At 53.9% G+C, this 135,025-nt stretch overlaps 3 protein-coding genes across 6 annotated transcripts; 2 read left to right on the top strand and 1 right to left on the bottom strand.

Moving 5' to 3' along the window:
* The first annotated feature begins 38,553 nt into the window (after window positions 1-38,553).
* MAP3K14 (mitogen-activated protein kinase kinase kinase 14) lies at window positions 38,554-90,279 on the top strand. Of its 4 annotated transcripts, XM_048225302.2 has the most exons (18): window positions 38,554-38,648; window positions 58,462-59,407; window positions 60,571-60,846; window positions 61,968-62,037; window positions 64,073-64,283; window positions 64,391-65,008; window positions 65,937-66,074; window positions 72,251-72,380; window positions 72,622-72,753; window positions 73,239-73,343; window positions 74,620-74,783; window positions 75,250-75,400; window positions 76,657-77,031; window positions 77,186-77,292; window positions 77,716-77,860; window positions 78,705-78,805; window positions 89,741-89,789; window positions 89,994-90,279. In XM_048225302.2, exons 3-18 carry the CDS (start codon window positions 60,591-60,593, stop codon window positions 90,173-90,175), a joined length of 2,934 nt encoding a protein of 977 aa, XP_048081259.2. In that variant the 5' UTR covers window positions 38,554-38,648; window positions 58,462-59,407; window positions 60,571-60,590; the 3' UTR covers window positions 90,176-90,279. The 4 variants fall into 4 exon arrangements, with proteins under 4 accessions (XP_048081259.2, XP_044245121.3, XP_026368388.1 ...); XM_044389186.3 differs by lacking the exon at window positions 58,462-59,407; XM_048225306.2 differs by lacking the exons at window positions 89,741-89,789; window positions 89,994-90,279 and adding an exon at window positions 79,173-80,838 and having other exon boundaries at window positions 38,576-38,648.
* Window positions 90,280-90,377: 98 nt separating this feature from the next.
* On the top strand, window positions 90,378-96,584 carry SPATA32 (spermatogenesis associated 32). Its single transcript, XM_057318216.1, has 11 exons — window positions 90,378-90,797; window positions 91,469-91,472; window positions 93,257-93,311; window positions 93,522-93,740; window positions 93,857-93,906; window positions 94,646-94,789; window positions 95,150-95,221; window positions 95,305-95,425; window positions 95,632-95,804; window positions 95,911-96,069; window positions 96,381-96,584. Exons 1-11 carry the CDS (start codon window positions 90,378-90,380, stop codon window positions 96,506-96,508), a joined length of 1,545 nt encoding a protein of 514 aa, XP_057174199.1. The 3' UTR covers window positions 96,509-96,584.
* FMNL1 (formin like 1) lies at window positions 96,569-121,596 on the bottom strand. The gene is given in 28 exon segments (XM_057317924.1): window positions 96,569-97,019; window positions 97,521-97,629; window positions 97,884-97,979; window positions 98,115-98,216; window positions 98,413-98,576; window positions 98,735-98,864; window positions 98,947-99,027; window positions 99,845-99,913; window positions 100,127-100,361; window positions 100,832-101,034; window positions 102,038-102,162; window positions 102,348-102,453; window positions 102,455-102,490; window positions 102,492-102,655; window positions 102,907-103,162; window positions 103,325-103,426; window positions 103,955-104,104; window positions 105,207-105,317; window positions 105,620-105,694; window positions 106,619-106,712; window positions 106,923-106,999; window positions 107,606-107,714; window positions 109,352-109,489; window positions 109,852-109,935; window positions 110,331-110,404; window positions 111,101-111,214; window positions 112,702-112,785; window positions 121,376-121,596. Coding segments are annotated over 28 exon segments (3,321 nt in total). The 5' UTR covers window positions 121,505-121,596; the 3' UTR covers window positions 96,569-96,915.
* Between the last annotated feature and the right edge of the window lie 13,429 nt (window positions 121,597-135,025).

Below are 135,025 nucleotides of genomic sequence, written 5' to 3' on the forward strand. Positions count from 1 at the left end.
CTCCCTCCAGCTCATGGGCAGGCTCTCCCTCTCTCACAAATCAATAAATAAAATCTTAAAAACAAAACAAAACAAAAACAAAAACAAAAAAAAACCCCAGCTAACATACAGTGGTGACTAACTCTGTGCCAGGCTAAAGTTGCCAGATTCAGGGACGCCTAGGTGGCTCCATTGGTTAAGCGTCTGCCTTCGGCTCAGTTCCTGGTCTAAAGGGTTCTGGGATCGAGTCCTGCATCTGGCTCCTTGCTCAGGCAGGGAGCCTGGTTCTCTCTCTGCTCCTTGCCCCCTGCTTGTGCGCACTTTCTCTCTCTGACAAATAAATAAAATCTTTTTAAAAAAATAAAAAATAAAAATAAAGGTGCCAGATTTAGCAAATAAAAATACAGGACACCCAGTTAACTTTGAATTTCAGGTAAACAAGAAATAATTTTTTTTGCATAGCTATAGCTCATGCAATATGTGTGTCTTGCATTTTATCTATGCCCGGCTACATCCTCTAATCCTCACACCAACCCTGTGGGAGGGGCATTGCTTTTATGCCCTTTTACAGATGAGGGAACTGAGGCACAAGAGGGATAAGTAACCTGTCAGAGGTCACAACGCTGCCAAGTGGCCAAGTCAAGGCTAGATCCTGAGTCGTTGGAGCCTCTGGTCAGCCTGCTAACCACCACGTTGTCTTTGTCCCAACAAGTGCCCATACGTGCTAGGCACTGCGCTGGGCTCTGAGACTCAACCAGGAAAGGTCAGCTTTGGCTGGGGTGGACAAGACAAGCTTCCCAGAGGAGGGACAGGAAAGAAGGTGGGACACAGGGCCCACAGAGTCTTGGGGGAGACAGGTCAGGGAGAGAGGGCAACTCAGACTGGGACCCAGAGGCCCATTCCCAGCTGTGACCCACCTCTCCGAGCCTTGACTCTGGTGCTCCAGAGAATGGACACAACACAGACCCGCCGTCTCTTATCTAAACTCCTGGCCAGATGGGTTTTGGAATTCAGAATTTTTCAGGTTTTAGAAAGGAAATTCAGAGCACGGATTGTATATTGCGTATCTCCTCCGGGGACCTGCGGCAACCTCGTGCTCAGAGAGGTCCATTTCCGCAGCAAAGTCTGTAGGCATCCACACTCCGCGGGACTTAGTCCCATGTCCCTTCAGGTCAGGTTTTGCCGTCCTGTAAATCTGGCTTTCAGGCATTTGGGGATTCTTGAACTGGGGACAAGGGAGAATGCACCCATCCTCTCTAAGGCCTGTGGGTCCCCCCACCCCTCCCGGCTCTGCAGAAAAGGCGCTTGTCCCCAGGCTTCCCCTGCCCTCCTTCCCAGCCGCCTACGGGGGACCAGGGAGGAGACCGGCTGGTTGGCGCGGAGGCGGCTCTAAGAAGTTTCCAAATAGGAAAACCAGCGGCTGCGGGCCCAGGACGAGGCTGGGCGTTCCCGGGCTGCCTGAGCCGTGAGTCACCGGGTCGGCTGCAGGCAGCGCGCAGGAATGCGGCGGGGGCCAGCGCCCCGCGGGGGGTGGGCGGCGGGCAGGCGAGGGCACGGCCGCCGCGTGACTAAGCAAGACCCTCCCTGAGGACCCCCAGGAGGGGGGGTGTCGCGCGCTGTCCCGCGCGGCGAGAGGACGCGCGCCCTGCTGTCCCCGCGTTCCCTTGTCCCCGTGCCGCGCCCCCCACCCTCCTCGGCCAACGCTGCCCCCCTTGGAGGGCCTCGGAAGGGGATGTGGGAAGAAATAGTACAACTTCCGTGTCTGTTTCTTTGTATTTCATCCTTTTACATTTTATCTTTTTTCCCAAATATGTAGCGTATTCACATGCCTGCAAAAGGTAGATACGAGGGTCTCGAAGAGATACTTGTACGCCCATGTGGGTAGCAGCATTATTCACAATATCCCAAAGGTGAACGCACAGGGGTCCGTGGAGAGACGAACGGAGGCACAGGTGTGGTTGGGCTACGCGTGCGGTGAAATATTATTCAGCCGTAAAAAGGAAGCAAATTCTAACCCGCTGCAAGATGGAGTGAGGTCATTATGCTAAGTGGAAGTATTCCATGACAAAGAGGCAAATATTGTAGGATTGCACTTCTAGAAAGTGCCTAGGGTGGGGGGGAGGCGACCGGAGAATGGGTGTTTAACGCGCACAGAGCTTGGGCTTAGAGAGGTGGACAGCTTCAGGACTGGGGTGGAGGTTGGGGGGGAGGCTGTGCAGCCGTGCGCATGCGCAGGGGGCCTCCCAGCTGGACACCTTAGGACTGTGACCATGGTAAATGTTATGGTATGTGTATAATAATTTTTTCAGAAAAGAAGAATGTAAACGTACAAAAATCAGTCTTCCACTCCTCACAGCCATGCCGTTCCTCCACCCCAAACCCCTAACGTCACCACTAATTTTTGTGTGTCCTTCCAGACAGAGGCTGTGCAGATACAAGCACGGCCATACCACGTGTATATGTATAAATATAAACATGAATAAAACATATCTAGGCACACCTTTTCTTTTTTAAAAAGTGCGAACAGCGGCATACTCACACCTTGCTTTTTCCATTTCACGCATTTTGGAGACATTTCTATATCAATGCTTAAAGAGGTTCCTCATTTTTTTTAACCATCTTATTTATTTATTTATTTGAGAGAGAGCATGCCCACGAGCAGGGAGGAGGGGCAGGGGAAAGGGAGAAGCAGACTCCTTAGGAAGTAGGGAACCCAGTGCAGGGCTCGATCCGAGGACCCTGGGATCATGACTTGAGCCGAAGGCAGACGCTTAACGACTGAGCCACCCAGGCGCCCCTCATTTTGTTTTTTTAAAAACCGGCTATGGGGCATCTGGGTGGCTCAGTCGGTTAAGTCTTGAAGTCTGCTTGGGATTCTCTCTTTCTTCCTCTTCCTCTGCCCCTACCCCTGCACACGTACGCACTCTCTCTCTCTCTCTCTCTCTCAAAATAAATAAATAAAATCTTTTTTTAAAAAAACGGCTTTACTGTGCTCACTTTGGGAGCACATATACTAAAAACAGCTTTACTGATAGAATTTGCACAAAACTCATCCACTGTCAGTATACTGTGCAATGATTTTTAGTAAATTTACAGAGTCGTAGAGCTTTGAGTACACTGGGTTTGAGAATAGTTCCAACATCCTTAAAGCTCCTTTGAGTCGCTTTGAGTTTAATCCTCACCCCCACCCCCCACCCCACTAACCACCGAGCTGCTTCCCGTCACTATGGCTTGCCTTCTCTGGAAATTTCGTATGAATGGAATCACAATATGTGGTCATTCGTGTCTGGCTTCTTTCAGTGAGCATCCCGGCTTTGCGGTTTATCCGTGCTGTAGCGTGTTTCATTAGTTTGCTCCTGAGCAGGATCCCACTGTATGGGTACTTCACATTTGGTTTATCTGTTCACAAATCGAGGGATAGTAGGGCGTTCACAGGTTTTTATAGTGTGAATAATGCTGCTATGAGCGTTCACATCCAAGCCTTTGTGGTGCCCATGTGTTTATTCCTCCTAGGTAGACAGATACCCAGGAGAACTGCTGGGTCACGTGCTCAGGCTTTGTTTAACTTTTTAAGAAACGGTGAAACTGCTTTGCAAAGTAGTGGCCTCATCTCACATTCTCCCCAGCAGCGTAGGAGCATTCCAGTTTCCCCACATCCTTGATGACACTTGCTATGATCTGTCTTTTTGATTACAACCATGCTAGAGGGTGTGAAGGGGTATCTCATATGGTTTTAATTTGCATTTCCCTAACAGTCAATGAAATGGAGCATTTTCATGTGCTTATTGACCATTCGTATATCTTCTCTGATAGAACTTCCATTCAAATCTTTTGTCCATTTTTAAATTTAGTTGTCTTCTTATTATTGAGTTACACGACTTCATTCCTTTTTTTTTTAAGATTTTATTTATTTTTATTTATTTGACAGAGAGAGAGAGAGAGACAGAGAGCGTGCCTGCACGTGCGCAAGCAGGGGGAGAAGGAGAGGGAGAAGCAGACTCCCCGCTGAGCAGGGAGCTCAATGTGGAACTCGATCCCAGGGCCCTGGAATCATGACCTGAGCCAAAGGCAGACGCTTGACCGACTGAGCCACTCACGTGCCCCAAGACTTCATTTTTTTTATAGCTCTGTAGCTGGTCTGCTGTATGGATGGGCCATAATTTGTTTGCTTCTTATTGAAATCTCTTTAAAACTTTCATTTTATGTATAATTTTATTCAAAAATATATAATTTTATATGTTGTTGACATAAAAAGTAAAGAAACACATTTGGGGGGATATAGTCTCAAGTTATTTTCCTGAGAGGGTAGCAGTAAAGCTTGGTGACCCCTGGCTTGAGCCTTTATCTTCCCGCTGGCCAGCCTCACCCCATCCTTCAGGCCTGTCCCAGCCATCCTGAGCTTTGTCGAAATCCTGTTAAAAGCCTAATCCTCTGGCAGCTTGGGGCCCCCCAAAAGCCTGATCATTGTCCCCTAACAGATGGGGGAATCTGAGGCTCAGAGGGAAGCCCCCCCCCCCCGGGGGGGGAGCATTTGGCACAGTCTGACTTTCTGGGCCCTGTGGCATGATGCCTCCCTTAATTTGGGGAGCTCCAGGATGGATGACTTGATGATGTGTTCCTGAGGGGGTTCCCTGAGCCCAGCAGGGCAAGGAGAGCTCAAAGTCCAGGAGCTTGCTTTGGGGCCGGTGCTGCCGTCGGCCCCGGCGCTCTGTCGCGGCCCCCCAAGCCTGTGTCTGCCCAGCCTGACAACACGGCCTGCTCCGAGGGACAAGACTCTGCTGGTCGTTTCCTCCCTCCCTGGTTGGTTCCTTCATCTTCTTCGTCATCTTCACCATCATCGTTGCCACCATTATTGCAGATGTCCCTTGTGCCTGGATAAAGCACTTCATCCATCACCGAGCTCGTGAGGTGGAGTATATCCGCTCCATTTTGCCAAAGGGGAAACCGAGGTTCAGGCGGTGACGCATCTGGTCCTTAAGGGACAGCACTGGATCTCAAGCACAGGTTGACTAACTCCAGAGCTCATACCTCTGACTGGCCCACGACCCTACACTGGAGGGGCTTCTGCTGATTTTCCTCTGATTCTTGGCAGACATCTTGGAGATAGGTCTGATGAGGGCAGAGGCAGGAGAGGCGAGGATGGAGGGCAACCCCCTTGCCCTAGGCCAGGGTAGCCGCAGAGCAAGTAGTGGTCGGGGCAGGACAGGGAGAAGGCAGGCCCCAGAGTGTGGCCACCTCTGCCCTTTCCCCACCCCAGCCTCAGGCTCAGCCCACAGAGTGGGAGAGAGGAGGTTAAGCCCAGAGTGGGGGGGATGTCAGGGGTACTCAGGCTTTCTGTACTTTGGGAGGAGAAAGCTAAACTCCGTAATCACATTTGGGGTTTCCCCTTTCCCTGTTTCTCAGTGAGCGTTTCTATTGGAAACCTCCAGCCTTGTCTGAACTGAACTAAAGGAGAAGGGGTCTGTGGGTGCCAAGGGCACCCAGGGGATTGGGAAGAACAGGGGGTCAGGGGCCCTCTGGCAGACAGTATCTGTTCGTGGGAGCTCAGATCAGATGACCCCATCCTTGGCTCCAGAACCACACACGAATGCCGCCCAAATCCAATCCATATCACCTTGATGGGACATGCAAGACCTTTCCCTCATTCGGCTTCAGCCTTTGCCACTCTCTGTGCTGACCTCCAGGTTTTTCCTCACATTGTTCCCTCAGCCCAGAACGTTCTTTCCTCCCCAACTCCCCAGCTCTAACATTTAAACCGCAGTCATCTTTCAAGGCCCAGCCGGGAGGCATCTTCCTCCAAGAGGCCTTCCTTGATCCCCTTAACTAGAAATAACATCTCCCTCCTATGAACTCCCACACCCTCTGGTTCATACGCTTTTGAGGGCACATTTCACTGTCCTACCAGCAGTAGGCACTGACTGTTACCCCATTCAACCTTCACCTTCCTTCTGGTCATAACACCCCGATCTCCCCCACCTTCAGTCGTGTGACCCAGAGGAAGCTGACCGCACCCCAGGAACCAGAGAGGGGCCTGGGATCCAGGCCTAGCAGTCAAAGCACCACATCTTCTCTTCAACCACCCCCACCCCCAGCCCCAGCCCCAGCCACTACAGAAATTGGTTCACGGTCAGGCCTGGGACCCAGAGTTGGTTAAATCAGGGCTCTTCTGGGGTGACTAGGAGATGGGCCCATCCTTTCAGGTGAGGCTGACAGCACAGAATATAGTCCTAGGAGCACGAGCTTCAAGAATGAAGCCAAAACAAAGAAAAAGCAGAGTCAGGCACCTTGCATACAAGGACTTGGAATCAGCCAAGCCTGAAGTTGGAATTTTTTCAGACATGGGGACAAAATATTCCTTTTTGAGTTGGTCCAGTTGGATAACACAGAGCATGGAGTTAAGGTAACAGCTAACTCCGGGGACCAACAAAAAAGGAAAAGTAAAGATTTCAGCTTGGATAAACTTCACTTGGAATTTTGCAGTCAGAAAGTCTGAAGAGTCGATGTTAATGTTGGCATACACATGCCTCACACACATCATTTCAAAAAATAGTGTTTAAAAAAAAATAGGATTTGGTGGCTCAGTCGGTTGAGCATCTGACTCTTGGTTTCAGCTCAGGTCCTGATCTCATGGCTCGTGGGATCCAGCCCCACGTCGGGCTCCATGCCCAGCCGAGTCTACTTGGATATGCTCTCCTCTGCCCCTTCCCCTACTTGCGCTCTCTATCTCTCGGGCGCACGTGCTCTAAAATAACTAAAAATAGGGCGCATGGGTGGCTCAGTCCATTAACTGTCTGCCTTTGGCTCAGGTCATGATCCCAGGGTCCTGGGATCGAGTCCTACGTCGGGTTCCCTGCTCAGTGGGGAGCCTGCTTCTCCCTCTCCCTCGGCCCCTCCCCCCTGCTCATGCGCGAGTGCGCTCTCTCTCTCTGTCTCAAATAAATAAAATCTTTAATTAAAAAATAATAAAATAAATAAATCTTTTTAAAAAACAGTGTTTCAGAAAATAACATTTGAATCTGAATTACTTTTGGAAGGGAGAAGCACACAACCTTTTCTCTCTAGACATCCAGTTACTCGTAACTGAAAAATCCCTGACTGACACACTCCCCTGTGTTGTGTTTTTCTGTAGCTACTGTCCTACTTGAGCCTACAGGATAGAAGCTCCTGGAACACAGGGGCCACAACCTCTGGCCTTTGTGCTCCCCCAGCACCACGCACAGGGCCAGCCCTGCAGACACGCTCCGAGATGAGTGTTTGAGAACTGTCTGGATGAGGAGTGAGCACTGTGGCTGACCTGGTCCAGTCAGGAGCCAGCCCAGGGTTCCGAGACCCCCACCTTCTCCCCAGGCCTGACCTGACAATGGGCAGCCCTACCCTGGGCTTCCTGCCTGCCACACCCAGCCCGGGGTTCCGAGTCAGCGGGGCCAGAAAGCGGTGATTGCCCGGATTGCAAGAGCTCTGCGTCCTCAGGGATACATCTCAAAGACAATGTGCGGCTCAGAGAGACTTCCAGGCACTCTGGCCAGCATCTGGAGAGGAGCCAGTGGCATCCGGGCCTTAGCTTCTGGAAGCTGTGTTGGGGGTGGAGACAGAGGGGCTGTGCCAAAATCGGGCAGCTTGGGAAAGCGGCAACAGGGAGAAGCCTGATGCTGGGTGGAGGAGGAACGAGAACCAGAGGCCAGGCCCAGGGAGTTCCGGCTGCCCAGGGGCTCAGGGAGACCTTCAGTGCTCTCCCATCTGCTTCTGGTGGCTTGTCTCGTGGCTGTCATCTCAGCCCCATTCTTACTCCGGGATTCTCAAAACACGGTGTCTGAGGGACTCTGTTGTCGTAGCCACGTGGGTGCAACAGTGGGGCGTTGGGTCTCCTGTTCTGGTGTATGAGTCAGGAGTGGCCAGAGTGAACCGCAGTAACAAGTTAGCCTCCTGATCTCGGGGCTGTAGCACAACAGAGGCGTAGGTCTCATCCACACAAAGGTCCGGCAGGTCGGACCACCCTCCAGATCAGCTGTCCTTTCTCCCATGGCCCCCTTCCTCCTAGTGACTCCTCCCTTTCAAGCCATGGCTTCTGTCGTCATCACGAACGGGAAAGAGAGAACAGGAGGGTAGGACACCAGCGCTTAAATGCTTTGCTCCAGAAATGACATGTGTCCCTTCCATTCACAGCCCACCGATCAGAGTTAGTCACACGACTGCCAGGAAGGCCGGGAAGTAGGGTAGCAGCACGTGGCTATGCAGCGAGCATTAGCTGCCACACCGGGGGTCCCACAGGGACACAGAGGCACAGAGGAATTAGCAGACTTTGAAGTTGGATATCTGGGTTCAAACCCAGCCTCCACCAATCATTAGCTCTGTGACCCTGGGAAAGTTCGTTTCTCCGAGCCTTGTTTTTCTCGTCTGCAAAACGGGGATAAAATAAAAGTCCCTACCTCATTAGACTGTTGAGAAGATTAATCAGATAGTGCTCATAAAAAGTACCTAGCAATGCCTGGCTTACGGTAAGTACTAACAAATATATGCTATTTCATTAGTCTCAAGTTGCTTAGGACAAGTTGAAGATGTTCAGCATGTGATTGAAAAATCTAGCTGAGACACCAGCAAAGAAAGAGACATCGGACCCACCACTGGCCATGCCCTAAACCCAGAGTGTCCTTGTCTCCTTCCCTTCCTTCTAGAAGGACCTATATGGACCCGCAGTATGAAAGATTTCTGCCCTCTCTCCCAAGGCGCAGGTGTCTGAAGCCTTGGTTTTAGTTGTGGGGAAAAAGCCTTGGTCCTCCGTTGAGAGAATTCCAAACATTGTGAGCAGATGAGGGAAGGGGAGATCTGCCCCCAAACATTGCTCCTTCTCCTGTTTATGGCAAAAAGGATGCTCAGAGAATGGGAAACCTCAGTGTGGCTATTAAGATCCCTAAAAAGCTTCTCGGAAGAGTCCGATTTAGGTAAGCATCTAGAAGGAGGGGAACCTGGGGAGGGGGTGGTGGCTGAGTGAGGTACAAAGCAACTTCAGAAACAGAAGAGAACCATGAGACACCCAGGCTGGGGATGGGGCTTGTCACCTCCAAACAGCCCTCTACGGTTTACTGGACAAGCTCGCAGGGCTCAGCAGCAGGGACAGCAAAATCCAAGCTCTTCTTTCCAATGTCAAGTTGTCGCTGGGAAAGAGCTGCTGAGCCGGGGGCCACATCTTCCAGGCTCCCTTGCATCGACCTGTTGCCCCATGACAGGTCTTTGCCAGGGGGAAGTGAGCAAAAGTAAAGGGCGTCACCTCTGTGCCAAGGCTTTTGCCAAGTGCTTATGCGTCCCCGGGGTTTCTCTCCCCTCCTACTAGATGGGAGCCGAGGATGACAGTTAGACCAGGGGATGGTAGAGCCTCACGATGCAAAAAGCCTGGTCTCTAAATCACTGCATTGGAGGAAAGCCACCTGCTGTCCAGGAAGAGCTGCTGGGAACTGGTCCACGAGTGAGAAAGAAATAATATATTTGAGGGTTTCATTGCTACAGCAACTAGCATTGTCTTAAAGCGTGGTAGGTAAACCTTTCCTTGAAGGGGCTTTGGGAGCATCGTGGGGAGTACAGAGGGGTGACAGCAGCCCCCTTTGGCACTGCCACTGACTCCTCCCCAACATTCCTTTTGCCCAGCCACGGACAGCCCCTGTGGCTTCGTGCCCTCCCTTTCCTCGCAGACCCTTCCTAATGGAACGGGGACAGAACCCAGGCTGGGTGAAGTTTCGGTTTGTTCAGTTTCCGCTTCTTGAGAATCTTTCGGTAGACCATGACGTGGACGTTTTGGCCCTTGTGAGAGGTGTGGGCAGCGGACTCTATAACTAGGTGGGGTGACGTGAAGAAATGGGGCTGCAGAAACCCTTGAGGGTGGCAGTAGGTAGGGGACAGCTGACAGCCAGCCCAGGAGTGTGGCAGTGATATTTTGAGCAAAGTAAATCCCACGTGCTTCTGCTCCCGTCTCCTCCCTACAGGCTGAGCCAGCTGGGGACCAGAGGCCTCAGAGAGACCGGGCAGAATGTGCCATGGAGCCCAGCTTCACTGTCCACAGAGCGCCACGCTCCTCCCAGGCCAGGGCGGCAGCGGTGCCCCCAGAGGGCTGGTTGGATTCAGCAGTTCAGCAGCTCAGAGGGTTGGGGAAGGGGGCACAGGAGCACTTTCCCAAGGCCCCGGTTTGGGCACTGGCCTGCCCTTCCTCTGCTAGGAGGGGGTTGAGGAAGGGCTTCCTTTCTTAGGAACAGGAGAGAGAAAGGAAGCTGGTCTTCCCTGTGTATCGTGCATCTGTCCTCCCTCCCATCACATGAGTCCCATGTTTGTCACCCCCTCAGCCCCTCTGCTGTTGTCTGCAAACAAATGGCACCTCCCCCATCCCCATCTCCCCACACCTAGGACCTCCCGGAGGTCTGTCCTTTCTGTCGCTGTTCTGCCTTTCAGCGCTGTTGCCAATATTAGAAAATGAAATTTGAAAAATTTCATTTAACAACAGCATAAAAAAACATGAAATATTTTAGAATAAGTTTCACAAAAGATGTGCAGGACCTGTGCACTGAGGACTATAAAATGTTGCTGCAAGAAAATCTAAGTTCAAGAAGACCTAAAGAAGGGGCGGCTGGGGGGCTCAGTCATTGGGCGTCTGCCTTCAGCTCAGGTCATGATCTCAGGGTCCTGGGATCAAGCCCCTCATCGGGCTCCCTGCTTAGCGGGAACCTGCTTTTCCCTCTGCCTGCTGCCCCCCCACTTGTGCTGTCTCTCACACTGTCAAATAAATAAATAAAATATTTTTTTAAAAAAAGAAGACCTAAAGGGGCGCCTGGGTGGCACAGCGGTTGAGCGTCTGCCTTCGGCTCAGGGCGTGATCCTGGCGTTACGGGATCGAGCCCCACATCAGGCTCCTCCGCTATGAGCCTGCTTCTTCCTCTCCCACTCCCCCTGCTTGTGTTCCCTCTCTCACTGGCTGTCTCTATCTCTGTCGAATAAATAAATAAAATCTTTAAAAAAAAAAAAAAAGAAGACCTACAGAAATGAGGAAATATCGTCAAGGATTGGCAAGATTCAATACCGAGTATCAATATCGACATGTCCATTCTCTCCAAAATGATCCTTAGATGCAACCCAATTTCAATCCTAATTCCAGTAGATTCTTTTGTAGAAATGCACATGTTGAGCCAAAAATTTTTATGGAAATGCAAAAGACCTGGAATATTCAAAACTTCTTGAAAAAGAACAAAATTAGAGCTTTACCCAAACTGACTTCATGATTATTATAAGGCTATAGTAATCGAAGCTTTGTGGCATGATCAGAATGACAAATAGATCAATGGAATTGAAAAGAGAACCCAGAAATAGACCAACAATTAAACAGTCATTCGATTTTTTTTTATACAATCACCAAACAGTTTCAATGGGAAGCAGAAAGTTTTTTCAACAAATGGAGCTAGAACCAGCTACCCATATGAAAAAAATAAATAAACTTCAATTCCTCCTTCACACCGCAAAAGTTGATTTTAAATGAATGATAGACCTCAACCAAAAGCTAAAATCATAAAGCTTCTGAAAGAAAACGTAGGAAAATATCTTTAAGACTTATCAGGAGGCAAAAGTACCTTAAAATAGATCACAGAAAACAATAACTATTTTTAAAATATTGATACACTATCCTTCATCAAATTAAAAAAAAAAAACCCTCCTGCTCATCAAAATACACCATTAAGAAAATGATAGCAAGCCTCAGACTGGAAGGAAATATTGGCAAAATATAGTCGACGAAGGACATGTACACAGAATATATAAAGAACCCCTCCAAGTCCATGACAAAAAAAATACAGAGCCCAATTTTTAAAATAGACAAAAGATTTGAATAAAAACTTCACAAAGGGAAATATGCAGATGGCCAAGAAGCACAGGAAAAAGTGCTTAACATCATTAGTCATTAGGAAAATGCATATAAAACCACAATGAGACACCAGCATACACCTACCAAAATAGCCAAAATTAAAGACTGACAGCATCAAACGCTGGCACTGGAGTAATCAGAGCTCTCACACATGGCTGGAAGAATGTAAAATGGTACAACCACTTTGGATAAAGATCTGGTAGTTTCTTAAAACAAAACCTATCTCAGCAATTCTACTTCTAGGCATTTACCTAAGAGAAATGAAAGCATGTGCCCACAAAAAAAAAGAAAAAAATAATACGACCACAAGAATGTTCCTAGCTGCTTTATTCATAATGGCTAAAAACTAGAAACGGCTCTGATGACTGTAACAGAAGAATAAATAATTTCTTCTGGGATAATCACATAATGGGATTTACTTAGCAATGAGAAGAACTAACTACCAGTACGTGTAACAGCATGAACGAATCTCCCATTATGCTGAGAGGACAAAGCTAGACACACCAGAGTACATATGACACAATTTGACTTATACGAAGTCCTAAAATAAGTAAAACTAGTCTCTGGTGAAAAACTGAGAATAATGGTTACCTGGGTAGGGGGAGGAAGGGACTGGGAAGAAGCATGGGGGATTTTCTGGGGTGATGATGGTGTACTATCTCTTGATAGGGGTTTGAGTGACACAGGTGCAGGCACTTGTCCAAATTCACTCATCCTCAAGATTCACATATCATTAAGATCTGGGCATTTCTTGTATATAAATTTTACTTTAAAAAAAAAAAGATAAACAAATACTGAGCTCTTGTTAATCGTATGCACCCTGAAATGTTTCTGGGTAAATGATACTATGTCCACGACTTTCTTGGAAATGATTCAAAAAAATAAAAAGATGGAAAGATAGGGGGATGGGTGGGCGGGTGGAGAGAGATGTGCGGATACACGATTAAGCAAACAGAGCAAAGTGTTAACTGTAGAATCTGGTCGGTATATGAATGCTCACCTAAAATTCTTTCCAATTTTCTGTATGTTTGAAATTTTTCTTAATAAAGTGCTTTTGGGGGAAAAAAGCAAAACAAATTGTTCGCTGCTGTAACCTCGGCACCTAGAACCGTGCCAGAGTATGCAGTAGGTGCTCAATAAATGCTTTTTGAAAGAAAGAGAAAAAGAAAGAAAGGGAGAAAGAGAAAGAAAGAGAAAGAGAGAAGGAGAGAGGGAGGGAGGAAGGAAGGAAGAAGGAAAGAAAGAAAAAGAAGAGTAGGTGAGGAGACAATTTCAGTTAGAATATAAAAGCGATCCCTCAGGAGTACCCTCACCTTCCCACCTCCCCATCTGTACCAAATTCTCCTCCTTAGGACAGTTGGAAGGGTGTGGCTACTCCTCTCCAAGACCATGGGCTCCGTATGCGGCAGATACCGTCTCCTCTCACCTTATCAGGAACCGGACTCCTGAGAAGCTCTACCCTATCTGCCACCGGCAATTCCTCCTCTGAATCAGATCATTTGCCTCTCTTGTCTCCCATCGTTTCAAACTCCTCCTTGACCCCATGCGCACATCCAACGACTGTGCCATTTCTCTGCTCCAGGGGCTCCGCTGAGATGCTGTATCACAGGCATTGATTTTGGGTGTTAAACCAACCTCACGTGGCTGGGACAAATCCCGCTTGATCGTGGTGTATAATCCTTCCGATATGTTGCTGGGTTTGGTTAGCTAGCATTTTGTTGAGGATTTTTACATCTCTAGTCATTTTTACTGGTCTCCAGTTTTCTCGTCTTGTACTGAATTTTGCTTGGGTTTGTTATCAGGGTAGCGCTGGCCCCATAGAATGAGATGGGATGTGTGTAGTTTCTTTCTGACTAATCTTTTTGCTCAAGTTTATCTCTTGATCTTTACAACACTCTGAGAAAAAGCCAAGGCCAGGGAAGGTTTAGCTGGGGTTCTCGACTTGAGCGCACATCACAATTAACTGGGAACTTGTTCAAAGCGGATTCTTGGGTCTTGGCTCCAGAGATTCTGACTCAGAAAGTCTGCAGCAGGGCTGGGGATTCTGTATTTTCAACAAGCACCCCCAAGAGATTCTGGGATGAGTGCCCTCCCATTTCACTTTAAGAAACATTGACACAGCTAAGTAGCCACAGAGGATGGGCTAGAAAAGTCAGGTTTCTTTATCCAGGAGTCTCAAAGTCTTCGGTGTGTTCGAGGTCTAAGGGGGCAGCTAGAGTATGCAATGTTTCCCAGACTTATTTTTCTTTTTAAGATTTTATTTATTTATTTGAGAGAGAGTGTGCGCGCACGAGCAGGGGAAGGGGCAGAGGGAGAGGGAGAAGCAGACTCCCCACTGAGCAGGGAGCTGAAGCAACGTGGAGCTTGAGCCAGGGACCCTGGGATCATGACCTGAGCCAAAGGCAGACGCTAAACTGACTGAGCCACCCAGGCGCCCTTCCCAAACTTGTTTGTCCACAAAATCTTTTAGTTTTAGAGGAACACGTCACGGGATTGATGTTCCACAGAACACGCTTCGGGAAACACTGCCCCCAGAATTATTCAAATGCCCCTCTGGGCTCTCACGGGGCTTCGTTCTAAGCATTCACCCCTTGGGCCTGCAGCTGCTTGTAAACACACGGCCGTCGGTCAGAGCTCTGTCGGGGCCTCAATTAGGGTGACATGAGTTAGGCATTTGCCTCAATAGCCCATTTCAGGAGGTACCAACAAACCCAGTAATCAAGAGGTGTTACTCTCTGGCAGCTGGGTCAACCAGCTAGCCCATCAGGCAGCCAGTGGGAGACAGGAGGGCACAATAGTGCGGCGGGGGGGGGGAGGGGAGTGACGTCACCACTGCGAGTGGGGCCGAGAGCCAGGGTCTGCCCAGGTGGGGTCCAGCCCTGGGGCAGCCGGACAGTCAAGCCAGACCTGTTGTTTGTCTCCCCTGTGGACTGTGAACCCCTCCAGAGTAGAGGCGGGTCTTCCTCACCTCTGAACCCCCAGTCTGAATCCGCAGTGCCTGGAACACAGAAGTGTTCAACTCCCTCACACGGAGAACGCAGGGATAATGCCAAGTTCAGTTACCTCCCAACCCCTCCTTGGGCGTCTAACCCAGCACGAGGCACCGGGAGATGCAGCCAACGCGTACTTTGAGGCGACTGAGTGGACTCCATCTAGAAAGCCTCCCAAGTATCGGAGCAGCCTTTGCGGTGATGCCTTGCTTTGGACATGCTCCCAAATCTGAATGGAGGGGAGAGGGGGGCTGGGTGCCAGAGAATTTCTGGAATAAGTCTGTCCTTTCCCGAATACCCTTCCTCTCTGTGTCCAACAGAGCTTGACCTCAAATGTGCAAGTTCTACTCTTCAGAAAAAGCTGGGCTGGGGCCTGATGGGGCGTGCACAAGAGGTTGGCGATTTGTGTAATCAGCGTGTCCTGGTTGGGCTCTGTAGCTTCGAGGCCCTCAGGCCCGAGCTTGGGGAAAAAAAAATCTGAACGCCAAAAGCAGTTGCCCGGGGACACTTTACTGGGCCCGCCCTTCGGGCTGCTTCCAGGACATTCCCCTACCTCAGCCCGACTCATTCCAGTGTCTCATGAGAAGGGCTTTCTCCATCTCCTGTCTCTTCCTTAGAATTTCCATTTCTTTCTTCCAAGAACTATAAACTCTCGTCAATTAGTTGGTGACCACAGGAACAGGAACAGGGTTCCGTTTAAAAAGACTGGTGTAAAAAAGTTCTTACAGGGGCTCCACACTGCCCCTCTCAAGAGAGGAAACATTTTCCCTCTCCTAGGCGACATCCAGCTGCAGATAAGCCTCCAGCTGATCATAGAAGATGCTCTTCTAAGCAATAAAAAGCTGATTCCCCCATGACCTCTGCTTGTCAACACCTCATAAGTTCACTTTGAGTTGCTTCATAGCCTCAAAATTACAATGGTGTCTTCTGGGAATTAAGCTTTATCACAACGTGATTGCGCTAAACAAATAAACTTCAGCAGGCAGGGCCGGCTGGAGGCCAGGGAATCTGCATGGACATGCAGGCTGCAGGAGGGCTGGAAGCCTGGTTCTCAGGGACTGTGGAATTGGCCCGAGCTCCAGGGGGCTGGCTCGCAAGCGAAAGTCATTTCTCGGAGCTGGGAACCGAGACCCTAGGCGGGCGAGAGAGCTGCTACGTCCGTATCTACATAGTGGCAAAGCTTAGGACCTTGGACTCCAGACACCAGATCCTAGCTCCTTTCTCCTTCCCACTCCCAGGACCCAGTTCCTCCGCTCTAATCCCCTCCTTGCTACGAAGGCAGAAAGAATCTGACAGCTGATAACAGAGCCCGTGAAGAAAGAGGTTCAGCCGCTTTGTCGCCTCCATTAGTCATCTGCATTTTAAGCCATTTATCTCAATCGTGTGGTGGAAGTCTTTTCACCTTGTCAAATTTCAGGCAGTGGGGGAGGGAGCGGTAGGAAGGCGGAGACCTGAAGTCACACCTGGGTCGAAGCCCAAGTTCTCACCCTTGGCTACACGGTGGTATCACCTGGAGTCATTTTATTTCTTCTTCTTCTTTTTAAGATTTTATTCATTTATTTATTTATTTGAGAGAGAGAGAGCACACACACGTGCACCAGTGGGAGCGGGAGGGGCGGAGGGAGAGGGAGAGGCAGACTCCCCCTGAGCAGGCAGTATGAAGCGGGGCTCCACGCTTCCCAGGACCCTGACATCCCGTCCCCAGTGAAGGCAGATGCTGAACCGACTGAGCCACCCAGGGGCCCCACCTGGGGTCACTTTAAAAGTCCCGATGTCCAGGCCACACCCCAGATCAATTACCATAGACTCTCCAAGACTGAACTCTGGCCTCAAGATTTTTTTTTTTTTTTTGAACACCCCTTTGATTCCAACCTACCCCCAAGTTTGGGAAGCAAAGCGGTAAAACCATTCTAAGTCGGAGGACGCCAACCAACGTAGGGGTGTGGTTGTGATGAAGGTCCACCCTTAATGGAGACAAAGCAGTGTGATCTGGGACAGGGGGTCCGGGGGCCACAGGGAATGCTTATCCCCGCACCTCGTCTGTCTCTGTTGAGGCACGCTCTCTGGGCTCGGCCTCCTAGCCCCGCAGCTGCCCAGCAAGCCAGGTGCGATTATTACCTGCACTTTGGTTTTGTTTGTTTGTTTGTTTTTGCTTTTGTTTTTTTTTAAGATTTTATTTATTTATTTGACAGAGAGAGAGACAGCCAGCGAGAGAGGGAACACAAGCAGGGGGAGCGGGAGAGGAAGAAGCAGGCTCCAGCAGAGGAACTCGATGCGGGGCTTGATCCCAGAATGCCAGGATCAGGCCCTGAGCCGAAGGCAGACGCTTAACGACTGAGCCACCCAGGCGCCCCTATTACCTGCACTTTGCAGATGGCAAAGCTGAGACTTGCTTCGATGGGACAGGAATGCGGGTCTATGTGACTTTGAAGCCTCTCTTCCAGGAAATATTTTTAGAGTCACTATTGTATGGATGACAACTGTATGCTGAAATATAATAATGGCTTCAACAAATATTTCCTGGGTGCCTCTTGTGGGGTGGGGGTAGAGCGGGGAGCAGGACAGGGCAAGGCCTGGCCCTCAGGAGCCTACTGCCCAGTGCGCCAGCTGGACTCTATTCGAAAACTCTGCTCCAACACTCAACACATAGAAACGGGTCATCTCCAGAGGCCAACGCTGTGAAGGAGGCCAACAGGCGGGCGGCGTTGGGAGTAATGGCGAGAGCTGCTTCCCCTAAGGGCCAGAGTGGCGGGAAGTGAGGAAGTGGGTCCTGAGAAGGAGCCAGGCTGGTTCCAGTGGGCAGGAGGCAGGGGCCTCGCCCCTCTCCTGGGAGAGCCAGAGGAGGTCCCTGAGGGTTTCAGGCAGCCCAGTGACAGGATCAGCTTTGGGTCATTAAGAAACAACCAGTAAGTGGACTCACTCTGTGTCTCCCCACCTATGAGCTGGATGACCTGTCCTCCCCCATCCCCCACCCCCACCCCCACAGCCCCACAAAGGAGGGGTTGGGCAGAGGCACCTAAGGCCACAGAGCCCACGGGTAACGGGCTGAGGAGCACATTTGCAGTCGCCCCGGCTCAGATTCTCAGGAAATACCAAAATAACAAAGAGACCAGAGTGACCTAACTCAGCCAGAGAAGCTGGGAGGTTTTAATCAGAAACATCAGAGAAATGAGAACCTTAGCACGAGCAATCTTTGCCAGCTGGAAATTCAGTTCAGTTCTCTCCTTCGAGGTCTTTAAAATAGAGCTCTCTGTACAGCAACCCACCAGTCAGTGTTGGGGCTTAAACAACATTCACGGGCTGGGACTCCATCCCGGGCCTAAATCTTCCTCACTGAAATCAAACACGAATACCAGCTATTTTCACCACGCTTCTATTTGTGATAATACGTATATTGAAAGGTAGTAAATTGTTTTCCAATAATAAGTTAAAAATTAAAGATGACCGTAAACTCTGATATAAAATGGTAGGTGTTCCCTTAAGCCACATTCTTTCCTGGGTTCTGTACCCAGTAGGTGCCGAATCTGTGTGGCCAGGAAGGAAATAGTGGGTCTTCCTGGAGGCAGGCCCCCGGGCCAGACGCTTCTCACAAGATCATCTCATAAGAGCGTTTGGAGGCAGATGCCCTCATTTCCCCATTCTACAGAGGAGGAAATAGGTTCTATTTCCAAGCTGAGCCGGGCATTCCCATCTGATCTCCCAATGCTAATCCCTGTGCTTCGTGGCCATGTTGGGGGGACATGGCTTCTGCGGGACTGGAAAGCGCTAAGAGCTTCCCCCATAGGGCTGACCTATCCTGTAGGCCCAGGGCCCACAGTACTGTTAGGGGCCCAGGAAAATGTTTTCATTTTCATTTCTTTTAAAACCACAAGACAAAATAATCATGAAAACATAATCACGAATCCAGCCTGAATCATATTCACCTTTATATCAAAAGAGTTGTAGAATATAGTTTTTTACATTTTTTTTTAGAGAAGAAGGGGCCCATGGAGGCAAGTCATATGTGACCCTGGTGCCCCATAATTCTCTCCCCACACAGAAGAGGAAGGCCAAGAGCTCCTGCTCCTGGCTCCCCACCTCCCCACGTCCTCTTGGCCCCTGGGGAGCTCAACAAGGCCTGGCCAGAGCCCAGCCCATCTGTCCAGGCCCTGGGCCACCCTGGCTTGGGCCTCAGAGCCCCTACCCCACACCCCGTCCTGTGACCTGCCCCCAGAGCCCCCCAGCGTCCTCGCAGCCCAGGGCTGAGGAAGGGTGTGTTCTGATTCCTGGCAGAGCCCAGCTTCCTGTTTTTCTCCAAGTGAACGAGGTCAGGCTGCTGCTGGACAGGGACATGGGGACTAGTTATGCGCCAACAGAGCCTAACCGCGCTGATGGGCTCAGTGGCTGAGGGAGGCGGGGGACAGCAGGCCGGTCACACTGGGCTCCTGGACGCCCTCTCTTCCTGACACCCCCCCCCACAGGTCCCCAGAGACCTCCACAAGGCTTCCTTGTCCTCCCTGGCCTCCTGGGCTTCGAGTCGCTCATCTGTGAAACAGACAGGGAAGTTCTGCTGGGCCTGCCCACCCACTAAGAGGATCCAAGTCAGGCTGACATGGGAGCGGAAAGAGCTCCGTCCACTGCCAAGAGCTCATCAGCCGTCAGCGCGGTAGGGCCGGCGAGGAGGTGCCGCCGCAACAGCGTCCGTTCATGGCCTCCCTGCCCTGCGCGGGGCTCAACCCCACACAGTTTCATCTTCACCTTGACACGGAGGGTGCACCTACAGTCCTATTTGGGGACTGAAGAAAGGGAGGCTAACCGCCTCCCCTCGTGTCCCAGGGATAGGACGTGACCGATGTCAAGGGGTGCCCACAGCACAGCCCTGTCCTTCCTCGCAGCCGGAGTGGGCGATGCCAACCCAGAATGGGGGAATCCAGCTTCCCTCTGGCTGATGAACGGCACGGCCCTGACCGAGGTGGCCAAGGAATTCCTGGGTGGGCAAGATAAGACGCTTCACTAGCCAGTGCCCACGACACCAGACACCAGGCGTTTATGTAAAAAGCCTGCTCCCAGCCTCCCGGAACCACCACCCATTTAACACTGTTCACTGAGCACTGGCCATATGCCAGGTGCATGCCCTTCCTTGTGGGACTTCTGCACCCTCCCCCATCCAGGGGGTGCAGTCAGCTCTCCCACCTCTGCCGTAGGCTTTGGGGGAGTTTCATAACCTGCCTTTGCCTCAGCCCCTGGAAAACGGGACGATCATAGTACTGACCTCCCAGGGCTATTGTTCCGCTTGAGGCACTCGTGCATTAATTCATGGCAAATGTCATCATCAGCACCCTCTCCCACTTCTTTCTTTTCAACCCCCCTTGCCTCCCGGGGCCTCCCTTCTTTATTTCACTTGCCCTGCCCCCTGCCCTCTCCCCTTTACCTCTCCCACATCCCTCCCAAGCCCTTTCCTGATCTTGACAGAGGAGACCCAGGCCAGGAGTACACAAGGCCATGGCCAAGGTAGGATGGAGGTGGAGAATGCAACCACGTGAGAGAGTGGGGTTCCAAGCTGCCAAGGGCTTCCTCTCCCACCAAGGCTTCTTGGGTCCGGGAGGAAGGGTCATACATGGGGTCGTTCCAGGGGGGTCATTCAACCTGCTCACGCTCCACCAGCAACTGAAAGGCCGAAACGGAGGACAAGAGGTAGTAGCTGGGCCACAAGGGAAGCTGGTTTTCCATGTGGATGACTTCGAAAATGAACGAGAAATAGCAGGGGACAGGGACTCCCATCTAGGCAAAAGCAAGCCCAAGGCCACCTGCCCATGAGCTCGAATACCTGTGGGATGCAGAAGAATAAAACAAGAGTTTAGTGCCTGATGCATGGGTAGCAACTCAAGAAATATTTGTCGAATGAATAAATGACTCCATGTGGGAGTGGGGGTAGAGTGTGTTGGAGACAGGAGCCAAAGGGACATGAGGCCCAGGAAGGGAATCAACAGCCACATCTACCATGCTGAACGCGGACCAAGATGGCAGCTCACAGGGTACTACAGGTCGCTCACCCCAGAGGAGCCCTTCACATGTGCTCGGAGAGTTCTGTTATCTTTACCACCGCTTTACAGACAAGGAAACCAAAGCATAGAGAAATCAAGACACTAGCCAGAGGTTATGTAAACCCAGGCACTCTTGCCTCAGGGGCCATGACCTAACCACTGTCTCTCCTGCCTCTCAGTTTATTCTGAAGAGGGAATATCCTCAACATTCAAGTCATATGCTGATTCTTCAGATCAAATGTCATGTTTTGGGCTTCTCTCGGGTATTTTGAGTTCACGTGCTCTGCTTGAGGCTCCCTCAGTGGTCTTCTGGGGTTTTTTCTTCCCATTATCACCCGTTCCTCCAGCAGCTCCATGCTGTCGGCCATCTTGGCTCAAAATCAAAACAAGGGCAGCAACCAGGAGAGACGAGGTGGTGGTCTACGCTAGGGTAGTGGTGGTGAAGACGGAGAAAGTGAACGGTTCGGGGCTCTGTTTTGGAGGTAATGGTGAAAGAACTTCCTGATAGTTTGGATGTGGGGGTGAGAATAATAATTACACTCACCTCCCCTCAAATTAAATGATAAGATGCTCCTGCAATGAGTGACGGAACGCATGTGGAATGGGAGAACGCACGCCAAAGCCACCAACCGTCCTCCAAAGCAGAGAAAACAGGCGAGGGAAGGGAAGAGAGCTGGTGATGAAGAGGTTGCAGACTGAACAAGCCCTGAGCTTCATGCCACCCTGTATTGATAGAGGGTTCCAGATGAAACCCCCAGCAGGCGCTCCCACCATGGGCCCCCTGAGCTCTGAACTCCCTGTGCGTTGTCTGAAGCCTTCGCGGAGACTATGGCACATCTCAGCTTCTCCCTTTGCACAGTCTGGCTTCGGTCCCTTCCTTTCCACAGGCGCCTCTAATAAACTTTCTGCACTCGAATCCCCATCTCAGTACCTGCCTCCCAAAGGACCCAGTCTGCAACAATCACCTTTACTGCCAACAGTGTTCCAGTTGGGATATTAAATGATACAGTCACTCTAGCTCTGTGAGACCTACCAGGTCCCAGCACTTGTCACAGCTCATTGTAATTACTTATTTAGTGACACTGGGCAGGCTTCCTGAAGCAGGCCATGTGTGGGTCTCATTCATTCCCAGTCATGCAGCCCAGGGCTGGTCATGGCAGGTGTTCAGTAAAGATTTGTTGAATGGATGAATGAACCACATTATCTGAGCGTTTAGAGAGCAAGGCAGCTAGTGGGGGGGGGAAGCTTTGCTGAATCTCTGAAGGAAAAGTAGCAGCAAGACATGTGTACCCCACCCCTCTCATCCATCCCAATCAACTGCTTTTGCGTGTAGCTCCTCCCAATGACATTTCACCCTGACTACGGGTTTTCGTGTTTGTGGTTTCATTCACTCGTTCCTTCACTCCCTCCTTCGTTCATTCATGTAAGACCTAAATTCCTACTGAGCCGTCCCTGTGTGTCAGGCCCAGGGCAGGACTCTGGGATACAGAGGTGAGTACAACCCTGCCCTCCATCCTCCGGAAGCCCCCAAGTTAGAGTGTGAACGATGGTGAGGCAGTGGGAGGATGCAATGGTACTCCAAGGCTACCCTTGGTTTTTATTTTAGCAAGACTTCACTCGCACTAATGTTGGGTGGAGGGAGGAAATGGATCCTTGATTTGTCCACACCCTCAGGGGTGGCTCTGATCCCAGTTATACCTTTTCCTAAGAACCCACACCCACACCTCAACCTCACCGCTCCTCCCACTCCCTCCTCCTCCTTCTCCAACCGAAATCCCTCAGTCCTGTGGCCCCAGCGGGCCGGGCTCACAGTGCCTTTCAAGATGACAACCACTGAATCATAAAGGTGGCGGTGGAGTCAGCTGTTCCTTCCTGGATAAGCGTCAGGTTTTAAAGCAGGCGTTCGAGAGATAACAGCTTGTTCGGTTGCCTGCTGCAGACCAGGTGGGCAGAGAGCTTTCCTGGGTGGAAAGAGAACCCAACCCGTAGACTTGCCCCGCCTCTTGCACAGGAGACAGGCAGCCACCCACCTTCATGGGTGAGGTTCTCAGGAGGCCTAGGTTGGCCGCTGCAGGAAACCTGGAGCCAGGATGCAGAGCTGGCAGTGCCCGGGCGAGCTGTCAGGCCAAGCCACCTCCCCACCCACCCTCTTGCTTCCCATTCCCATCTCCTGTTAGTCAGAGGGGCCTTGGCTGCCTCGGGAAGCTCACACACAAAGCAGAATTCCAGGAACACCAGGCTAGGCAAACTCCTGGCTGTCTTCTCAGTTCCTTTTTGCTTCTTAAAGGTCTCCGGTGCTGGAGCTCAGTCCCATGACCTTCCAGGCAGAATCCTGGTTGATTGTCTCTGCGCTGCCTGCCCCCTTCCCCCACAATTACACTTCTCAGCGGCTTCTGAGAATCCTAGAAGGTCACTGCTGGAAAGGACCGTTATAGATAGTGAAAGAGGAAGCTGAACGGCTCCAGCCCAGGGAGATGGCCTCCATCTAACTGGCCCCACCTGCCGGGCTACATCTCCTCAGGGTCCCCAGCCTCCGGAAGTGCAGCCATTAATCAGGCGCCAGTGGCGCGGGGCACTGGAACAAGACAAGATCATTCTTGCATGATTGACCCTTCCCAGAGGTGATGAAATAAAAATGGTTAGTTGTTCTAGAAAAGGGTAGGGGGGTTGCTGATAACATACAAAACCCAGGCTATGAAGGGAAAAGGCCAAGAGTTCTCCATCCTACTCCCAGCAGCACAGGGTGGAGATACTGAATTTTCTGGAAGGATGAAGACCATCTGGAGGGACTGCTCAGCTGAGTGTCTGAGTGCAGAGTGATGGGAAGATTGAGTAAGAAGTGACTCCAGGCAGAAAGTGGGTGATCTGAACTGCTTTGGAGAATTCAGGAGGTGGCTTTTCTTAGCCTGTGTTCTGACCTGTGATTATGATGATGCCAGAAGCTTGGGTATATAAGTGCACCACAACCCCCTCCCCACTCCTCCTTCCCTCTCTCCCTGGAGCCACAGGGCAGAGCTCTGGGTAGGATGGGCTGTAACCTACCTTCGTGCGAAGTCTCAATGCATATATTTACTCATTTCTTCCCTCAGGAGATTTCCAAGCACCTGTTCCAGATCCTGATGAGACAAGGTAGACCTGGTGTCAGCCCTCATGGAGGGTACAATCCAATGGGGACAACCAAACAACACCACAATCGTGTGGGATAAAGTGTTACGTGCGCAGGAAAAAAAAGAATGCTACGGACGCACGGATGAGGGACCCATGAGTAAGACCTGAGAGTGAGGGAAAGTGAAGTCCTACCCAACACAGGGGATGACGATGGGTTATGGGTGTTATGACAACACCTCGGGCTCAGAGGAGCTCACTTTCCCCAAGATCACACACGCACCTAGTAAGTGACAGTCACCAACTCAATCCCATCTCTAGAAACTGACTTTGTTTGGATCCTGACTTTGCCACTTTCTCACTAAGTGCCCTCTGGTAAGTTACGTCACTTCTCTGTGCCTCAGTTTCCTGATCTGTAAAATCAGGATAATAAGAAAACTGTCTCGTTGGGATGTTTGGAAAAATTAAATGCATTAGGACAGCAATTCTCAAAGTGTGGTCCCTGGACCTCTGGAAGGCCCCGAGACTCTTTCTGGGGGAGAGAGGGTCCAAAAGACCAAAACTATTTTCATAGCAATCGTGAGACATTTTTTACCTTTTTTGCTCTGCAGTGTTTTCCAGAAACCATATGACGTCTGACATCACGACAGACTGAATGCAGAAGCTGTATGAATCCAGCTGCCTTTGATTAAACTAGATATTAAAGGGAATTGCAAAAATATAAAAAAAAAGCAAGGTCACTTTTCTCAATACAGATTTTTTTATTTGGGAGAATACAGTTTTTTCACAAAGAAGGTTATTTATATTTACAGGCAATGGGTTTGTTGTTCGCATTTTTAATGAATTGCATCTTTTTACTATTCCCTCAGTTTTAATTTCTAGCACGTTCAGTAGCGATAAATGTTCCAGCAGTGTGCTGAGTCAACTCGCCTGACTTGAGCGTGTTATCGTGCACCCATCTTCCCATTTCACGTTCTGTTATGCTAGGCTGGAATCTCGAAATTGGCCACAGTAGAAGTCTTTACACCATGGGAATTGGCAAATGCTACCAATCAGGGTTTTCCCCCCAGAGAACCAGTTGTTCAATACCACACCACCAGATATAATCCACAGAAACAAAAGCTCTCTGGGGGGGTCCTCAGAATTTTTTAAGAGTGAGCCAGAAAGTTCGAGAACCACTGAGTTAACACTTAGAAAATGTTTCAGTCAGTGCCTCCTCCGTGGTAGGTCCTCAAGTAACCAATTACTAGCAGTCGATCGCCACCAGATTTCAAAGCTCAAGGATTTCACCACGAACAGAGGGCCTTACGTTTTGCTGTTTCTCATTTTCCAAGGTCCCAGATGCCCCTTCACTTCCTATGGCTCTGCTTGCCCCTACCCCCGGCCCCGCACACACCCCCCTCCATTAACCCGGGCCCCTCTTATCTCCTACCACAGAGGGTCCCTGCCACAGGGCCTTGAGGCACCGCCCACCCGCCGACCACGGCTGGCAGCCAGCGGTAGAGACTTACTACCAACTCCTTGGCATAAGGGGCACTTTTGTGACATGCGCTTTTGTTTACACTTGCAACCGCCGAGCTAATTGCGTCTCGAGCTAACAAGCTTGCGGGTGATTGCAGACCCAGTCGTGGTCGGGGAATTGTTCAGAAGGTTCTGGCTTTGACGTCTCCTCAAAGGCCTATTGGGGTGGGTTATTTCGTCCTAGTGTATTTTAAGAGATGGATTGAGCAAGTCTCAGCCAGATTATGAGTATCTGACTAAGGGAAGTCCACGAGCCCCCCTAGCAGGGGCGTCTCCAGATATCGCCAGAGCCAGCAATGACAAAGAGGCCCCGGGCACCTGGGGAATTCAAATGAAAGACATTTTCTGAGGGAATGCAAATGGCTAACAGTTCATTAAAACACGTGCATACGGGGCGCCTGGGTGGCGCAGTCGTTAAGCGTCTGCCTTCGGCTCAGGGCGTGATCCCAGCGTTGTGGGATCGGGCCCCACGTCGGGCTCCTCCGCTGGGAGCCTGCTTCTTCCTCTCCCACTCCCCCTGCTTGTGTTCCCTCTCTCGCTGGCTGTCTCTATGTCTGTCGAATAAATAAATAAAATCTTAAAAAAAAAAAAAAAAACACGTGCATACGCACAAACACACACAAACCTTGGTGACTAGAAACTCCATGAATGCGAAGCAAATAATAAATGATAAATAAATACGCTGCCTAGGAAGAAATACGGAGGCAAGACCACTTCAACATTAAAGATGAGTGAGGATACAAAAATAAACATCAAATACAGCGCGAAGAGCCTCTTCTCTCCGTGTTCTGTTTACATCAGTGATTTCCTCACATCGGTCACTTGAATATCACCTTCATGGGGTTACCTCTGCATTCCACCTACGTTATTATTTACCTAACATTCATCTCAAAGTTGACTCATCTTTCTTTCTAAACTTAGATTATTTTGAAAGGAACCTTGATACTTTGAAAGGACCCTTCATCTTTTGACTGTAGACGGAAAATCAGTATCATTTGCTATGTAAAATAAACCCAATAAAAACCAAACACGGTTATTAAACTCTAGCGAGGCTCTGTGGTCCGCCAAAAACTCTAATCCTTAGACCAATCCTGTCTCAAAAAGATTAGCAAGTGTTAGAAAAAGGTGTTAAAGACACATTGGCACCAAACTGAGACTTTCTTCTTCTTTTTTTTTTTCTAGATTTTATTTATTTATTCGACAGAGATAGAGACAGCCAGCGAGAGAGGGAACATAGGCAGGGGGAGTGGGAGAGGAAGAAGCAGGCTCCCAGCAGAGGAGCCTGATGTGGGGCTCGATCCCAGGACTCCGGGATCACGCCCTGAGCCGAAGGCAGATGCTTAACGACTGAGCCACCCAGGCGCCCCTGAGACTTTCTTCTTGACTTAATTAGAAGGATTGACAGAAAGTGTGGCCCACTTCTGGGGATTTAAGCCTATGTCCATTCTCCACTATGGAATGGCAGCTCCGTGATGCAAGGATGGGGGTCTTGTTCCCTGCTCTTCGCCCAGTGCCTAGAGGTGGCCTGGTGTAGAGTATGTGGTCTGTAAATTCATTTAATGCATGGATTCATTAATATGCAAAATGAGATAGGTACAAGGCAACAATTCTTGTCATAAGAAATGGCTGGAAACAGGTAAGCCCATCAATAGGGGACCAAGTAAATTACATACTAGTCACACAGTGGTATAGGATGCAGTCTTTAAAAAGACCAAGGCAGCTCTATATGTCCTACATGGAACTCATTGTCCTACATGGAACTCATTGTCCTACATGGAACTCATTGACACGTACAGGGAAATAAGCAAGGAACAGAGCAGTCGTGTATAGCATGCTTCCATTAATTTTTTTAAAAGAGGCTATACGGGTGCACCTGGGTGGCTCAGTCAGTCAAGCGTCTGCCACTTGAATTCGGCTCGGGTCATGATCTTGGGGTCATGGATCGAGCCCCTCGTCAGACTCTGAGCTCAGCGCAGAGTCTGCTCGTCGCTCTCCCTCTGCTCCTCTCCCTGCTCGCTCTCACGCTCTCTCAAATAAAGTCTTTAAATAATAATAATAATAATAATAATAATAAGAGTAAAGTCTTCTAAAAAATAAAAGAGGCTCTATGAATTTATGTGTTTATAGATGCATAAAACATGTCTGGAAAAATACACAAGCCCCTAGTAAGAATGGTTGTTTCAAAAAAGGAGAGCCTGTGGCCAGAGATGGGAGAAGCACATTCTTCTGAGATGTGTACGAAGTGCACACATCACGCATCAACTATTCAAGGAACAGACAAAAAAAGAGCTGGAGGGACGCCTGCGTGGCTCAGTCATTAAGTGTCTGCCTTCGACCCAGGTCATGATCCCAGGGTCCTGGGATCTAGTCCTGCATCGGGGTCGTTGTTCATCAGGGAACCTACTTCTCCCTCTACCTGCCGCTCCCCCTGCTTGTGTTCTCTCTCTCTGATAAAGAAGAGAAAGAAAGAAAGAAAGAAAGAAAGAAAGAAAGAAAAGAAAAGAAAAGAAAAGAAAAGAAAAGAAAAGAAAAGAAAAGAAAAGAAAAGAAAGGAAGAAAAAGAAAATCTTGAGGGAAAAAAAAGAATTGGAAAGAGAACAACTTTCTCAGCGTGACATCAATGTTGCTTAGGGCTCTGACCCACGACACAGGGTCCCGTGCACCACTGGGGGACCACTTTGGGAAGCCGTAGTTTATAGGAAAGCTCCATCAGGATGGCACAGATCTGTGAAAGCACTCTCATCTCCACAGGCTGACGTCTGCTCTAATCTCCGAATCTTAACGTCTGGGTTTTCCCTCCACCTCATCTGACATCTTTGATCTTAATTGAGTAAAACACCTCTTGGTCCTGACTGGCCCATTAGCAACAGAATCACATAGTCCTGAAAGACTGAAATTTCTGGCGTTCTCTCCCTCTTAGCCCATCAAGTTACTTATCTCCTTCCATAGCTTTTGCCAGGAGAGCTTCCCTTTTCCAGAAAACAGGAGTGGCCCTCTCAACTAACCTGGGTTACAGACCCGTCTTCTGCACTGTGTCCACCGTTACACGATCCCTTATAAGCACAAGCTTATCACATAGGAATGCTTTTGACACTGTGATTTCATTCTCAGGCCATTTTTCATGGTTAGGAATTCTCAAGACGGCTACATTTCACAAACCTCAGCGTACAAGTCAATATGGCATGTAACAGAACTCAACTGCAGTGGCTTCGCCAGGTGGCAGGTGGCAGGTGGCTGGACCACAGCAGTCCCCAGGAGGTGGGCAATCCCTGGCTGTACCATGGTTCCCCGAGGCCCTCAGGGACTCTGCCATCTCCCTTTCTGCTCTGCCATCCGAGAATGAGGTTTCCATTCTTATGGTCAAGCACTGCTCTTCCATCTCTCAGCAGTGGGTCCACATTCCAGACTGAGGAAGGATAATGAGCCAAAAGACAAAACAGCATGTGCCAGCTGGATTGGGCCTTTTTAGCAAGTTTTCCCAGAAGCCCCACCCAGAGATTTGCAGGTACCTCTCGCTGAACAGAATTGTGTCACATGGCCCCCTCGCTGCATGGGAGCCTTTAAAACTGAGGTCACCACTATGAGCAAAATTAGAATTCCAATCTTTTTTTAAAGATTTTATTTATGTATGTATTTATGTATTTATTTATTTATTTACAGCACACAAGCAGGGGCAGAGGGAGAGGGAGAGAGAGAATCCTCAAGCGACCCCTGAGCTGAGACGGAGCTGGACATGGGGCTCGATCCCACGACCCTGAGATCATGACCTGAGTCAAAATCAGGAGTCAGAGGTTTAACCGACTGAGCCACCCGGGGGCCCCAGAATTCCAATCTTGAAAAAGGAGAGGCAGGATAACCCGCAAGCAGAAGTTATCATTTAAAACTACTATTATATTAACAGTTAAAGTATGCAGACCTTAGCCACCCTGGTAGATAAGGGAAGGCAGAGTGGATGTATTTTATTCACTTTTTTAAAATCTTTCACAGTTTTAGCATAGAGTTGAAATTGAATGTGGGACATATTTTGGGGAGCGGGGGTGGTGGAGTGAGGTTAGATACCTAAAACGGAGCCTGGGAAGCCTCTAGAAACAGGCTTCTGAAGTGGCTGACAACAAGGAGCCATGGCAGGTTCTTGATCTGAGGAATGGTTTTGAGTCAGTTCAGTGCAACACACATTTACTGACTACCAACTCACCAAGGGGTGATTATAAGCTGCCTTAAGGCACCAGCTGTCTGTGAAGGCGATGAGGCAGGCGATCAACTGGGAAATGTGCTACGTAGCGAGGAAGCAGTTTCATCAGGGCCTTGAGGGATGGGTGTGATTTGACAGGCAGAACCAGAGGGTGTGTTTCAGTCCGCGGGACAGACAGCCCCGGGTCCGAGTGCACCACACACGGGGTGGTTTGGCACAAAGGTAAGTAGTACAGAAAGGGGTCTGCAGGGACGTTGTGAAAAGTAAGAGCCAGAAAAGTAAGGTGGGGCTGGACGGTGGGGACCTTGAGGGCCAGATAACGAGCTTGTACTTTATCAGTAGGCAATGGGGGGCCCATGAGAGTTTTGAGCAAAGGAGTGACAGGGCAGAGGAGGAAGGATTGGAATGGAAACGACAGGAAGCAAGAGGAAGCAGTGAGACATCAGAGCACTGGCAGAAAGGGGAGACAGAGGGAGGCCGCAGACACAAAGGGCATTATGAAGACAGAGTCAACGTGGCTTGGGGGTGGGGAAAGAGGAGGAGATGGAGACTCCTGGGGTGGGAGGTGATGTCATTAACAGAGAGAGAAGGGCGAGGAGCAGATTTGGGGCACTGTGTAGACAGAGCTGGAGTTGCCAGATGGCTAGAAGTGGAAATGCTTCCCAGGCCCCTGGAAATTCCAGCTGGGAGCTCAAGATCAAGGTCAGAGATGAAGGTGTTAATGTGGAAGTCAACAACCAAGGACAACCGAGAGTGCCAGAGGCACCTCAGATATATTATGTCCAAAGCTGACACACCTCTTCTTCCCAGAACCTCTCTCCTCCTATGGCTCCTGACCAGCGGCGGCATCCCTGACTTGGCCCTCCCATCCTCCAGCCACGCCCGCTCATCTGATTTATTTTCTCAATTCTGAGTCTCTGTGTATGTTGCTAATCTCTCCTGGCTCTCCATCCCCTTGCACTGCCTCAGTCCCCCCATCATCTCTCACCCAGTCTACTACAAGGCCCTCCAACTGGCCTCCACATCTGTAGCCTACACCCCCCCCCCAACCCTTTCACACTGCAGACAGAGAAATGTCTCTACAATTCTGTTCTGGAAATATTCTTTGTCTCTCCCCTGGCCCAGACTACTAAATATGGCCTACAAGGCCCTCCGTAATCCGGATGGAAGCCACCAGGACCAGCCCGAGGGTCTCACTCTCCACGTCCTTGCATCCCACACCCAACCCCTCAATGTGTCTTGACATGTCCCTTGTCTCCATGACTTATTCCTTCTGCCAGAATGCTTTTCTCACTTCCGTCACCTGCCTTACTGCTAGTATACCTGGCAGCAAGAGGCTCAAGTATCACCTCCAGGAAGCCTTCTTTGATCTCTTCTATGGGCTCTTGTCTTACCCTGGGCTTCCTTCCACCCTCTACATTATATGGCAACCTTCTCTTTTCTCTGGTGCAGGCTTCATGACTTATTCAAGTCTCTCTGTCACTGGGGCCTAATCAAGGGCCTGGCACATAACAGGTATTCAGTTAATGTTTGTTGAACGATTAAATGAAGTCAGGAGTGGAAGAGAACTTCCAGGGAGAAAGTTTAGAGAACTGGGGGGCTTAGGACTAAAACCTGGGGAGTGCCTCAGTCTTTAAGAGTGGGAGAAGGAGGGGCACCTGAGTGGCTCAGTTGGTTAAGTGTCTGCCTTCAGCTCAGGTCATGGTCCCGGAATGCCAGGATCAAGCCCAGCATCGGGTTCCCTGCTCATCAGGGAGTCTGCTTCTCCCTCTCCCTCTGCTCCTCCCCCCGCTCCTGCTCTCTCTCTTGCTTCCTCACTCTCTCAAATAAATAAATAAAATCTTTAAAAAAAAAAAAAAAAGAGTGGGAAAAGGAGGGGCGCCTGGGTGGTGCAGTCAGTTGAGTGTCCAACTCTTGATTTTGGCTCAAGTCATGATCTCAGGGTTGTGAGATCAAGCCCCACATAAAACCTGCTTGGGGTTCTCTCTCTCCTTCTCCCTGTGCCCCTCCCCACCTTCCATCTTTCCCTCTCTCTCTCTATTAAAAAAAAAAAAAAAGGTGGGGTGGTGTGGGAGAAGGAAAAAAATACAGAAAGTACAGTATCTCCAAAGCCTCAGGAAGAGAATTGGGCAAAAACGCCAGTTCTCTCTTTACTGTCTCCATCAGTTTGCCTTTTCCAGAGCGACATACAGTTGGAATCATACAGTATGTAACCTTTTCAGATTGGCTTCCCTCACTTAGTAATAAGCATTTAAGTTTCCTGCATGTCTTTTCATGGCTTGATAGCTCATTTCTTTTTAGTGCTGAATAATATTTCATTGTCTGGATATATCACGATTTATTTATTTATTACTATGGAGACGGTACAAAGATCAGTGGTTGCCAGGGGTTGAGACAGAAGGAAGGAATGAATAGACAGAACGCAGAGGATTTTTAGGGCAGTGAAAATACTCTGTATGATACCATAGAGATAGATACTTGTCATTACACATTTTTCAAATCCACAGAACATACAGCCACAAGAGTGAACCCTAATGTAAACTATGGACTTGGATGATTATGGGTCAACGTAGGTTCATTGGTTGTTTAAAAAATACCACTCTGGTGGGGGATGTTGATACTGTAGGAGGCTGTGCATGGGGGAAATCTCAGCACCTTCTGCTTAATCTTGCTGTGAACCTAAAACAGTTCTTAAAAATGTTAAGTCTTGGGGGCGCCTGGGTGGCTCAGTCGGTTAAGTGTCTGCTTTTGGCTCAGGTCATGATCCCAGAGTCCTGGGATCTCCCTCTCCCTCTGCTCTCCCCCTTCCCCACACTCCTGCTCTCTCTCTCTCCTCTCTCTCAAATAAATAAATAAATAAAATCTTTTTTAAAAATGTTAAGTTTTGGGCCACCTGGGTAGCTCAGTCGTTAAGCGTCTGCCTTCGGCTCAGGGCGTGATCCCAGAGTCCTGGGATCGAGCCCCGCATCAGGCTCCCTGCTCCGCTGGGAGCCTGCTTCTTCCTCTCCCACTTCCCCTGCTTGTGTTCCCTTTCTCACTGGCCATCTCTCTCTCTGTCAAATAAATAAATAAAATCTTTAAAAAAAAAGTTAAGTCTTGGGGCTCCTGGGTGACTCAGTCAGTTAAATGTCTGCCTTTGGCTCAGGTCATGGTCTCAGGGTCCCAGTCTCAGGAGCCTGCTTCTCCCTCTCCCTCTGCCACTCTCTTGCTGTATGTCAAATAAATAAATAAAATATTAAAAAGAAAAGTTAAGTCTTTTTGGGGTGCATGGGTGGTTCCGTAGGTCAAGCATCTGCCTTCAGCTCAGGTCATGGTCTCAGGGTCCTAGGAAGGAGCCCTGCATCGAGTTCCCTGCTCAGGGGAGAGTCTGCTTCTCCCTCTCTTTCTGCTCCACCCCCCACCCACACCCTCCCACCCCAGCTCTCGCACATGCATGCTCTCTCTACCTCTCTTTCTCTCTCTCTCAAATAAATAAATTAAATCTTTTTTTAAAAATGTTGTCTTTTTAAAAAGATTCCAGTGATGACTGGGGATATGTTCCCCTCTCCACTTTTCAGGTCCCAACGCCCCAGGGAAGCCTTCTCTGAGCCTCTCCACTCTGTCAGTCCCCCCCATTATCCTCTCCCATCCCAAACCTGTTCTGGTGCTGGGCCGCGTGCCATCCCATCTGGTCCTCGCCTTCTCTTCTCTGCCTTGATGACTGATCCCTGCAGCCTCCCAGGTTAACCAAAGGCCCTGGCAAAAGGCCAGAGGGTGGAAGGTGGAAGGAAAGGAGACTCTTCATCCCTCTTGGTCTCGAGTAATGTCTATGGAAGGAGTTGTGTCTCCTCTCTGGTTCCAGCTCCTTCCAAGAGACCCTGGCCCCAGCCACTGATTACGCTGCTTCCCCCTCAAGAACCTCCAGCCCAGGAGCCGCAGTGGGTTCCTGATTACCTTGCCATCTCCTCCCGGGCTTCTCAGCAATTCCATCGTTTTTGTAACCAACTCTTGCATTAATTCCTTGCATGTTTCTAAACTCGGAGTGAGTTCTGCCTCCCTAGCTGGGCCCTGCCGGATCCACTACATTCTGTCCTCCCTCTCGTTGCCTTCATCACCTGGACCGACTCAAGTCCTCATCTGGAGTCACTTGGTCAAGGTCTGTGCGCCCACTAGATTGGAAGCTCCCTACGGGCAGGGAGGGGAGGTTCTGCACTCCCCAGAACCGACACAGTCAGTGCATGGGGGGCCACATCTGTGGGGTCTGCAGATGAGAGTTGAGGAGAGGTCATCTGACCAGGGAGCAATCAGTGGGTGTCCCGGGAGAGAAGGGGTCGTAGGCCAGAAACCAGACAGCAAGGGGTACATACAAGTGGGAGATTCAGCAGACACCCAGAGTGCCAAGAAGTTTGGGAGTTGGGAGGGGAAAGAAGGATGGGCCAACAGTGTAGGGGAAAGCCAGGACAGAAGGGTTTTTCAATTATTATTTGTCTGGTTTTTGGCTGGGGAGACTTGATCACATTTGGAGGTTGACAGGAAGAAGCTAAAGGGGAGGAGGTCACGGGCAGGAGAAGCTGGAACATGGGGGGTGGAACACATGACCACAGTGGTCTCTTAGGAGGATTAAAGCCACCAGGCGGGTTGAGGGTGGTATGAAGAGGAGACTGGAGGCAGGGAGGGGAGTTAGGCGGGGATAACCAACTAGGAAGTAAGAAGAATTTGTGTCAAGCCCTAACCCACGGCTCCCTAAGAGGGCTCCCAAGTTGGGAGTGGTATCAGAAAGGATGTCCAGGACCTACACTTGGTAAGGTCATTTTTGCCCCACAGAGACACCTTAACTTTCCTTCCATCCTTTGTGGAGATGGGCACTCTTCTTACCCATGTCACCATGGCTCCTCCTCTTCTCCAATAACTCTATGGTTCACCATGCCCGCTTCCACCTCCCACGTGGGGCAGAATTGGTGGGAGGCAGCCAGGGGTCCAGGATCTGCAGGCGATGGTGCTGATAAATGTTGAACAACCGGCTTGGGGGTAGGTAAGGTAACCGCGGCTTAAACCGTTTGCCAATTTCCACAGTGTAAATACTCTCTTCTCATCCAGCGTCCAGCTACAACATGAGGTCACTGCAGGAGGAGTAGGGACAGAGCTCGGGCATACCACTGCCTGCAGCCATTCCCTCTCCTGCCTCCCTGGCCCCCCACATACCTCTAGACCGGGGGGCAGCAATGGCAGGTGTAAGCCAGGCAGGGCTGCGATGGCACCAGGGCTGCGGCCCCGGGGAAGGCTCTGATGGGGAAGATGAAACTGGCTCTCCTCCAGGAACATCCACTCCCAGCCCCCAGTCATCTCTGACCTCAGCCTCACATCTGAGTTCTTCTCAAGTCCAACTTCAGGGTCTCACAGGAATTTGGGGCCCGAGATCCACAGACACTCAGATGATTCACTAGCCACTTTCTCACTAGACATGGCTGGACACCGTGAACTGTGCTGACTAAGACCATAAAACCCAGAATATAATTTCCTTTTTTCCAAAGCAAACAGAAGAGGAAAAATGATCGAAGGAGGTCCAAGCATTGTCTCACTGAGGCACGAAAGGCACTCACTCTTCTACAGAACTGATGGACAAATGGCTCTTGAAGCCCAAAGTCTCCTTGCAGAGTCCTGCTCGCAGGGCAGGCAGGAGCCCTGGGGCCACATCTGGTTTGAATCCCAGCTCTGTCTCTTTTTTAAAAGATGTATTTATTTATTTTAGGGAAAGAGAGAGAGAGAGAATGCACATGGGCAGGGAGGACGGGGGAGAAGCAGAGGGAAAAAAAATCTCAAGCAGACTCCCTGCAGAGCACAGAGCCCCAAAACAGGGCTTGATCTCACAACCCCGAGATTACAACCTGAGCTGAAATCAAGAGTTGGCTGCTTAACCAACTGAGCCCCCCAGGCACCCCCCAGGTTATCTGTTACAGCAAACTGACCTTGTGCAAGTCACTTCTCTCTGAGCCTCAGTTTGCTCATCTGTGAAATGGGGGCGATCCTAATAGTACCTACTCTATGGGGTTAGACTTTAAGTTTTCTCAACTGGGGCGGGGGGCAATTTCGCTTCCTTGGCGACATTTGGCAATGTCTGGAGACATTTTTTGTTGTCACAACTGGGTGTAGGGGATGGTGTTACTGGCAGCTAGCGAGCAGAGATGCTCTTTAACATCCCGTAGTGCATATGGCCGCCCTCCAGAACACACAATTATCCAATCCCAAACATGCACGGTGCCAGGCTGAGGAAGCCCACACTAGAGTGCATATGCAGGGAGGTCACACACACATGAAACACTTAGAAGTGTCCGGTTACATTTTTGCAAGGTCTCGAAAAAACAGAAGCTGCTGTTGTTTTTAGGAAGGGCACAGTTTACCCCTTTCCCAGACCTGAACCATTGGGGCAGGATGTGGAAATCCTTGAGTGCTGAGAACCTGGCTCACTGCTCCAGGTGTGAGTCACTCTGTAAATGTCAATTTCTTTTATTTAAAGCCTTGCCGGGGCTGCACAAGTGACTCAAGGCTAGAAGCCTTTCCAGGTTATCGTGACTTAACTGGCTGGACTGGGAGGAAGTAATTTTGCCCCGAAGCTCTCCTTCCAGGAGGTGCAAGCATCTCAAGGCTCAGAGATTCCACGGTGCTCACTAGGAGTGGGAATTGTGTCGTGTTTCACCTCACACCTCCCCACACACAGCTGGGCTTGGAAAGGCCTGAGAAAGGTAGCTGAAACCACGAACTACCCACTTGTCCCCAAAGCCTTTCTCACGGGTCTATAGGGGTTTGTTCCTCTGCTGCAACCTGATGTGAAATTCCTCCTTGCAAGTTGCAGCTTTGGGTCACCACGTCACTCTCTCCCACTAACACACATTAGTGTTAGTGGATAGATTTAAAGTCAGATCATCTGGATGGGGTGGTGGATGCATGCAGGGGACCCAAAACCAAAGAAGTGTCAAGGAGGAAGCTGGGTAAAGTACGTGGGCATTGGGTGTCTTAAAGGAATGATGGCAAGCCAGGGAGCGTCTGCAGACTCTGGACCCGGGGCCCACGTCTTTCCTGAGAAGTGCTGTGCCCAGAGGCAAACAGGTGGTGGGAGAGGCAAGCCGAGGATGCAGGCTTACTGATACCGACCTGTAAACCTCCATCTGACCACGCTCCACCTCTCCCGGAGTGACTGACATGAAAACCTCTGGGGCTAGAAGGAGTTTTAGGGGCCCCAGCTTTCTTCTTGCCCACCATCTCCAGGTCAGTGGCAGAGCCAGTTACACCTGAGAGACTATCCAGCTCCAAGGCAGGGCATTATGAGGACCACGACTTCCAATGCTTCAGGGCCCAGACGGATGACAGAAGCTAAGTGGCTGGGTATAAGCCAACACGGGCAGAGGCTTGGAGGAGCTGCAGCCCTGCTCTAAGGCATTCAAATTAAAAAAAACAAAAAAAAACAAAAAAAAACGCATTCAACCAGCCAAACAAAACATATCTGTGGCCTGAGTGTGTGGGTGAGGCCCTTAGGTTGTGAGTTTTCGACCCCTGACTAAATAAATGGTCTTTCCTCCTCCCCCCCCCCCCCCAACAACAGAGATCTCCAAAAATAGGCTTTGAGCTACCACAGCGGGTCTGAAAAGGAGAGCTCCTGAGCAGGTCTTTGCTCTAACACTTCCAGAGATGGGATGACCCTTACTTCCCAAGACAACCTGGGATGGGGCCTGCCTCCCCCCACCTCTAGAGCCAGTTCCCAGACCTGCCTGCTGTGGACCGCTGACCGGGGGCGGCATGCCCAGGTAAGGGCCTTTTACTCTGCAGACTTTTTAAAAGTTTGTAATTTTTTATTACAAATAAACTACAAGCTTACTGTGGACACACTGAAAACTACAGATACGCAAAAGTTAGAAAAGAAAAAAATAGCCCTACTCCCTGACCACTCCCCCACTCCCCCAGTCGGAAAGAAGCACTGGTGACACCCTGGAGCATATTCAAATTCCAGGTCCCTTTTCTCGCATAGCTAAAGTTCCAGTCTTCTCTCTGGCCCTGTAACCTGGAAACCCAGCTGGGAGATGCTTCGTGCAGCGCTCCCACCACGTTGCTTCTCTGGCTGAACTAGGGGGTTGCACCAAGCCATCCGCAAGCTCTCTCATCAGACCTGGGTTTCAACATACAGGTCTGACCCATTAGGCCCAAGGCTCCCCAGTCTTCTCAAGGGAAGGTGCCAGAACCTGTCTTACTCGTCCTCGGGAACTCTACAGCGCCGGGCACACAGTAAGTGCTCAATAAAAGTGTTTCTAACAACCCCCCCTACACACCCCGCCTCAACACGCCACGCCCCACCTTCCTCAGCCGCCAGCCAGGGCTAAGTGCAAAGAGGAAGCAGAACCAGACTCAGGAGGGAGAGCGCCTCGCCGTCTCCAAGGTAACCTGAGTCCAAGGCTGGGGGGAGCCCACGCATGCGCACACTCGCCCTTCCTTCCCGTAACCTCCAGAAGCACGCAACCCGTAAAAAGACTGCCAAAAGACCAATGCGCATGTGTAGTTATACCAACACCCCGGCCGCCTCCGCCTTTTGTCAATCTGTCCGCCTAGCAATCTCTGCTCTATAAACACTGTCCGGAAATAGTGCCCATTTCTGGAAACGAGGCCTTCCTAGCCAATCTTTGCTAGGGGCTGTACGACGGGACTAGCCGGGACGCGCCGGCTCATTGGTTAGAGTGGAGGAGTGGGCGGGGCCAAGGGTCGAGGTGCGGCCAGAGCAAGGAGGCGCGAAGCGAGGCAAATCTGCAGCCGCCGGGGGAGGCGTGGCCCCGGGGGCGGCCGGGAAGGCGGTGAGGGGGCGGGGCTCGGGGCCGGGGCGGGGCGACCGTAGTCCCGGAGCCCAGCGGTCGGCGGCCGGCGGCGGGAGAGCGCGGGCGAGGGGAGCGCGACACTCGCTGGTTGGGGAGATCGGCGCTCAGCCGGTAGGTGACTGGGCGGGACTCCGGGGTCCGGAGCGGGGCGCTGCGGGAGCCGCGGGGATGAGTGGCCCCTCAGGCCGGAGTCGGCCTGCGGCCTGGCCGGCCGCCCGGAATGGTGGGGGTCGGCGGCGCGGCGGGTCAGATCCGCTCGCGCGGGGGCCCTCGGCGGCGGGCCGCGAGCGCTCGCTTCCCACCACGCTGCCAGGGCCACGGTCGCACGCCGTGCTTGCCTCGCACCCCCGCAGGCCGCACACGCGCCCAGAGCGCGCGGAGGGGCGCTCTGCTTCCCCTTCCCCAACACTCCCTTCCGCCGCTCTCAGCTGCCCCGCCGCTAAGCCCGCTCCTCCTGCTCCTCTCCCGGGGTGCCCCCAGGTTGGGAGCTCGCCTCGGCTCGGGACGGAAGGTGGCCAATGCACAGGCACTCCGGGTCTGTGCGCTTTCCCACCTGCCCTGGCAGTGAAACCCTCGGCCTTCCCTTGGGAAGTTCTCTGGTCACACCCCGAGGCGGGGAGAAGGAGCGGAGCCTGCCCTTGGCAGCCAGCGGGGCAGTGCTGGCCACTCTCCGCATCCTCTTTCTTACCCTGACCCTTTTGTAATCCTTCTGTCCGCTTCACTCAGGACTTTATCCTTGGGCTCCGATATAATATTCCCATCTTGGAAGCCCACGGGGCACCAGGCAGAAAGAGGCCTCTTGCACAGTGCAGAGTCCCACCTGCCCAGAAGCCTCCTTGGTGCTGGGTAACTTCAGAAAAAGCGCTTCCCTCCTAATTAGAGTTTTAAATATTGCCTTCGGTCTTAAAAGGTGCACGGGGGAAGCAGTGTGGGGAGAAGAGGATGAATGGGGAAAATGTACAGAAATCAGTGGTGTAAATGGCAGAATTATTTTTGTTGACTGGAGATAGTGAACACCGGTGACTTGATTAAGGAATCTAAAAGCAAGTGAAATTAAATGATGAGAAGTGGGGCCCAGTACAAAACAGCAGTCTGAAGTTCATTCCAGGAAAAATGTTGAAAACCCCTTGACTAGAAACATGGTCTGTCTGAAGATTAGAGGGAGATAGTATCTTAACATTAGTGATTTTTTTTTTTTTTACTCTATATCTTCATACCTGTAACCTCCTTTTTCCTCCAGATATCTGGGTGAAGACATAGGCAGTATTGTCCTATTTTATAGGTGAGGTACCTGAGACAGGTGGGGGGGTTACTGTTCATCTTGCCTGACACCTCATAGCTAGCACTCAGGGTGAGGAGCCCGGGCCACTGGAATCTTAAGCAGGTTCCTCCCCCTGGACCAGGACCACGCGATGGAACTTCGCTGCAAGAAGAAGGGAGAAGTTTGGTGTGGTATTTTTGCTCTCACCGTGAGAGGACAGGTGCTTGTCATGCTTACGATGTATTTGGATTTACTCTTGGTGTTTTTCAAGTGATGTCAAAGTCAGTTCCTTGGGTGCAGTGATGCCAGACCTCTGACACCTTTAAGACATCCTCATTTAATTCGAAGGGTGTGGTGAATTTCTCAGAAGGTCTCAAAATAAAAGTTATCGTCTGCGACTTTAATTTTAGAAATACGTACCCAGGTGTGTGTTCCAACACTTTTGTAAAATCAGACAGCAATAAGCTGCCAAGCTTCAGGTCACCTTCTGCCTGTTTTCAGATTATAGAGATTATAAGGAGCAGTTCTGAAGGGGGTTTTTTGCTCCTGGTATTGTCTGTTAGGGTTTGTGGGAGCGGCACCACAGACAGAGACCCTGCCAAATGAGCCTTCATCTATTAAACAAAAATGTCTGGTTGGCCGTTTCGCCTCAACAGATGGAGGTTTGGTTCCTCATTTTGGTTCTCCTGTTGAACACTGACTCCTTTGTCATCTGCCTGGAGTGTTTGTATATCATTTAATGTTGAGAAGCAGGCTTGCCCTGATTGGTTGTCCAACTCCAGGCCACTGTTGTGATCTTTTTTTTGGTTCATGGTAACAGTTCCTCCTGGCCAAGGTCTGGTGAGAGATGTGTAGAGATGGGAAGGGCAAAGCTTCAGCCAGGCTTGTTTTCTTCGTTGTTGGCACCCTCTTAAGAGCGTTCTATCACTTTGGCCGGTGAAGTCACTTTGAATTTCCTATTTTTTTTCCTGTCTCAGTGGACAGCACATGAGCTTTTCTAACAGGTCTGCCTGCCTTGATGAAGAGCTGACAGATTCACGTTGGTTGGCCGGACAGATGCTCTTTCTGGGAGGAGAGTTAAGAAATTGTAGAACCAAAGTCAGTCCTGAATTAAGAGTATAAGTCAGCTTGATACTCACATAGGCAGCATGTTTGTACCAATGGCTTCCATCATCTCAAAGCTGGTTTTTTTTTTTTCCTGGCAAAAGGTTAAAATGCAACTAAAATTCTGCTTTCGTGATTAATAAGTCACTACCGCAGTTGTGTCTGATGCTTCCTGTTTGCCCCATTTTAGTATTTCAGTTAAACTGGAAACATCTGAGCATTATGGGCACTTTTGATGGCACCGGGGTGAAATTGGCGGGAAGGGAGACAATTCCCTGTCAGAGGATTTGGGGAACTGGGAGGATAAGCCAGGCCCTCTGGGCTCTGCCCACGAAGCCGGAGGAAGGGAAAGGAGTGGGGGCCGAGCATCCTCAAGGGGTGGGGTGAGCGTTTGAAGTGACGCACGTGTGAAGGCTTTGCATGGACCTGGTGATGCTGACTGAAATGTTGAAAGCAGTAGATTAGAAATAGAAGGCTAAACTTAGGGCAGATGGGGTAGTAGAACATTTCAGTTGAGCCGAGTGAGATGGAAGTACGTTGGGTGTGGCGCCTTTGGTTCTCGGCTTGTCTTATTTACCTGAGGGACACTACAGAGAAAAGTCATTTTTCCCGAGTGACCTGTGCGCCCTTCTTTGTATTCTAGTTTCAAAGATCCTCTTCCTGGCTTGCTGTTTTACGTCCTTTAACCCCTTATCCTCCTGAGAGAAATCCCTTAAAATTATATGGCATCAAGAGTAATGGTACTCTGTAGGCATTTTGGGGGGGTATTTTCTTAGAACACTAGTGTCAAGAAAGGCAGGGCCAAAGGGCAGAAGAGGGGATAAATTGGGTTTTTTTCTTCACCCAAAACATGCCAATTTTGAATGTAACTAAACCAGGGTGGCTGCTTTATTTATCTATTTATGCTAACGAGTATTAATATTAGTAATTATTGCTAACAGTTATTAACGGGGGCTGGTTATTCATAATTACTTATTAATAAAAGGCTGAAAGATGAAGAGCACAGCCTCTGGCCCAGTCTGCTTATCTTCGTTTTACAGATGCAGCAATTAAGGCAGAGCGGTCAAGTGATTGGGCTGGAGCAATGGAGCAATAGAGCAAGTCTGCGGTGTCTCCAGTGTCAAATGTGGGGGTTTAGGCTGTCAAGTCAGACAGACCTGGGTCAGGTCCAGGTCTGCTGCTGTCGGCCTGTGTGACTCAGGCAAATCACTTCACTTCCCTCGGCATCGGGTGCCTCATCTGTAAATGGGATCAGAAATGCTTCCTGGGGTTGTTTTGAGTAGAAAATAAGAGAATATATGTAAAGTGCTGGGCTCAGTGCCCGGCATATAAAAAGCCACAGAACATGACGCCCGTAAATGACGGTGGTGGTGGTGGTCGTGGTAGTAATAGCAGCGGTCCTCGTTGCCTTGTTTCTGTACGATGATGTCAGGAAGGGTCAGACTGCCTGACAGGGCAGAGTCATTTTCTCAGTAGGACCTCTGGGCGATGTTTCTTCTGCTAGGGGTTCGCTGTCACGTTCTCCCTGTCTTATACTAAATACTGCCCTCACCACCTTCCAAAGGAGCTAACAGAGGCCCAAGCTGTGCCCGATCAGAGCTGGTGATCCTAAACCCAGGTCACCCTTGGCCTTCCAAGGGTGACTCTGAGCCAGAAGCTGGGCTGGCCCTTCCTAGGACTCCCTTCTGCCCACCCCACCCCCCGCCCCCATGTGGTGAAGCGGGTCCCAGCTTTAGCTCTGGAGATGAAAAATAGGAAAATACTGTATAGAATATAAGTCAGCAAGGACTTGTTCTTTGTTGAGGGACTCAGAGGAAGATTTTGGAAGATTTGGTTCCGTGGGGTAAGGTTCTCCCCACTGCGTGACACCCCCAGCTCACCATCCTTTCCCCCTTACAAATATGTCTTTGTCAACTTATTACTCTTCCCATATCTGGGGGCCTAGTCAGAGACTTACAGATCTTCCTTTAAATCACCCAAGGAAAAAAAGTTTCACACTTCATTTTAAATTCCTTTTTCCTTCTCTTAATACAAAACAAAAATATAGGCTCCCACCACCAGGCTGACGTTCCCTTTAAATAACATTTTGTTTTCTCTTGGGGAAGCTGTCTTCATGGCCAGAGAGTCATTTCTAAAGTGAACCTAGTTTTTAGAAAAAATAGATCACCGGATGTCAAGCCTCTTGTGGAGCTCGGTTCAGATGAAAATGAAACCAGCAGGCCTGGAGTGGCAGCTCCACACTTGACTTCAGGCTGGAGGTGAGACGCAGAGTGTCTGGACCCAGCTCACTCACTGATCGGCCTCACAGAATGCATTTGATAGGTGCCTTAGTCATTTTCCACGCAGCTTTGCTTAGGTGAGCAGAGCACTTTCTCTAGAAGGTGAGTCACCCGTGCAGGGGTGTAGGTGACAGGCGACTTATTCCCCAGCACAACTGCAGAGGAAGTCTTGAGCAGATCTTGTCAAGAAGCCCTCTGCCACGGGGCGCCTGGCTGGCTCAGTCGGAAGAGCAGGTGACTCTGGATCTGGGGGTCGTGAGTTTGAGCCCCATGGTGGGGTTAGAGATTACTAAATAAATAAATAAACTTAAAAAAAAAAATAGAAGCCCTCTGCCAAAAATCACTTTCATTTCAGCCGAAGGGCTTTGGAGGCAGGGCTAAGGAAACAAATGCGAGGCTCCCAAGGCTTGCCAACCAACAGAGAGATGGATCCCCTGGCTGGGGGGGGTGGGGGGTGTCATGTGAACAAGGCACAGAGCCCAGATCAGCAGTGTCACTGCACTCCTGAGTCCAACCACCTTGAGGGTGGAAAATGGCCCGCTTCCAGTGACAGTCAGCAAAGAAGCAGGAGGGGAGCTTTGGCTCCGGGGAGCTGGGAAACCCCTTGGCAAAGAGCAGAGAGAGCAAACCGTGCTTTGGTGTGAAAGACCTTTTGGGGAACCCTTTTCTACCTGCCTTTCTTTTTGCCACCTGAGTTGGAAGGCTGTGAAGAGTTCTGATGATTGGAAAGGCTAGATTAAATCCAGGATTTCAGGAAACTGTCATTTTACTGTCATTCCAAGCCCGCCACCACTTCAGTTTTCTACACATCCAGGACTGGTGTTTGGACTCAGAAAGAAGCAGCAGAAGAAAGTCCTGAGCCATCCCTGCCCCCCAGTTTCTGGTTGCTATGGCTTCTGCTTACCCTCTTCCCACTAAGGCCATGACCAGGCGTCCACCAAGACAAAGAGTCTGCTCATAACTGTCAGTTCTAGACCCGTGTAGTTATTGTTGAGCTTGACAGCTAATGGCCAGGGACATCTGTAGGCAATGTCCAGGGTCACCCACAATGTGGGCTTGATTTTATTGAAGCCTCAGGGGAAGAACAAGCATTGCCTTGCAAGTGGTCACAGAGCCCCCCTCGGCCCCAGAGGAATACCCCATCAATCTGAGCTAGCCAGCCATCATTTCAGGCAAGCGTGGCTAAGTGACCTTTAGGCCTTAACCACTCTGCCAAGAAAGAGCTATTAGAATTACAGCCTGGAAATGATCCTCACCATTCACATTCTCCCCTGTTTTACAGAAGAGAAAATGGTGGCCCAGGGAAGCCGAGTGAGTTGCCCAAGGCCACACAGCTGCTTAATGGCAGAATCTGAACTGAAGTCCGGGCTCTTTTTACTGTGCTGGTTTGCCACTGAACAAGGGAACTACTCCTGGAGGAGGAATTGGGTCTGTTAACTAGTTCCTTCTTTGTTCCCCCACCTTGACCCCATCCCTGTCAGTCTTTCTGCAAAGCGGTGCCAGACCTGGGAAGGGTGGAGTCAGAGCAGCTGCTCTGGGCCTAAGAAAAAGTAAACAGAAAGCTAATCACTTGACACTCTCTTATACCATGAGTTTGTGTCACCAAAAGGAGGTCAAAGTTGATAAGAAAATATAATTCTGGGCACGGTTACCCGGAAGTCTCAAAGGTTGCGTGCACCTTTAGGGCATCCTACCTACCTCCCCAAGCAGTGTCTTGCCCAGAGTGGGCGTTCAGATACTATTCATGATTGACCGTGAGGGTACAAACCCACTGGGCACCAAGAAACTCCTCTGCATCTTTCCACTGTGAAGACGAGACATGTTGCCCATGGCATGCAGGTGCCCAGAAAAACCAGAGTAGTCAGGGGTCATTCCAACAGGATTCATCCAGCAACTCGCAGTGAAGAAGCTCTTCCTTGTGGGCAAAGCATGATGTCGTATCTGGACGGTGGCCCCTAGAAGTGCAAAGAGCTGTTGTAGCTGAGATTCACCACCCACCTTCTGCTCTCAATTAACATTTCCTTTTACTAGGGCCAGAATTAGTCAATACTGGTCAATACTAGGGATGACTGGGAGGTTTAGGAGGAAAGAGGGCCTTAGCCAACCTCAAGTGAGGATGCTATTACCAATTAAGATTAGAAATGGACTGCTTTGGCCCAAGAAGTTAGTTGGATGAAGCAGTCTCCTTGAGCCCATGCTCAGTAGTCCCAGCTTACCGTTGGGACTGTACTGCTGGCACATGCTGTACTTCGAGAGGCAGGAATAGCTTTACAGAGATAAATGTAAAAGGTGGAGATTTGTGTGCCACCTCCCGTCGAGCATATATGTGGACATTGGAGCCCTGATGGATATTGTCCAGCACAGAAGGGTCATCTTCTCAAAGAATTGGAAATAATTGGGTGTCAAGGTCAGCATTTAGGAAAAGGGACCAGGGCGGCTCAGTAGCCAGCTTGCATGACACCTTCTTGCTCGGGTGCAGTCAGAATACAGCCACCCCTGGTCACCACGCTCTGCCCGCTCCTGCTCACCAGGTGAATGGACAGTCTGGACACTCAGATGCCAGACCAGCCAGGCTCTGAGAGCCAGGACACTAGTATATTCTCCAGGAGTGTATCAGTCATCCTTTCAGTGAGCCTTTGCCAAGAATGTGGCATATGGCAGGCTCTAGCAGGTGCTAGAATACGAAAACGAGGATAACAGAGATGCTACCCTCAAGGAGCTTGCTGTGGCAGGGGGGAGGACAGATACTGCAGGTGCTAAATCGTGAACCACGACTGTGGGGGCTGGAGAGGAGCCAGGAAGGTATCGTGGCCCAGTGGTCCTCCTTGTCCAACTTGACCCAGCGCTGTCACACACAAGAGTTCCTCAGAGGGGAGGAGCTCCCCCTCCCATGCTGCAGGTACCTGGGTGGGATCTGTCAGCTTGGAAAAGGAGCTTGAGAACAATCCGGAAACTTCAGCAGTCTGGGAGGAAAGGATCGCATTTACAGAGGTGAAGGCACTGTCAGGAGAAATGTGTGCTCACACATAGTTCATTCAGAGCAGAAAACAGGTAGCCAGCTACAAAAGATAGGGCTGACTTAGCCTAACCTTCCAGGCTGGAGTAGAGAAGGCGGTGACACGATGACAAATCCCATGTGCTTGGCACCACTCTGACACAGGTTTGTAGGCAAATGACTCAAAGCCTGACCCATGTTGGTGCTTCTTCGTAACTAAGTTCAGCATTCCAGAAAAGCCTCTCCAGGGTTACAGTGGTGATAGCCTCGTGAGAGCAAGGACCTTGTCTGTCTTGGTCACCATGGCATCTGCTGGCCAGCACAGCACCTGGAGCGTGGGAACCGCTGGCTAAGGATTTGTGGTCCAGCGAAAGCATAAGACTAGCATCCACATTCCTCCTTCTGGGCCCTGCTGGCCTGAAAGAGGCTGAAAGAGCCACAGCCTATTCATGGTTTCCCCTCCTTGACCAAGGAATACTCTGAGAGCCTCTGAATATTCCCTGTTATACCACAGGCCCCAAGCCTTTCTTCCCTTCCCGAAGGAGGGCAAGAGTGTGACCCTGTATTATAAAGGGACGTGTCAAAGTCACCTTTGCTGCTCACGTCCTCAAGTTGTCATTCAGGTCAGTCTGTCAAAGGGTGTGTAGGGCTGCATCTGAAATGAGGCCATGATCAGGGTTCCGCTGCCAAAAAGCAGAGCTGGACCGTGTGCTCCCTTCCATTTACCCCCGTGCGCTGGAAGTCTTCTGTGGAAAGCCGAGTTGTTTGGGTTTCTTGTTTATTCTGAAGTTCCTCAAACTAGTTCCTCAATTTCAAAACCAGTCACCAGTAACTACAATGAACTTGAAGCCTCCTCCCTTCCAGGGAGGCTGAACCTGTCTCTCTCCATCTGCTCTGAGCACAGGTAGACCCTGCTTGAAGCCAGTCCCACCTGGGAAAACAGAGTTACAAACCGAGAGAGGAGGGCAGGGGCTGTGTTTCAGTGGGATTAGCCATAGCCCAGGGAACTGCTCCTTGCTCAGAATCCAGTTCAGGAGGTTAAATAAGGAGAACTGTTTTTCACAACCAAATGTTGCTTGTAATGATGACCTCAAGGCTTGACAAGATCCAGAAGTGCATTTTGACTCATCAAACGAAAACCGATCGTGTTTGGCATGATTTTAGCGTCCGGGGCAGTCGGTGGCACTCTAATCTTTGGAAATTAATCATCACCAAATGGTATACACTGTAGCCCCACTTAATCAAGATGTTTAATGACACAAAGTACCCCACCAAACACACTTGAATTTTTTTTTGACATAGCATACATTAAAAATTCCCTGCTGGTTATTGTATAAAATGAGGCATGCATATGTTGTTTGGGGTTTTTTCTTTCCTCACTACTACTACCCCCCGCCATTCTCCTGCGTACCAATTCCATAACTGTGTGGATCAGTGATGTCCCAGTGGCGTCTTCTGTATGCTATTGGCTCTCCTCATGCAAAGGATTCAAAAGTTGAATTGAAAATGCCATTATAACACTTTTCTTTTAAAGCTTATGCAATACCTTTATCAGGGGCCTGGAGACAAAGTACCGACCATATTTGTGACGATAACTAGCTGATGCTTGGGGTTTTGCTATTAAACAAACAACAACAACAACAACAACAACAACAAACCCACAGTAAAATAACCTGGAGCCAGGCCTTCTAAAATGCATGGCACATTTGAACTTTGTCATAGAATTGGTCCTTGCGATGGGCCCAAGTGTGCGTGACCTGATACCCACGCTGGGCATGGGTAGGCTAAAGGAACATGGGCCTGCCACGTGTCCAGCTTGGAGTCTTTGCTTCCCATTGCCATTTTTAAAGTTGCTTTTCTCCAGAACATGGGCTGGCTATGTTTATGCTCCCTAATTGAGATGCTTCCTCCTGGGTCAGTCCCTGAGTTTCTCACTAACAAACCTTTGGCTTGTGGCAGCTTCTGCATTTGGGTCTCAATTTTTAAAACTTTAGATCCCGTGAAAATAGAGTATTATGGTTAAGAATATGTACTTTGACAAAAGAACCCTGTGCACAAATCCAGCTTCTGCCGATTCCTTGCAGAGTAGTGAGTCAGACTAATTATTTGAGCTCCTGAGCCTCAGTTTCTTCCTCTGTATAAAAGGAACAATATTAGTGCCCCGCTCACAGAGTTCCTGGGAGGGTCTAAGAAACAATGCATGCATTACCTAATATGTAGCAAGCAATAGTAGCTGGCATTATTTTTATTATTATTGACACTGACATGTAATTAACATGTATATACACAGCAGCAGATTGTTGAAAACTTGAGCTGTCAAGGAATTCTGGGTCCTGGTTTATCATGTGCCAGCAGTTCGTTCCTCAGTCCATTCGGAGCTGGGCACTGCCAGCAGAGGGAGAGGCTGGACAGCACGTGCAGAACGCACTTCAAAGAACATTCCCCTCATAGGCTGGCCTTGCCTTGCTGACTGCTTCTACCCTTCTGGTCTTGGGATTCTCCCCTTCTTCTTTGACAGCAGCTGTTCCAGACCTTCCTCCTGACACTAGGGCTGCTGGCTAGAGGCTCTGCGAGGTGGATTTCAGCTCCGCAAAGACTTTCAAACAACTGGTACTTCCAGTCCCAGAAAGGACGGCTCATCTTGTATGAGCTGCCTTCTCATTGGAGGTTTTGCTAACATTTACAGAGCACCCACTGTGTTCCAGGCACTGTATTGGGCATTTAAAGATGGCTTCTTGCATTTAGTTGTCCTGTAAAATCCTGTTGTTTCCGTTCAAGCATCCCTGTTTTACACATGAGACATCTGAGTCTCAGAGGAGGTGATCTGCAGCTGGTCACCCACCGGAGTATCAGAGACTGCAGTTCCATGTCAGACCTTTGGACTCCAGGGCCATCCTGTTATGTAGCTGGGTGGCCATCCTCAGGATAATTAAGTGATATGTTGGAATAAATGACCTCCAAAGTCCCTTTTGATCCCGAGATCATTTTGTGATTCCTTTATTTATGCAGCTGACCCTTCTCCCCAACTAGATTATAAGCACCTTGAGGGCAAGGATAGCATCTTTCTAGCAAATAACTGGTACACTGTTTGGCACATTGAAGTGGGACAATGTCCATAATCTGTTGTGGGTTTTTTGTTGTTTTTTAGGGTTTTTTTATTTTGTTCCCTCCTCCCTTCCTTCCTTCTTTTTTTCTCTAAGCACTTTGTATGGTTGAAATTTTTACAGCGGACAAGTATTACTTTTGTGGTTGAAAACAAAATACAGATAGAAAAAAGAAACAGGGTCAGATATTATGCAAAGGAAGTAGGAGAGATTTGCCAGAACAGCTTGCCTCCTTCAGGTTGCCCAGATTCAGACCAACCCTCGGGTCCCACCCGTGACGTAAGCGGGGAAGGAGGGGCCGGCGGCTTTGTCTCAGGGCCAGTTCCGCTGTATGTCCCACTCTCTGTGGAGCCGCTTGTGCCCACAAGCGTTTCTTACATCCAGCACCAGCACCCAGGCCGTGGCCTCGGTGACTACAAAGAAAAGCAAGGACGCCGTGGCCTTCAGAGTTGAGGACGACTGACAGGGCCATCTTTGAGCACCTTCCTACTTCTTGAGTCATAACTGATAAAACCCACAGCCCCCAGTGGGAAACAAGAAAGAGACAGAAATGAAAACCAAAACCAGGAGGGACGGGCTTGCCCATCTCCAGCCTTCCGTTTCAGTAGCGCTGCCGCCGGAACTCGCTGACCAGCCACAGAGACGCTGGTGAGGCTCGCAGGGTGGGTTAGGGGGTATTTATTATCACGTATTTGTTAAGCCCCACTCACAATATGAACCAGTTGCCTCTTCAATTCCCATACCATGAGACCTTTTTTTAGTGATAGCTTGTTTTCATTGTAAAAGTAACAGGTAACTGGGCTCCCCTTAGAGGGATGAGGCAAGGATGAGAAGGCCTTACACTTCTCACTGTATATCCCTTCTGTATTTTTTTTAAACACTTGGAAACATTATCTGTTTAAAAATGTAAACTGAAGAAAGTAATACATGCTCTCTGAAAAAAAATGGAAAAATTTGAAAAGTATAAAAAAATATTAAAACACCAAGAGTGAGCCATTGCTGCGTGTCTGTGCTAGGTGTCTGCATTTTTATTTTTTTTTTAAGATTTTTTAAAAGATTTTATTTATTTGAGAGGGGGAGAGAGAGGCAGACTCCCCGCTGAGTGAGGAGCCCAATGTGGGGCTCGATCCTAGAACCCTGACCTCATGACCTGAGCTGAAGGCAGAGGCTGAACCAACTGGGCCACCCTGGCGCCCCTTTTAAAATATTTCATTTATTTATTTATTTTAGATAGAGAGCGTGCACACAGGGTGGGGGCGGGCAGAGGAGGAGGGAGGAGGACAAGCAGACTCGAGCTGAGTGCTGAGCCTGACATGGGCTCAGTCCCACCCCCCTGAGATCACAACCCCAGCCAAAACCATGAGTCAGAAGCTCAACTGACTGAGCCACCCAGGTCCCCCTGGGTACATTTCTATAAAGGTCTGTGTAGTATACAGACACAGGCTAGGTGGGATCATACTTTAGGTAGAATTCTGAATCTAGCTCTGTTAATATTGTGTCCCATCAGTGTTTTTCCACATAGTTAAAAATTATTTGTAAACATTATTAATGGCTGTACCATGGTTTATTTAATGATTATCCTCCCCTGTATTAGACATTTTTGTTCCAGCTTTTACTATTGTGAAAAGACAGCATCTCTAATGATGCGTCTTTTTCCATAATTCTGTTTGCTCCATTACCTAGACACAGTTCTGAGTTGTGCACACAAGAAATGGCAATCTCCTCTTGGTATAATGCTTTCTTGTTTCCAGAGTTCTTTCCTCTGTGTGATTTCATTTGAGGAGTAAGGGGGGTGTGGTGTGATTAAGGGCCAGGGTGAGGGTGAGGAGAGTGAGGAGAGCCAGTGTCACAGGCAGTCAGAAGTCAAGGCTTCAGGGGCGCCTGGGTGGCTCAGTCAGTTAAGCAGCTGACTCTTGGTCTCAGCTCAAGTCATGATCTCACAGTCGTGAGATCGAGGCCCGTGTCGGCTCTGCGCTGAGTGCAGAGTCCGCTTTAAATCCTCTCTCCTGCTCCCTCTCCCTCCAGCTCATGTGCTTTCTAGCTCTCAAATATATAAATAAATTAAATCCTTAAAAAAAAGAAAGAAAGAAAGAAAAGAAAAGGAGGCATCAGTGCAGTGAAGCCATTGGGAGGGACTTCTGGAGGCCTAAGTCCGAGCTTGGCGGTAAAGGACAAGAGGACGTGCAGGGTGGCCTGCACAAGACAGGGCACCCACAGGGACCTGCAGATCTGAGCAGCGAGCGAGTCAGGCATGGAGATGTCAGACTGGCCACAGCCAAACCCTGTGTTTTTAGGGAAATAGTGGTCAGACGGATTATGGACCGCAGAGCTGATACTGGGCCCATAAGTAGTGCATAGCCAACAGAAGTCTTTGAACTTGAGGTTATCTTAAGGACATGATGTTTTAAGATTAGCTTGGGATGGGAGGGGGTCAGGGAGAAGCTGGAAGTGGGTGAGGCCTGTGCCAGTAGAACAGACAGGAGGTGATTGCCTTGAACGTTTGAAGGGGCCCGCAGACAGCAGTGTCTATGCGTGTGGGGCCAGCCAGCACGGACGGCCGTGCGGTGGCAGCTGGAGGACAGTCAGAGATTTCGTTCCACACATTTCACTTACCTAGCAGTTTGGCCTGTGGCGTTGGCGAGACTCAATTTTTGTGGGCATGACGGGTCTTTATTTTAAAATTGATCTGCAAGATTTTAATGATCGATGTGCGTTCGCATTTCCTATCCTTCTGAATGCGAAATGCTGAGGCAGGAATGCTCTCGTGGGAAGCAGGCCTCGAGGTGGCATGCCAGGCAGGTTTGGAGATTCCTCCGCCTCCGCTCGCTCGGACTGCTCCTTCCTCCTTCCTCAAATGTGTCTCTAGGTCCCAGTGCTCACTCAGCCTCTCTGCCTGGGGGAGAAAATGAAGCAAGGCTCCCAGAGGCCTGTAGCTTGGGGTATTGTCAGCCTGGGCTGGGGAGGGGGGTGTGAGTTCTGCCCCAAGGGCCCAGTTTACATGTCACTACCCATGTCCGCCATCTGCCCCTACCCTGTAGGTTCCTCCCTCTGGAACTCGACCCCTGAATTCTACCCCTCTTGCTAAGAATTAAAACCCTGCGTGACCTAAGCTTTGCCCACCAGCAGCTTGGGGCTATTTGTGCCTCTTCCTGGACTCGCCTCTGTGCCTCGGCTTTGCCATTCCCTCCACCTGGCATACCTTCTCCTTCTCAGGCAGTCTTTGCTCCCCCTTGACACTTAGCCCGAGGGCTTTAGGAAGCCTTTCCTGACACCCACCAGGCTGAGCACCTGTCCCTCCAGGTGTTCCCGTTGCGTCTGCTGGGTGTGTCTGTCTGTTGCCGTGTGACCGTGCTGTATTGTGATTTTCTGACTACTGGTCTCCCTCCCGTGGTAGACTATGAGCTCTTCCAGGGACTGGGGCTTCTTCCTCAGTGTACGCCCAACACAGCACAGAGCCCACCCCCCAGCAGACCCAACCCGTGCTCAGGGAATGCTGTGTTATGAAACCCTGCGGTTCTATTGGACGGGACACTCCAAAGCAGAGCCCTCACTCATCCATGAAGCCTCAACTTGCCACCAGCCTTTGGATTTTGAGGCTCTTTATTGGGTGCATATAATTTATATCCTTTCATCTTAAATATTTTGTCTGATAGGAATATTACGTGTCTTTGCTTAAGTATTGGTCTGGCATATCTCTTTTCATCCTTTATTTTCAGTCTTTTTTTTTTTTTTTAAAGATTTTATTTATTTATTTGACAGAGAGAGAGACAGCCAGCGAGAGAGGGAACACAAGCAGGGGGAGTGGGAGAGGAAGAAGCAGGCTCATAGCGGAGGAGCCTGATGTGGGGCTCGATCCCAGAACGCCGGGATCACGCCCTGAGCCAAAGGCAGACGCTTAACGACTGCACCACCCAGACGCCCCTATTTTCAGTCTTTCTATATAATTTTATTTTGTCTCTTTTAGTAAGCATCTAGCTGGATCTTTTAAAATCCTATCTGACTGTCTAGCTTTTCATAGGTGGGCTTAATTGATTCGTGATGAATGCTGCATTAATACTTCGACTTACCTCTGTCAGCTTCACTTCTGTTTTCGTTTTATACTTAGTGTCCTTTTCTTTGCTACTTTTTTCCTTCTTTCCTTGCCTTTTGTTAGAGTGACCAAGTTTTCTGGGTTGTTTGGGGGGGGGGGGGTTGGGCCTTCTGGATTAGAAACTCTGAATTGTATTTCTATTCTCTTTTTTTTTAACATTTTATGTATTTTATTTGAGAGGGAAAGAGAGAGTGAGCGCATGAGCGAGCAGGGGGAGGGGCAGAGGGAGAGAATCTCAAGCAGACTCCGCACCAAGCGCAGAGACCCCGATGTGGGGCTTGATACCACGACCCCAAGATCATGACCTGGGCTGAAACCAAGAGTCAGACACTCAACCAGCCAAGCCACCCAGGCGCCCCTGCATTATTATCCTTATATTTAGTTACTCTTAAATTTTAACATTCATATTTAATTATGATTTTTTCTAATGAAGTGTAAATAGTTTTATATGTAAATTTCACCAAAAGGCAAGGCTTTTGTCACTCTTTACCCATTGAACAACCCTCCCACCTTTCTTCCTTGCTTATTTCTAGAACTTAATGTTTTATGGCGGCTTAAACTTTTTTTTTTTTACATTCAATGGTTAATTAAATTAACCCACCTATCCCATGGATTAATTTAATTTCCATTGTTTTTTGCATCCCGCTTCTTCTCTGGCTTACTGTTCTGCTTGCCATAGCACATCATCCCCCAGTGACTCTCCCAGTGAAGGTAGTGCCATCTTTCCTGGAATTTGTGTTTCTGTGTGTGTGCTTGTATGTGGGGGTTTGTTGTTGTTTTAAGACAATGGAATGACCTGTTAAAACTAATCAAGTTAAACATTCTAACGTCCCAGGAACAGGTGGTGGTGTAACCCACCTAGAAGTCTGACCGGTTTATTGCTGATTCAGCTTTTACCGGAGACCCTTCATCTTTAGTTCTTGGCCTACGCAGGCCAAGCAGTCGGTACGAACAGCGGCAGCTCCTGTGGGCAAAATAGGAGCAGTGATAGCCTCATGGGTAGTAATACCGCTCAGGTCCTTGATGTTCTAGATGCCTCTGCCAACAAGCTCTTATTCTAGAATGGAGCTGGGACTCCTTAGGTCCCCGGGGAGAGGGCCAGGAAGCTTTAGCTCGAATCCCATGGTAGACGATGCTCTGGTTGTGTACATTGGGCCTCATTTGTTTCTGCAGGCCTCTTAGCTCCTAGAGCCTTAATTTCTTCATCTGTAAAATGGGAATAATATCACCCACCTCGCGAGGTTTCTGTGAGGTTCATCAAAGTGGATAAAGCACCTTGCGCATGCCCAACGCACAGAAGACGTTGAATGAACGATCCCGGTTAGTACAGGCCCTGCACTTAGGGGACACTCACTGAACATTGTGCAGTGAATGCAGGAGCTTCGTTGAGGGGATAGGTTATAAAGGATAGATATTAATAAAGGAAGAAGGCATTTTCTACCAGAGGAACAGGATGAGCAAAGGAAAGGAATCGGAGGCTTACCCGTTGCTGCTGTGCTCGGGCAAGGGAGAGGAGCCGACTGGTCAGAACAGAGGCCAGGGGTGGGGGAGTTTGGGGAGAGCAGGCAGGGCAGAGAGAGGAGCCAGGACTGAGCGTGTATGAGGATCTCTAGAACTGCCGGGCCAGATGGCTGTTTTTGCCAGGCCAGCTCACTCTGCCTGGCACTTGACCTTGGTTCCCCTTCCTGCACAGCCCCTCATTCTTGATAGGCAGAAGCCAGCCCAGTGTGGCCCAGTGGCCAGGCAAGCTGCGGGCTTAAAAGAGGAAGCATCAGAATAAGATTGGTTTTCAACTAATATCTTATTAAGGAAGTTGAGTCATTCTACTTCTGCTATTTGTCCCCTCTGGGCATTCAGAGGAGGACAAGTTTTTACTTCCAGATGAAATAGTCATGAGAGGGATTTGCCCTGGTCTGCCCTGATCCCTCAGTGGACATTTCCAAGATGACCCTGTAAAACGAAGATTTTTTATTTGCCTTTTATATACAGAGACCGAAGGCTCAGTGTGTTGAATGCCTTAGCTACAGCTGAACCCCTTGACTCTGGCGCCAACACCGAGAAGTCCCCTTGTCTCGGTGATGGCGTTTATGAGGCAGGTGAAGGGCAAGAGAATGAACTTTCATTCAACATCTTCTGTGGGCCGGGCAAACCGACTGGCATTTCATGTAATCGGCCTCATCCGGTCCTCAGAACAAGCCAGAAGCAGCCGAGGGAAGAATCTCAGTGGCCTGCTCGAGGTCGAGCATTCGGGCTTGGAGACAGCCGCGTGGGTCCAGCCCCACCCCTGCAACTTGTAACTGTGCGGCTGGTCTGGCAGGCCCCTGACCTTCTCCGAGCCTCAGTCTTCACATCTGAAAATGAGGTCAATAATGGTAGGTGCTTAGTGAATATCGACAGTGATCATTCTGAATTGGTCACCCTGCCCTCAGATGATCCTGACAAATCGGTTACATTTGGGGAACTAGAAGGAACCTCAGAAGATTTCCTAGGCCACTGGTTTTCAAGCTCTCTTTCTTAGAAGAGAGGACCTAGGTTTCCACAGAAATCCTTGGCGGATGAAGGGAAGCTGAGCACGTGAGGCTCCTGCCCACCTTCTCCAGCAGAGCAGCTGTGTCTCATGGGAGTTACATATCATTTGCTTGCTTCTAGCTCTCTTATATATTGGGCGTTGAGCTATGATTTCATTTGACAAAAATGGTCCCACTGCTTTTTTTTAAAAAGTTGCCAAGGCTAGAACCCATATCTTCTGGTTCCTAGTCTGGTGTTTTTACTGCACTTACTAAAAAAGGGAACTGAAATATGAAGGTTATCATCATTGAAGATCAAAATAAAACATATTTTTGTACCTTCCGGTTAATCGGCAATTCATTTAGCCTAAATTCCAGTCCTGTCGCAGAATCCTAGGAACAGAAATTTTGCCGTCAGAGAAAACATTGCTATCATAGCCTTAAACAAGAACTGTCTGATTGAACTTCCTGCAGTGATAGAAATGTTCTCTATCTGTGCTTTCCAGTATGGTAACTAGTGTAACTGAGGAACTGATTTTTAAATTTTACTTAATTTTAATTGATGTAAACAGCCACACATGGCTAGTGGCTGCCATATTGGACAACGCAGCCTTACAGTATAGACCGGGGGTCAAATGGTAGTCCGGCCCCTTGTCATCAGAATCACCCAGAGAACTTGTCAAAAATACAGATTCTGGGGGCGCCTAGGTGGCACAGTGGTTAAGCGTCTGCCTTCGGCTCAGGGCGTGATCCCGGCGTTGTGGGATCGAGCCCCACGTCAGGCTCCTCCGCTAGGAGCCTGCTTCTTCCTCTCCCACTCCCCCTGCTTGTGTTCCCTCTCTCGCTGGCTGTCTCTATCTCTGTCTAATAAATAAATAAAATCTTTAAAAAAAAAAAAAAATACAGATTCTGGGCCTAGTGCCCAGGAACTGATTCTGTAGGTCTAGGGCAAGTGCATTTTAGAACTCATCTGGTTATTCTAACTTGCAGTCAGGTAGGAAACTGCTACATTATTGAGCTCTTTTTTGGCATGGAAGAGCAGTGCCAGAATCAGGCATTTAACCCTGGCCTTGATCTTCTAAAGAGATTACGGCAATCTTCTGGGGAATGTCAGACCCTTGGAAAATATAATGGAAGCTGTGGACCTCTTCCCTGTAAAAATATAAACTGTATAAAGTTTCTGCAGCTCACAGACCATCCTGAAGCTGTCCTTGAACCCACGTTAAGAACTCCCCAACTTGGGGGCACCTGGGTGGCTCAGTCGGTTAAGCGTCTGACTCTTGATCTCAGCTCAGATCTTGATCTCAGGGTTGTGGATTCAAGCCCCACATTGGGCACCACGCTGGGCATGGAGTCTACTTAAAAAAAAAGAAAAAGAAAAAGAAAAGAATTCCCCAATTTGGACAGAAGAGCTTTACTAGCTGGTGAGGGAGCCAAGTTTGTGTCAGGACCCAGGAGCCTTGCCCACAGCAGGCATGTCATACAGATATGCCCAAGGGTCTCTCTGGCATTGTCCCAATCATTCGTACTCCCAGACTTCTCCTAGGGGTCATCGAGGCCCCATAGAAGACAGACGAGCAGTGTACATGCACCAGGCCCTAAAAGAATACTGAATCAATAACACGCCTTTCCTTTCCCCTTTGGCTTCGTGGCCTTGTAGGTGAGCTGAGTGGGTTTGGCTATTACCAGTGCCCACATCTTCAGCTCTGACAGCAGAGGAGCAGGACGCATTTGAGGCCGGAGTGGAGCTGGGAATAGCATCCAGACTGAGTAATGGGTCAGGATTTTGACTTGCCCTCAAAGGCAGAGACGCAACTGGCTCAGTCTTCACTCCCCACAAGCTACAGGAGAAAAAAGGGGCAAAGCTGCAGAGCAGTGGTCTGGGGCAACAAGCCAGAGGCAAAGCCCAGGGCTAAAACGGCTACCTGGCCAGCAGTCCCGGGCTTAATGCAGAACCTATTTTTTGTAGGTCAGAATCCTGGTAGAAGTGGGGAAGGAGGGAGAGAGCAAACGTGTGAATGTGTAGGAGAGCTGCTGTCAGGCCAGAGTATCCTGAGAATAGCTTCTTGAACTTGGAGGCTATCAGTGAGGGTCTGAGTCATGGTCATGTGGCACAGGAGAAGCTGTGCAGCTCCCAGACTGTGATTTTGTGCCCCTGGGAGGTGAGGGTCAGCCTGTTTTCCCGTGCCCTTCACAGGTTCAGCTGCCAGCTGCTGGGTTAGCTTCTCAACGGCCTGCTTGTTCCCCCTCTGCCTGCCAGGCTGTTGGATGAGTCATCAGGGAACTGCAGAGGGGGCCCGTAGCCCGGCTGTCTCAGACTCCGCTTCTCTGGGACTGGGGAGCCCGGCCTGCTCGTGGTGGGGGGATCAGGGCCAGTGGCCAGTGGCCCAGGTCACTGCCAAGGCAACAGAATGGCTCCTGGGGGTGAGGGGCAGCCCCCCAGCCTCTCTGGAGGGCTTTAGCTCAGGATGAGCCCTGTCCGACAGAGACAGGCCGTGTGAATCAAAGCACAGCTAGAGCTCAGACAGCTGGGTGCCCTTGCAGCCACCACTGACAGCTTGGCCTCCTTTCTCTCACTCCTCAGATGGGACTTTCTCTTCATCCCTGGTGCTCGGGATCAGCCTGTCTCTGAAGGTCATCCTCTGATACCCCCATCAGCCAACATCGATCATCTCATCCCTGCCCCCCTGTGCTATATGCTGAGGGCACCACCCCCGCCCGCAGGAGCCTTCTGACCAAACAGGGCCACGAACTTCTCCTTGTGTTTGCCTGGAGCCCAGGAGACTCGGGGAGGGGACGGCACAGCCTGGAGCTAGGGGTTCTAGGTCCTGGGCCTGCGGTGCTGCACAAGGCTGGGTGACCTTGGGCAAGTCTCCACCTAATTAGCATCAGTTTCTTGCAGTGACAAAGAGATTAAAGCACTAGCGAGGCCCCTTTCGGTGCGTCTTTAATAGTGTTAGGTTCCCAGGGCTTGGGGTTTGTTTTCAAGACCCCTTTTCCCCTGGCAAAGAGGCTGAGACGGGGCACCTGGGTGGTGCAGTTGGTTACGCAGCCAAGTCTTGATTTCAGCTCAGGTCCTGATCTCAGGGTCCTGAGATCGAGCCCCGTGTCTGATTCAGCGCTCAGCGGGGAGTCTGCTCAAGGATTCTCTCTCCCTCTGCCCAGTCGTTAAAAAAAAAAAAATAAGAGGCTGAGACAGGTGGGCGCTTGGAAGTCAGAACAGCCCTTAGACTTCTCCGGGTCATCAGGTAACAACGAAGCCGCCCGCGCGCCTCCCCAGCGGCCGGCATTCAGGGCCGAGCCTGGGCGTCTGTGCTGAAAGCTGGAGCTGCTCTGAGTTCCGAGTCGGCGGACCCTTGAAGGCAGAGATGGAAGGACCAGATTCGTAGTGACAGACAAGCGCATCTCAGCCTCACCTACCCCCCCCCCCCTGAGTTGAGCTGGTTCCGTGCTTCGTGGCTGTTACAGTGACGCAGACTCAGTAGAAAGAGGGCTTCAGCCTGGAGATGCCCAGCCCCTCGCCGTCCCAGGTCAGCTTCTAGCCTCGCAGGGCAGAGGGCCAGCGGCCTACCGCCCGCCTTTCCACACCAAGAGCCAATGGAGCTGTGTTTAGGATGAGTGAGCTGCCGGCCGGCCGGGAGGCTCCATCTGTTAGCGGCAGCTTTACAGCAGCTGGCAGAGAGCGCTCATTAGAAACCTGTCTGAATGTGGTGCCTTCTCAGGCTCGGTGGCAAGCAAGTCCCGACCCAGAGGGACCTGTGCTTTGGGAACTCACAGTCCTAGTCTTTCAGAAGGTTCCCACACGGTAATGATCCCAGATCGGCGCAGATCTCTTTCATGGCAGTGCCAGTCTGCGTGCTGTTGGCACAAGATTGTCTCAACACCGGGCTCACTCTCCCCTGGGGCTCCCAGGGAACACACAGGGCTGCTGGAGCCCAGAAAGACGCGAAGCCCCGTGCTTTGTCTTCAGAGTTGCCTGAAAGAAAACTGATACCTAGGAGAGGTTTTCAGCAAATGAGTATGGACATTACCAAAGGAAGCATGTCAGTTCCTTCTGGAAGGCCACAGACAGATGCATCCTGGGAAAGGAGCCAAATGGTTGTGCTGGCATTTGCATGCTGATTTGTAGACTTTGTAAAATGTCATATATGTGTGTGGAAGGTACATATGTCCACACATAAATCTACACACACACACACACGTATCTACCTCCTGCTAGGGAACAAAAACTTGGTTTTTCCCATTTGGAGAAAAGCCACTGTGGCTGGTGTAGACATGTCCTCTAAGAAGGCAGGGTTTGTGCAGGGTCAGCGAGGTGACTGGTGGTTTTGGAGTATGGAATCCACCACCATGTTCCAGGGGAGCAAAATTTGGCATAAAAAGACAACAGAAAGAGATTTGGCCATTATTTATAAAAGCAAGAAAGAACAAACGCAGATGTCCGAGCCGAGGCCATCCCGGAGGAAGTGGGCTGGACTCCGCCTCACTGGGCAGAGTGGAGGAGTCGCTTATGGCGGTGTGCTAGTAGGAGCCAGGGTGGGGGCTCTTGGAACAAGAGCCTCATGGAACAAGAAAGGTCGACTCCTTTGCCCCTTGGAGTGTTTGGAAGATAAATATATGAAGCAGAAAGAGGCCAAAGCCTCTCCCCTGCTTTTCTCCTCTAACCCAGCCTGTTCTGCATCTGGTCCCTCAGGGTGCGCGTGAGCCTGGGAGATGGCAGTGATGGAAATGGCCTGCCCGGGCGCTCCTGGTTCGGCAGCCGGGCAGCAGAAGGAGCTCGCCAAAGCCAAGGAGAAGACACAGGCAATGGGGAAGAAGCAAGGCCCCGTCAACAAGCTCGAGGCTGTGGAGAAGAGCCCCGTGTTCTGCGGGAAGTGGGACATCCTGAACGACGTGATCACCAAAGGCACCGCCAAGGAAGGCTCCGAGGGAGGACTGGCCGCCATCTCCATCATTGCCCAGGCCGAATGTGAGGGCCCAGGCCGGGGCTGGTGACAGAGGGCCGGCGGGCGGGCCTGCAGAGTGGCAGGGCACGGGGGAGGGAGGTCAGCGTGTCTGCTCTCGGAGATTTTCACAAGACACAACTGGGGGGGTGAGCCAACAATGATTCAAAGTGGGAGCTATCCCCATGCCGGGGACTGGAACACAGAAGGGAGGAGTGCTGTGTGGACACCTTTGTCCATCATGACCAGAGCGGGGAGGAAGCCGGGAGGCTTCACAGGTCCTGGGGCTCTTGGCAGGATCGTCAAGCAGGCCGTTAGCCTTGTGCTGTGACCTTGAGCGTCTCTGGAGAGGCCCCAGACAGGAAAGGCCAGGTCTCCTGGAAAGCCCCTTTGGGGCCTCTAGGCCCTTCACCACCTTCCACATTGAGGTGGCCCCACCCCAGAGAATGAACACCTGCTCTTCGGCCCGCTGGGCCAGTCGAGGGGACATAGGCCAGTACAGGGTGGGGCTCGTCCGGTCCTCTCTGCTTCTACTCACGATACTTCTAAATGGCTCGGCACAGTGGCTGCCACCAGAGCCTGAGAAACTCCCGGGTGCCTGGCTGAGGCCAGAAGTGCTCCTCTCTCCCCCCTGCCCTCCAAGGAGGTTTCTTGGGGTACAGCCTGGGGAGACTGGTGGCATTTTCCCACATATACACATCCTTCCCCTGTCTTCCACTCCCTTCTGACTGGTTTTTGAGGAGAGATGAGAGAATGCAGGTTAAAGCAGCGGGTGACGCGATGGCCCTAACGCGCAGACACGTGCATAGAGGAGCGCGGCGGCCGATGCTCACTGAGCCGTTACTATGTGCCTGTGTTCTGTAGACACAGCACGGTTAGTGACGTGAGGTGGGCGCCCTTCTGCCCCCTGTGATCGGCATTGCCCTCTGTTCTTGTTCAGAAGGGTGGGGCGAGAGTCCGTGAGAGGGGCTGGCATTGGCAGGGGGTGGGCTGGCATTCGCAGGGGGTGGGCCGGCGGGCAGGAGGTCTGGGAAGCCGGGGAGCGGCGGCCCGAGAAGGTGTCTGTAAGATTCTCTCCTCGGTGCCCCGTTCCTGCTCTCCCTTTCCTCCTTTCTGCTTGTCCATCCTCTTTTCCTTTACCCACAAGGTGAGAACAGCCAAGAGTTCAGCCCCACCTTTTCGGAGCGGATCTTCATCGCTGGGTCCAAACAGTACAGGTAAGGAGGCCAGCTCGCGTGGGACCCAGGGAACTGAAACCGCGTCCTCCCTCCCCCGGCTGCTCGCCCAGGCCGCTCCCAAGTGACCCCTGGCTCCCTCCTCTAGCACCTGTGGTTCAGCTCTTGGAACCCGCCCAGGTGTTCCTGGCTGAACTGCTCTGTCAGCCAAAGAAGCTTTTCAAAAGCTTTTCACAGCGTGTGGATGACTGCCTCTGGGTCCCCTCAGCTTGACATTTTATTTTTATTCTCCTCAGAGTCCTTGCTGCTCCCCCTTGTTTCCCATCAGTAGTAGGGAGGGTGCTGGGAACAGGAGTCACTTTGCCACTGGTGCGTGACCGTGAGTGCAGGCGCCGAGGGGCCGCTCCGACTGTGGGAGAAACCTGCTGGTGTCTTTCCTCCTGCGAGACACACCCAAGGAGGGATGAGGGTTTGGAAACAGGAGGGGACCGACAGACAGATTTGCAGCCGGGTGGCCCCATGGAAAGGAAGCCGGAGTGAGGCTCAGTCTGTTCCCAGGCTTCCCATCCCCAAAGACGATTTTTTGGCCAACTGTACATTGAACCCAGAGACAGGTCCCTCCTCGACCAAGAGGCACACTTTCCTACCACTGGGATTTGGAAAGTGCTCTTGATGAAAAAGGTTGTGGGCAGGGCTGGCGCCCTCGAACCAGAAATGCTCGATGTTTGATCAAATGCCTTATACTGCCCCCGATGCCTTTTGGCCCAGCGTAGGGGGTTTCTGAGGGGCCCATTTCTTTCAGCTGCCTGAGAGAAGCCCATAGGCCCTTAGCAGCCCCCTAGGACTGCTGTGAATCTGCCTCCTTTGTGGGGGGCAGAGGGTGAGGCCACCGGGGGGCAGCTGAGGCTGTGGTCCGCCCCACAGCTGTTTGGCAGCGGCTTTTTCAGACACTCTTCTGTGGCCAGTGCCTTAATACCAAGAGCCAGCTTGGGTCCACAGTGGTAGTGAGCCTCTAGGCTATCCAAGGAGGGCAGGCTCCCCTGGTACCAGGCGTCAGCCCAGCCATGGTGTCTGTGTTTTTTTGGTTTTTGGTTTTTTTTTAAGATTTTATTTATTTCAGAGAGAGAGTGCACAAGCGTGAGCCGGTGGGGGCAGGCAGAGGGAGAAGCAGACTCCCCGCTGAGCAGGGAGCCTGATGAGGGGCTCAATCCCAGGACCCCGGGATCATGACCTGAGCCGAATGCAGACACTCAACCCACTGAGCCACCCAGGCGCCCCAGTGGTGTCTGTGTTTATGCAGCAACTTACATTCCCAGAAACCAGGTATCTCCAGGAACCAGTGGAGGTGGAGGTGCCCAAACTCAACTGTTCCTCCGTCCAGAGGCAACAGAAACAAACTTTTTTTTTTTTTAAGATTTTATTTATTTATTCGACAGAGAGAGAGACAGCCAGCGAGAGAGGGAACACAAACAGGAGGAGTGGGAGAGGAAGAAGCAGGCTCCCAGTGGAGCAGGCAGCCCGATACCGGGCTCAATCCCAGGACCCTGGGATCACGCCCTGAGCCGAAGGCAGACGCTTAACAACTGAGCCACCCAGGAGCCCCCAGAAACAAACTCTTGTCAGAGCTGAGAGTGCCCACTGTGGAGTGTGGCCCTCTGAGTCATAGGGCCCCCCCGCCAAGGACCTCTCCAGGGACAGCCCACCCTGGAGAGCGGTGAGGGAACTTTGTGTCTGCCCATCCCCCCCCCCAGAAGAGCAGCGAGCACCCCATCACGGTAGTAATAACTGCTCTCTGTTGGAAGCTTGCCTTGGGATCAGGCGCTGAGGTCGGCTTTTTAAATGAATGGTCTCCTTCAAACCCCAGCTTCGTCTGCATGGCAGGAAATCCTACGCCCATTCTATAAATGAGAAAACTGAGTTTCCTTGGGTGTAGGAACCTTCCCACATTCACACAAGCACTCACTAAGCTAGGATCTGACCTCGGGGTCTCTACAACTCTAACCCTAACCGCAGTTAGCCGAGCCGTCCCACCCCCTGCCTCCTCACACTCAGCATGCGTATCTGTCCCTTTTGACAGCCAGTCCGAGAGCCTTGATCAGATCCCCAACAATGTGGCCCACGCAACGGAGGGCAAAATGGCCCGTGTGTGTTGGAAGGGGAAGCGCCGTAGCAAAGCCCAGAAGAAACGCAAGAAGAAGAGCTCAAAGTCCCTGGCTCAGGCAGGAGTGGCCTTGGCCAAACCCCTCCCCAGAACCCCAGAGCAGGAGAGCTGCACAGTGCCAGTGCAGGTAAGAGCCGCCACCACAGCCCAGACCCCAGGCTCAGGGGGCCTTCGGGATGGGGCCTGTGCCTCAGCCCTGGCCCTGTGTCCTAACACCTGCGCTTCCTCCCACAGGAGGATGAATCTCCGCTAGGCCCCCCATATGTTAGAAACGCCCTCCAGTTCACCAAGTTTCGGAAGGAGCCAGGCCTTGGCCAGCTGTGTTTTCAGAAACTCGAGGAGGGCCTGCGGCCAGCCCTGCCTCGCTCGGAACTCCACAAACTGATCAGCCCCTTGCAATGTCTAAATCATGTGTGGAAACTCCACCACCCCCAGGATCTCGGCCCCCTGCCCCAGCCCGCTCACCCCTTCCCCTACAGCAGACTGCCCCATCCCTTCCCATTCCACCCTCTTCAGCCCTGGAAACCTCACCCCTTAGAGTCCTTCTTTCTAGACAAACTGACCTGTATAGATAGCCAACAGCCCCTGTCTGGCCCTCCCCTGGGCAAACTGGCCTGTGTGGACAGTCCGAAGCCAGTGCCCGGCCCCCACCTGGAGCCCCGCTGCCCGTCCCGGGGCCCGCGGGAGCAGTTCTCTGTGGAGGAGTATTTGGTGCACGCCCTGCAGGGCAGCGTGAGCTCCGGCCAGGCCCGCAGCCTCGCCAGCCTGGCCAAGACCTGGTCGGCAGGGGGTTCCAAGCCCCGGAAGCCCAGCCCCGAGACTGAGGACAGCGAGGGGGTCCTGCTTACGGAGGTAAGCGATCCCCCGCACACCTGCACACCTGCTACCCGCGCTGGGGCCGAGAGCAGCGGCTCGGGGCGGGGGGGGGGAGCATCCCTGGAAACCTGCCGGACCCATTCTCTGCTTCCCACCTTGGGGGCAGGGGTCTTTGCTCTGTATCGAAGTCACCCGTGCACACGATAACACGTCAGATAGTAGGAAAGTGCGTCGCTTTGGCGAGAGGCAGTATCCCCCACTCCACCTCCAGGTCGCGCTTCAGGCTTTTTCGATATCTCTATTTTGAGTTCTTCTGATTGGTTCGCTCATTATTGCTGTCGCTGGTGTGTGTGTGTGTGTGTGTGTGTGTGTGTGTGTGTGTTAGGAATGATGCATATTCTGAGAAACAGGAATTGGCAGTGTCACCCACAGATGTTCACTCCCCACCCCTGCTGTGAAAGACAAGAACTTTGCCATGTGCACTACCCCCTGACCTGCCTTCTGCCCCCCACCCCAGCTCTCTGCTGGAGAGCTTTGCAACTCTGCGTCGTCTTAGCAGGCTTCAATTTCTGGGGCTTATTCCATCCATCTTGGACACGAGCCCTTGGCCCCTACCCCTCTTCGTGGTCCCTTCCCTTTCTTTTACCTTCCAGCTCCTGAGCTATGTTTTCATTGTCAAGGTTGTTGACAGTTCCGTTTCTGTCCCCAACCACAAAGCCTGGGGAGAAGGGTTTTTCATCCCGAGGATCAACTAGACTTGGGCCCCCCCACTGCGAAGCTCTCCTTTGCCTTCACCTTATTCCTGTAACCCGCTCTGGTCCTGCCCTTCCAGAGCCCGGCCTCAGACCCGGCGGTGTCTTTGGTTATAGAGGGCTCCACCCCAGCAGCCTGGCCAGGACTGCCACCCTTCGTCCCTCTGCTGCCCTGGCCACTGAAACGGGCCTCTCTCTCCTGCCAACCGCAGAAACTCAAGCCGGTGGATTATGAGTACCGAGAGGAGGTCCACTGGGCCACGCGCCAGCCCTGCCTGGGCAGAGGCTCCTTCGGAGAGGTGCACAGGATGGAGGACAAGCAGACTGGCTTCCAGTGTGCAGTCAAAAAGGTACGCCACAAAGAAAAAAGCATGCCCAGGCTCTGGGGGCTGCAGAGGGAAGCCGGGCAGGTGGCCTGTTGTGTTCCCTCTGCTTTCTGTCAGGGGCAATCCCAGGGCAGCCGTGGGTCTGACTTGTTAGCGGAGCCTGGCTGTCGCTGGGCACCCTGGGGTCAGCTGGAACCGGAAGGGACCAGTCTTAGTCACATGTCCCGGCCTGGGAGCTGCATTTGGTATGCGTGTACGTCGGAGTATGCAAGTGTGCACGTGTCCTGGGCCACTCCTGATGCCAGGGCCCTTAGGGGCAAGTCCAAACCGGGAAGGCAGTTGGCTCATCGTGGGATTCATGTAGAGCTGGAACCCCTAAACCACACGGTGGGGCTGCTCACACCTGGGCCAGAAGGTAATAACCAGAGCAGTGGCCTATACCTGACAGGGGCCTCTCGGACGAGGCTGGGCACTGGGGAGTCAGATGGGACTTAGGTTCGGGCTCAGCCTCCCATTGGCAGGAATAAGAGGTCCTGGGAGGTGGACATTATGAGGAAATGCGACTTAAACAAGAGACCGAGCCTTGTCTGTCTTCAGAGTTCAGCTGTGAACCACTCTTTAGGAAGGGGCTGGGGGAGGAGGCTCGTGTCGTAGGATTCGATGCAGGCAGAGGTGTGAATCACCTCTCCGCCTCCCTCACTTCACCAAAGGTAGACCTAGAGACCAGAGAGGGCCGTGTGCCTTGCCTAAAGCCACACAGCTAGGCCTAGAACGGAGGCCTCCTTCAGTCAGGTGGCCCTGTCCGGGCCCAGCAGCAGCAGAACACAGACCTTGGTGTCGGGCCTGCTCTCCTTCAGATGTCTTTTCTCCTACCCCAACTCTCAGCTCACCTCAACTGGAAGCCACCTTGTCCCCAGCCCAAACATGGCCACAGAGCTAGCGCCCTGGGCCTCAGGAGGCGGAAATGAGAAACAGTTCCATGGGCCATGTTCTTGGCCCACGGCAAAGGGAAATAAGCTAGTTCAGTGATGGGTCTTGTTTCCAAACGGGTTTTGTCAGGGACACTGTGATCCCCAAAAGGAAAGAGGACCAAACAGCCAGACCCGGCAGGGCCAGCGTGCTCGGGTCCCATGCAGAGCGGACGCCACTGGCGCTGCTCGCACGGGCACTTGTGGCTCTCCGCGGTGGGGACACACGTGGGGATGTGAATCACCTGGCTTGCTTGGCTTGTGTGGGGGCCGGGCTGTTCAAGTCTGAGAGTTGGGGCCGCTGGGTGATAGGCGGAGAGGGGACTATCCGTAGGTATTACCCCAAACTTCAGACATTCTGTGTCAAACAAGCAGGCTCCAGCCCCGCCGCCCGCCCCTGGCCAGAGCACGTGCCGGCAGCGCTGCACTCGTGCCTGCCTGGGTCACCCTCCTCCGCTGGAGGCCAAGGCTCCGTGCCTGACCTCCTCAGTCCCCCCGCCCCGCAGGCCATCGGAGAAGGCTCAGCTGTCCCTCCTGAGACGTGGGTGGGAGGAGAGTGAGAGTGTGAAGTGTCCCGGAGACCAATGCCCAGTGCTGGGGAGAGCTTAGTCACTGGGCCGCTCAGCTGTTCCCTGCTGAGGTCCTCTGAGTCCCAGGCAACAAGGTAAACAACCCTGATATAGCAGAAGAGGACAGATACTCCATTTCTCACCTCCCTGAGGCAGGCGGAAAAGCTCCAACCACAACGAATGGGCTCCCAAGCGCCAGAGCTGCTGCCCAGGCCCGCCAGAGCTGGCCGCCCTCAGACTCTGCCTCCCCCAGCCAAGGTCTCGCGGGGATGGCTCGTTGGCAGCCCGCACACGTGCCACCAGGCGGTCGGGGGGAGCCGGGCAGGCACGGGTGTCCTTTAGGATTTTCAGCTGGAGGGTCTGAAAACCAGTTCCCTGCTAAGAGGGTAGGGTTGGGGGAGGGGGCAGGGATCAGAGGTCGGGCTGCACAGGGGATCAGAGCAAGTCTGCGCACCCTCCCGTGTTGCCTGAGGAGGACCCAGCACATGGTACAACAGCACTTCCTCGGTCCTCCTCGACATCAGTGGCCTCCGCTCCGATGCTGATTGGCCATGAGTCCAGGGTTTAATGTAGGGGGTTTTGTTTTTTAAGGTTTTGTTTGATCTTTTAATTGCAAATAAACATAGGCTCATTACGAAACAATTCAGAGGATACCCCAAAACACAAAAGTCTCCCTGTTCCCCAATCCATTCTCAGAGGTGCCTGTCCTTTGACTTTTTAGACTTGTTTTATATATATATATAAACCGTATATATGTATGCATATGTATGTGTGTGTGTGTATATATGTAAACATGTAGTTTATTTTTAAAAGATTTTATTTGAGAGAGAGCGTGGAGCGGGGAGGGGCAGAGGCAAAAGGAGAAGCAGATTCCCCGCTGAGCAGGGAGCCCAGCCTGGGGCTCCGTCCTGGGACCCTGAGATCATGACCTGAGCTGGAGGCAGACGCCTGACTGAGCCCCCCAGGCGCCCCATAAATACGTAGCTTCGTTTTATTAAAATGAGATTGTGCTCTGGAGGCTGTGCCATGTTTTCCATGTGTTAGTAGCTCAGGGACGCATTTCCTCATCGGTACGTATACGGCAGCCAATGTGGAAGTTCAGACCCTGGTCAGCGGGTGGGCTTATAGACGGCGCGCTCCGGGGACTTTATTCTATGGCGTACTTGTGCGTCGTATGTACACGCACATTTTCGTTGAGGAAGTCTGTTTCGCGTATCAGATTTCCAGAGGGTTCTGTGGCCCAAAGAGGGTTAAGAACCATTCATTTAAGAACATCTGGCTTGAGCATGGAGTTCTGGGAGCCTCCTTTTGACTCTGCCACTCATCTTGGTTAGTGTGGCCTTGGCCAAATCCAACCCGCTGTTACCAAGCACAGGGTGCCAGGGGCTGGAGACAGAGTTGCAGAATCCAAAGGAGCTTGGGTTGTAATGGGGGATGGACTTTTACACGGCCTGGAGGTGGTAGAAGCAGCCATCAGCGCGGTACACGAGTGAGAGCAGCCTGGACACCCTCATTGTTGAGGAAGCAGAACTAGGACTAAGGGGAGAATATCTCCATGGTAAAGAGGAAATAAGGGGGGGAGCCCTCTGTTCGTTAGGCTACTATGTGCCCGGTCCTGTGTTAGTTACTTTCACATATTTTATGTTCCTGAGATCTTTAAGAGAATATACAGAATCGCAATTATCCCTTTTTTTACGGATAAGGTAAAATGGATACAAATACTTAACAAGAGGGGAGAGTCCCAAGAAGAAAAAATCAATGCCCAGTGTCCGCACGCAGGCAGTTAAGCCGAGGGAGGTGGCTTGTGGATTTGGCACTTAGGTGATGGCTGACCACACTTCCCCCCGGGGGTGTGCTCGCTCCTGAATGGATGTGAAAAAAATGGTCCGGATAGAAAAGCTCAGACTCCTGGAAAGGCCTTCACTGAGGCAGGGTAGCTGGCATCTCTGGAGTCAGGCTTCCCCAACCAAAATCCCAGCTGTGATACTGCCAGTGACCTTGGGCAAGTTACTTGTCCAGACTTCCACTTCTTTGCCTAGAAGATGAAGACAGTGAGAACGCCGCCCCACAGGCTGCTGTAAGATGCAAATACCGGGGCTTACAAAGCGTTTAGAACCATACCTGGCGTGTGTTAGGCGGTAAATACTAGTTTTGGGGTTTTTTTTTTTTAATTATTACTTTATTTTAGAGAGAGAGCACGTACACCCGCATGTACCTGTAGGGGGGTGGGGCAGAAGGAGAGGGAGAGAGAATCCCAAGCAGACTTCCCACTGAGCATGGAGCTCTATCCCACAACCCTGATGAGGGCACTGAACTCCAGGGAGGAGAGGTGGGCCAGCTGCTGGCCTGGGCAGGAAGGCCGTGTGCGTTCTCCCCACCCGCTCCTTTGGGACTGCCCTTTCTGCTTGCTCTCCCTGGGGCTGGCACAGACTTCTAATGCACCTTGTGTTTTGAAGCGTGCCCTCTGATTCCCTTGTGTCTGGGTGAGAATTTTTTTTAATTTATTTTTTTAAAGATTTCCATTTTTAAGTAATCTCTACACCCAACGTGGGCTCGAACTTACAGCCCTGAGATTAAGAGTCGCACGCTCTACCCACTGAGCCAGCCAGGCGCCCCTGGATGAGAATGTTTTTAACATTGTTTTAACATGGCTGGGACACTCCCAAGGACTTAGGGATTTCTTAATAGTTAAAGCAGAGGTTCTCGAATGTTCTTCGCAGCCCTTAGTGTCAGTAATTTTTTATGGCACCCATGCCAAAACAAGTACCTAAAAGTTCCCTTTACTGAGTAATTAGGTCACACAATAGTGTTTAGCCTAACTTAGTGGTCATTTGAATAACAATGCACGTAAGTGGAAAGAAAATTTTTCTTCTGTTCTTTTTTTTTTTAATAATATTTTCTTAACCACAATTACTAACAGGATATATGCCTCAGTGGGCACTACACAATTCTCAAATTTTGAAATCCGATTGGACACCCTCACCTTCCTTTCCTGCAGCCTCCAGAAAGCTAGCTTCGTAGGGATGTATGGGAAGACTGGAGCGCGAGCTAATACTGAAATCGAACTCTCTGGAACTAGTAGTTGGGGTGATGTCCCACAGATGGCCATCACCACTGCTTCCCTCCAATGCCAAACACCTGCAGCACCCGGCTGAGTCCTCCAGGGCGCCCCAGAATCCTGAGTTGTCCGGGACGCCCCAGAGTGCCCGCTCGCAGCTCGAGAGTTAAAGACATTGGCTGGGGTGCCGGGGTGGCACAGCGGTTAAGCGTCTGCCTTCGGCTCAGGGCGTGATCCCGGTGTTCTGGGATCGAGTCCCACATCAGGCTCCTCCACTATGAGCCTGCTTCTTCCTCTCCCACTCCCCCTGCTTGTGTTCCCTCTCTCGCTGGCTGTTGAATAAATAAATAAAATCTTAAAAAAAAAAAAAAAAAAGACATTGGCTAATCCAAGTCCTGTTGGCGAATTCCTTCCAGCTCAGGTTCAGAGCTGGAAACATGACAAGAGAGTCAAAGTTTATGCGAGGTGATTAACCAAACCAGATATTCTGTAACCAGAAGACATTTTCCACGGATAGGCGAAAGTCCAAAAGCCCAAAAGCCCCACATCGGCTGAGCTCGTGCCAAGTCAGCATGTCTCCAAGCAGACCTCTGCCAGGTCCTGAATGATTTCTTCCAGGCTGGTTTGGTTGCCACTGGCGCCCCCTGGTGGTACCTCTCAAGGCTAACACGAGAACCGGCAGCACCCAGAAAGGACAACACGTCTCTGTTGGGAATTCTAAGTGTTTAATAAGCTGCTCTTAATTGAGCTGGAGGAACTGGGCACCTGACGCTTCCTGAGCACCCACTGGTTGCCCCGCCTGGTGCTGATTACCAGCCCTCCAAATCCTCACTCTCCGCAGGAGCGGATACCGCTGTCACCGCCGTTTGCACATGGAAACAGAGCTTAGGGCAAGTGATCTATCTTTGGAAATGGCCCAGCCAGAGTCTCAGTCTAGGACGTTTGTATCCCAGGCCTATTTCTTCCCGCCATGCTACGCTGGTCCCTGCACAAAGGAGTATGTGGTCCTTGACCAAGCCACTCCCTCTGAGAAGCCTCTCTTAGGCCCAGATCCTGGGGAAACAGCTGCAAACAGAATAAACAAGCATTGCTCCGTCTACATGGACATTTTCATCCTCAGGGGAAAAGACAAATAATTCCAAGCTGAGAAGAGCACTGAGAAGGGTGCTGACAGAGCCAGGATCTTGGCTGCGTTGGCTCTGGCTGCAGATAAGATGGAAACCTGGCCTCTGGGGAATAGACATGATGTTGATAAACAAAAGGTCCCACGTCCTAGAAATGGCCCAGCCATTTGGGCTGGGGGAGAGAAAGTTCTGTATTTGGCACATTTGCGGGTGGGCAGCGTGCCAGGGGCCTGGATAAGGGTTGTAGTTTTTGTGTGATTCTAAGTGCTTCCACACACATCAGCAGTGCAGAACTTTAACCAAGTACTAGCAGTTGAACGTGGCCCCCAGGGTACACAGCTTAGTCTCTGAGGGTCCCTGCCTGGCCTCAGAATCGACACGAGGAATATCAGCAGTCTCCGTGCAGGGAGCACCGAGGGTCCTGCCGGGGAAACAGCCAGGGCGCTCACCCTGACTCACTGCTACCTCTGGGTCCTGCCAGGTGCGCATCGAAGTGTTTCGGGCAGAGGAGTTGATGGCATGTGCGGGACTGACTTCACCCAGAATTGTCCCTTTGTATGGAGCTGTGAAGGAAGGTCCTTGGGTCAACATCTTCATGGAACTGCTGGAAGGTAAGGAGCCAGGCGCCACTCTTTCCCCCTCATGGTTCAGAGCCAAGATTTGGGGTTTCCCCGAGTCTTGCCCATGTTGACCTTGGTCCCCAGTTACTCTATTTTTAACCTCTTGACCCTGTGACATTGGCAGGAAAGGCCTACTTTCCAACCACCTGCCCTTTGAAGGCCTTTGCCCTTGCCCTGCCTACAGGCCTGGAACTGCCCCATGTAAATAAAGACTGGCCATTGGTCTCCTTAGGTGGCTCGCTGGGCCAGCTCATAAAGCAGAAGGGCTGTCTGCCGGAGGACCGGGCCCTTTACTACCTGGGCCAGGCTCTGGAAGGGCTGGAATACCTCCACACCCGAAGGATTCTGCACGGAGATATCAAAGGTGAGGCTCACGCCCCAACCGCCCTGGTCCCCAGTGGGCTCCTTCCTTACCTCATCCTGCCTGATTTCCTCCCAGATCCTCTGGGCCTGCCTGGCCATCCCCTGCGGCAGGGCCTGAGTCAGGCTGACTAGGCCGTGCTGGTGGGAAGGGGAAGTGTTTCCCAAGCCCTCAGCCCGACACCATGGTTGCCAGTGGGCAGTGCTGCCCACACAGCTCCTGTGCGCCGGGGACCACGGGGGGAGGGTGGGGACAGCAGAGCTGAGCGGCAGTGTCCTGGGAGTAAACTCTGTCCCTGTACCTCAGAGATCCGCCTGCTACCTGCCCTCTAGCCTGAACCCATAACACTCCTGCCTTCCTCATGACTAACGGAAGTCCTCAGAAGCTGCCACGTAGGGTCAGCCAGAAGCTGCGTCACTGGAGGTCCAGATTGGGCTGGGGCCTGACGTGACTCACCTGTTCCTCTTCTTCTCTGGGTGGCCTGGCAGCTGACAATGTGCTCCTGTCCAGCGATGGGAGCCGTGCAGCCCTCTGTGACTTCGGCCATGCTGTGTGCCTTCAACCTGATGGCCTGGGGAAGTCACTGGTCACGGGTAAGCCCCGCCCCGCCCCCCCCCAGAATCACCCCACCCCCCCGACCCGCCGCCTCTACTCAGCATGAGCCCCTGCTTTGCGTAATAGCAGTCAGAGACGTGAGCACTTTTTGTTCACCATTACACGTCAGCCCCTCAACAACTCGGCTCGCAGGAAGCTTCTCTTATGCTTAAACACAGGAGTGAGGGTCAGGTGCTCACGCCTTGTCCCAGGTCTTCTGCCACAGAGCCCCCACGGCTCCAGCCCTCTCGGAGCCTTTTTTGGGTAGCTGTGCTCGCAGCCTGTGGCCTCAGCCCTCCCGGGCCTCTGAGCACCGTTTCTGGAAGCACAACGGGAGGACTGATGAGGGACCGAGGCTCCGTAGCTGGAGAAATCTTTGTTTTTAACTTACAGTTTCCTGATTATCAAAATAATCCACGTCCATTGTAAAATATTTACAACTACAGAGTTACATGGTCTAGAAGAAGAGGGGAAAAGAACCCTCCCTGCTTCTCTTGCCCAGAGAGACAATCATGAACATTTTAAGTAATTCCTTCCAGGTCATCTTTTTTTTTTTTTAACCCTGTACGTAGTGAATGATATAACCCAATTTTGTGCCCTGCTTTTTTCATTTATAACATTAAGCATAAAATTATTTCCTCTTGACCTATAGAAAAATAGTCTTTTAGAAGTGATTCTATTACTAAAGGACTTTCGGTGATTCTGAATATGTGAACTGAAGACAGACACCTGCCTGTCACTTTACAATAACTAGTGGGGACTTTTTTTTTATCACAAGAATAATTTCTTTTCTAAAATCTTTTGTCAAAAGTAGAACTAAGCAAAAATAAAAAATACGAATCACCGGCGGAGGGGAGGGATCTTCACATCTGGTATTGATCCTTCTAGTCTTCTGTGCATTGAAGTTTTGTGGGGTTTTTTTCCCCACTCACTAAAATTTCAGGAACATCAAGCCATGAATTAGTCTCCTACAACCTAATTTTCAATGTCCAGGCCCCTCCCCATTTTTAAAAATGTATTCTAAGGATTGAGTCCAAAGGGGCAAGCCCGCATTTTGGGTGATACATTCTTTGTACCAGTTCCCAGTGGAGCCCCTGGCTTAGCTCTTCCCCAGCAAGTGTAATCTGGAAGCTTCCTCTCTATTTGAGGTACTTTAACAGAGATAAAGTCCAGGTGTTTCAGGAATTGACTGGGGTGTGTGGTGGGGTGGTCATTGCCAAGCTCGTGCCCGTCAGAGTTCACAGTTGGCTTTTCGGTCTCATGCCACCTTCCCAGGGGACTACATCCCCGGCACCGAGACCCACATGGCCCCCGAGGTGGTGATGGGCAAGCCCTGTGACGCCAAGGTGGACGTGTGGAGCAGCTGCTGCATGATGCTGCACATGCTTAACGGCTGCCACCCCTGGACCCAGTACTTCCGGGGGCCGCTCTGCCTCAAGGTCAGTGCCAGCGCCTGGGACGGCTAGGAGGGACAGCCGGCAGGGCCCCGGCGCCCAGACCACAGGCTTGAGGTGGCCGCCATTTTGGCTGCTCTTCGGTGGCAGATGGGATCATAAATGTGGGATCCTGACACCCAAATCTGCAGGCCCCAGGGGAGATCCTAAGGGAGGGATCTCCTGGTGTTCGTGGCAGGTCAGGGCTCTCTTCCACTCATACCCTGGGCCACCTCCACCTGCCTCCCGACAGGCTGGGCCTGGAGGTCATGGGCACGTCTTGCTGCCTGGCCCTGGCCCAGCCTACTTGGCCCCTTTCCTCCCTTTCCTTGGAAAAGTCCCAGCCCTCTCCAGTCCTTGTGGCCCACCCCAGCACCGCAGGGTAGGGGAGAGTGGAGAAGAGCAAGAACAGAAAGCTGGGTGCTGGGGAGTGAGGGGGGACAGGCCACACATGTCGCCTTCTGACCCACAGATCGCCAGCGAGCCTCCACCTGTGAGGGAGATCCCACCCTCCTGCACCCCGCTCACCACCCAGGCCATCCAGGAGGGGCTGAGGAAAGAGCCTGGGCACCGTGCGTCTGCAGTGGAGCTGGGGGGAAAGGTCAGCCTGGCGCTGCAGCACGGTAAGAGCCCCCCACTGGCTGCGGGGGCGGGAGAGGCAACAGCGTGGTATAGTGGCCAAGGACAAGGTACTCAACCTCTCAGAGCCTTGGTGTCCCCATCTAGAGCATGGGGATGACACCTACTCTGCGCTTCACAGGAGACCGGTGGCGTGAGGAGAAGTGCTTTGTACTGAGCCTCGAAGCTCAGCCGATGGGGGATGGGGACTAGAACATATGAAGGGGGCTCGAGCTCGTTAGGAATCAGCGAATGCGAACTAAAGCCAGGTAGCATTTTCCAGCCAGTGAGTGAGAAAAGGCAGAAAGTAGCACTGAGTGGCCGTGAGGATGTGGGGCAGTGGCCCTTTGCCCCGCTGGAGGGCACCCCGCAGACACCTGCACACCTGTGACCTGTGAGTCATTTGTGGGAGGGCAGTAGGGGGCCGTGGCGCGTCCCTTCCCGGGAGAGTGGAGGAGCCAAAGGCGAGGGTGGCGGGCGGGGTGTGTCCCATGGAGCACCACGCGGCAGCGAAAGCAAGTCAGTGTTCACAGAGCAGCCCAGCTGGATTTTCAAACCATAGTGCCGGGTAAAAAGAGGGTGGACAGAGCGAGGCCGAGAACATGATGCCTTTTTTGTAAATTAAATATTGATAAATAAAAACAACACACACTTTGCAAAAACATGATGGAACCCCAGTGACACATCAGACGTAATAGGATGTCACCGGGAGGCAGGCAGGGGAAAGGCAGTGGTTATGGGAATCGAAGGAGAATAAATATAACAGGAGAGAGACCTTGCATGCCCCCCCCAAACACAGATGAACTCCCCCGGCACGGCAGAGAAATGGTGCCCTCGGGAAGCACTGACTGGGGGGGGGGGGGGGTTAAGAGAGGTGGCGGTGGGGGAGGCAGGGGGAGGTCAAGGAGGCCAGTTTACATGGGAACTCGAAGTTGCTGTTACCTCAGGGCTGTTTTTAAACCTTCTCTTTACTACTGACAGAGTCCTTCCCTAGAGCCATTTGTCATTTTTTAAATTTGCGATTGTTACCTACAAGGAAGATGGAATAGACAGAAATACTGGCGTATTCCCATTGTAGGAGGCCGTCTTACGGAAGAGGCCTCCTCCAAGACCACGCGGTGCCCTCCTAAACTGTGTCCCTGAGTGGGACAAGAGTTCTCCCTGGCTGCTTGCTCCCAGCCCTCTGCTCGGGAAGGGCCCCCCGGCCTGCCGGCGTCTGGGCTGGCCTGCTCCCCCTCACCGAGCATGCTCTGTTTCGTAGTGGGAGGTCTGAGGAGCCCTTGGAGGGGAGAGTACAAAGAGCCGAGACATCCGCCGCCGCTCGCCGCCCACGCGCCGCCCAGCCCGGGCCCCTCTCACCGGACCCCGCATGCCCAGCCGAGGGAGCTCTCGCCGGGGGACCGGGGGCCCCAGCCCACTGAGGACACGACAGGCGGGGCCCCTCAGCTCCAGCCTCCACTCCCTCCAGAGCCCCCGGAGCGGAACAAGTCTCCGAGCCTGACCTGGGGCAAGGAGGAGTCTGGGACCTGGGAGCCGTTGCCTCTGTCGTCCCTGGACCCGGCGCCTACCAAACACCCGAGCTCGGCCGAGCGGAAGGCACCGCTCCCCGAGCAGGAGCTGCAGCAGCTGGAGATAGGTACGGGCGGCCCCGGGGGGGCCTCTGGGTCCCGGGGTCCCCCACGGCCTGTGCGCCCTCCCCCGGAGGTCCGCTGCTTCGGTCCGTGCGGCCAGACCCACGGCCGGGCCGGGCGCTCCCGGTCTTCACAGCCGTCGTCGGCCTCTCTCCGCAGAACTGTTCCTGAACAGCCTGTCCCAGCCCTTCTCGCTGGAGGAACAGGAGCAGATTCTCTCGTGCCTCAGCGTCGACAGCCTCTCTCTCTCGGACGACAGTGAGAAGGTAAGCTGGCCGTGGACCCAGGGCCAGAGCCTCGTGTCCAGTGGGTGAGCGGGCTGTGAGCAAGGAGGGGTAAAGCGAGGCTGGTGGGAGTCCCCCCTTCCTTTCGGAAGGGCTCCCCAGCGGGGCAGGGGGTCGTGGTTTCTCAGAATGAAAAATCCGTCTTCACGCACCTGGGAATTGGGGAGTGGTTTGGCTGCTAGGCACAGTGGGAAGAAGATTCGGGCTTGGGTCCCCCTAGAAACAGCCCTCACCTCAGCCCCCTGCTTAGCCCCAGAAGTGCCCAGGAGAGCCACACTGCAGCCCAGGACGTGAGCATTCCTCACCCCAGGGGAGGGCCCAGAGCCCTTGTGCCCCAAATCCAACCAAGGCCACAGACGGTCCCCCCGAGCCCAGGGGCCTGAGTCGCACCCACTCTCCTTTCAGAACCCATCAAAGGCCTCTCAGAGTTCGCGGGACACCCTGAGTTCCGGCGTGCACTCGTGGAACAGCCAGGCAGAGGCCCGCAGCTCCAGCTGGAACATGGTGCTGGCCCGGGGGCGGCCCACTGACACTCCGAGTTATTTCAACGGTACAGCCCAGCACTCGCCTGCACAGCATCCCCCCAGTACCTGATCCGCCTGGGATTAGGGAGCCCGAGGGAGTTTAGGTCCCCCTTCCCCTGGGGGGGTTGGTGAGGAAGGCACCTGGTGCCCAGACTGGAGCGACCCGGCCATTCCCAAGTCAGTTTAGAGCAGAGGCCCTGATTGCCCAAGAGCCTTTCCTGGTGGGGCGATGAAGGACCATTGCCCCTCGTGGGCCGCAGATGGGGTTCCAGAAGGCCCCTTGCTTGGGGCACAGAGCAGTCTCTCCTGGCCTGGAGTCAAGAAATAATGTCTTCTGAAGGGAAGAGGAGGAACATGATAAGAACTCGGGAGCAAGTTTGCTGGGACCCTTCTCTGGGATTTCAGGTCCTAAGATGAGATGTTTTCAAGCGTGGCTGCATAGGTCACGTTGTGATTTTGACAGAACGACGGTTCCATCAGCTCACCGTCCCCTGGCTCTTCCCAGCGCCAGTGTGACACATGGCATCAAGCCCCCATGGCCTGGCCGATGGCTGCTCCAACTCAGAGACCATTACAGCCCGAGTTGCCCACAAGCTAATTTAAGAGTCTCCGTTTCCACTTCCCTTCTGCTTTGTGTGCAAGTTGGAACACTAGTTCCCCAAAAGAGCCAACCTTAGCTCTTGCATCGTGCAAGCCAAATTCTAGGGGTTGACAGAAAATTACCAGGAAGAGCCAGCAGGTGTATGACATTAGGCAACTCCAGCCTCAATGTCATGTCAGCTACCTCACGGCTATCCTGCATCCCTCTGCATGGGGCTTCTTTGGGAGCCACCAGCCACTCCACTGACGGTCACCTTGCCTGCCTTCTAGGTGTGAAAATCCAAATACAGTCTCTCAATGGTGAACACCTGCACATCCGGGAGTTCCACCGGGTCAAGGTGGGGGACATCGCAACTGGCATCAGCAGCCAGGTAAGGGGGCAGGGACACACTTACTTAGAGGCAGAGTCCCAGAAGTCAGTGTACCTGGCCCAGCCCTCCGGAAGGAAGGCTTGTGAATAAGGAGAACTGGCACTTAGGGAATGGCTGGCTTCGGATACCCCCCGAGGTCCCGGGGCAGGCCGGGCAGTGGCAATTGAGGGGTCCTCAGAACCTACCCTTGGGCCAGGTGAGACTTTCTGAGTCCTCCGGGACTCAGGGCAAGGGTAGGCCTTCAGGACTGCCTGCTTGGCTGGAGGGAGACCTTCCCCGTGCCTCAGGACACCCCAGCTTGGCACTTTGAGGCAGCCTCAGAGCCCCGTGCCACGGTCTCAGGCCCGCTGGTTTGCTCTGCCCCCAGATCCCGGCCGCAGCCTTCAGCTTGGTGACCAAGGATGGGCAGCCCGTGCACTATGACATGGAGGTGCCAGACTCGGGCATCGACCTGCAGTGCACCCTGGCGCCTGACGGCAGCTTTGCCTGGAGCTGGAGGGTCAAGCATGGCCAGCTGGAGAACAGGCCCTAAGCCAGCCTTCCACCGCTGACCGCACTCAGCCAGAGGCAGCCTGCCTTCTTGGTGCTCGGTGTTCCCCTGGCACCCAGGGTCAGCCTGCTCCCAGGGATCTGCCACCCCCCGGCTCAGCGGTGGGACCAGGGGCAGGCAACACGCCTCCCAGGATCTCCCATGTCCCACCTGACCCCGCCAGGAGAGCACCCTGGGCCCACACGAGGAGGAGGAGGGAGGCAGGAGGCCTCTTCCCGTCCGTGGGGAACGAAAAGGGTCTTCTCTGCCCTGGTCCACACAAGCTGGCCTGATCTGCTTGGATCAGTGGCCGATTGCTGGCCGTCGGGAATGTAGCTTCCGGCCTGGGTCGGGGAGGGGTGGGAGAGTCCCTCGGCGTCCGAGCAGGTGGAGCAGTGTCCAGTGTCTAAGGACCCACACCCAGGTCCAGTACAGGAGCTGGGCAGCAGGCGTACCCACTCTTGGGTGAACAGGGAGCCTTCTGACCCCCTTGCGTGGCCATCGAACCCCCTTTTCGATCTAGGAACTTTTCTGACAGAGTCGGGGAGGGAGCCACGCCTGACACTGGGAAGTCTCCCTGGGAGACCACGGCACACCGTCAGCGTGTAGCAACACAGGTCCGGAGCCAAACTCAGCTTCCGCCAAGGACCACACATGTCTAAGTGAAATGGTTCTCAGTCCCCAAGCACGTGTCCCTTTGCTGCGGGCCACCAGTCCCCCCCAGAGCAGCAGGCCCCGAGCCGCAGCTGCAGACCCAGCACAACCCATGACTCACTGGCACTCAACCCCCTTGTCTGTCGGGGTGAAGGGTGGCAGGAGCCCGGCCCGACAGGACAGTCTGCGGATGGGCTGTGACCCGTGTGCGAGAAAGCAGCAGACGCAGGCGCTGCTGTCCCCCCGGCTGCGGCTTCAGACATCGTGCGTACCGGCTTCCTGAGACACAGCCCAGGCCTCACACTCACACTGGCCCTGCCCTGCCCCTCGCCTCGGGGGGCACTGCCAGCCGCACTTTGCACTCTGATGACCTCAAAGCACTTTCATGGCCGCTCTCCAGGAGGGCAGGCCCGTGGCTCTGTATGCGCGTAAGCAGGCCAGGAGATGGGGTGAAGGGATCCCGGTCTTGACCTGTCTCCACGCGCATGACCCCTCAAACCTCCAGATTTCTTTAAGATGAGCCCCCCCACTGTACCCCATTGCCCCAGCCCAGTCTCGTCTTCGATGGGGGGGGGCTGATCCGGACTCATGTAGCATTAATCAACTGTGAATCCTTGTGTGGGGGCCTGCTACTCTGCTCCTGGAGGTGAGGGGTGTCCCCCTGGGAGTCCTCCTCGGGAGAAGCTCGTCCCCGTGTCTTGCCAAGGTAGCCTGTGTCCAGCTATCCACATCGAGCCATTCTCCCCAGAGAGCACCCACCCCCGGCCCCCAGCACGTGAAGAGCTGCAGCGGTGGTACTGCAGAGTTCGGGTGGTACTCTGTACGCAATAAAGTTTGGGGTGATGACAAATGTGTTAGGCCATGGCTGTCCCCACTCTCGCCTGTCTGCTTATAGAACCTCAGATCCTAATAGCTGCCTCCCTGTGCCTTCTTGGTAGGATCTTGTCACATCTGCCCTTTATTTTGGGCCAGGACTGTTTCCAACCCTTGAGTAAGGTCACTCTTCCCACCACCGCTCCCAGTGGGCGCTTCCCATCCTACTTTTGGCCTATCCATTCACACCAGTTAAGCAAGATGCCCCACCCAGTGGCAAGTAGGGAAGTCCCTGGCCAAACACTGCCAGGCTGAGGAGGCGAGGTTGCCAAGGCCCGGGCAATGGCCTGACATGGCGGGGGGGGGGGGGGGTACCAGGAGCCCAGAACAAAGACTGCCTCACCCTCTCCTGTCCCTGAGACCTGCTTCCAAGGAACAAAGAGACTCCCAGTCCTGAGTGAGCAGAGATGACTTTCCAGGAGTGGGTTCCTGTTGCTTTCCAGACAGGCCCTTCTGAGGATGGGTGCCACTAATATGGGGGGGGGGGGGAGGCTTGTCACATCTGGCTCCACACCCCCCTACCCAAAGCCTTGCTCAAGTAGCTATGTGTGTATGCATGGACACGCACACTTTGGGGGCACGGGCCGCAGGGTCAGCGGCTTCCTGGAGGGGCCCTGCACCCTGGGAAGGGGCAGGTGCAAAGGCCATCCAAGCTTACCGGTGGTGGCTGCCTCTGGGCCTGCGGGGTAGAGCCGAGCAGCCCGCCGTCTGGGGAGAGTGCTCGGGCACGGGGTGGCAGAGTCTCCTCCGGAGGACACCCCACAACGGCTGCCCCGCCCACCCGCCGGGAATCCGGAGCGTTTTTTCCCCCCTCCGTCCGTGGGGTCGGGGCAGGAACGTCACAGAGGCGGCGACATCACAGGCGCAGGCGCCCCCAGCATCTCCAGCGCCCCCCACAGCCCCCAACCAAAGAGCGCACTGGAGGCGGAGGGGCAGCAGCCACCAGCCCGCTCCCCGCCTCCCCGACAGAGCCTCGGTCAGCATGGGGGTGACAGGTGGGAGCGGGCTGGCGCGCGGCGGGGCCGGGCGCCGAGGGGTGGGCGGGGCGGGGAATCGGCCCGGGGCCCCTCCCCCTGCTCCCAAAGCCCGGGGCGGCTGGAAGGTCGGTCGACCCGGAAGGTCGGTTGACCGCAGCCGACCGTCTCCTGGCCCCCAGACTAGCGCGCCCAGCCTGGGCCATGCGCAGGGCACAAGCGTGTGCGCACAGGCACGCATGCACACCTCGGAGTAAAGGCTGCAGGTTCAGCCGCTCTTGGAGGGCTTCTGGGCACACGGAAGGAATAGTGGCGTTGTGCCCAGGGAACGACTCGTGAATGGTCCCAAACTGCTAATAACCCCAAAATCCCATTCAGTTGTACCTGGTTGATGGTTGGAGCCTTTGCAGAGAGAAGCAGTTGGCTTCCACAAACACTGAGCGCCTCCCTTGTCCTTTGCACTCTGCTCTGTAGCAGTGAGCATAGCTGCTTGCCCCTTAGGTTTCCACTGAAATGGGGGCTTTCTTCTGGGGACCTTCTCTCTCAGGAGGACGCGGGCCAGCATTAAAAGTGTGCCAAGAACCAACAACCAGAGAACAGCTTTTCCCTTTCCCAAACTCGTGGGTAACAAATTGATGCAGACGCCTTAATTCACTCCTGTGATATTCGTTGCACCCCTTTCAGCTCTTACTCTTGTGCTAGGCCCAGAGTCTGATGAGTTAATAAAAAATTAAAATGTGGCTAGGACAGCTAGGTGTGTCACACAGAAGATGACACTGAAGAGGTAGGTTGGCCTGTCAGGAATGAGTAGGATTTTGCCAGAAGAAAGACTTCCTGGGTATCTGAAATAGCAGGTGCAAAGGCACTGAGGCACAGAAGGGCTCGCTGTGCTCTGGGGGAGCTTACGCTTGGAGCGAGGAGGGAGCTGGATACCAGGAGATGGAACAAGAGGGCAGAGGTCAGACCATACAGGATCTTTGAAGCCAATCCACAGTCTGGATGTGACCAGAGGCCAGTGTGATGCAGCAGGCTCACCTTGGGTCACTAAGGAGCCCAAGTTGCAGGGAAATATGGTTGCAGTGGTCCAGCTAGACGCCTAAAGAGATTTCCAACAACACAGTGGTTAGCATCATGGGGTTTGGAGCCAGTCAGGTCTGGGTTCCGGTCATGGCACTGCTCTTAACAGAAGGGTGACCTGTGCAGTTTCCTCATCTGTGAGAACAGAGTCGTGACCCCTTGGGCATAAAGTGGCAAAGCAGATGGAATGTATGGGAAAGCACTCAGTGCTAGGTGTGTGTTGACTTTGGTGCTGGGAGATGAGAAGCAGTGGGGGCAGAGAAAGGGACCTGCACAAGGTCAACATCAGAGGTAGGGAGGTCAGAAGCCGGGGAAGTGAGAGGGCTCACAAATGACCCAGGTTTCTAATTTGGGTGCTAGAATGAAGGATTATCAGGGAGGGGGAGATTACCAGGGGAGAGGGGGTGATCAAGACGTGAGATTAGGAAGGAAGATGGATCAGGCATGCAAACTCTGTTGGCCACACTCGAGTCTAGACACACAGGGGGTGAACTTGAGGTGAAAAATGGAGGACAAGCCGCGTGGTTGGGCAGGCGAGAGGGATGAAGAGTTCATTTCTTCACACAAATTTAAGAGCATCTCCCTTGCAGACTCTGTGTGCAGGGGATCAGAGATTCAAAGTGGGCAGCCCACATACTCTGCCCACCTCTAATTAAAGGTCAGCAGGGACGGGGCTGGGGCAACTGGAGGAGATGCCATGGGGTAGAGTCCTGAAGGTCTCCAGGAAGAAGTGAGCACGGAGCATCATTGCAATAGAAAACAAGGGACCTTTCAGAGATGGGAGTCATCTAAGGCTCTGACAAGGGAGAGATCTACTTAGGGAGAAATGTGCGATCAATGACTGGATTTTGAGTCTAGAGCACAGGAGAAGTGGGAATGAGAAATAGGGATTGGAGGATCTTCTGTGGTCCCAGCCACAGGTTTGGAAGTCCCAGGAGGGCAGAAACTGTGTTCATCACTGTGTCCCCTAGAACAGTGCCTGGCCCTTAGTTAGGGGTTCAACATGAATTTTATCAAAGAAATATATGCATATGGTTAAATAGCCCTGAAGAGTTTATTCAGTGATGAAAAGCAAGTATCCCCTGTAGCACACCCCCAGTATCACTCCTCAGAGCAATCACAACTGTTTCATTACAACCGTTTTTCTGCCTAGTTACCTTATCTTTCTACAAGCTCATGAACTCTTTCTTGGTTTATCAGTTTTAGACATTATCACCTTCCTGCTCTAATGGATCCACCCTCCCCCATCCTCCCAACATCATTTTTAGATCTGCTGATACCTTTGTAAGTTTAATATACTTATGCCTTTATTTGTCATCACTTTAGATAATATCTTTTGACACCACACATACTAAGATGAAGTTTTTAGTGCCCCTACTCTTCCCTTCATCTTTCCTCCCTCCCTCCCACCTCCCAATGATGCTAGCCTGCATTTTTATTTTTTTAAATATGAAGGTTGGTAACATTTACATTGTCCTATAGCCACAAATATATTTTCCAATTTTTATTTATATGTTGATTCTGAAAGTTGAAAACTGGGCTTAACATTATTGTGACTCATAACTACTGTTCACTGCAGAACCAGGAAAGGTACCAGAGTTACCTTTTCTGTCTCATACAGCTTTTTGTTTTTCCTGGAGTTTCTAGTTGCCTTGTCCTTATATTCTTTGGTTTTATCATAGTCTTAATTTTCATCAGCCTCTACATCTAATCAACTATTCTATCATGTTTTCTTTATTTCAGAAATCTGCCCAGAACCCTTCATCTTCTTGCCTCTATACAGTTAAAATCCTGGGACTTAGCTGCTTTCCTGGGGTGGACCACTATTTCCTTCCTGGCTCTCTTGTTTTACACCTTTATTTTGTTTTAGCACATCCTCAGATAACCTCCTTAAAAAAGAGGAAGTAAATTTCCTGAGTCCTTCCATGTCTGAAATGATAGTTTGGCTGGATATAAACTTGTAGGTTAAAAAACATTTTCCTCAGAATTTTAAAGGCAGCCATTGTTCCTAACACTGCTGCCAGTATAACTGATTCCCCCTCCCCTTGTAGGTGACTGGTTTTTCCACTTTAGAAGGATTTAAGAATTCTTTGTTCCTGGTGCAGTGAACTTTCACAGCAAGGATCTTTTGACATCTATGGTGCAGGGCTTGCGGTGAACCCTTTTAAGCCAGTGACATCATCAGTCAGCTCATGAAAATTTTTCTCCTTCCTTTTCCATGTTCTCCATTCTTTCTAGATCCCCTTTCTATATCTCAGAACTAGACTGCCTCTTGATCATTTTCTCTCACATTGTCTTGATATTTTGGTTCTACTTTCTGGGAGGATTTTCTGTTTTATTTTCCAAGTCTTTTTGCCAATAGCTCTTTCTTTTCCTAATTTTTTTAAGAGCAACCTGTTCTTGCTCTTTGGATGCAGTATATATTGTTGAATATCTACATCTCAGAATCTCAAGATTTTAGAGTATTTTTAAAGCTCCTTTCTGTTTCCCAAAGAACCTCTGGTATTCTAGAGTCATCTTTTCTCTCGGTCTGTCAATTGCATGTGGGCAGTTTCCTCAAATGTCTGGTCATGCTTAACTGTTCATGTTTAAGAGTGACATCATAAAAAGCTGATTGGGAACCTGTGACTGCAGGACTGATTCCCCGGCAGATGTCACTTTAGGATGATCCGGAGGAAACAGGCATATCTCTGTCTGTTCAAGAAGATCAACAAAATTGACAAATCTCTAGCCAAACCGAACAGGACAAAAAGAAAGAAGACAAAAGTTACCAACATGAGAAATGAAAGAGGTGGCATCACTACAGAATCTACAGATATGAAAAGGATAATAAAGAATATTATGAACACCTTTTGCCAATAAATTTGCCAACTTAGATGAAATGGACAAGGAAACTCCAGGCCCAGGTTCCCAAGCTTCACCTGTGAATTCCGCCAATCGTAAGGAAGAAAGTATACCAATTGTATGCGAACTCTTTCAGAAAATGGTTGAGAGAATACTTCCCGACTCATTCTACGAGGCCAACATTATTCTAATATCAAAACCTGACAAAGACAATGTAAGAAAATTATACACCAATGTACCTCATGAACCATTATGTGAGATTTCTTTCAAAAAGTTAGCAAATCATTCAACAATGTGTAAAATGATAATACATTATGACCAGGTGAGATTTATCTCAGGGATGTAAGATTGATTTTAACATTCAAAATTAATCTATTTCACAATAAACAGAATGTAAGAGAATTGTTAACAGAAGAATATATAACATTGTTCATGTTACACATAACATGTAGTATATTAACAGACTATAAAAGAAAAGCAGGGGCACCTGGCTGGCACAGTCGGAAGAGCATATGACTCTTGATCTCAGGGTCATGAGTTCAAGGCCCATGTTGGGTATAGAGATTACTAATAAATAAAAGAATATAAAAAGAAAAACCATATAATCGTCTCAATAAATGCAGAAAAAGCATCAGACAAAATCTAACATCTCTTACTAACTAAAAACTAAGTGAACTAAGGGGCACCTGGGTGGCTCAGTTGGTTAAGAGTCCAACTCGATTTCAGCTCAGATCATGATCTCAGGGTCGTGGTATCAAGCACCATGTTGGGCTCCGCGCTGAGCGTGGAGTCTGCTTAGGATTCTCTCCCTGCCTCAGTCCCTCCCATGCCTTGTGCGCATACACACGCGCTCTCTCTAAAAAAAACCAAATCTGTAAAAACTAAGTGAACTAGGAATAGAAGGGAACTTTCCTCAATGTGTTAAAGGGCATCTCTGAGGAAAAACCACAGCTAACATCATACTTAATGGTGAAATACTGAATGCTTTCTCCCTAAGGTCAGGAACAAAGCAAGGATGTCACTCTCAATTCTATTCAGCATTGTACTGAACATTGTTCTCAGTACAGTAAAGCAGAAAAAGGAAATAAGAGACATCCAGTTTGTAAAGGAAGAAGTAAAACTGTCTTGAGTCACACAAGTACTTTTTTTTAATTGTTTAAGTAATCTCTACACCCAACATGGGGCTTGAACCCACGACCCCGAGATCAAGAGTCACGTGCTCTACCGACTGAGTCAGCCAGGCGCCCCTAGTCACACACATTACTGTTTATGTAAAGAACCTTATGGAATCTACAAACAAAACAAAACAAAACAAAAAACTAGAACTGATAGGATTTTAGGATGGTTACAGGACACACATTTCTATACACTAGCAACCAGCAATTGGCCACATACTACAGAATGTCACCTGAATCCCTAATAGAACATTCCCAAGTTTGGGGCGCCTGGGTGGCGCAGTTGTTAAGCGTCTGCCTTCGGCTCAGGGCGTGATCCCGGAGTTATGGGATCGAGCCCCACATCAGGCTCCTCCGCTGGGAGCCTGCTTCTTCCTCTCCCACTCCCCCTGCTTGTTTTCCCTCTCTCGCTGGCTGTCTCTCTCTCTGTCAAATTAATAAATAAAATCTTTAAAAAAAAAAAAAAAAAGAACATTCCCAAGTTGGGCACAGAGGTCCCAAGTTGAGTTAACCTCAAACTTCTGCTTCCCCCAATGCCACTACGAGGTTCACACCATAACACTTTCTCTTCCTATCCACACCCCGTTGCTGTTCATGGAAGGCTTTAGGCTACGGGTGTTGATTAGATTGTCTAGGGAAATTTTGCAAAGGGAGCAAACGAAGGCTCTGAGACGAGAGGCCTGGAGAAAAGCAGCACTGGGGGTAGGTGGAGCTGGAAATGAAGAGAGTCGTGAAGGAAGCCAATGGAACATGGCAGTCAAGTTGGTGGAAGATTCCAGAGACCACCAAGCTAGCTCTTGGGAGCCTGTCCATGGTAGTGCACTCCTAGCCCGGCCATACAGCTGGTCCAAGATGCACAGGCCCAGGAAGAACATGGATGTGCCCAAACCCCGGATACAGAAGCAGCCCCTGCGTCTCTAGAAAGAGGCATGGCACACTCTAACCCTGCAGATATACTCCTGGGAGCGATTCTTAGCCAGAGCCAAAGCCGTCATTTCCTGCCACACTCCAGGCTCAGCGGGATCCAGCTTTCCCACTGCCATGACAGCTCCACCATCAACCCCCATCTACTACCCTGGGGAGCAAAGAATGGGACAGCCTGGTGCCCCTACCCGGCCCCCCACCGGAGGATGAAAAAGCAGCTTCTTCAGTAAAAGATACAAGCCTCCAGGAGGTGACTGGGGTGGGGAAACCTTCCCCAAGGCACGGCTCATCCTCTTCTGATGGGAACTCTGCTGTCAGCATCCCCGCAGATCAAATGCCTGGGGTGAAAATGCCCTGGTGGGTGACCCCAGGATGTGAGGGGGTGAGAAGCCTAGAGGAGAGGAGGGGCCAGGATTAGGGTGAGCAACAGATCTGAAGTCTGGCCAGAGAAGAATGGAGAAAGGGGGCAGAGGAGCGGGAATGGAAGGTTCTCAAAGGATCCCCACGCAGTTGCAGACTCCTGGGTAGGATAGCACTCGGGACAGGGGAGTTAAGAGTTTCTCTTCCCTCGAACCTGCATTCAGTTCCTGATGTCGGCAACCATCAGCTGAGGGACCTTGGGCAAATGAACCTCTTCTCATTTTTTGTGTTGAGTCCATGAGATAAAGCACAGAAAGTGCCCGACACGATGCCTGGCTGGCACTCACTAAACAGCAGTGACGCCTGTTAGCATCCAACCTCGTGGAGAACAGTGATGGACTGGGGCGAGCCAAAGGAAAGGCAAATTCGAGCATGGGGGGGGGGAGCAGACCGGGAGCGCAGGGCTGGTGACACTGGAGAGAGGGGGGAGCCGAGATGGGAGAGGGGAGGGTGAATGGGCTGAGATGCAGGACAGGGAGGGAGGGAGGGAGGGGGTAGCTGGAGCAGCACCACCTGCCCAGGCTCTAGAACCCCCCCCCCCGCAGGGATGTCCCCACCTGCAGCTCCCCTGCCCTCACCTCCTTCTCCCTGCCAGGTGCCAATGGATTTCCCTGCTGTGGCAAGGAGTCAGTGGACATTGTGGAGACACAGTGAGAGCCAGTCCCCCACCCTCCAGGACCACCAGCCCTTACCCCCGCCACCACTGCCAAGTTTTCATATGCCCCCCAACCCAGGACCTCCCTCCATCTTGCTTCTTTCCAAAATCTCCCCAAGGGCAGTGTTGTGGGGGGAGTCCTACCACCCCCCCCTTCTGCTTCTGCCTCCAGCCCCTGACGTGAGTGAAGGACTGAGGGGTGGCGGGGCACACTCAGGGACACGGATGGGAACTGAGCCCTTCTGGCTGCCTTGCTCTGAGTACAGAGCAACCCCGGGGAGGGGGGGTGGAGCAGATGCCTGAGGAAGGAGAGGGCGTCACAGTGGCTGAGCACGGAGGATAAGGGCCCAGATGGCAGCAAACTGCCCACGAGAACTGAGGGGACCCTCCGTTCAGATCCGCCAGGCTGGGGTTGGGCAGGTCAGCGGGAGGGCATTGCTCTGTGGCGAGCCCACTCCTGGGCACTGGATCTGCAGGTGAGCTGCACTGGCTCACTGGAATACTTGATGAAAAGGAAGAATCCTGGGCCTTACCTCCAACTACCTGGATCCCTCTTTGGGGTAAGGGGCCACTTGGCAAGCTCTCCAGGCACCTCCTAAACTCACTAAAGATTGAAAACGCTACTCCGGAATTCTTGGTGGGTGCAAGGACAGTGAAGGGAGTGGATGAGCTGGGGGCATCTCGCCAGCCTCTGTGCGGGGAGGGGGTCTTGAGGGCCCCAGACACCTCCCTCATCCCCCTAAAGCCACCCCACCCACCCCCTGGAGGCCGGTCATCCATTCTGTCCCATTCTGTCCCCTTCTGTCGTAGGTGTGGCCCAAACCAACACCAGCTGGTACAAGAGGAAGAGGAGACCAAGGTAACACTGGGCAGGGGGGAGGGGGGAGGTACGGGTTCCTTGAGGCCCAGCTTCCCTAAATCCCTGACAGTCCTGGGAACCTGCCGCAGGCCGGTGTCGGCCAAGAGGCGAGGGGAGGGGAGGAAGGAAGGAGTGGGGGGCGGAGAATTGGCCCCAGAAGGACCTCAGGGCCAGGAGCCTCCACAGCTTGTTGAAACTTTTCAGCTGGAGAAAGAATGGCTAGAACTGGAGCCCCCACCCCAAGTGGACCTGGACCTAGAGCCGGAGCCGGAGCTGGAGGGGGAGCCAGAGCCCAAGGACTCCGAGCAAGAGGAGCCGAGGATCGAGTCCCCCCAGTGCCACACGCAGCAGGACGCCAGCCAGTGGAGCATGAGGTCCACCTCTAGCTACCTGAGTGAGGCAGAGGACGACCAGGCGTCCGCCAACCGTCGCTCCATCCGCGTGCAGACCTCTAAGCACCTCTTCTGGGCAGACAAACTCATCCAGACCTCCGAACACAGCCTGCAGCGCGTGCTGCACAGGCAGCCCCGCAAGAACACAGGTAAGACCAGCGGCTGTCAGGACCGGCAGTGTGTCCCCGGGGACGCCATGTGCTCCAAGAAGCAGCTCCAGAACTCCGGCGCGCAGCCAGCTCCGCCCGCCACGGACTCCCGGCAGCCGCCAAACCCCCACCCGTCCTCCTCCAGTCTCTCGCCGGGCATCGGCCTGGCAGATGTGGTCAACTTCGCCTCTTCCCTGGCCGTGGCCTCCTCCAGCAAGAGGGACTTGCCCAGCTTGGAGCATAGGATCAGAGCTCCACCTCAGAAGCCCGAGGCACCTTCTACAGATCCTGCCGCCCGGCGGGCCACGGACCAGCCAGAGGGAAAAAACCTCTCGAAGGAGTTGCTGGAGAAACCACTTAGAGCCGGGGAGTCACAGAAAGCTTGGAAGCAGGAAGACAAGAACTTCCTCCACCCTTACCTCGACTTCAGCAAGCCGGGGATGAAGAGGGCCACCATTGAAGGACAAGTGAAGCTTCTCCAACAACCGGCCAGGTCCCCTCCGCCTCCAGGAGCCGTGAAAGAGTAAGTGAGGCTGGCCCACTGCCTCCCGCACGGGCGTGCTGGGGTGTGCCGGTGGGCCCACTCCTCTCGCAGCTGCGCAGGGGTGGGGAAATGGAATGAGGGGCTGGCTAGGGGATGGGGTGGGCTGTGATGTCTCAACCTCAGTGACCTCATAAAGGCTGCTGGAAACAAGGTTCCGGCGGACTGAGGCCCAGTGCCGAAGCCAGGGCTGGAGGAGGCCTGGGGACGATGGAGGGTGAGCACTTCCGGGGCCCGGGCAAGGACCTGGGCTCGAAATGGGAAGGGCTATTCTAGCATTAGGAAGCTCGGTCACCCAGAGGGCAGATGGCCTCGCCCTCATGGGAAGTGCTCAGACTAGCGTGTGCCCTGCTGAGAGCTCGAGGGCCCCGGGCCCAGGACGCTTCCAGGGAGCAGAATGTGAGGAAGCAGCGTTCTCAGCACCCCTCACTTCCTGGTGACGAACGGACACAACAGGCCAGCTGCCCCATCAGCGTGCAGCAGGAAGAGGCCCTCTTACCCCCACCCCAGGGCCCTCCTCGCACAGGCCTCTGGGCTCACCCCTCTCCCCAACCCTGCCACTGGGGCCCAAGTGACACTCTCTCTTTTGCGTTGCAGCTCGGTGCCGGGAACCAGGAAAGGGAGTCCATTATTGCTGAAAATCCATTTTAAGATGTCGTCCCCCACTTCCCCAGAGAATGACTAGACAAAACCAGTAAAGCCTCCAGTGCTGGCCCCCGGCTCAGACTTTTTTGTGCAAATGCTCCCGAACTAGTGAGCTCACCTGGCTGCGGCGTCCTGGTCTCAATTTTTTAGGGATGCCACCCTACCCCCTCCCCCGGCCCGCGGTTTTTTTTTTTCAAGACTTATTTAATTCTAGTTAGTTAACACTTGGTGTAGTATTCGTTTCAACCCACCCCCATTGTTTAGCTGCCCAGCCCCATCTGCCCAACCCATCCCCGGAGGGCTCTGCCCCCCCTATGTGGCCCCCTCCCCACTCCCCAGGGGTCCTTCCACTTCACTCACACCTTCCAGACCTCAGCCAGCTGCAGAGACTCATGACCCCTCTCGGGGAGGCCTTGGGGCCCTCTCTGAGACTTCGGGTGTCTTAGGTCGTGAAGTGGGGCTTCCTCTTGGCCTGAAGCCAGGGACATGTTGGCATGGTCTTAGGAGAGGGCCTCCTGGGGGTGGGCTGGCCAGGTGAGGAGGCGAGTCTGAAAGGAATTCTTCCTGTTTCTGTCCACAGCGAGGGCCTGGTATGGGGAAGGGACCATGTCCAGGGGCTCGGAGGAGGGGAAGAAAGAAGCCAAAGAACTGCCCCTCCAGGGGCCACAGCCTTGAGCTGGAAGTATCTCAAAGTGTAGAGGCGAACCTGTATGTAACGGTGTACTTCCCCGTGCAACACGCACACACGCACACCATCCGCTGACTCGGACATCACGCAGGCACCCACAGACACACGTCCACTCGCAGTTCCACGCGGGCCGTGCGCACAAGCACATCAACACACATGCCTGCGAGCCAGACACGTGCACTAAACACGCACACGAACGCACAAGCCTCCCCAGGCTGGGGGAGGACAGGCAGCGTGGGAAAGCTCTGGAAGAGGAGCACTCGCAGCACAGGAGGGAAGGGAATTCAGAATGTGGGGAAGCACACGGGCGTGGAAAGGAAGTCGGGAAGAAAGGGAAGGGAGAGGCAGAGCCCTAGCTTGGGCCCTGGTCAGCCTCCAGACCCACCAGCACCGAGTCTCCCTGTCACTGAAAGCCCAGCCTTGCGGATCCTGGAGAGCCTGCCCTGCCTTGAGAGGGGGCCCAGGAGTGGAGTGCCCAGGGCCTAGGAGGGTGGGATTAGGAAGGGGTGAACAGATGGGAATGGGCCAGGGCTGGAGGGGGAGGGTGCGGAGGGGGAGGGTGCGGAGGGGGGCTAGGAGACTGGAAAGAGGAAGGAGGGGGAGATGCAGAGGTGAGTATCCGGGGAGGGGCCGGGCTGTTGGGATACATCTTCCCGGACTATTTTGTGAACTATGGTTTGTGAGTTTGCATGGTCTGGAGGAGGAGATCCTTCCCTCCCCGCGGACCTGGCGTAAGGGGGGGGGCACAGCCCCACCTTGGGCTGGACCCCTGCTTCCCATGCCCGACTTCGGGACTCGAAGGCCTGCTTCTCCCTGGGCCTCTGCCAGCCTGTGTTAGCTTCCGGAGTGGAGTCGCAAATTCGGATCCTTAAGGGGAGCAGAAACCCAAAAGAGTAAAAGAGTAGGTCCCCCCCTGCAAAGAGAAGCAGGCCTGTGGTGAGGGACAGAGTGCGCCCCTGCCAAAAGCTGCTGAAGTCCACCCCAAAGCCAGCCTGGGGGCCGCGGGCCTGGGGCGCTGGGCCAGCCTCAGAGCCCATGACTCTGCCTTTCAGGCAGCAGAAGGCAGAAGACCGAGAGATCCCCGTCGTCAGCACAGGGAACGTCCAGGTAACCCGGGCTGGCGAAGCGTCTGCTGGGACAAGCTACTGCCCGCAGAATCCCCTGGAGAGGGGACTGTGGGTGCAGGCTGGTGTGGGGGTCCTGGGAGGAGGTGGTGCTGAGCCCGAGCCCCCACAGACCTGGTCCCAGCCCCCCTACCCCCAGTCTGAGCCTCGGGTGGGCGGGGCCCCTCAGTCCTGTCTTCTCCCGGCCCCCAAGGCCTCCACCGCAGCCTCGAAGACTGCCCAGACAGGACCCAGGAGGGGAGCAGCGCCGCGGGGTGCAGAAAGGGAGGCCTCAGCAGCCCACTGCCCTGCTGACCCAGAGGCAGCCAGCATCCGTCAAGGCCACAGGGGCTGAGCAGAGCTCCCAGAGGCCCGGGGAGTTCAGACGCCTTGCGGCTACCAACTCAGCGCCGTCAGGCTCCGGGTCTCAGAGGTAAGGGCAGGGACCGGAGACCGGCCCCAAGGTGCTGGGTTTGGGGGAAGGCCCGCCTGGCCCTGGCATCTCTCTGCAGCAGGTGCAAAGTCCTTTCCACCCTCTTCCTCCTGAAGCAGCTCTGTGGGCGAGAACCTGCTGCCCCTGACAGCCCGGCAGCTGGCGGGTGAGGCTCTGGGGCTGGGGGGGGGGGGGCGAGGCTGCAAGGGGACCCTCCCCAGAGAGTCCGGTCATTGTGACAAGCTGGTGATCATATTGTAACTGCCCCTCAATAATGTCTCATGGGCTAAGCTTTACAATTCCAGGGCTCACTGGTGTGTGTGTGTGCGCGTGTGTGCGTGCGTGTGTGTGTGTGTGTGTGTGTGAAGGAGGGAGGGAGGGATTGGTGGATAGGAAGTTATTTGGATGATGGATGAGGATGGATGGACGGATGGATGGACAGGACACATGAAAGATGAAAGAGGAAGGGAGGAATGAAATTGGGAGACAGGATGGGGAAAAATAACCTGAGTTCCCCATGCCCCTCGGAGTCTGGGGCTGTGGGATCTACATTTGGGGACCCCCAATGCCACGGTACCACTGGCAGGGGCCCCTCGAAGCAGTCACTCACCACCAGTCATCTTTAGCACCTGCTACCTGCCGGGGCCAGCACTGCCCAGTCTACTGGTGGCGTGACCGTGGACATAGTATGGAATGTCTTTTCATGCAAACATGTTCGAGTTCGGACATGGGACTTGAATGGGGACTTGACAAGTGCCAACACACAGTAGCCACTGTCGTTCTTTCAATGTTATGCCCCAGCGGTGGGAGTGACCCGAGTCTTTAGTCGTTCTGAGCAGGACTGGGCGCATCTCCAGGGCCCTGTGCGCGCTCACCCTGCGGCCCGTCTCCCTCCCTGCCCGCAGCCTTCCAGGAGATCTTCAAACTGTTCAGCTCCAGCCCGGCAGGCACCGTGGACATGCGCAGCATGAAAGCCGCCCTGCGCCACGTGGGCATCCAGCTGAGCCCACAGGAGATGTGCGAGGCTGTGCAGCAGGCCGACTTGGACGGTGGGTGCCCCACCCCTGGCCTCCCGTCCTCCCTCACTTCTAGCCCTGGAAAATGTCTCCTAGGACCACAGAATCCTCGGCCTGGTCTTGTTTTTAAGTTGCCTCTTCCAGGAAGCCTGCTCTGATCAACACGCCTATCCCATAGCCCCTGAACATCTCTGCTATGTTAACCCTCATCCTGACTTGGGGCTCCCCCAGGGCCAGGGCTGTTTCTCCCCCATTCCACTGGGGTTGACATTTGGCTGGAGGTGGGACTGGAATCTCTAATGTCTGGAAGGAACTGCAAACACACCCCTAAAGCATATGCAGGGTAGGGCTTCTGCAAGGGAGACACCACAGTACCCCTTCCTCTCTTCCCAGGTGACGGAACTGTAAGCTTCAAAGACTTCCTGGGGGTCCTTACTGACAGCCACCGCCTGGCTCAGTGCTTGGGTGAGGGGCAAGGCTGGGGTGGGGGGGATGGCCTGGACTGGGGGAGGCTCCTCCTCACGCTCCCCCATGATCCCTGTCCCCAGGCCAGGTGAGGAACAGCCGGTTCTGTGACCCCCAGGGCCTGCAAACCTTGTTCTTAGAGATGCTGTTCAAGCTGATGAGTCAGGGCTTCTTGCCCCACAAGGTGGTGCAGGAAGTGATGAGGTAGGCATGGGTCCCCAGCTCCAGGACCCGGGGTGGGGGGAGCAGATGCTGCCCCGTGCAGGGGTCCCCAGGAAGGAGACGGGAGCCCTGAATTCTGAGTCAGTTTCCTGGGGCTTCCTGTCCTGCTGTGGTTTCCCCACCTGTGAGATGGAGAGGACCGGGAGAGGCGGCGTCTGACCAGGTTGCCCCCCACGTGTCCCCTCAAGCTACTACACTAAGAAGCAGCGGGCTCTGCGGGTGAACCCCGGCTGGAAGGGCCGCTCCCGCGGCGGCACCGTGCACACTCACGCGGGCCTCACCTTCTTCTGCCAGGCCGCGCGCCTCGGCGGCCTCTCCAGCGCGGAGCTGGAGCGCTCGCTGCACAGACTGCACAAAGCGGGTGCGCCCCGGGCCGGGCGGGAACCCGCCGGAGGGGGGACCCTGCCCAGGGACCTGCTGTCAGGACTAGCCTCTCCTTTTCCTCCCACCGGCTTCCCCGGGGCCAGGTGCGCGCAGCCCCTACTCTCAGATACCTAACTTGGACGGGCGGACACCCCCAGAAGACCGGACGCGGCAACGAGCCCCGTGCCCCGACGTCCGACTTCCCAAGTCCGGCCAGTCCAGCAGCCACAAGCTCGCGCTCACCCAGAGGTCTCGCAGCCAGGGTGAGAGCCGAGGGAGGGGGCGGGGCAGAGAGGGGCGGGGCAGAGAGGGGCGGGGCAGAGAGGGGCGGGGCAGGCGAAGAGTGGGAGCGGGGCTTCGGGAAACCGCGAGGAGGCCGGCGAAGTAATCCGGGATCACGCAGGAGCTTGACCAAGGCTAGGACGGAGCCTGAGAAAAAGGGGCAGGGTACCCAGATAGGAGGCGAAAATGGGGCAGGGCGTAGAGAAAGGAGGACTGAGGTGGGGCTAATCCAGAGTCTCGAAAGGGGAGCTGCCGGCTTGATCCTCCTCACGCCCCCTCTGCCCTCCCACAGGGTTCGTGGGCCAGCCACTAGACTATCTGCGCCCCTTGAAGATGACTCCCTCCCCCCCAACTCTAGTGCAGAAGCAGCCCTTCTCCCCTTCTCCAGCCTGTTTGCAGAAACCTGCTATGAAAAAGTAAAGCGTTTGCGGAGCAAAACCGGCTGCGTGTGGTGGGGCAGGCACTGAGCGGAGGCCGATCTTTTGCAAACTTCTTTATTACTCTTGTATAAAAATATGGTCCGTGGAGAGTTCCCGGAGCTGGAGGTGGAGCGCAAGGTTGCACTTTATAAGTTACAGGCCAGGCTCCGGCTGAGGCTAAGTATGGCTATTGGGGGGAGAGGGGTGCTGCGAGCAGCATCTGAGGGAGGGGCCGGTGATGCTGCCCCCCCCCCCATGCCCCCGCATCCGACCACTTGAGGTGGGACCATCGCGGAGAACGGCGGCAGAGGGGGCTGCCCGGCCCAGCCGAGCTGAGGACCACCTTCCTTGAGCCCCGGCTTGCCACCCCCCCCCATTCCCCACTGAGTCCATCTGCAGAAACAGCGGTTACAGCGAGAGGTCCGAGGTGACCTGCAGGGGGGGTCCCGGGGGGCGCCGGCGAGCACTTCTGCGGCCTGTGTCTGCGCGGATGTAGGGCTGGTTCCGCAGATCTGGCAACCAAGAAGAGAGCCGCTTACCCTTCCGAAGTCTGCCCCAGCGCTAGGACCACAACTCCAGGGCACAGGCTTCACCCTTATAAGGACCCAGGTTGTGTGCGTGTGGGAAGGGACCTGTTTATGTTTTCCAGACCCGGCTCATGCACACCCCAGCCACACCAGGCCCAAGGGAGGGCAGCATGACCCGGTCCCCGGAGGGCCCCCAGGGTTGTGGGCAGCTTCTGGAATCAGAGGCCAGGCTACCCAGGTACCTGGGGGCTAAAGAGGGATCTCTTCTCCCAGGCTGGCCTCACAGAGGAGCCTGGACGTCCGCTTGCCGGTGCGGGCCGTGAAGGGCACCGTCTTGAGCACTGAGCATTGGGAGGGAGGAGGGGGGAGAGAAAGAAAAAAAGACAGAAGAAGTAGCAAGAAGCGGTGAGGCAGCCAGACCCCTAGGGTGGGGGGAGGACAGCATTAGAAGGACAGAGGCTAGGACAGGCCCAGCCAAAGCCTCACCTGTGATGATATCTTCAATGGCCCCATCGCGGTCACTCTCATAGATAAGGGGCTCCTTCTGCTGCTTCCGCTTCAGCTCAGAGATGAGGTCCATCTGCTGCCGCCGAGCCTTGGGTGGTGGTGGGGGGTGGTCATGGAAGGTCACATGTAGCTCTGGCTCCAGGACCCCCTCTCCCCAGGCCACCAAACCCTAGAACATCTGTCTGCCTGGTCCCCCACAGCAGGCTGGAGCAGAAGGAAGCCCTTCCCATCCCAGGCTGCTGGGGCACCGTGCTCACCTCAGGCAGGGTCTGGTCCCAGAAACGAGCGTAGGGAAGAGGGACGGGGAGCCCTGCAAAGTGCCGAGCTTGGGCGGCTGCGTACCTTGGGCGCCGGGGCTTCCTCTTTGCCTGGGGCATCGGTGCCGGCCTCCTGGGCTACGGCTTCCCTCCTCCACTGTTCCACCTCCTGTTCAGCTTTCTGACGGGCCAAGGTGGGCTCCGTGAGGGGGTCTTGCCCGCCCCCAGACAGAAGCGTCCCCTACCCTTGACACTGCCCAGGTGGACAGGCCGAAATGCCCCGCAGGGTCCCAGCCTGCCCACCAGACACACATACCTTGTAGGCCTTGATGAAGCGGCTAAAGAGGGAAAAGAACATGGAGGGAGACGTAGTCTTGGGGTTCTCTCCAAAGTACTCCACCACGGACTCGTAGGCCTCCTGTGGGCACAGCCTGTCAGCCCCACCAGCACCGACCCCGAGGAGCTCTGTGTGCCTTTGAGACACCGACCACTTCATCTCTGCACCTCCAGGCAGGTGGGCCCCCTGCCCCCTGCCCCACTGCGTTCCTGACCCTCCAGACCTTCACCGCCCCCCAGGCCTCCCCACCTCCAGGGCTCGGCCAGCCCCGGCCCACCTGGGCAGTCTTGCTGTCGGCCAGCAGCTTATCCATGGTGGGCGAGTTGGCCCTCAGGAACTCCTTGAGCACCAGGCAGTCGTCCTGCCGCACGAACTCCCGCTGGGTCAACTCCAGGCCTCGCTGCAGGGAGCGCACGTCCCCCAGGACGCTGTCCAAGGACACTGAGTGGGGGGTGGGGCAGCACAGAGGCAGGCAATCAGAGAGGCGCATTCGGGTCCTGTCCAATGACCCCCTGTGGTCCCCTCACTTTTTCTCCACCCGTATCAGTCCCCAGGGCTGAGCCCCTCCCCCACCCGAGGCGCGGCCCCTGCACCCATACCTGAGCCCGCCTTGTCCAGGAAGTGCAGGTCGCTGTGGAAGCCTGTGAGCTGTGGGTACTTGTCGGCAATGACCTTCACCAGGTAGTGCAGCAGCGTCTGCTTGCGGTCAGTGGACTTCATCTCCAGCAGCTGCATGCAGGCCTGTGGTCAGCCACGGGCCACCGCCGCTCCCCATCCCCCGGGCCAGGGAACCCCTCCTCGTGCCCCTCACCACATCCAGACTCTGGAGCCGGAAGCCATAGGCTGCTCCGCGCTTGCTGCTGTTCATGTAGTTGCCAAAGGCCAGGACAATCTGGGAGAGGTGGGGGAGGGGGCTCAGCAGGGTACAGGGGAGGGAACTCCTCAAGTATAAACTGCACAAGAAAATGTGGCGAAAAGCAAGCCCCGCCCACTCAGCCCACAGTGCACTCCTGCGTGGACCCCTCAGATCCATGAGCCACGTACATGCGTGTGTACCTGTCTGACATACGTGCCTGTCATGCCCAGTGCTTTTTTTAACATTTTATTTTTAAGTAATCTCTACACCCAACCTGGGGCTCGAACCCACAACCCCGAGATCAAGAGTCACATGCTCGGGGCACCTCGCTGGCTCAGTTGGAGGGGCATGTGACTCTTGATCTTGGGGTCATGGGCTCGAGCCCCACATTCAATGTAGAGATTTCTTACATAATTATAAACTTAAAAAAAAAAGTTGCATAATACTCACCCAACTGAGCCAGCCAGGTGCCCCTTAGCATACCCAATGTTGTCCTCCGCTGTTCCCACCCAGAACTGCGCTGCTGACATCCCCTTGGCTGTGGTGTCACGGTCTATCTAACAGCCATTTCTACTGGCTCCCAGACACTCCACACTGCGCAGGTGTGGGGGCTCTGCTAATCACACAGTGATCCCCAGAGGGGGCTCAGCCCTCAGAAGTCTAAGCTACGCTGTTGTAAACGTGACCGCCACTCCTGCCTGAGCTTTGTCTTTCTGTCTACATGAGGGTTGGGTATGTAACTGTCGCATCCTAGGAGTGCAGGGCAGGCCAGGGTCTCCCTCTCACACGACCCAGAACAGGCAAGGAGTCATGGGTGGACCCCAATTCCCAGGGCCTTGCCCAGGGCTCTCACCTCCAGGATCTGGCGGAGTTTGTCAGAGGACTTGATGGACATCGAGGCTGCAATTATGGCATTCAGTTGCTGGGGGTGTGATTGGAGAGGCAAAATAAGTTGGGGCAAGCCCATGGGAGGCTCAAGTCCTCCTAAATGCCCTCTCCGAGCCGAGGCTGCTGGCTGCCTCCTGGTATCCCCAACTCAGAACACAGTGCCCTGCCTGCCCCGCCCACACCGCCCTGCCTGCCCCGCCCACCGCGCCCTGCCCCGCCCACACCGCTCTGCCTGCCCCGCCCACACCGGCATGAGCAGCTGGACGGTATCCGGAAAGTTGCCCAGGAAGGTGAGTGTGGCCATGCGCTCGGGCAGGCGCGGGATGCGGCTGAAGCGTAGCATGAAGCGGTCCTCCTCCGACAGCTCCTCCATGGGCCGCTGCTCCTGCTCAAAGCGGGCGATCAGGCTACGCTCGTACTCCGTGGGCAGGAAGCGGGTCAGCAGCTCGAGGAAGTCCAGGCCAAGGGCCTGTAGGTCGTACCTGGTGGAAGGTGGGGTAGTTATTGCCCTATACTCACCAGCTCTTGAGGGCAGGACTAGCCCCCCCCCCCACTTCCTCGATTGAATAAATGAACTTCAGTATTTGCTATTTGCCAATAGCTTGAGGGACCAAGAGGTAGGAGTCAGGGAAGCTGGGAGCTGGGAAGCCTGAGGTCCCTATGGTACATCGGTGGCAGATGCCCAGCAGTAAATGCCTGGGCCTCAGTGCTCACAGCTGGACAAGGAGGCAGGGAAGAAACGGGAATGTCTCGGTCTGGGCATGTACTCACTATGGCCTCAGTTTTCTTGGCCTGAAAATGGGAACAAGGTTCCCAGCCCTAATCCCTGACCAGGGTTAGCTTGAAGCTTGATGGGCTCTGCCCCATAGCTGGGACTCCTTTAGCGACGCCTGATGAGCCCGGCCTAGTGGGGCGGCTGGGCTACTCACAAGCGCAGGGCAGAGGTACTCACGTCTCGATGGCCTGGCAGATGCGGTCGGCCCCCAGGTTGCCCTTGCGCAAGGTGATCGCCAGGTTCTTGGCCCGGTTGGCCTCGATGAGGGTGGCCTTGGTGGGGGCCTTCTGGGCTGCCTTACCCTTGAGAGCGCTGAGGTCCAGGCTGGGACCTTGGGACTTAGTCTTGAACTGTTCCTCAAAGTCACTCATGTCTAGCTCCTGAGGGCACAGAGAGAGGAGGTGGGGCTGGCAGGCTGGGGTCTGAAACACTCCCAGCTGAACCAGCTATCCAGCCCTGACCACACCACCAGCAGAGAAACAAACCAGTAACCCGGCTTGACTGCAGGCCCTGATAGGGGATACAGGGGAAGTAAAGACAGCAGCGAGGAGGAGGAGTAGCACCCAACCCTGGGGACCCACACTCCAAGCCCTTACAGCTGAAGGAAGAGCTGAATTGGCCAGGGGTAAAAAGGGGAAAGGGAAGGGCATTCCAGGCAGAAGGAACAGCATGAGCAATGGCCGGGAGGCAAGAGAACACATCCCTTTTGGAAAACTAAAAGAATTAGAAGGGCTAGATGTGCCTCGGTGGCTCTGTTGGTTAAGCATCTGACTCTTGATTTTGGCTAGGTCAGGATCTGAGGGGTGTGAGACTGAGCCCTATGTTAGGCTCCTCACTGAGCTTGGAGCCTGCTTGGGACTCTCTCTCCCTTTCTCTCTGCCCCACCCCCACACTCTACCCTGCTCTCTCCCGGAAAGGAAAGGAAAGGGGAGGGGAGGGGAGGGGAGGGGAGGGGAGGGGAGGGGAGGGGAGGGGAGGGGAGGGGAGGGGAGGGGAAGGGAGGGGAGGGGAGGGGAGGGAAGGGAGGGGAGGGGAGGGGAGGGGAGGGAAGGAAGGAAGGAAGGAAGGAAGGAAGGAAAAAAAAAGAAAGAGAGAGTTGAAACCCTGGTTGCCTGTGGGGGTGGTGGGAAAGAAGCTTAAAGGGAGGAGAGAGAGGCCAGACCGGAGGCCAGATGTGCCCTCTACAGCGAGGGAGGGGACAGCCTCCAGGGGAGTCAGGATATACCGCCTATCAGATACACGAATCCAGTTTAGCTTCACACGCATCCCTGGCCTCCCTGCCCTCATCTGCACGATGGGGTGGAGGAGATGACCTAGCACCGTCCAGGCAAGTTCCCTCCTCCCCTGGGGCCCACACTGGAAGCAAGGCAGGGCCACACTCACCTGCAGCACCTTCTCATCATTGAGCTCCGTGAAGACAGTGCCGGTGATCTGGCTGGGTTTCAGGGCCACCCAGTTTAAGAGTGGCATTCTGAACTTGGTCTGTATGGGTTTCTTGGCCTTCACTCCTGGGAGAGGGAGAGAGTGCTAAGCACTAGGGAGGTGAGGGTGAGGTGGCTGGCCAGACCCAGGGCCCAGAGAGGCCTCACAGGACAGACGGAAGGCAATAGGAGGCCCCCATACAGAGGGTCCCGGAGAACACTGAGGTAGGGCCACCTCCATATCTGCCCCCAGCCCTGGGCAGTCCACTCACCCAGGCCCATCTCAGGGCCGGACCCTCCAGAGGGGCCTCCTGGAGGCGGCAGAGGCGGCGGAGGCGCTGGTCCATCTGTGCCGGGAGGCAGCGGTGGCGGCGGGGGGTGGGGGCGGCAAGTCTCCGGGCAGCGGCGGCGGGGGGCGGGGGCTCGGAGCTGCCCGGGAGGGGTGAGGCTAGTGGGGGTGCCGAAGGCGGGGCTTCCTGCTGGTGGGGGAGGCCGGGAAGTGGGGGTGGTGGCGGCGGCGGCGGTGGCGGTGGGGGTGCTGCCCCGGGAACCGGCTCTGCAGCAGGTGGGAGATCTGAGCCTGGAGAGAACCGAGAACCCAAGATGGGGGGGGAAGGGGGGGTATCAGGTTCCGGACCTAGGTGGTCTGGCCTCCGCCTCCCCTCCCTACGCATGCGCACTGGGCCCACGTCTACCACCCCGCATCCACCTGAGCCACGCCCACAACCCCGAACCTGCCTCTCCCTTCTCTCCCGGCAGATGTCCCCAGGCTCCCCTTCCTGACCCTGGTTCCCCCACGCCCGCCCCACCCAGCCTGAAGCTCTTGCGCACCTGGGCTGGGTGAGCCGCTGGGAACGCCCGGAGGAGTCAGAGCGTCACTGCCGCTTGGAGTTGCCACAGCGACCGGAAGGATCTCGATGGAGACAGCATCCCCGGGCCCCCGCACGATACGGATTAACCCCTTCTCCTCCAGCTCCTCCACCTTCAGCTCTAGGGCCGAGGGCCGCGCCGGGACGGAGGTAGGCACTTTCTCGGGCTCAGGAGGACGCCTGGAGGCGCCCATGGGGGTCGACTCGCTGAAGCGCTCCTGTGAGCCCCGGGGAGAGGTTAGTGTCTCCCAGCAGGTCTGGCACAGAGCCCCCACCCTCTTGCCCGGGTAGAGGAAACGTCAAGCCTAGAAGCCCCAACAGGTCCGTTCTTGGGAGCCCGGCCCGCCCCTGGCCCGGCCCCCCTCCGTCCCCAGCCTCACCCGCAGGGTCTCCAACTCCTTTCGAGCCTGGCTTAGCTGCTTTTCCAGCTCGGCAATCTTGGCCATGGATTCGTTCTCCGCGTCCCGAAGCTTCTCTGTCAGCTGTGGCAGAGCACATGGTGAGCTCCCACCCGCCGCTGGGCACTGGCACCGCCGGTGAGGGGGTGGCAGCAGGCATGCCTGCCTGCAGGGCTGGGGGAGGCTTCCGGATGCGCTTAGCACCGGCGCCTGGCGGGTGGGCTGAGCCTGGCACTTGAACCCAAGTAGGTGTGATCCCGAGGGCACTAACGTTCTCTGAGGAGGAGGAGCCAAGGCACCACTGAGGAGGGAGGTGGGGAGAGAGGAGACTGGGCTAGGAGGGGCGCCAGGCACCTAGTTCCACCCAAGCCCGGGCGGGGGCTCTGAGCACCGGGAGGGGAGGGGCCTGCCTTCCTCAGAGGTCCCGCAGTGTAGGAACCCAGCGATCGCTCATTGAGAAAGACCCCACAGGATTCAAGATTTGAATTCAGGTCAAAGTCAGGAGCCAGGCAGACAGCCACCCCCTACTCACACCTCAAACCAATGCCTGCTGCCAGTGTGAGGCCCTCGGGGCCTCCCACGTGCGGGGCCAAGCTCGGGAGCAGCTCTCACCAGGGCCACCTGCTCCTGGAGCTCCTCCATGTGCTCCAGCACGGCGTTCTTGGTCTCGGTGTCCTCCAGCAGCGCGCCCACGTCGAACACGTTGTCCAGGTACGCTTGAATCTGCACGAGCAGCTTGTCGCTCTCCGTGAGCCGGAGCCTCTGGCCCCCGGACGGAAAGAGCCGGGTGAGGCCCGATGCGAGGGGTCTTTCCAGGACCCCCCATCACCCCTGGAGCCCAGAGGAAGGGGCCTGAGCCCCAGCCTGCTTTTTTTTAATTTTTTTAATTGAGATATAATTCACATACCACAAAATTCATTATTTTAAAGCATATAATTCAGTAGTTTTTCGTCTACTCACAGGGTTGTGCAATTATCACCACTGTCTAATTCCAGAACATTTTCATCACCCCAGAAGAACCCCTGTACCTCTTAGCAGTCAGTCCCTATTCTCTCCTCCCCCAACCGCGGGCAACTGCCAGTCGCCCTTCTGCCTCTGTGGACTTATCTCTTCTGGACATTCATATAAAGGAATCACACAGTGTTTGGGCTTTTGCGTCTGGCTTCTCTCACTTAGCCTGATGCTGTCAAGGTCCATCCATGTGGCAGCATGTAGCGGTACTTCATCCCCTTGTATGGCTGAGTACTATTCCCTTGCATGGCTATACCACCCCGACCAGCTTTTCACCTTTTGGCTTTTAGAAATCCAATCCCAAAGGCCCTGCTCTTCCAAGAAGCCTCCCAAAGACATCGGGGAACCTGTAGCTTTTCTGCACAGGCTGGACCAGGAAGCACCAAGCCCCTCTGCCTACCTTCCCCAGGTCAAGGAACCCCTCTAGGACCTGGACCCATCCAACATGAGCCAGCTCCCACTTTGGCCCAATATCTCCATGCTCCCCATTATGCGCTTGACTCAGAACCTGCCTGAGGCTGATGCTTCCAAAGCCAGACAGACCCAGGACAACGCAGAGCCTGTTCCGGTAACTGCGATAACAGCGCCATGGACCGCATGCCTATAAGGTGGCAGAAAACGTTCTGCCTCATTCTATCGAGAGTCATTATTACCTTTAGGATTCTCTTGTTTTACAGATGGGAAGAATGAGAATCCGAGAGAAGAGACCTACCCAAAGTCACATGGGCTTGGAAGTGGCAGAGTCGGGATTTGAACCAGATCTGCCTGACCTCAACACCCATGCCGCTAAGCACAGAGCCGCGCTCTGCAGTCGGCGAGCGGTTAAGTCCCAGCAAGGGGATGCAGGGCTCACCTCCAAGTACAAGTCCAGGCCCAGGTGGGTGAACTCGTATTGCAGGAAGACACGGAAGTTCATGTTCTCCACGGAGTGGACCACGATGTTGATGAATTGCATGCAGGCCACCTGGGGAGCAGGGCCCATGAGCAGGTCTGTGACCCTCCGGGTGGGGGTGCTCTGTGCCTTCTGTCCTCCACTTACTCCCAAGTCTCTCCTTTTCCCCATTTGTCACTCCACTAACCCAGCTTCGTCCCTACCTGTATTTCTCTCCCAGGCCCCCTCCCTCCAGCTTCCCTGTCTCTGATGTCCACCCCTCCCCCACCAGCCACTCAGTCCTCCTATTTCGCAGGAGCAGAGCCCAGGAGCTGGAGACCCCGGCCCCCCGGCTGCTCCTTACACCGAGGGTGGCCAGACCCTCTTGAGCTCACCATGAAGTCGATGTTGCTGTCCTCTTTCTGGAAATATTCCATCAGCTTTTCGAAGCGGTGCTGCTCCCCACACACCTGGGTGGGGAGAACGGCTGTCACGAGGGGCCCCGATGACACACCTCCCACGCCATTTCCAGCCACTACCCTTGTGCTTCTATAGGCTTCTCCACGTTAAATCGAAGTCAGGCCACATCGCTCTTCTGCTCAAAACCTCCCCTCCTTCTCCAGCTCCCCCAGCCCTCCCTTCACTTACTGCACTGACCGCACTGGTGTCCTGGCACCTTCCCACCTCAGGGCCTTTGCACCTGCTCTTCCGTCTGCCTGGTGTGCTTTTACTCGAGATTGCCACCACACCAAGCCTCTCACTTCCCTGACAGCTTTCCTCAAACTTCACCATCCCCATGAGGCCTCCCTGCCCACCCTGTGACCCATTCCTCCAGCCCCTCCAGCGGGCTGGACTTGTTCCTCAGACCATCCACCGTTTTCAGACACGTTATATAATCTGCTCATTTAGTATATTGTTTATTATCTGTCTTCCCCTGCCTTCTTTGCTCCTCTGGCTCACGGATGTATCCCAAGTGCCCACTGTGTGCCTGACACATAGTTGGCACTCAGCAAATATTATTAAGGGAATGAATGACCATGTCCCACGTTATGCGTCGTATTCTCATGCTACTTAGCCAGAGTCAGCAGGGGTGTATGTGTGCAACTCTGAGATGCACGGACCAAGTCCAGTTAGGATCTAGCCAGGCTGAAGCTTAGCTTAAAGGTTCAGCAAGTCCCCATAGTTGTTGCTGTCGCCCCAGGCAGTGCCCCTACGTGACCTGGCACCTGCCCTTTAAAGCTTCCCCACCCCAGATTATCTCCACCCTGTGCTCCCCAAATGCCCACCCAACACTCCCAGCTGCCCCCAGCAGAGGCCACAACTGCCAACAGCAGGACTCCAAGCAGCACTAGAGAGCAAGCACCCGTGTGGGGGTGGGGGTGGGGCTTCAGTACCTCCTTGAAGTTGTCAAAGGCCGCCAGGATGATGTCATGCCCTCCTCGCACCAGGCACACAGCCGCCAGCAGCTCCAGCACCAGAGCCTTGGTTCTGGGGACAGGGGGGCCAGTTTATCCCTTGAAAGCAGGCCCCACAGCAAGGGTGGGGGTGGGCCTGGCTGGGGGAGGACAGGGAGGGCCGCTGATCGGGAGTAGCGGTGGGGCTGAGCCTGGGCAGTAGTCCTGAGAACTGGGGAACAGAGTGGGCAAGGGGTGAAGTGGCAGGAGGATCTAGATGTGGAGAAGGGGGCCCGGACCTCACCTGGGGTTCTTGTTGTTGAGGCTCAGAGCAATCTCATTGACACAGGCTGGGTGCGTCATGACGAGGCTGAAGCCGGACTGGGGAGAGAGGAAAGGTCAGCTCCTCCAGGCAGACGCCCAGGACTGCCAGCACCATCCTGCCCGGCACCTCAGGCACTGGCAAGTGCCATCGCCTTCTGGTCTCTCACTGCCCTCAAGCTCCGGAAGTTCTTCATAGCCAACCACAGCCTTTTCTGTGGCTGCCAAAGCCTGGCTCCTCTTTTTAAATAACTTTGTTCCAAAAATTAAATAAATAACTAGCTAACTTGGTTCGAAAGCCAGTGTCAGGACTCAGCATCTCGGACCCGGTCCTGCCGAGTGAAGGAGGACGGGCCGCACCAGCCCCTCCTCCAAACACAGTCACGGAGCGGCGGCTGTCCCCGGGGGTGCTGCGCTCAGCCCTCCTTGGTGGGTGTGCCTAGGTCCCCCCAGGAGGCGTGTCCGTGCCCCCAGTCCTGTCCGGGGCACTCCAGAAGACCCCACCAGGAAGGAGGGGGCGGCACTCTGGGCTTCCCCTCGAGCCTCCTTAGCCTCAAGACCCGGGGGCTCTCCAGCGGGGAACAGGGTCGGGGGACCCCGGGGTCCCCGAAGCTCAGGGGCTTAGGCAGCCCCCCGCCCCCCGCGCCTCACGCCCCGCTGCGCAACCTGGTAGTTCATGATGGCGCGCAAGCACATGACGCACACGTGGACGTCGTCCTTCTGGCTCACGATGCGCGAGTTCCGCAGGGCCTTCCTGCTGTGGGCAGGGGTCAGTCTGGGTGGGGCGGGGAGCGGGCAGCAGGGTCAGAGCCCTGCACCCGGCTTCCCACCCCCACCCCCTTCAGAAGGCACGTCTGGAACGGTAGGCCGTTGATTCCCATCCACCCAACCAAGGGGGCCAGCTGAGGGCAGGAGGCTTCCCGGGGCCTCGGCCTCGGGCCTGGCTTGCTCCAAGGGGGTCCGGAGGGGGTCAGGAAGGCAAAGACCCTTAACAGCAACCTGGCATCAAAAGGGGCTGCTGTGTGGCGGGGGTAGACAGCCTATAGCGGGAAGACTGCCGAAGCTTGGAGAGCACCAGGGAAATGCTCTCCACAAGGTGGCGCTCGCAGCCTCCGGGGCTTATCTGCCATCTTGAAAGGCCAACTCTGAATTCAGACTGCCTTGGTTCAAATCCCAGCTCCCCACTTCCTAGGCAAGTTCACTTAATCACCCTGTGCCTCAGTTTCCTCACTTGTAAAATAGCAATGGTAATAATACTACCTTCCTGATAGGGTTTGGAGGACTATGGAATGACTTTAGAACACTGCCTGATATAAGGTAAGTGCTATGAGTATCCTTGATAATTCTTTGCTAAAAATTACTTGATTTTTTTTCATTGTTGCAGAACTGCCAATCATGACTTCTGATCAGTGCCTCATGACAATTCGATCACGTTTCCAACAACCCTGGGAAGCCCCACCTCCTCCTTCCATCTGCCACATCACATCGTCCTCCCGTCATTGCTCTGATATGCCCGAGTCTTTGCTCATGCTGTTCCTTCCACCTGGAATGCCCCTCCCTGTCCCCATCACTGCCTGTAAAGCCTGCATCCATCCGCAACACATAGTTCCAGTGCTCCCGCTTCCAGAAAACCTTCCTGATGCCCCAGGAAGTAGCCACCTCCCCTCTCAGACTTCCCGGTTACACCTCCATGGTAGCCTAGCAACCACTGTCCCCTTGTAGACCAAGGGCTCCCAAGGGCAGGGTGATCTGTCTCCTGATCACCTGCCACCAAGCCTGATACATAGGAAATGCTAAAAAATATTTGTTATATGAATGAATGAATGAATGAGCAAACAAAGAAACATATTGTGAGAGTTTGGGGCTTAATATGGAGTTGGAAGGATAGAAGTTGGAAGGATAGAAGATGGGGGTCCACATGAGGTTCCAGGGCTGTCTCCTTCCCTCTCCCCGCCTCCCAGCAGGATGTCCTGCATTAGGGTGGGGCGGCCTATCCACAGCAGGTGAACCCAGGGGTGTCAGCTGAACACCCCACCCCACCCCACCCCCACCCAGGGAGCCAACCAGGCATGCACCTGCCCTCAGGTGGCTACGTACCGGGGAGAAGGGGGGCACCTGGAGGCCGCACAGGAAAGAAGAAGGGGTTAGACGGGTACAAAGAAGGTCTCACCAACCCAGAAACACCTTCCTTATCCCAGACCCACCCGGATTCCAGTTTCTAGGTGCCCATCCCTGGAAGGCCTCTTAACACGTCCATCTCCCAAGCCCGGCGTGAGGCCCTTACTGTGATCCCCAATGCCAGGCTGCCCCTCCCACCACCCCCAAGGGCCTGGGGTGGGGCTGGCAGGGTGCGGCACAGTCTAGGGGTGAATCCTCTATTCCCCCTGCCACCCTGAAAGGGGACCCACGTACTTGATGGTCAGGTGGCGGCTCTTGGGCTGCGGAGGCAAGGACGAGGGTGGCCCCTTGCTGAGATCTTCCACTGACTGCTCCAAGGGCTTGCTCTTCTCTGAGCCGGGGACCCCGTTGTCTGCGTTCTCCATGTCATACCTGCAAGGGTTAGCGTGGGGTTGGAGGCCCGCACAGCAGGGGCCCTCGAGAGTGGGGAGGGGGATGCTGAGGGGAGAGATCAGGGGCTGTTCTCAGCACTGTGCCAGACAGAGGAGGGGGCCAGGGAATGACAGAACAGAAGAGTAAGCCGCCCAGGTCCCAGCTGGCCACCCCAGGCCAGGTCCCTCCCTATCCATGCTGGCCCTGAGGAAGGGGCGTCACCCAACGCACGGGGGTGGTGTACGTGAGCCCAGGGTGGGCTCGGGCAGCACCCTTGGACACGGCCAGAAGAGTGGGCGAGGTACAGGGAAGCACGGACCAGACTCTGCCGCGCAGGGTGAGGGCCGGGGCAGGGGGCTTACGTGACGGAGCACTGGGCAAAGGCCAGGTACTCGAGGAGCACATCCAGGCCGCGGTTCTCCTCGTTGAGGAACTCCTCCACCCACCTGCAGGCCACAGGGCTCCCTGAGTCCCAGCCAGGAGGACGGTCCTGCCCAGACTGGGCACAGAGCAGGCTCGGCCAGGGCCCGGGCCTTCCCATCCCCCAGGGAAGACACCAGACAACCACACCTCAGAAGACCCAGTGAGGCTAGAGGGCACTAGGGGGCTCAGGTAGGACCCAGGGCCCCACCATGCCTCAAGGGCTGAGCAGAGGGTAGGCCAGAGAGGGGGCAGGGAACAACCCAGAGGGGCCCGCAGACACAGCCATTGGGGGGGGGGGCGGGTGACGAGGGAGGTGGGGGGGGGAGGTGACGAGGGAGTAGCAAGGGGAAGCCCCAGGAGCCGCCTGGGGGCAGAGCTCTCCCAGGCCCCCAAGAGGGACATCGGAGCCCTTGCTCACCCAATGTGGTTTGTCCGCAGGGAGATCTCCAGCTCCCGCAGCACCTGTGTGGACTCCTGAACTCGCCTCTTAAACTGGGGACCGAGAACAGGAGAGTCTGGTGGGTGAAGCCCGGGGCCTCCCACAGGCCCGCGGAGCCCAGAGGCAGTCCCTGCCCCTCCCCCTGCCACGACTGGCCTTTCACGCTCAGCCTCCCCCACCACCTCCACATGCCTGCCCGGCAGAATAAGCATCTCGGGCTACACATGGCCCCATGCACAGACGAGCAGGGCGTGCGCACACACACACATCCAGACACAGAGCCCCAGACACACACTTAAATATGAATACCTGGCTATACACACACACACACACACACACACACACACACGTACACCCACACACCAGCACCGCGGGCACAGAGATGACACCCGTACATCCCTACATGGACCCACGGGTACACCCACCCACACACACACTCACACACTCACAACCACAAGTGGACTCAAAGGCACACACGGAGAACACACACATCCACGGCCAGCCACATGCGGCCAGCCACATGCGGCCACGCCGCATAGTGCCATGAGTGACCAGCGTACGCGTCTGCAGCTGGGCTGAGGGGCGTGTACAACGCCTGCCCAGGGTCCCCTCCGTCCCCTAAAACTATGCACGCACATTCACACACATACCCACAAAGGCCACCAAAAAGTTCATTCACACAGTTACTCTAGCTGCCTAGCTTGGAGGGTGCGGGGGGAAGGGACAGAGAAGAAGGGGGAGACATATACCCCCAGGTTGGACATCCAGTCCGTCGCTACCTTGCGGCTGACCCCACCAGTCTCCAGGTAGCTCTTCAGCTTCTGGATATAGGCGGTGGGAGGGTTCTTGACTTGAAACCGCTCCTGGGGAGATGGAATGGGGTGTACAGGGAACCAGCCAGAACTACCCCAGCCCTTGCCCCAGACTCCCATCCTCAGCTCTGACCCCAGGTCCCAGGCTATCTTAAGACCCCTCCTAAATACCAAAGATCTAACCAAACCACCCACCGGGCCACTTGAAAAGACCCCAGTCCCGGACCTTCGCTCCCCAGCTGGCCTCGCGAGCCACAGCCCTAGTGCAGTCCTGAGGGGAGTTTGGAGTGTCACTACTGCCGGCACCCCGCCCTGATGGGGGGCAGGGAGGGGCCTCAGACCTGCCAGTAGGTGGCATCTTCCCAAGCCCCTGCCCTCCCCGGGCCACACACCAGCCCAGAGCTGGGAGTCCAGGGAGGAAGAACAGGCTGAGGGCCCCTTCCCCAGCTGTCCCGGTCACCTGTGCTGGTGGGGACCTGTGTGCGCTCATCTTCCGGGCTCAACGAAGCAACTCCTAAGTCCCCTGCCCCACCCGGGGCTCCAACAGCCATGGCAGAGGGCCCCTACCCAGAGGAGCTCCCATCCTTCCCAACCCAGATCCCTCAGATACACCCAGCCACCCCCCTCAGCCTCCCACTTCTCCCAGGCCTTTAAGCCCCCGGCCTGAGATGCCAGGCCAAGTGGCAGGGACCCACCACAGCCCCAAAGCCTCTGGAAGCAGCTCCGAGCCCTGCCTCAATGGCCCCGCCCTTCCCCCCCAGGCTCATCCCATTTGGGTCCATTAGCAGGAGCCGAAGGCCCAGCCCTGGCTCCCAGGGGAGGTTCCTTGCTCCCCAACTCCCCACCCCCAGCCTCCCTCCCTCACTGAATGACTGCAGCAGCCAGGCCCCACCCTGGGAGGGAGGTCTTCCCTGCTACCAGGGACAGCAGCCCTAGATGCTGGAGAGGCAGGGGCCCCCAGTGAGCCACGAAGGTGGCAAACCAACCCAGGGGCCTGATCGAGTACCAGAGCCAGGCCTCCCAGTTCTTGTTCTGCCTCTTGGAGCTGGTTACCTTTGGGTTCTTGCTGGGTCGACAGTAGCTCCTCTGGGTCCAAGGAACGGAAGGACAGGGATCCTGCCCCTTCCTCCTCACCTCCATGGGGTCAAAGAGGCCCAACCCTGGGGTTGCCCCCTCTCCTCCCCAGCCCAGAGCTGGAGGGTCAACAGAGGCTGCTCCAAGAAGCTCAGCAAGGAGGACGGTGACACGGCGCAGCTGGACTGACCGGCGCCCCGCACTAGCCGCCCGCCAGCTCTTCAGAGGGCAGACCCAGCCCCGCGAGCGACTCATAAGGTCCCCAGAGGGGCCCGTGTCCAAGAGAAGGAGACTCTAGAGTCTCTGCAGAAGCTGCACAGGCCTCTGGGCAGGGTCTTGGCCCTCCGGGCCGCGTGGCAGTGCCCCCTCTCCTGCCAGCCCCAGCCTGGCCGTGCCCCCTCTCCTGCCAGCCCCAGCCTGGCCAGGGCAGGGCACCCTGATGCCGGAAGGGGCCTGGTACCCACCTGGTCACAAATGAGCTCCCACTTCTTCTCGTTGTCATACTGGCTCAGCAGCTGCACTTTGTCCGGGGGCAAGTTCATGCAGTTCTGGGGAGGGGGAGGACAACGTAATGACCGGGAGCCTGGGGCCCCAACGTGAGGGGCAAGGCAGGGGCATTTTCAGCAGAGCCACGAGGGGTCAGCTCCCTGGGAGATCTGTCACCCACATGAATCCCTGTCACCCTCTCTCCCTGGGAGATAAGTAGCATCAGCCAGTGAGAAAACCAAGCCCAGGGGCAGAGCGCCTTTCCCTCGGCCCGAAGGTAGACAGCAACACCGGGATCTGACCCTGAGTCGGCCTGGCCCCCAGGGCCTGGGCTCTGTCATCCATACACCACCTCCGTGGCGTGTCTGCCATGACGGTAAGAGCACGGGTTCTCAGCCTAACTTCCCGGGACCTCCAGCACCCCTGGACTCACGTCCCCATGTGCAATAAGAGGGTATGATCTCTTCTTCCATTTGGGCGGGATCCATCTCCAGCCAGGCCCCACTGCGCCCCACTCCCGTGTGCCCCCAGACAGCACGGGGCCTGCGTGTGGTCCTGGCCCAGGGCACCAGTGCCTCACCAACACCAGGAAACCTCTTGCCGGGATGGCAACAGCCGTCTCCTCCTCGTCCCGCTCCAGCCCCTCCCTCCTCAGCACTTCTGGAAGCAGGAGACAGAGACGAGCCAAGGGAGCGTGTCAGACAGGCAGGGAATTCCAAGCAGGCGCATCACGGCTGCAGGGGCAGGGGGATTCCTGGGGAAGGTCACCCAGCCGCAGGACCTGGGCCCAGCAGCTGACATGCCGGGTCTGTGGTGCTGGGGGCCCAGGCTGGGACTCCCCTCGGGAGCTACGAAAGGTCAGCACTGTTCTGCCTGGTCCTCCTCCCCCAGCCACAGCCAAGCCTGCCAAGCTTCTCCCTCACAGAGAAGGTGTAGGGTCCTGCCAGGGGCTGCCAGCGCCAGGGCACCCCTGGGCCCCCTTAACTTGGCGGGTCTTCCTAATAGGCACAGAAGACGATGCCAGTCTACCCCAATTCAGTAAACCCCAGGCTAAAAGAGGGTCTACTATGCGTCAGGCCCCAAAAGACAGCTCCTGCCCTCAAGGAGTTCCGTCCCGCTGGGGATGTGGGAGTCCCCAGGGATCCCCAGCCCAGAGTCAGAAGGCCCCTGTCACCAGCTCTGGACGCTCACCGCACAACCTCAGTCACATGGGCCTGAGAGGAGGCCACAGCTGGAGCACAGAGGGGGCCACACCCACCCGAGGCTCTGCAGCCAGCTTCCTCTCTGGGGTGCTGGGCCTGGTTCTGGGGCTCTGGCCAGACCTCACCCCCAAAAAATCACTGCCTTAGGTCAGTCCCAGACAACAGGAAGCTGGGTGCTCTCAGCCCCCATTGCCCAAGCTTTCCGGCGGGGCTGTACTTGAGAGGTGACACCGCCTACCCACCGGGCCCCCCAGGCCAGCTGGGGACGGGGCTACGTCATTCTTCTCCCCATTGCGAAAGTGAGCCCCTGGATTAAGGAAACTGCTGCTGTCTCATCTGCTGCCCTCCCCCAGGCCGCTTGTACGGCTCCTGCCACCACAGGACAGACTGCCCAGGAAAGGCCCTTGGAGCTGAGGGGAAGGCCTCCCTGGACTGGTCTCTTGTTCTCTGTCCCTGTCTCTCTCTCTCCTTGGTCTCTCCTGACCCATCCCCACCCGCAGAGACCCAGGGTGGGGCAGGGCAGAGCAGGGCAAGGCTCAGGGGGAAGGAGGGAGCCGGGCAGCAGCCAATGTCAGGGAAACCGGAGCGGTGGCCTACTCGGAGGAGAGAGGGGGTGGCAGGGAAGGGGGGTGAAGAAGACTGAGGGGGGTGGCTGAGCCCCAGCAACTGAGCCTTCCAGGGGACAGCCGCTTCCTGACATGGGCCTTTCCGAGCCCTCCCCTACCCCAGGGACCTGTCTGGTTCCTGGAATGGCCCCGGTGGCCCTTCTACAGGCTGCAACTAATGCTAATAATGTCCCCAATAAATGTGGTGGCCGGCTCTGCCTGGATGCTTACGGTGCCCGGCACTGCTCTGATCCCTCCACGCAGGGGACACCCTCACCACCACCCTCGGCACCATCGGTCGCATCTTACAGGTGCAAGGACAGATCAGTTTAATGACCTGCCCAAGGTTACCAAGCCAGGAAGGGGGGGAGCCAGGCTGGCTTCGAGCCCAGAGCTGACTTGAAAGGCACCCAGGCCCACTTCCCCGGGGCCGCCCCATGGTTATTCCTGGGGAGGGGGAGGCCGCTGCTCTGGGGTCCACCTGTCCCAACCGTGGTGGAGAACAGGCCACGCCTTTGCCCCTTCCCCACCTGGGCATGCTCAAGCCCCCGAGGCTACATGCCAGCCTGCCAGACGGGCTAAATTTAGGCTCTGGAATCCAAAATAGCTCTGACAGCGCTGAGCACTAATTAGCAGCTGTTCCTCGGCTGTGCCCACCGAGGGGACGGGTACCCTAAGGAGCGTGATAGGAACCCGAGGATGCCACTCACTCAGGGTGGAGTGACACCCTCCTGGAAAACGGCCGCAGACCCCAGACCCAGGGCCCTGGGCAAGGAGGCAGTACCGCAGGGTTGGGGGCTGGGAGACAAGTCGAAGCTTGGCTCACAGTGCTCTTGTGGGACAGGAAAGGACAGGGAAATCCAGGTGTGGGAGGCGGGGGGGGGGGGGGGGACCCTTGCCTCCTGCGAGGGGATGTGGGGGAAGGAAGAAGCCGGGCTGGATTCAGGAGCTCCAGCTTCTGGGCCCACCTAGCCTGACGACTTCTCTGTCTCCTTGAGCCTCAGTCTCCCCCTCCATAAAATAGGCACACTTGTCTTCTGCCTCGCGGCTCCCAGAGCTCCTGGAAATACCCAGTGAGAAGCTGTGTCCTGATGTAATAATTCTCCAGTGAAGCACACTGGGAAGAGGGGTTTCCCAGATTGGGGGGGTGGGAGGAGTCCACTGCAGACCCCAGGGTGAGGGCCGGTGTGATGAGCAGAAGGTTGTGAAAACGGCCAGAGCTAACCAACCTGTCTCCGAGGCTTGGCCAAAAATGAACTGACCCTTCAGCTCCCCTTTCCCTGGCTTTGGGTCAGAGGAAGAGGGAGAAAAGATCCATCTTTGAGGATGTGGCCAAGAAAAGGAGCCGAGGGGCGCCTGGGTGGCACAGCAGTTAAGCGTCTGCCTTCGGCTCAGGGCGTGATCCCGGCGTTATGGGATCGAGCCCCACATCAGGCTCCTCCACTATGAGCCTGCTTCTTCCTCTCCCACTCCCCCTGCTTGTGTTCCCTCTCTCGCTGGCTGTCTCTCTCTCTGTCAAATTAAAAAAAAAAGAGAGAGAGAGAAAAGAAAAGGAGCCGATTCCCCAAACTTTCTGTTAGACTGTGTGGGGATCCTTCTCCCCCCACCCCCGTCCCTCCCTCTCCAGCCTCGCTCCCCCAGGACCAGCCCCTTGCAAGCACTGCCTCGGCCCACTCTCCCCCGAGTGCTGACATCTGGGGAGATCTCCCTGGACACTGAGGGGCTCCGTCTGCATCTGGACACGGCCACACCCTCCAGTTTCACTTTCAGCCTGAGCTCAGACTATGTCCCAACCCACCTGCCCTCCCTCTCCTCATGACGTCTGGCCCTTTGAGTCCCACAATGCCCTTGAGCTTGGGTACCAAGCCTAGTCTCAGACCAGCCCTACAGGGCCTCCACAGCCTGATGGGCACAGAAGCCAGGGAGTGCCCCCCAGCCCCCACTTCCCTGTCCATCTTCCCTCCGCCCACCTCTCCATGGCCTCAACCTTGGTTTTAGAGCTCTCAATGCATCTCCAAAAACAATCCATTTTGTCCACGTTTTTAAAATTTCAGTATATACATTTTCTGGGGGCAGTTATAGGCAATCCCAGACTCAGAGGAGGGCTCTGGCGTGACTGGCCCCAGGATTAGGTGCTGAGAACCCCAAAAAGCTCACAGCTTCTCCCATCAGTGTTGAAGGGTCTCCATGGCAGGGACAAGGGCAAGCCAGGTGGGAGCCAGGGCAGCGGGCACCGCCCAGACAATCCAGGCCGGTGGGAGAATTACAGCAACAATACTAAATAACCCCCAAACGTCCACTCTGTGCTAAGTGCCATTCTGAGTGTTTTCTATCTCCTGACTCATTTAAACCTCAAAAAGAAGCTTACACAGGAAATACTATGACGATCCCCATTTCACAAATGGGAAACTGAGGCACGGAGCAATTAAGTTGCTTGCCCAAGCTGACCCAGCTGGCAAGCTGGTAAGAAGACTCAGTTTCCTTCTCACTGAGGGCAACGAGAAATGTGGGTCCCGAACCCCCAGGGGTCTTCTGCAGACAGCCTGGCCCCAGTCTCCCCCGTCTGAGGAACCAGAAACAGCCAGCCCCATTTCCTGCCACCCAGCACCCTACGCTTCCTGTTGTTGCCCACACTGAGCTCTTACTCACTGGGGAACCCCCCCCCAAGCGCACCGTCTCTCAGAGGGAAGTGGAGGCCTCCCCACCCCCTCCCCATGTGCACACAGCTACCGTTAACACCGCCACTGCCCCACCCTCCAGGAGAGGTGGGCCCTCCCTCTCGTGGTTTCCGGCCACCAGGCAGTTTTTGGTCTAGGCCCCACTGTTGCTGACCTGCGTGATGGCAGCGAGGGCAGCCTGGCCTGTGATGGCTGAAGTTGGCAACCTTGGTGGGTGTCGGTAATGGAGGTGGGAAGAGGGGAAAAGCACAGTCTAGAAGGGCCTAGAAGGCCTCCAATATGGAGCAGGCCCTGTCCGCTCCAACATCATCCCCTTCCTCACAGTCGGGGAGAGTTTCTGGAGCACTTGCTCTGTGTCAGGCAAACTCTACTTAATCTTTCAACACTCCTAGGAGGCCGGCCTCTGCCGGTAGCATTCTCTTTCTACCCATGGGGAAAATTGAAGTTCAGAGAGGTTAAGTAACTTGCTCAAGGTCACCCAGGTAGTAAGTGGCAAAGACAAAACCCAATCCCCCAACATAATCACCTCAAAGCTCAGGAAGCACCTCAGCCTTTTGCCCAAGTAACCCTTGCCCCTCTCAGAGGCGGGAAGGCCTGAGCCACCTTCCAGGGCTCCGAGCTCCCAGGAAAAATGCAGAGGTAGCCCCCAGAGCGGCCCCACCTGCTCCTGCCCGTCTCACCCAGCTCTTGCCAGTTGGCCCCAGATGTCCCTGTGAATCATGCCTACCACATCCCTGGGTTTCCAGGGTCAGCGTGTGCCAGCCCTGCCTGAAGAATGTCACCCCCCAGCACCTGCCCAGCCCAACATCTGTCCTCATGGCCGCAGCCCCATTGGGATCCTCCGTGTAAGACACCCCAGAGATGAGAGGTCCAGGGCCTGAGCACCCCTACAGCTACACGTCCCGGAACTGCATCTGCCGTGCCCCGGAGGAGGGCGCAGGCCAACCCAATGGAGTCTACTTCTGCTGCTCAGGGAAGGGGTCCAGCTGAAAGCAGGGCCTCCGCGATCCACACCCTGCATGAGGCTGTCCCAACCTCCCCACACCGCCTCCCCAGATGTCTACCTCCCGCGGCACAGGCTAAGGGCAGCCCAGGGGGGCTAGGCCCCAGCAGGCAAACCCCTCTTCCAATGGTTCGGCCTCCATGCGGGTCAGCCTCACCCTCGGACTCAAGCACCGCATCCGGGGCACCTTCCCTTGGTCCCTTGGTCCCTTGGTCCCCAGGTCACAGGCTCCTCCCTGACCAGCCAGATCAGGACTGTCCTATGCCTGGCCGTAAGCAGGGAACTTCTGGAAGGCCTGGAAAGAGTGCCTTGTCATCCCAAACCCCGACCCTTACAGGGGGAAGGTCTGCAAGGAAGACACGAGCGTTGGGCACGGCGGCGTAGGAGAGGCGAGAGCGTCGAGTCTGGCGGGCCGGTTTTCCCACCATCACAGCAGGCCCGTGTCACTGGGCAGCCATGGCTCCTCCACTATTGCTAAGGCAGCAGTAGGAAACCCTGGCTCAACCTGCTCTGTTCCCCACCCCCATTTTAAGCAGGGGCACCCCTCTCTCTCACAGCCTCCTTAGAAAATTAGTCCGCCACCCCCCACCCCTGCATGGGAGAAAGGCCACGGCGGTGGGGGGGGGGAGAGTATTGCCATCTCCTATCTGGCTGTAGGCCTTGGTGGGGGCGCCCTTCACCCCCCAGATGGGTCCCACAGCCAGGAGCCAAGGTTTTGGGTCTCAGGATCCTACTACCCACCAGGGACCAAAGGGCTGCGATTAAGCAATAGGAGGAGCTCCCCTGGGGCCGTGTGACAATATCCCAAGGGGCTATGCTTTTGCCATCAAGGCTCAGGGATTCCTGGCGGGTGGTGGACCCATCGCTCTCAGCAGTCTAAGGCTCTTCTCTTAGACACTCACTAAGGACAGGACTCCGCTCTGGCCACGGATGCAGGGCTCTGACGGAGACGCGCCCTGCGATATTGCTTGCCAGGCCTGTGGGTTTAGCCAAATACTTAGCCCAGGCAGCTGCAGGCAGGGGCCAAGGCTGTCACCCCAGGGCGGGGCTCATGCCCCTGTTGGTGGGGAGTGAGGGGAGCCAGGTTTTAGCCAAGCGACCTTGGGTGGGGTGTATTCTGCTCACACAGGACAAGGGACAGGCTGATCCCTCCCCAGAAAGAAGGCCAAGCATAAACACACCAGGGTTCCTGTGGGCTGGGGTGGAAAGCTGAGCCCCAATGGGTGCTGCTGCCCTAGATTTCTACCCAGCTACCGCTGCTTTCTCTACCAAGACACCCTCTAAGACCGGGCTCTGGGCCTCCGCCCTCCACCGCCCTCCACGCCCTGGTACTCAGGGACTCCCAGTGGCTTTTAGCCTCAGACTCAGCCAATCAGAGCTAAGGCCAAAACACAAGCAGGGCAGTCAAGAACTACACATGCATCAGAACCTCACCATTTGACTTTTGGATTTTCCACTGGTCTGAATTATTCACACAGCGCTTCCCTACCAGTGTGTACATAACAGACTGGGGCCCGCACTTCACCCTGACGGCCTGTCCCACCCCTGTCCACAGACACACACTTGGAGTGAAAGACAGACTCATGCCCCCCCCATCACGCTGGCAGGGGTCCAGAGATCCACCACCAACCCAGGCTCCCCAGATGGTTCCCCAGAGACTGTCTCTCCTCATTCTTCCCCCCTCCCCCATCTGCTCAGCTCAGCTCAGCTTTGCCAGGCCATGGGTTTGGGGAAAGGAAAGCAGGTGGAGAGATGGGGTAATCAGGGCCTGGCCTGGTGTGAGGTGTCCCTCAGAGTCCCTCCCTCTCCCCTAATCAAGCAAGGTGTCTTCTTCACAAGGATAGACCAGACCCCCACACCACCCGATAACTCCTCCAAAGCCCTCCTAGCCTTCCTTCTGGGAAGGGGGCCGCCAAGATATCTAGGAACTCTCACAAGGGGCCATGCCGAGGATCTGGCGAGGACTGCCCAGTGACTGGCCAAGGGAGGGGAAATGATGTCAAGGAGGTGGAGGGGACAAAGAACTGAGCACTGCCACAGGCCAGCATTGCTCTACTGCCTGTGCCTCCCCTGGGCCCCCACCCTCAGACCTGACTGCCGGAGCCTCCCTTGGGCCCCCACCCTCAGACCTGCAGTGCCAGCCTGCTTAGGCTGCAAAGTGCCCCTGGGAAAAAGCACGGCCTCATTCGCCTGTCACCCAGAGTCCAGCAAGGGAGCTGACAGCAGACAGGCCACCAGGCAATTAGTTAGAGAAGGGAGCCTGGGACAGGGTTGAGGTAGGGAGAGGGAAGTGAGAATGAGTTGCCCTTACCCCTCCCTATTTCTGCCTCTCACCAGGTCTTAGGGAGCCCTGATTTTGCTCTGGAGCCCCTCCCCAAACACATCCTGACTGCTTCCAGGCTCAGGCCAAGCTGATGAGCTGACGGCTCTCTCCCCAGGGGCCTAGTCCCCAAGCCCCCCAATTCCTCCAGCAGGTGATAGTGGGGAAGGAGAGGGGCCAGGGGTTTCCAGAATTCAGCACCACCCCAAGCCAGAGTGACCAACCCATCCTGACCCCACCCCTCCTAACCTTAATCCCTTCAGTGGCTGGAGGAAATGCCCAAGATAAGGACCCACAGGCCATCTCTCCTGCACAAGCAGAGGGTGAGAAACACAGACACTCCCTCTGCGCGATCTGAGGACCCAGCGCCCAGCAGCCCAGGCACCAACGAATCAGGAGCAAACACCTGAACTCCGTCTCCAGCTCCCAGGACATTAAAATGTAACCCTTCCATCTTTGGCTCTGAGACACAAGCAGATGCTCCAACCTGCGCCCTGTGGCTGGGCCTGAGCGCAGTGCGGAAGGGGATGCCCCAGGAGCCCCCTTGCGTGCTGGGCGCCCAACTTCCTCGCAGGACATTTTCCTTTAGACCTTTAGACCCAGGAGCGCCGGGGAAGGGGGTGTCTTGGGGAGGCAGACTGGGCGACTGCAGAAGAAAGTTTTGGGGGGGAGAGTGCTAAGTCACTCTGAAAGAAGCCACTGTCACTCCCACCCCTTGTAGGGGCAGCCACTGGCCCGGGGATCTCCAAGCGGTATCCGAGCCCCTGGGGGCGGGGACGCGTGCCGAGCCCCTGTCGCCCCCCGCCCGCGCCCAGCGGGGGAGCCAGCGGCGGGTCACACTCACCAGAACCCGGTTAAACCTCTCCTCCAGCTCTCGGGCCGCGGGCATCGGCTGCTTGGGCGGCGCGGGCTGCTTGGGGGACGGCGCGGCGGGGCCCGCGGGCTGCTCCGCGCTGCCGGCCGCGTTGCCCATGGTGGTCCCCACCCAGTCGGCCAGGCGCCTCCAGCCTCGGAAATCCAGCTTTCCGGGGGACCAGGGACGCGGCTCCGGGCCTGGGGGACCGGGGTGGGTGGGGGGGGCGGCGAGCAGGGCAGCGGCGGGCGGCGGCGGTGCGGGCTCGGCTCGGCGGCGCTCGGCTCAGCGGCGCGCAAGGGCCGGGGCGCGGCGTCCCATCGGGGCGGCCCCGTCCGAGGAGCCGGGCGGCGAGCTGCGGGGTGGGGGGAGGAAGTCAGGCTGCAGGCCGCCGGGGCCAGAGGGCTGGGCCGGGGGCAGGAAGCTGCGGCGCGGGCTCCCCCCTCGGCGATTTTCTAACTTCTGCTGTCGCTCCCCGAGCGCGCAAACCGCATTTCGCCGCCGCCGCTACGCACCCGGCCCCCGGGGGGCGGGCTGGAGGGAGGGGGCGGGCGCGTGGCGCGGGCCGGGGGTCCGCCGCAGCCATGGCGCGGCGGGGAGGGGGCGGCGGACCCGCTTCACCTGCCGCAGAGGGGGCGGCGGGCGCCGCTTCACCTGCCGGAGCGGGAGGCGACCGAGGCGAGGCAGTGGAGGCGGCGCGCCCGGCGGCGCCTCCGGGTCCTAGAACCGCATGCTCCCACTCGCTCGGAGACGGGGATCGGCGGGGTCTGGGTGAGGGGAGGTCGGGAGCGGGAGGTCACGGCCCGGGAGTCGGGAGGGGCAAACCTCCTTGTCGAGGATTGCCAGCAACTGCGAGCGCCGCTTGGAGACCCATGACGGTGCGGCGTTGGGGCGCAAGGGCTGGGTCCCCCTCTCGGATTCCCGACTGAGAAGGTGGGAACCCCCTTCCAGGCCCCCCACCCCTGGTTTCTGTCCTCCTCTGTTCAGTCCAGCGAGGAGATGAGGACCAGTGGGAACCATCTGCAAATGAGAACCCCAAAACAGGGCGGGAGGGCGCAGATTCAGGCCAGCGGAGACCCTCACGACCTGTCCCACCCTGGACCAACTCTGCGCGCATGCCGAGATCCCCAGGGTCGTAGAATGGGGACGCTATGGAAAAAGGCAAGGTGCGAGAATCTGGAGACCACCAAGGCGGTCTCAAAGAGAAGCGCGGGGGTTGGGGAACAGAGGATTAAAGCCAGCATCCAGGCTGAGAAAGGAGCAGGCACCGCAGAGGAGGGAAAAAAATCTCCTTGACGCTGTCACCTCCAGGGACCTAGGGTGGCCTCTCGCCTTGGCGAATAATAATCCCTGAAGTCTAGCAATTACAGAAATGCTTCCAGAGGTCTTCTTTCATTCATCCCGACAATGACCAGGGAAGGTAGGTGTTGATATCTTCATTTAGAGATGGGAAAACTGAGGCTCATTGTGGTTAAGTGACTTGCCCAAGGGCACACAACTAATAAGGGACAGAGAGAGTCCTCCTCTCTGCCCACCTTCAAAATCTACAGTGCCTTGGGCCTGCTGTCCGAGCCCCCACCGCCCCTCTCATCCAGGGTGACCCAGAAAGGTGAGTGCATATTGGGAGGGCTGTAGAACCCCAGGTCTGAGACATAATCTCCAACCTATATTTGAGGCCCTTCTCTCTCAGTTGCTCCTTTTGTTCCCCATTTAATTTGTAGAGATCCCCAGTCGCCCCTCCCTGCACTTCCAAGACATTGAGGAGGGAGGGCCCCACTAAAGGAGCCCTAGGTTTCCTCCAGGCCAGGCGAGAGGCTATAAATGTCCCTTCCCCTTAGAGCTTCCGCTTCCCTCTCCCCCCCCCCCATCCCCACTTTCAGAACCACTCACTGGCATTAACAGGAGCTGGGAAATTTATCTAATTTTAAGTAAGGCCCTGGGATGAAACAGCCCCTTCACCCAGACGGACCTGATTTAAGCGTTTCTTCTGCCAAGGTCACCAGCACCTCTGGTGGGTGAGAAAGAGGTGGTTCTTGATTTCATGTCCCATCCAGGGCCGCATAAGGTAAGACAAAGCAGGATTTTCCTTGGGCATGCTAAGAAGGTGATCCATTATGTGCCTGCGACCCTTATCTGCAGCCAAGGATGGTCCAGTCTTGCCAGTGGGTTCTTGCCCTTGAGATCAACTAGGACCTCTAGGACCTCCTTTTTTTTTTTTTTCTTTTTAAAGAATTTAGTCCCCGGTCCCCTCGATGCTTGTCTCCTTCCATTTAACAACAACAAACCTTTAATTTACACCAGCTGTATGCCCAGCCCTGCTGGAGAATCACTCCTGGAGAATCTGTGGCAGATGAAAAGAGTCCCCATTATTCGGCGGCTCACAGCCTAGCAAGGGACAGACTCCAAACACATCTGGGGGTGTGACTGCCACCAGTCAGACTGGTGCCAGGTGTTCGTGCTTCCTCTCACCCAGAACTACTTCTTTGACTGGGTAGGAGAAGGGTGGGAGGAGTGCCCTGAGGCTGAAAATCCGAGCAGGGCGGAGAGCCTCTAACGAAGCAGTTGCCAGCCTGAGCCCTCAATCCCTGGGAATGCTCTGGCCAGCCACTGCCACCCAAGGCCTGGAGGAAACAAGGAAGGGCCAAGGAGAACATCTTACGGGAAAAAGATGAGCTCAGCAAGGCTACACTCCGTCGCGTGCGCCCTGACCAGAAATGTGAGGCACAAAATAAGGGAGAGAATTTAATCAATTATCACCTAATAAATTTGGTCGGCTTGGCAGGAAGTGTCTTTCCAACCAGGGTCCACAGAGGAGGAAATCCTAGAAGGGATGCTTGGTGAAGTTTGGAACCAATGCTTTGGTGGGTCTGTGCTTCCCCCTGCTGGGCACGGGAGGTATGACAGCCAAGACAGGGCGAGGCCTCCAGAGGTGATGGAGAGGGAGTCACAGGGTGGGTGTCATTTCTGGACCGCTGTGGCCTTGCCACCTCGTAGGGAGGAATTGTGCAGTCACCGGGGACACTCAAAGCTCAGGTGAGTAAGCAGGTGTCCCCAGGAATTTCCCTCCCTCTGCCTGTTCACCATTATTCAGTGTGAACCTCTTAAAATTAAAAAAAAATTTTTTGTTGTTGTTTAAAGGTAATACACACATGTGCTCAGTTTAAAAGAACAACAGTTTTAATGCATCTTTCCAGAGATGTTTTGGACATATCCAAGCAGCGCGCGTGTGTGTGTGTGTGTGTGTTTAACACAAATGTTAGCACACGCTCCACAATTCAGCACTTTGCTGTTTTCGCTTAGTAATGTATCTGCCTCTACAAAATCTACACAGTGACAGAGACCGTGTGGCTGTGTCACAGTCCCTTTCACTATTCCCCTCCCAGTGAGTATTTAGCTTGTGTCAGTCTTTTGTTGCAAGAGACAATGGTGCCGCAGGAAATATCTCGGTACATATACTTGTCGCTACTTATGTGTGTCTCCGTAAGACAAATTTATAAATACGACAGTGCTGAGTCAAAGGTTATGCACTTTGGGGTAGATTTTTGGGAATTTGGATAGATTTGGAATTGCCCTCAAAAAGTTGGCACCAATTTGCAACCCCCAACAACGGATGCCTGTTTTCCCACATCCTCACTCTGTTATATGATAGGTATTATAAGGCCTTTTGATGTTTGGTGAGGCCTCTTTGAACGTCTTTGTCACAAGGCAGGTAACGGATCTGTCTCTTTCTCCAAGGAAGAAACTGTGTCTTTTCTGTCCCTATAGCCACAGGGCAGGACTTAAATCGTGAATGAAAGGAAACAGGCTTGCATTTTGGCAGGGATGGAGGGAGGGGGTGGAGGGTTAGAGCTAAGCAGGAAGTCTGTCCTTAGGGCTACTCTCATTCCCAGGCCCTGGTCAAGCCCCTGCCCCAAACCCAATAGCCCTTCTCTTGCAGGAGCCTCCCAGATTTTGAGGTCTGAGGTTGAAGGCCCAGCATTCCCAAAGCAGCTCTCACTCAGCTCTCCTGCATCCCAGGGATGGGTGGCATCATCACCGAACCGCCTCAAGACTGGAAATGAGCCAGGTGTCCCGCTATAGGGGATCCGGGAAACCAGCATATCCAATAGAACTTTCTGCAATGATGGAAATGTTCCATTCCGTCAGTGCTGTCCCACATGCTAGCCACTGGCCACAGGTACCCATACTGAGCTCTTGAAATGTGGCTAGCGCCACTGAGGAAATGAATTTCAAATTTGACTTAATTATAATTAAGTTCAATGTAAATAGCCACATGTGGCTACTATACTGGACAATGAAGGGTTAAATAAACTATAGTACATCTCCACAATAAAAAAATAGGCAGCTGTAAAAAAAAAAAAAAAATGAACCTGTCAAATATTGATATGGAAAGATCTCCAGGATATATTTGGAAGCAAAAATGTCATGCAAAACAGTATATATGCTATGTTATCTTTTGTGTAAGAAAGGGAGGTAGATATAAGAATAAATGTATTTGCTTGAATTATTCCAGCAAAATAACAAAAGCAGTCACCTATAAGATGTGGGGGAAACAGTGTGGACAAGGCAGAGGTGGGAGCAAGACTTCTCAATGCATTTCTTTCTAAACTGTTTTGATTTTTGAACCATATGTATTTATTACCTTTCAGAAAGTGAAGGTAAGATACAGCAAGTTGCTTGCTAACCTAGGAGAGCTGCTCTGTTCCTCTTGTCGGCAACTTGTGGTGGATGAGGGAAGTAAGCCCACTGTCCTGTCTATGTGGCCTGCCAGAGGACGGCCCCGGGGAGGGGAATGGGCAGCACCTCACGAGCCGTACCCCACGTGACACACGTGCCCACACCGTCCCACCCCCTGGAGTGCATCGGAATCAGAATCTCAGCAATCTGATGTGCGTCTTACGGTCCACCAGGTAACTCTCCAACTGGCACTCAACTATCCTTGTCAACATCTCCCAGGGAAGAGAGGACAGGCCCCGAGTACCAGGCCCACGTCCCTGCCCTGTAGACAGCCAGGCCTAAAGACTGGAAAGAAGCCAGGTGATCACAGGTTAAGTGGTCGCAGATGTCTTCCAAGCATCGATGCCAGGACAGGGGCTTTCCGCGTGTCATTCGAGGCTGGGCAGCAGCCCTAAGAGGCAGGCCCTGTTGCTGTGCCCTCTGTGTCCTCTTAAATGACTGATTTAGCCAAGCCACCCAGCTGGTAAATGTCAGAGCTCGGATCTGAACCCAGTCCTCAAACCCCAGAGCCTTGGTTTTCTCATTATGAAAAAATGGTGATAGGATTTCATAGAATTGTTTGGGTTTTTTTTTTTTTTAAGATTTAATTTATTTATTTGACAGAGAGAGAGAGAGCTCACACAAGCAGGGGGAGTGGCAGGCAGAGGGAGAGGGAGAAGTAGGCTCCGGATGGAGCAGGGAGCCCGATGTGGGGCTCGATCCCAGGACCCTGGGATCATGACCGGAGCCAAAGGCAAATGCTTAACTGACTGAGCCACCCAGGCACCCCTCATAGTATTGTTTTAAATAGTAAATAAAATTTCAAGTTAAGAGCTAACAGAGAATTTTATTTGCAGCAATAAGGTGGACTATATGTCCAGAGAAACCCTTCTGGTACAAAACAACTTGAAATGCTAGATAGAAGATAAAGTGTGTGTGTGTGTGTGTGTGTGTGTGTACGCACGCGCGTGAGCACGTGATATTTTCAATGCAAGGCCAAGCTTGCAAGAAAAGAAAATCCCCAAAGGCACAAATCCAAAATGGAACAAGACAAAACCTGGGGCCTTGTAAGGTAGGAGGTTGGAGCAGACACAATCCGCCCCTCTCAAAAGTCAAGGGTGCCCAAAAGGTGACATCCTTGGGTAAACATGAAAGAAATAAACCCACCCTGCTGAGAGAGACAATAGGATACTTGCCTGCCTCAATTTATCAAGAATGTATAACCATTCTAATAATAACATAGCCTCAAAATCATAAACAGAAATAGTGGGAAACATAGAAAAGTACACCAATATAAAGGAAGCTTTAAATCACGTCCCTCTGGAACTGGTAGTTTAAGCAGAGAAAAAAATATATATCAGTAAGTGTGTAGAAGATTTGAACAATACAACTGGCAAGCTTAATTTAATTGAATACTTTGATTTCTCCAGTCAACAACTGGCAAACACACTTTTGCTTTCAGGCATATGCATTTACAAAAGCGACCACGTATTAGATCACAAGGCAAGTCCTGACCAATTCAAAGCAATCAAACAGACTTCATGATCTGACAGCCGTATAATTAAATTAGAAATCAATAATCAAGGGGCGCCCTGCTGGCGCAGTCGGAAGAGCCTGCGACTCTGGATCTCCAGGGTCGTGAGTTTGAGTCCCACGCTGGGTGTAGAGATTACTTAAAAATAAAATCTTAAAAAAAAAAAAAAGAAATCAATAAACAAAAGACAGTACAGAAAGAAAAGACAACCCTGTGCATTTCAAAATGTCAAAATGCACTTCTGAAAATTTCATGAGCTGAAGAACTCCTAACAGAAATTAGAAAATATTTGGAATAGAGTATCAAAAATATCATGTATAAAGCCCTTGGCAGAGAAGGCCCTAAAAACGGCAGGAAGAAGATGGTGAAGACACAACAGTTGTACGTGGAGTGAAAGGTGTCTGTAAGAGAAACGTGGCAGTAGTTAGTTCTGAGGTCGAAGGAGGGGTAAAGACCAAAGGACTGAGTTTGGAGGTAACCAATGAGTCTAGGAAGAGGGGACCCAAAGGATGAGTCACAACACTAACCCTGTGAGGGAAAGACTATTCTGGTCCTGTTTTCCTAATGAGGCCCCCGAGCCTGCTACCAGACGGACAGCTCAAGTCACCTGGTTAGAAAATGGCACAGCCAGGATTCAAACCCACGTTGGCCCTCTCACTTTTCATGCTGCCCCTGAGGGAGGGAAGCGGGGACAAGCTTTTTGGTTAACACCAACCAGTCAGCCAAGAAGGTATTGGTCCCCTGTCAAGCTTTGGAGTGTCTGTCTGAGCTGAGAGGCCACAAACCACAGCTGTCACCTTCATTGGTCTGTCTGTCTGTCTGTCTGTCTGTCTCAGCCAGCTCTGCTGGCCCATCCAAAGTGAAAAACGTGGCTTCCGTTTTTGAAGCCCACACAAACTAGGGCAGATGAGGCCCCAGCCAGCCAGCAGCCACGTGGAGGGTGGTGCACGGGTGCCCAGAGCTGCTGAGCTAAGAGGGAGGATGGGCTGAGGGAGCCACTGGGAGGACCCAGGCCCATCAGGGCTAGAGGGCACCTGCAATGGGGAACGGAGCCTGTACCTGGCACACAGAAAATGCTGACTAAAGAGGCATCTTTGGAAGACCTGCTGAATACCAGGCATTGGGCTTGTAGAGAGTGTCTTTTACTTTGATCCTTGCGCTAACACACTGTGGTTGGTGTTATTAGACCCATTTTTTTACAGAAGGGGAGACTGGGGCTCGGAAAGTGACTTGTCCAAGGTCAAGAAAATGGCAGAGCAGAGAGAGGAACCCCAGGTCTGGGGGCTGAGCTCCCCTGGCTGCTTTCCCTATAGCAGGGACAGCCAGCTCGCGAAGACCCCCTCTCCCAGCCAGCCTGCTGATCCACCGGCCACTGTAATGAAAGCCAAGGCCTTGGGCAAGCAGCTGAACCTCTTTACTCATTAGCCAATGGTGATTTATGGTGGGCCGACAGTGTACCAGGCACCAGAATTAGTAGAATAGAATCTTCTAATTCGATTAGATTGGAATTAGAGCCAGGCCTGCCTGGGAAGAGCTGACAGCCTACAGTGGGGGGCGTGAGGGGAGGTTCTGTGTGCCCGACGGTTAGTTAGTGAAGAAACTAACCTTAAACCCACTTCTGACGGGGGCCTGGGTGGCTCAGTCGGGTAAGCATTCGACTCTTGATTTCAGATGGTCATGATCTCAGGGTCGTGGGATGGAGCCTCGCCCCCAGCCCCACAAGCCCCCATCAGGCTCCCTGCTCAGCGGAGAGTCTGCTTCTCCCTCTCACTCTGCCCCCCATCGCCCCCACGCACACGCTTTCTTTCTCTAAAATAAATAAATAAATCTTTTTGAAAAGATTTATTTATTTATTTGAAAGAGAGAGAGCATGAGCAGGAAGGAGGAACAGAGGGAAAGGGAGAAGCAGACTCCCCACGGAGCAGGGACGCCCAATGTGAGGCTCGATCCCGGGACCCTAAGATCATGACCCGAGCCAAAGGCAGACACTTAACGGACTGAGCCATCCGGGCGCCCCAGTAAATAAATGAATCTTAAAAAAACTAAAAACCAAAAAACAAACAAAAAAACCCACTCCTGAAATTTGTGGGTCAAGGGCCAGAAATCAGCTAGAGCCCACTTACAATTCATCTAAATATTTAAAAGTTCTAAACCAAGCCAACACAAATAAATAAATTTTATCTTCTTAACCTGGTAAGAAGAGTATACCCGAGGACCCGAAAACCCAGATTCAAATAAAAAATTCTAGGACTGGGGCACCCGGCCGGCTCAGTCGGTGGAGCATGAGACTCTTGACCTCGGGGGCATGAGTTCGAGTCCCATGTTGGGGATAGCGACCACTTTTTAAAAAACATTCTAGGACTATGCACTGGAACGTGACAGTTCAGGGAGAGCGCCCCTTCCCTACCCACCCCAGGATCTGTCCTGCACGAAGATGAGCCACAATCACACACCACACACACACACACACACACACACACACACACACACCAGGCCACATATCCAAGCCCCACCCACACCCCCATAAACAGCACCCTTACCCACCTATACACACCAACTGTACAGTCTGCCCTTGGAAGAATAAAGCTGGGACATAGTCTGTGCAAGCCCTGGAAACAGGGCTTGGGGCCTTCTGGGCAGGGAACCCCAAGACCCCAGGCACCTAAGGCATGGTCAAGTTCTGTGCTCTCCCAATATGGTAGCCTCTAGGCACATACGACTACTTAAAATTTGATTTAAATTATTTAAAATTAAATAAAATTTTAAAAAGTCAGTTCCTAAGACACAGTGAGCCACATTCCAAGCACTCAATAGCCACACGTGGCTAGTGGCTACCATATTGGACAGTGCAGACAGAGAACATTTCCATTATCACAGAAAACGCCATTGGACAGCGCTGGTCTAGAAGGTGAGGCAGTGCTACCAGCGGGTTCCTCGCCTTCTGTGGAGGGATAGAGCTGGAGGAGGCCAGAGCTGGACCCCTCTTTCCCAGATGTAAAGGTAGAACTGCCAGAGGATATCAGGACGTGGTCACAGAGAGGGTGACATTAGAGCATTTGACCAAATTAGTGGGAGGGGATAGAAAAAAGGGTGGTGAAGGGCGCCTGGGTGGCACAGTGGTTAAGCGTCTGCCTTCGGCTCAGGGCGTGATCCCGGCGTTGTGGGATCGAGCCCCACATCAGGCTCCTCCGCTATGAGCCTGCTTCTTCCTCTCCCACTCCCCCTGCTTGTGTTCCCTCTCTCGCTGGCTGTCTCTATCTCTGTCGAATGAATAAATAAATAAAACCTTTAAAAAAAAAAAAAGAAAGAAAAGAAAAAGGGTGGTGAATGGCCATTCCAATAGAGAAAACATGTGTAAAAGTCCAGTGGCAAGGATCTGTTGGGAGAGATTGGGTACGACTGGAATGCAGGGCGTGGACCTAAAAGGGGGAGGGAGTCTGGAAGGATCCACTGCCAAGCCTCAAGGTACGGGCGCCATGCTAACGTTATGAAACTCAAGCCTGGTAGTTGATGGGATCGATGGAGCCGGAGGGACATGACCAGCTGGGCACATCAGAAAGAGATGGTAAAACCGAAAACCAGTTACAGACTTAAAAACAAAACAACAGACCAGGAGAAAGAAGCAGAGGGGAAAGAAGGGAGATACCTTTTAGAGGAAAGATACAGCATTGATGTAAGGGTGAAAAATAGCTCATGCTTGGAGCACAGGTGACAAGAGAGCGGGTGAGTCACAATAGGCACGAGGACGACGTTACAGGTTGGAAGAGAAGTAAACAGTTCCATTCGGGATTCTTAGAAGCTGAAAGGCATCCACAGGGCCAGTCCAGACAGGAGAGCGGAGATTCAGGGCTGCACTACTAAGTGGGTGAAGAAAAAAGGGATGTGGCAGCCATTAGAAGGCTGAACTCTGGGGCGCCTGGGTGGGTCAGTGGGTTAAGCGTCTGATTCTTGATCTCAGCTCAGGTCTTGATCTCAGGATCGTGAGTTCAAGCCCCTCCACGGTGGGTGTGGAACCCACTTTGGAAAAAAAAAAATAGAAGAAGAAGAAGGCTGAGCAACCCCAAGTAAACAAGTCCCAAGACCCATCTGTGGATCAAAATTGGGAGGGGGCCTCCACTGAGGTTAAAGGGGGCCACAAGCGGGGCGCCTGGCTGGCACAGCGGTTAAGCGTCTGCCTTCGGCTCAGGGCATGATCCCGGTGTTATGGGATCGAGCCCCACATCAGGCTCCTCTGCTATGAGCCTGCTTCTTCCTCTCCCACTCCCCCTGCTTGTGTTCCCTCTCTCGCTGGCTGTCTCTCTCTGTCAAATAAAAAAAAAAAAATCTTAAAAAAAAAATAAGAAAAAAAAGGAGGCCACAAGAAAAACCAGGACCTGCAGATTTCCCCCAGATAAACCGCCTCCTGCTGGGCTGAGTCCCAGAGCACCCAGCAGGCACCAGCTAGCATTCTGTCATGTGCTGGTGAGGGGGGACGGGCAGAGGCTGAGGAAGGGCGGCTCTGGGAGGTTTCAGGGAGGAAGAAGAGTGAGTCCCAGGCCCGGAGGGGCAGTCAAGAGGGTAAGGACTACCCTAGGGTAGCCTTCAAAAAGAATAATGCTTTCAACAGGAGCTGCTGAATTTCAAAGGCAAAGTTGGGAGGCAGAATGGAGAGAAGGGGAGAAAAAGGGGCAGAGCCTAAGCCTATCATCAACAGAAAGAAAACACACATATAATTAATAGTGTCATTCTTAACCTGTGTTGAAAAATCTGATTGGAGTTTTTACAGATAACTCCGGGAGTTAGTCATTAGAGATTCAGGAGTTCCATAAACCCCTTAACGTGGAGACCGCCATCCCCAAGAACATAATATTCCTTATGTAGTATTTCCAACAAGGATGTGTGGCCTGAATCTACACGTGAAGAAACACCGACAAACCCAAACTGAGGAGCACTCGATTAAAAGAAGGGGGGGTGAGCTCCACTCTGAAAAATTGTGAAAAATGGAAAAAGATAAGGAATGTCTCCAGATTGAAGAAGCGTGAAGAAATGTAATGTGGGATCCTAGTCTGGACCCTACACTAAACACTCAAAGGGACCCTTCAGGAATCAGTTGATAACAGTGGAATAGGGCGGTAGGTGACTTACAAGTATTGTATGGACGGTAGATTTCCCAAAGTGGAAGAGTCTGCTGTGGTTATGCAAGAGAAAGAATGCCCTTGTTCTTAGGAAAGAGCCGCTGAAGTATTCATGAGCAAATGAGCATGACGGTGGCCACTCTCAGTTCAGGAGGGGAAAACACACACACACACACACACACACACACACACACACACACACACACACACTGAGTGAGTGAGAGGGGAAGCAAAGAGGACAAAATTTTAACAACTGGTGATGGTATATGGATATTTTGGTATATGGTATATTTTAACAACTGGGTAAGTGGTATGTGGGGGATCTTTGTATAGTTCTTGCAACTCTCCTGTAAGCTTGAAACTTTTCCAAATAAAAAGTTTAAAAACAAAAACAAAAACAAAAAAACTCTACCCAAATCAGACGCTCTGAAGTTAGGGACATTTATCCTGCTCTTCCCCAGCGCTGGCCCCGGATTGGCCCAAGGCACACCCTCGGTCGAGGTCCTGGGTCTACAGGGCAGAATTAGGGGCACAGGTGGTGACCGGAAGGGCCGAGGCCGCCGCTTGGGGACATTCCTCGCCCTCGACATTTTCTGACCTGACAGCTGAGGCAGCCGCGGACCCAAGCCCGAGTGACTCACCCGCTGGGCTCCCTGGGCGGAGGGGGGGCCCCGCCCCGCAGGGAGGGCCCCGGCCAGCAGGTGCCGCTGTTGAGCCAGCTCTGGCAGACCCTGGCCGAGGCTCAGCCGGGACCTGGACGTGGTGAGCCCACCGTGTGTCTTCCAGAGCTCGGCCCACTGGGTGTTTAAGCAGACTCGCTCGTCCTTGCCGGGGGTCCAACTTCCCACTCCCAGGCCCTCAGCTTCCCCGCTCCCCCTCCCCCACCGTGGATGCCCCAAAACAACTCCCTAGGATGACGCCTGGTGGAGGAAGGGAGGGGATAAGCAGGAAGAGGCTTCGGTCCTTGGCCCTAGAGTCTGAGTAGCAAATTAATCCTCCCTTTTCTCTGCCCCATCTTTTCTTCTTCCCACCCCTCCCCCGTTCACTCCCTCCTCCTCCTCCTCTTTTCCCTCCTCCCCCTCCGCCTCCTCCTCTTCCTCCTTCTCCTCCCACTCCTGAGCAGCCCCAGGCTTTCAAAACAAACACACCCCTCCGCAACCCATCCCCAGCCTGCCCGGGCCTTTCTCAAGAAGTTGTTGCTCCTAGACTCCAGTTCCTGCTGCTGGTCCCAGAATCTGGGTGGAGATAGGGAGGGGGTAACAGGGTGCTGAGGAGGGTAGGGAAAGGCCGTGTGGTGTTTTTTCTTCCTGGGTAGAAAGGAGTTGCTCTCCCACCACCTCGCTGGCTCAGTTGAAGGAGACTGTGACTCTAGACCCCCGGGTCTTGAGTTGGAGCCCCACATGGGGTGTAGAGATTACCAAAATAAATTTAAAAACAAGAAAGGAAGGGAGGGAGGAAGGGTGGGAGTGAGGGAAGGGAGGAGGTGAGGGAGGGAGAGAAGGGAGGGAGGGAGAGAGGGAGGGAGAGAGGGAGGGAGAGAGGAGCTGCTCTCACACAGTCCCTCTACAGTAGAGTGGAATGGGCTGGGGAGGTGGGGCTGGGGGAGTCTTTCTTGCCTGGGATGGTGGAGCTGGCCCTTTACTCCAGCTCTTTCCTGGCCTTCCCAGACTCAGGATGAAAGAGGTCATTCTGTCCATCCCCCTGGTTCCAAGAAGGACCCTAACTGTGTGAAACTCTCCCAATCCTCCATGGTCAGTAATTTCTTCAACAACCCTCCACCAAACACCAGCTTTGTGCAAGGTGCCAGGAGCTTTCCCTGATGCCAGCACCTTAAATCCTCCCTAGGACCACTGGAGATGGGCACTGTTGGTCTAAGCTGACTTGTCCAGTGATCAGTTCAATGCAGTGCTCTGCTGTGGCTCCTTCTGACTCACCCAATGGCATCGACCTCCTTTAGCTTTGGGGCCACCACTGTACCTCGCACAATGTAGTTACAGCATGTGTCTCATCAGCTTCCAGGGATGTGTTTTTGTGGGTCCCCCACCCCTACCAGACAGGACTCCAGACCACAGCAGCTGGAGACAGCGAAGCCTGGGGGCCCTGCTGTAGCCCACACTGGGCAGCCTTGAGGAAGTTTCTTAACTTCTTCAAGATCAGTTTTCTAATCTGTAAACCAGAGTTAACAGCAATACCCCCCTCACGGGTTGGATGTGATGGGAAAATAAGAAGAGTGGAGTTTAACTTTAAAAAGAGAAGCCCTGGGGCACCTGGGTGGCC

The sequence above is a fragment of the Ursus arctos genome, unplaced genomic scaffold (assembly GCF_023065955.2).
Source record: "Ursus arctos isolate Adak ecotype North America unplaced genomic scaffold, UrsArc2.0 scaffold_24, whole genome shotgun sequence".
NCBI lineage: Eukaryota > Metazoa > Chordata > Mammalia > Carnivora > Ursidae > Ursus > Ursus arctos.

What these genes read in the sequence shown, in the direction of transcription:
- MAP3K14 (XM_048225302.2), top strand. Translation starts at nt 60,591, where the DNA reads ATGGCAGTGATGGAAATGGCCTGCCCGGGCGCTCCTGGTTCGGCAGCC. An exon ending in TCTGCACGGAGATATCAAAG is followed by an intron (nt 72,754 to 73,238) that starts GTGAGGCTCACG and finishes GTGGCCTGGCAG; the next exon opens with CTGACAATGTGCTCCTGTCC. An exon ending in AAGAGGAAGAGGAGACCAAG is followed by an intron (nt 89,790 to 89,993) that starts GTAACACTGGGC and finishes GAAACTTTTCAG; the next exon opens with CTGGAGAAAGAATGGCTAGA.
- SPATA32 (XM_057318216.1), top strand. Translation starts at nt 90,378, where the DNA reads ATGTGCTCCAAGAAGCAGCTCCAGAACTCCGGCGCGCAGCCAGCTCCG. An exon ending in TCAGCACAGGGAACGTCCAG is followed by an intron (nt 93,312 to 93,521) that starts GTAACCCGGGCT and finishes CCGGCCCCCAAG; the next exon opens with GCCTCCACCGCAGCCTCGAA. An exon ending in CCAGAGGTCTCGCAGCCAGG is followed by an intron (nt 96,070 to 96,380) that starts GTGAGAGCCGAG and finishes GCCCTCCCACAG; the next exon opens with GGTTCGTGGGCCAGCCACTA.